Below are 117798 nucleotides of genomic sequence, written 5' to 3'. Positions count from 1 at the left end.
TTTTGGTGTTTTCATAAAAAAGGGAAAGAGATAAGAGGTGATTTTGTGGTGTACTGGTAGTTGTGGTGGATTAGGGGGTATGGGGAGTCGATGAATGAGGGTGGGGGATGGGAAACCGGAGTCAGGGGGATGGGTAGCCGGAGTAGCGGCGCCGGCAGAGGGGACTAGGGAGGGAGGTGGCTGGGCTAGTGGATTGTAAGACCTCTATTGGGCCATGCGCGGCATGGCGTGCCTAGGCAAAGGCACACTACGATTTAGCTAGGTGCTAGGCCTTGTACATATTACTATAAGACCCTATGGTGTGGCTAGTATGCAAATAAAGGCATATGGTTTCCTCTATATATTAGCTTGGTAAGCTAAGGTTGAGTAAATGGGCATTAGACCCAAGGGTTGGGGCCAATAGTCCATTATTGTGTTACTGTCACTGGCGTGCTCACTAGGATTACAAGCGCCGTACCATATAAAGCTCTTTAGAGGGAAGGTGTCCCTCATGGCTTGGTGCGACCATGGGCTTATAATTGGCTAAGGCCATGATGCATTGTTCTAAGGATGGTGTGGGCTATCTAGGACTTGGGCACAAGGCTGGCTTGATAACTTAGTGGGCTAAGTGATTTGGGTTTGAGCGAAGGCTCGTGGCGAGCCTTTGCTGGTGCATGCTTGGTGTTGGCTACGAAGCGACGCATCAGTTGAGCTCCGGCGTTGCTACGAAGCGACGCGTCGGTTGGGCACTGGCGTTGCTATGGGATGTTGCCTAGCCACCAGCACGGGAGACCGAAGCGACGCGACGCTTACGCTTGGGCACTAGCGCGGTGTTGCGAAGCGACGCGATGCTTGGGCTCCATCATAGTGCTAATGATCATTGCTGTTTTCTTGTAGTGTGAGGCAGCACGTGGGTGCGATGCTCAGTGATAAGTTAGCACGGATGATGGAAGTTAATCCCCATGTGCAGAGATGCTATGGAATGCGAAGCAAGGTGCTGGTTGGAGCTAGCTGATAGTGATGGGAAGAGTTACGATCTATGGATAAGGATTGGATGCTCAGCCAAGGCGAAGTGACACTTCACATTGAGGATGACGGATTGTGGGCAAAGGCATTCTGGACGAAGCGAAGAGACACGATTGATGATGGTGGCGATCCGCAACGATTGGCTAGGATTGCTGATGGTGGCGATCCGCGACGTTTGGCTAGGAGTGCTATCCGCGACGCTTGGTTAGGATTGTTGACTTGTATTAGTTTACGGATAATTGCATAAGCGCCACTTGGCTTGCATGCGTGATTAGTGTATGTTCGCATTGGAGGGGTCTGTCCTCCTTTGCCTATAAATAGATGACCTTGGGGTCTGTCCAAGGCATCCAGAAACTATGTTGTAAATATGTTATTAATAAAAGAAGTATGCTTTGTTATATTCTAAGTGTTTAAGTGTGCCTTCGTGTTTATTATATTGTGTTTTCATATATTATGTTAAGTATGAAGAGTTAGGCTGGTTAGTGGTTCTAGCACCATCATAGTTAATGAAAAATTAGCTGTGACAATTTGGTATCAGAGCGGGTTTTTACACTAGTGTTGCTGCATTTTTATGTCGCCTACTAAGAAGATCTTGAAGAAAATTTCTCGTCCTGTTGCCCCTTACTTACGAGAAATTAAAAGATTGAAGAAAGAGAAGTGCCGTCGTTACAAGGCACTCGATTATCAGATTAAAGATATTGTAGAGGAAGGTATTGATTACTTGTTCCCTGAACATTGTGGTTACTCAATCCATCACCACATTCTCAATCCGATCCCATTAATTGTGCTTCTACCCCCACATAATTCTGGCCCTCAATCTTAGTCCCATTAAACTAGCATTCTTTTGAAAACTTTTGTCACTCAACAAACGTAGGAAAATGGTGAAATTTTCTGAAGAAAACAAGGCCTCTTTGGCCAAGATAGAAAAACACTTAGGCTTGGGAAGTGATGATCTACCCCCTAGTACGGTGCCTGAATCGGTTCAGTTACTTTAGGAACAACTGAACGAAATGAATGGGATGACACAAAATCTGGTTGGAAAATATAGGGAGATATTCAGCCCTAACGGAACTCCTTTGTACAAGGAGAAAGAGATCGAAATAGAAGCGGAGTTGAACTATTTAAGGGAAGAACTTTCTCTTATTCGCAAGGCAGTTGAAGAAAAGACGTCTTCGTATTCTTCTGGGGATCGTGCAAAGGTTCCAGAACCGAAGTCATTCGATGGCTCTAGGGACTCAAAGACCCTAGAAAATTTCATTTGGGATTCGGAACACTATTTTAAAGTGACAAATTGAGGAGATGGTGGCAAAGTTGACTTGGCCGCACTGTATCTTTCCGGTGATGCAAAGCTGTGGTGGAGATCTCGCCAAGAGGCGGATAAGGTAGCCAGGAAAGATCCCATAACATCATGGGATGTAATGAAAGAAGAGATAAGAAAGCAATTCCTGCCCAACAACACGTCTTGGGTTGTGAGGGATAAATTGAAGGATCTGAAACACACCAACACTATTCGTGAGTATGTAAAACAATTCATGTCTTTAATGTTGGATATAAGTAACATGTCTGAGGAGGACAAATTGTTTCAGTTTATGTCAGGTTTGAAGCCTTAGGCCCAAACCGAGTTGAGAAGGCAGAAGGTTCAAGATTTGAACGCTGCGATTGTTGCCGCAGAAGCATTGGTCAATTGGAAGCCGTCCAATGTTACTGAACATAAGGGCAGAAAAGAGAAGGGAAATGATCGTGGCAAGAAAAGGAAGTTCATGAAGAAAAGGGCTTCCAAAGCAATGATAGGTCGGGTCAGAAATCCGACAACAAGAAAGAAGAAAACTCGTCTAATAAGAAGACGCAGTTCACTAACGGGTGTTTTATTTGCAAGGGTTCTCACATAGCCCGTAATTACCCAAAGCGCCAACAACTTTCTGCGTTGTTGGGTGAGTCAAGTAGTGATGAAGAGGATTCCACGGAAAAGGAACAAGAAGAAGATGATGTCGCACAAAGATTGAACACTATGAAGATATTGTGTGCTGCGATAAAGGGTACATTGAATCGTTTAAAGATGTTATACCTGAAATACATCAAGTTTATCGTAGCACTAGTGAATTATCACCGACTCCATAAAGAGCTGATACTGTTTGATAGTGTTGAAGTTCTCTTGCTTCTAGATGTTAGGTAAGTATACATTTCAGAAGTTTGTGTATTCTTTTTATCTTTGTTAGGATTATGTCATGTATAAGGGCAATGAGTTCTCTTACAAATAATATCTTAGTTTTTGTTTTTGTTTGCTAAGTTGGTATAAGTTATGTGTTTAGTCTCATGTTTTGGTGTTTGTGGGTTTTTCAGATGCGATTTCTTCTGAAATATGCTCAGATATATGCTTATTTAGAAACTCATTATATAGGTCCCAAAGGTATTGTTGATTTATTTTTTATTTATTTTTTTTATAATTTTTGGACATCTAATATGTAATCCCCCATATTTTCAATGTAATTATAATGTTTTAGTTTATTATTTATAATTATTTATACAAATATTTCTATTTTTGATTTTATAAGTGTGAATTATTTTAAGGTAAAGCAATAAGATTTTCATTACTTTTAAACTAAAACTATTAAATTTTTGGTTGAGGTTAAAATTCCCTTTTAAGTTTAGTGGCCTAACACACTAATTTACTCAAGCCCAAACAACAATCCTAATTCTACTTGGATTAGAAAATTAAGCCCATACTTTTATAAAAACATAAACCCCTAAACCCACCTTATTTCCCCTTACTTCTCTCCTCCTCCATCACGTAAAAACAGAAGAAAAAAAAAACCCTTACTTTGCTTCCTCCTCTTCACGGCATTCAACAGAAAAAAAAAAAGCTAAGCTTACCTCTGCCGCTGCCAGCCGACGCACCGCCGCCGCCACCAGCCATGCCTCCGGCCACCCCGACGACCACCTGCAGTTCGCCCCTCTTCCTTCCCTTTTTCCCTCACTTCTCTTGTTTTGTTATTTTGATTTAAAGCTTCAATTTTTATGTGATTTCAATTCTAAATTATTGTTATCATGGTTTGATAGTATGTTTAGATTATAAAAGATTATAAATTTATGGGTTTTAGCATGTTTAAATTATCATATAAATTTTCAGATTTGTGTATGTATGAAATTTAGGGTTTAAAGCATTGATTTTTCATGTTTTAGGGCTTGATAACGTACTAAGCAAGTTATCTAATTATTCTATATTTAAATTACATCAAAGTATGATTATTTTGGTTGTATATTAATTTTCAGATTTTATATATTGTAAAAATTGAGTTTTATGTTGTTTATTGAAGGGTTTTAAGGTTTAATATGCTATATACTACTCTAATTATTGAATTATGAATATAAATCTTTAAAAGTTTGAAATTTATAATTTTAATTAATTTTCAGATTTGATATAATCTGATTTTTGTTAGTTTTGAGCCAAAAATAAAGTTTTAGAATGCTTCTATATGATTTAAACAACTACTTATGCAATATGCTAATATAGATTATTTGAATTGCAAAAACTATTAATTAAAAAAAAATTTCAGCATGTATTAGTAAGTTAAACTTGCTGTAAGTTTATATATACGCTATATTTTCATGAATTTAACACTTAAACTTGTAGTTGGGATGTTGTACTATTAATTTTGACTAATGAGAGCAATTTGAAGGCTTTATTTTGATGGTTTGAGAGGTTTTAAAGTACATTAGTATTGATGTAAATTTAATGGCTTGAGTATTGAATTATTTCTCATTGTTTGCTTTAGGAGAGGACTTTGTAGAAGGCGACTTCTAGTTTCTAAAGTGGCCGAATTGTTTACTCAAGGTACTTACAAGTTACAAAACCTTGCTTTTAGCCTTTTAGGTGTATGTTTAAGGACGGATCGCGAACTTAGTATCATGTATAGGGATGACTGGGTTAAATTGTTTGGTTATACATTGTGAATTTCATTTGATGTGCACTATTCTTTATTGCAAGTATTGTTTATGCTCTAACTATACAAGGTGCGCTTAGAGGCAAAGGTATGTGATTAGTGAAATGATTTATTTATTACTCATTCATGATTAATGAAATAGGATGAGTAAAGGAAAGATTCAAGTCTTATAAGACAAGGTTAAGGATTTGGGGTGCCTTATGCACCCAAGGTGTTTATACACCGAGGTAGTAAAGGAATAAATAATAATTGTTGTTTTGTCACTAATAAATCAAGAATTGAAATCGGAAACTTGCCTTGCTTCATATAATTGTGTTTGGAATGTTTGTATTGTTATGCATACGAGTCATCACCAAGTTTAAACCTGTAAATCACGTAAAGTGCAAGATGGATGAGCAATAAAACTCTGGATTGGTGCACATCTGGAGTAATGACAATCAGGGGTTGGGGTACATGGGGTATTAGCCGTGTACTTTTCTCGAGGCCGTCTGATCTACGAGTCTCTTATTTCAAAAAATTTTCTTAAAACTAGGAGTTAGGTGAGATCTCATACTAACTACGGTCACGGAGTCGCGCCCGTGGTCGTTGGATGTTTGTTGATGTTTCCGAAAGGAGGCATGAGGTTTTTCTTTATTGATGTTCCAAATGGGATATGGGTTGGACAACCTTGTCTATTGCTTAATCCAATGAGTAAATTGAAATGAGTTAGCTACTATATTAACTAGTGAAGTCTTATTAAAGTTGATAATTGAATCGTGTGTTGAGTCTATATATTGATGATGCATGATAATTGATTATTAGTAGCATGTTAGGTATTTCTTAATTCATTTCGCAGCTTGTATGTACTCAGCTTTGCTGATTGCGTGCTTTTGTGTGTGTCTTTCTTTGGTCATGGCCTTCGCCTTTCAATGACCCTGTGACGATCTAATTTTTACACTTGTAATATTGGGGAGCAGAATAACCACATGTTCTTACACATGTAGCATTCATCAGGGTTGTGGGATTTTGAGTAGAGAGTTGGTTGACTGCAGTTTATTTCTTTCGCAAGTTGAATTTATTTTAACTCGATTTTATTCGACACTATTTCTTTTGGTTTGAATTTATTTGAACACTGGATTTATTTACTTACTACTTTTGTTTGGTTTTGAATAAGGGCCTTAATGGTTCCAACTTGTAATACTTATTTTGATTTAATCCTTTGGTTTTGAAGTGTATTTATAACTGTTTTAAGTTTTTCGCTGCTAATTTCTGAGATAGCCTTAACGTTTGAACACGTGGCGGTAGCACGCCAGTAATTCTCTTGAAATTGTTCAGGTTATTTACAGGTTACTCACAGGTTTTTAAGAGAGAATTATTAGGGTGTTACATAATATCCTTACAAAAATTCTTGTTTAAGGCTGACTTTTATTAAGTTTTTGTAAAACGGGTTTAAGTTAGCCTAAAAGTATTTAAAGTTACACATACATACAACTTAAGTTACCATTTTTTTAACATAAATTTTACCATTAAAAAACACTTATATTATATTAGATTAAGTATATTAGCTTTCATATATAGTATGTATTTATTAAAAATTACACATTAAAATACAATCATTTAGCTCATTATATATTAAGTTACCTTAAAGTTACCATAAAAATTGTTAAAGTTACCCTTAAATTGACCATCTTACAATTAACATAAGCCCGCCTTATACAAGACTTATTGTTATCTTTAAGGTCTTATAAAACAACATTACTCAAGAAGTCATAAACATGAGACTTGCTTCCACCGTTGATTATATTATCAAAATGCACTATGAAGCTAAAACTGGAATGATGGCTCTGGGAGTTCAAGGACTTTAAAATGAAATAGTAAACCCTTTCATGTACAAAACTTCAAATCACGCTGATGTGACCCTTTTACGTCAACAGGGCATTTAGCAGTTGAACTTTTTTTCTCAGATGGTGAGAAACAATTTCAAATCCCTATAAATTAATGCTGTTAATTCCTTTGGAAGTTTTGTATGCTGACACTCTTCATGATTCTTGGTTTTTCCTGTCTCCATGTTATTCATTTGAGCATTAATTTGCTGGGGATGAATTGGTGAAAAACTGAAAACGATGACGAAAGTGCTTAAACTTTGTAAGTGAACTTTTTTTAAGACAACTTTGCCATGATGATTATTGATCCTGATTTCGCGTGATAATGTCATGGTGAAAATTTCTCAAGCAAACTACCAGGACTGTAACTATTGTCCCTCTGCAAGTTTGTTCTGTCTTAAGAGATTTTAGACGCATCTATCTATTCTGGAGTCTGGATAGAAAACATATAGAGCTACTTTGTTCTTTTTTAAAAAAAAATTGTAGAGGCATACATCTATTCTGAATAGAGAACATATAGATTGACTAGTGGAAGTAATGGCTTTCTTATAATATAAGACTGATGTTCATGTTAAGTTGGGCAGTCGTATCTTTTCTATCAGTACCTTGAGTATCTTTGACTATCTTGAGTGCCTTATTCAAACACATGTGTTTTTAATACATCTAGTATTGGTATATCCATTCTAATTTTCTCTGTTACTCTTCTTGTCCCTATTTAGCTGACACAACTTGACTCTTATAAATTTTAAGATAAATTTAATAGACCGCTTATTTTATCGGGTGATGGTGCGTAGTGTTTTTTTTTTCATTGTTATAGTTAGTAAGTACTCTGGCAATGAGGATTTTTTTTTTAAAAAAAAAATAATAAAAAAAAATAATGGTTGAAGGGTAGTGGATAATTTTTTTACTACCTTTGCGTCTTTTTAATTCACCCATTTTGACTTTTCATGCTTACCCGTGCAAAACCTTGACCCTTTTATTTATAAACCAACATTAATGGTCCATGTGGAATATATGAATTTAAGTTAAAGTGGGTTTGAAAAAAAAAGAACGAACAGATTTAGTATTGTACTAAATGGATAGGGGACCCAAAATTAGAGAATGATAGAAACTGATTGTACATTTGTACATGCCATTTATGACAAGTATAGAGGGAGTATCAATCTTTGACTATAGTTACTTACATCCTTCCAAATTCCATAGGTACCAAGTAACTAGTAAAACAATCGGTAGGAAGTTTTGTTGAAATATGTTATTGAAGTTTCATTAATCATGTCAATTTCCTTAAGTAAGACTTAGAGCCTAATGATTGGATGGACATAAGCTTTTGACTCAATTTATGTGTTTTTGTTGATCTGTCTGTGTTTTTGTTGAATATGAGTGCTTACAAGTTGTGGTACCTTCGTATGCCGTAATAAACAAATGTATGCAGAATGAGTTAAGTCCAACCCACTTAACAAGTATTCAGGCTACCTATACCAGTGCCATTGTATGAACCTTGCAAAGGTTTTTGTAATGATTGATTGGGTTTTGTTTCTCTAATCTACTACTTGTGGTTGTCGCGATATGTATGAGTATGTTTTGTGGTTCAGTAGTATGCTTAGGACTGTATCCACTCTCAATTTCCTCTTTTTATGTTTTTGCATCAAATGACTACCACATCATGTAATGGTCATAGAAAAAATGTAATTTTCTTAAATGTTTTTGTACTTGATTGTACTCTGTCAACCGTACTTTTAGGAACTCAGATTTTGTGCAGTTCTAGAAATTAAATAAGTCCTCTTTTTGTCTTCTCCTTTAGCAAATAGAATGTACTTAAAATTTATCTTTTTATCGTGTTGAAAGATGATTTAGGCACTAGAGATTTAAAACTTCGGAAAACTACATAAGGTTATGATGCCTCTATGAATCTTTTGACCTTATATTGGTTATCCTTGTAACTCAATTGCGCTATTTATCAAACTATGGAGTAATCACTTCATCCATTTGCTAGTTTGTAGCTTTCTGTGTTAACTTTGAGATTATCAAGATGTTGCGTTTACCAAGTATGCCTTCAACACAGTGTAAAAACACATGTTGCTTTTTCTCAGTGGTGTTATTATCCAGTTATCCACCTCTAACAAGTTTTAAACGAAGTATATGGTTGAGTGGGTTTAAATGACATTATCTGAATTACACATCTGGTTATGTATAATTACTGATACCATAGAAGTTGTTCCCTGAAAATCCCCCCCCCCAACTGTAGGGGTATATATATGCAGATGACGGGAAAAAAACTAAGGACGCATATATGCAGCTGATGGGAAATGAATGTTGACATTGTTTAATAAGCTTGAGGCATACAGTAGCATATTGATAAAGATTACAATAAGCCAAAAGGATCATCTATTTTTCATTTTGGGAGTAGAAGATACAGGATATGTTTGATCATTGCAATGCGTGACTATGAAGCATATGTTTTTGAATATGAATTGCAATTAAAAGTAAGAATTACTTGCTTGGTGCTTTGTAATTTTTTTTTTTTACTCATTAACAAAATGCAAATTTAGTTCTACAATGCTAAGGGTGTTGGAGCAATAGCAATGGAACAAACCTCATATTTTTGACGGAGTACCAACAATCTATTATTTTACTCTATACTAAAACAGAGGTTTTTTTTTTTTTTTTTTTGAAGATTATTATAATAATTGACTATTGTGTTATATTTCTCTATAAACTTCTACTTGTATATTTCAGTTATCAATAATTTAAAAATCGATGACTTGAGAATAATCTAGTAGATAAACCTATTCAAAGGTTTATGCATGAGTCCATTCTCGACAAATTTCGTTTAATTCATAAAAACTTTTTTTTTGAAACAAATTCATAAAAAACTTTTAAATTTAAGAAAATTAATTATAAATTAAAATCCTCATTTAGTTTTAAAAAAAAATTACAACAAGTATGTTGTGTGGTTAGCCATAGGCACATAATGTGGCTATATTTGTTTATAAGGATAATCTTATATTTTCCAATAGGTTAAAACCCGTGCGACGCACAGTTTATATAAAATCTATTTTTATAATTTGTACATTTTTTTTAAAAAAAAGTGGATAAATATAAATAATAATTATGCACCTTGTACAAAAATATTGTACTTTGAATTTTAGATTTTTATCAAAATTATGATATAATACATGTTCAATGTCGTCTAATACATATTTGAATGTAAGAGTCTATTTATTAGCTCCAAAAAAAAAATATGATGACATCATCCTTGCATTTAGGCGGAATTGTTTTTTTTATTATTATTATGAGAGTGACATGTGGACACTAATGACGTCATCAACGTTTTGTTTTAGTAATAGTTAGGGTCTATTCTGATTTATTGAACTGAGCTGAGCTGAACTGAATTATATAGAGCTAAAATAAATTGTTTATGAGAAAAGGAAATTAGGAACTGAACTGATTTGAGCTGAACTGAATTGAACTGAAATTAAGCTGAAAAGAACATGATCTTAATAGATTAATGCTACTATTATATGTTTATATATGACAAATTAGGTTACATGCATACACTAATTTTAAAGTTAAATCAAATTAAGTTACATGCATACACTAATTTTTAAAGTTAAATAATATATCACATTTATAGATTTAAGATATTTGCATTAAATATACAAGAAAACATTTACATTAGATCATTCGAACTTATTGAAAATCAAGATATTTAATATATTCGGACGTGATTGAAAGGTATTAGAATCCTCCATCACTTTAAACAATTTTTTTTGGTCATATTATGATGGAATGATTCATTTGTATATGAAATGCATATACGGTGTGAATGTGTTGGAAAATTTTATTAGTTCATAGGTGAAAATTTAATTACTAGTCTAATTACCTATTTATTAACAAATTAGATGAGCATAGTTGTAATTGTTAACTTAGGTTAGATTATTAGGATTATTATTGCATTTTCTTTGACAGTTCTTTAGTGTTTTTTTTTTCATTTTTAGGAATTATAGGTTTTAAACGAAATTGATTTATTAATGAATTATTATTTATGTAGATATATTCGATGTTTATCACGGAGTAGTAAATTAATTAGTGAAAAGAGTAATGACATTATTTGTTGTTTTAAAAAATCAATATTTGATTGGCTAATCTATTGGTTTTCTTTCTTGTGACTTAATTTCCCAATTTAAAAGATGAGTGGTAAGAAATTAGATTATAAAGATGATTGTTATAGAGGAAGGTTTGGGTGTGGCTTCTTATATCTTAATATCAAATACAAGTATAAGTATATATAGTTGAAGATGGTGGGTGAAATATATGATTAGAAGATTGTAGTCACATATCACCATTGTTGTAGATACAATGTTGTAGAAAATTCACGATCCACCGCTTCTATTTTACAAAGATAATTCTAAAGAATCAATCACATGCATTAACCTACATTGACATGTATGGAAGTTTATAGAACAAATATATACTCTATCAAAACTTGCTCTATTTTACACCACTTGATCTAGAATAATAGACACACAATGACTTTATTCACTATTCATTTACTTTGTATTAATATATTATGTTTATTAAATCAATATTTTTTTATTATTAATATTTAATTATTTGTTATATATATTTAGGATCAAATTACTACATGGACAAGTGTGACGAATTTGGTTGTGTCAATTATTATGTAATAAAGGTAATGGTTCATTTTTTCTAAAATTAAAAATTGCAACTATTTATATGGCTAAAGAAATATAATTTACATTTTGTAGTTAATGTCATCTATACGACAATATCCATATCAGACTCCACCCTTATTAGATGCAACTGTGCAAGCGCAAAATGTCCAATATATATAGACATACGAGTATCTAACAAAATTATTGTAATGCACTACACAAATAAAATGAATACTATGCACAAAGTATGTCTAAATAGCTCATTGATACAGTGTACACGTCAATGAATCTAAGGTGTTTAAAATAACCAATTTTTATCCTAATTGCACAGTACCTTCATTAAAATTGAGACGCCCCTAACCCATACTCCATGGTCGTACTTTGATAATGGAGTTTGTAAAACTAGACATAGGGAGTAACTACCTAGAACAATAATCAACAACCATAGACTTCATATATTTATGAGGGTCTAAATGAAGAAACTAGTTTTATTGTTGAGTCTATATTATGTAGTGGAGAATCTTTTGATTGGGATTATATTGAGTAGTTAGCTAGAGATATATATGAGTGGGAAATGACATTGTATGCTAAACCAACTCCAGAAAGTTTCTTTTCCTTCACTTCTTTGACCAATACTTCATCCCCTTTCTATTGTTTTCATTGCAATTCATATCATCATGATGCCTCTTCTTGTTCTTACAATAATTCTTTCATGCATGTTTCAAATCCCTCTCCCGAGTATGAAGTGCATTCTATTGTAAAATCTAGTGTCTTGCCATACATTTATGATGATGATGAAGGGTGGATTAAGAATGAAAATTTTCAAGAGAACGTGTATGAATTAATAAATGTTTATGATGAGATTAAGGTGGATATGCTAGATATTTTTGAGGATGATGAAGCACTATATGATGAATTAGTGGTTGAGGAACCATTAGTTATGAAAATTCAAGCTAAAGACTCTTGTGCAGACATGCTTATAGAAAAGGGTGCGATTAATAATGGTCAAATCATGGATGTTGAGCTAACCTTACCTTCCCTTTATGTCCCATGTGTAGAGAGTCTTAATCTTGTGAATTCATCCTCTATGCTTTATTGCTCTAACTTTCTCAGAGTATCTCCATTGCATGACGGTGGCAAAGTGGACCTTCATGTTCATTCTAAAAGGTTTATATTGCCCAAAGAACAAGTAGAGAGAAGTTGTAAATTCTTCCCCTTTTCTTATTTTGATTTTTCTTCTTCTTATTTTTCTTCTCATTTCTCATTTTATTATTTTAGACCCCTGATTGTGAAGATTTCTGTGCTTGCAGTCAAGCCACATGTGGTGCTCGATGATATGTTTTCAGGGGCGTATGATAAGTTACTCAAGGCATTGGATTCTCCCGATTGACGAATTGAGTGGGGTCGTGCGGGACCTTAAAAACCAGCGCTAATTGGGAGGCAACCCAATTTTATTTCTGTGTTTTTTTCTACTTCCTTTTTTATTTCATTTTCTGTGTTTTTTAAATATTAATGCTAATGTGTGTTCAAGTGATGAACTTTGTTGCTAGATACAAACTTAGCTAAGTTCCTTGTCTATGTCGGCTACCCAATTACAACTACCAATTGTGGTGGAGGTGTCTATACCTTTGACGCTCCCTTTGCTTACCCACCCTTTTGTGAGTTATGTCCCTCCCTTATGTATGCTTTAGTTTCCTCTTTGTCCACGTTGAGGACAATGTGATGTTTAGCTTGGGGGAGGATGATTGTCATCATCACTTTGTGCATGTTAGTTGTGTTTAGTTTAGTTCTTTTGCTTTGTAGGTGTTGTATGGTTTGTACCATTCATTAGGAGTGGGAGTTTACATACAACGAATAAGAATGTATTGCTTTCTTAGTTTTTTTTTTCTAGTTGTTTTGATAGTGCATACTTGTGTCTATTTTTCATATTTTGACTTTGAACCGTGTGCGGATTTGGTTTGACTCTCTTGAGCTTCTTTTGATCTCAGTTATAATTCTAAAATTCAGTCGGTTTGCGCTATACATTTCTAACTGCTTGACATTGTGTGAATCAATTGAATGGTTTATGGAAAGAGTGGTTGTCCCATATCAAGTATAGCTAGCCAATTCTCTTATTAGGTCACCTTACTTTGTGTTTGTGTGATTGATGTAATTTGTTATTTCAATGACTTTAGCTTGAGATTTACTAGTAATTTGATTATGATTCACGCATGCCGCATATGATAAAGGCCATGTTCTTTAGGTAGCCTTCAGATGATATTTAGATACATTTGTTCCCTTTGCTCACCCATGTTGTTGCCTTGTCCATTCATTGATATATAGCTACATTACAAGCCTCTTTAGCCCCATTGGTTACTATTTCCAAGTCTAGCTAGCTTAGAGAGCTTATTGATGTGGTGTTGTTGTTTGTGTGTCAAGCTTCAATTTATGCAAAACATGGTGGAATAAAGATTGAAAAAAAAGAGTTGTATTTATAGTTGAGAAGTGTTACTTGGAGATGTGAAGAAAAAAAATAAATAAAAAGAAAGAAAAATAAATAAATAAATAAATAAAAAGCTTGTTTATATGTACTTCATTGAAAAAGCCGAAGAAATGAAAGAAAAAGGCAAAGAAAAAAGGAAAAAGAAAGAAAAAGATTATTCATGACGATGTATAATTAATTTTAATCTTGGTTCTTTATAATGTTTAGAGAAGTTGGTGATGTCAATTGGAGAAAGAATTTTAGATCATTATTTGGTCGCGTTTATGTTATTGCTCCCCAAGTTGGTTTTTCGCTCACATTATCCTAAATATTATCCTACCTCTTTACCTTAGCCCCATTACAAGCTTATAAAGTTCTTTTGATCGGCATGTGTGTTTTGTGATTGAGTGAACGTTATTTCTTGCTATCGTCAAGTTACCCTTTGTTGGATCAAATATTCATATACTACAAGGTGTGTGGCGAAGACTAGCTTGATTGGGAAATCGTTTGTGGCTAAGTTTGGTTTCAATTGTGGATCATGATGTTGAGTGGTTCTATTTGTATCCGAGCTAGATTTTGGTCTTAATAACTTTGGTTTGAATGTTTTCTCGAGAGTTGAGTCGGTCTTATTCTAGTTCCCTAGAAGTCTTATTTGTCTCTTTTCTTCGTCTTGAGTCTAGTGTTGCTTGGGGACAAGCAACGGTTTAGCTTGGAGGAATTTGATGAGTCATATCTATATAGGATTTATAGGCACGTTTATGCTAAGTTTATAGTTGTTTTTTAGGTCTTTTAGGTCGCAAATGCATAAGTTGTTTGTTTTGTGCTCTATTACGCTCCGTTTGTGTTTTTCTAAATGTTTCAGGTGATTTCATAGTCATTTGGATGCTTTCGTAGTGCTTGGAATTGATTTGGATGATATTTGGATGAAAGTCGATGAATTGAGCTTATTAATCGATGATCTCATGTTCCTGGATGTTGATTATGAGGATTTTATGCATTATAAATGAAAATAGCATCCACAATTATTGTTATGCACTTTTCGGAATTGAATTTGAGTTAGAAACGAAGTCAAACGATGTTTTACAAAGTGTCAAAACAGACCTTTGGTCACTCTTTTGATTATAACTTGAGTTCTACAAATTGGAATGAAGCACTTCAAATTGCATTGGAAACTAGACTTGACGGGCTTTCCATTGATAGGTTGCACGCCCATATACGCTACCTAGATCTCGAGATACAAGCCTTTGAAGTTGACCCTGCGAAGCTGCCAATCCATCGCCCAGCCATCGGGCATTGGCCGTGCTGTGCGATGGAGCGTGAGCTGCTGCTTGGGGTGCTGGTTTTCCATCACCCGATGGTCGAGGGTGCTGCTAGCCAAGGATTTCCGACCAGCGGCCACCCATTGCCCGATGGGTTAGGCGTGAGGGCATCAACGAAGAAACCTACATCGACTATGACTCTTTCAATCGACCAATCGTTATATGACTTATGTAATTGCTATTTTCTGATTATATTTTATTTATTTATCTTTAGATTAGTCTTAGGATAATATAAATAATTCAAGGGATTATTATTTTCCCTTATGCCTTTTTATACCTTTTATTTTTACATTCGTTGTAGTTTTTCTCTAGCCCTAATTTTTCATGCACAACTCCATGGATTCCTCCATGGATTTGTCCTTGAATTTGTTACTTAAATTTATAGAGGTAATTTTATTTTTTTACTTTTAATTATGCTTTCTTTATTATTTCTAGTTTTTATTATTTATTTCATGCTTGAGTAATTTATTTCTAGGGTTTGGGAATCCATGTTTATATAATGAATCATGATTGATGTTCTTGATAATTTGATTATTGATTTCTCTAATTGATAGTGTTTTATTGTTAATCTTGCAACTTGATCAATTGTTTGATTAAATATTGTTAATAAGAGTTTGAATCGAAAGATCTTACTTTATGAGGCTTACCTACAATTAACAATTCTGATTATGCTAGGACCGAACTACATATGTTGAATTGAGAGCGTTATGACCCGACCGTAGGCTTAGCAATTGTGCTAGATAATTGATTGATTGAATTGTTATTGATGTTTGATAGATTTAAAACTATAAGCATGGTGAACCATAACCCTAGGTCTTTTTATTAACCGTTTTATTCCTATTTTAATTTAGACTACTTCCCAATCCCAATCTCGTGACATAGTTTAGTTTCTCCAATTTCTTAGAGGTTAGATTGAATACCATCTCCCTGTGGATTTGACCCTACTTACCCTACTACATTGTTAGTTGGTTTTGTTAGGAATTTATTTTTGACAGGTGTACGACAACCTATCATTGCAGTACATACATTCTCCATGTATCGTTGTATTAGCTTATTCCGTTGCATTAGGTGCCAATTTCATCATAATAATAAGTCAGTAATCTATTGCCACGGATAATTTAAGCCGTGTATTAGGTATTAAGCTAGCGCAACGAATCAAATATGTCGTGGCATTAGGTGTCATATACCGTTGTATTAGACCTACTGCAACGCCATCAGATGCCACGGTACAAGGCCGTTGCAGTAGGCCTAATGCCACGGATTTTGACACCTAATGCCCCGGAATTGGGGGTTGCAATAGGTCAAAAATGTAGTAGTTCAATTACCACTTCATATCTATAATATTATTAAAACACAAGGGATTAACATGTTGATAACATGTGTCATGCTTTGTCATCATAACATTTATGACGTAGCGCAACATATATGATGACATGACAATACATTAGTATTTGGATTAGATTTGAACTATTACAACCCTTGAAATTCCCAATTTTTAATTACCACTATTCCGCAATTAATGTCACTTCATTACTTAATTAACATTCATACATGAATTGTAACTTTTTATTAAGCATTATATATAATTCCCTACTTAATTGTAAAACAATTACTACTGCAATTCTCTTTCTATCCCCAACTAATTTTAACATTTTAATTTTATTATTTAAACTTAGGAACTTTTGACTTTTACCACCTCATAAAAACACAAAAATTGCTTTCACCACCTCCACATCCAAAAGTTTTATTTTACCACCTCATAAAAAAGTAAAGATAGATTTTACCACCACAACCTAACTCCGGTGACGGAAAGTTGCTATGGGCCCCACACTAACGACTACTTTTTTAAATTTACCCCATTCTTCCTCGATTTTCCGGTATACATAACCCATGCCACTCTTTTCTTCAAAAAAAATCCATTGAATCTTTGATTTTTTTTTTTGGGAATTTCTTCCCAAAACCTCAAATTCGTTGTACCCTATCATTCCCAACATCCAATCGTTCCAGATTTGTGCTCATTTAACAAAGTCCATTGAGACAGAAATTGGAAGAAGTTATGAATTTCAGTTAAATCGCAAATACCATGAATTAGTATGAATTTTTTCGCAATTCTTGTCTTAATTATGTTCCAATTCTTATGTTTGATTGTAAGTGTGGATATGACTTATGAATTGAGCCCCAATTTCAGATTTTAAAAATTAGGGTTCATGATAGTGTCAATTAATTTGGGGTTTTTAAAAATTACAATTGTTTAATGTAATTAGGGTTTGGCAATGGTAATTGTGTTCAATTAGAAGTAATGTTGATGTTGGTGCTTGTCAATTGCAGCAGGAAATGTCTTCCATAAGTGTATCACCATCAAAAGAAAAAAGATGTCAATGTGGAGTACCAATGTCAATGTGGAGTACCATCTTTTTACAGAGAGAAAGAACAGAAAATGAGAGGAGAGAGGTTGAATTTTAGAAAAATTAATGGAGGAAGGTGAAAAATTGATGACAATTGAATGGGAAAGGTGAGAAAAGGAAGAGAGAGAGAGGGAAATCGGGTTTTTACTCTTAAATGTGGAGGGAAATGAAAACTGGTGGGACCCACAGCAACTTTCTGTCACCGGAGTTATGTTGTGGTGGTAAATTCTATCTTTATTTTTTTATGAGGTGGTAAAATAAAACTTGGATGTGGAGGTGGTAAAATCAATTATTGTGTGTTTTGTGAGGTGGTAAAAGTCAAAATTTCCTTAAACTTAAGGCATTGGTTCCAAAATATTATTTAAACTCAAAGGTAATTTTTACATTTTGTACTTAAACATAACCCGGGGCATCGCCCGGACCCCAAACTAGTTAATTATAAAAACCGAGAATGACTCATGTACCTATACTCTATATATTAAGGGTCTGTTCTCTTACGTTGAAATTCACTTCAGTTCAGTTCAGTTCAGCTCCTAATTTCATTCTCTTATAAAATATTCAGCTCATTTCAGTTCAGTTCAATCAATGAGAACAGGCCCTAAAAAGCGTTCCTAAAAAGGTTTATGCGCCACGTCATCACTCAATAATCAAGGGCATTGTGCCACGTCACGATTTAATAATTCATGGCAATGTTAACTAAAAACCGCATAGAAAGAGGTTTGATCCCCTAACCTGGCCTCATGGAACGTATACCAAACACCTTGCCATCTTAACTAGCAATAATTTATGCTTCATTGAAGCCACATAAATGTATATAAATGTAGAATAAAAAAAACACCCAAACTAAAAACAAATGAAACTCATATTAATCTTTCAATTCTTTTCAAAATTTTAACATTATTTTCTTAATTATTAATACTAATAAATTAAAACACTTAGGCCCTGTTTGGGAGAAAGCTGAAAGCTCAAGCTGATTGAGTTAGCTGATTTTGACTAGCTGATTTTATTAACTGATTTGACTAACTTATTGTATTAACTGATTATATACAAGTGTTTGGTAAATAGCTGATAGCTTAAAGGTGATTGAGTATGTGAAATGACCAATAAGCTAATTGTGGGGTAGGTAGTTTAGATAGGATTTTAAATTAAATGAGGTTATAAGTGTCATTTCACAATAATTAATGAATAAGCTAATTGAAAAAGCTCCTAAAGTGAGCTTTTTCAAAAAGAGCTTATTTAGTGGAATAAGCTCTTTCAATAAGCTTACTACCAAACACTTGTATTAGCTTGTTTGACTGGTCAATCAGCTAAAGTTAGTCAAATAAACTATTATACCTCCAATAAGCTTACTATCAAACAGGGCCTTAATAAAAAAAATTATTAAAAAAAAAAATCTATCAACATCCCAGGGCCAACGCCTGGGTCAACACACTAGTTATCTAGTAAAACTTTGTGCAATTATTACGAAACGGATAGAGTATTCGACAAATTTCCTTTTAACAACTTCTCTTGATCTTTCTTCCCCAAGTAAACAATAGAGATATCCAGAAATCAGAGCACCTACAAGGCTACAATAAAGTGGTTTATCCACAAAAATGGCGGTTGTTACCTGTACTTCATCCATTCCTTCACTAATTTTTCAACCAAAATTCAACCCACCTAAACTCTCTCTCTACTCTTCCTTCACTACACCTAAATCCAATTTCTTCACATTTACTTCCCGCCAAACTCTCATCAATGCAAGTTTTGTTAATAATATTAGGTACCCCATTACTTTGCTTAAAGCTCAAGCTTCCTCTTTTAATGGCGAAAAACAACCTATGCTTCCTCCTTTCAATGTTCTCATCACCGGCTCTTCTAAAGGTATTTTTCATCTTTTCCCATATTTTTTTTTACCCTTTGCTTTTAATTATTTCCCTTGATTAACAATTAAATTTTTATCTTGGAATTATGTGTTGAAATTTATTTATTTTCTGGGTTTTTTTTTCGAGTTCATGGGGTTTTTAATTGTGTGTAATGGGTTAATTGGTTGTCTCGAAATTAATTGCCTGAAAATGGGTTCTGCTCTTCTGATTTCTTTGTGAAATTGTGCAATTTTAGTTTTTATACTACTGAATTTTAAGTGTAGTAGATGACAGAAAAAATAGGCTGTTCTTGCTATTGTTTAATGCTCTTGAATTTTCCTCCTGTTATTGGCTTAAAGTAATAAAATCAATAGTCAGTGGGACTTATTTATTTTTAAGAATTCGCTTTTACAGTGAAATGAGTTCGTAAGCCGGATTGATCCCGTGCAATGTACGAGTTTAGTCATTGATTATATCGAGATGTGAATTGTGGCAATGTGAAATCAATGTACAGGTGTGGAAATTGGACACTGGAATAAGTGACTGAAAGGAAGGGGTTTAGATTTTTAGAAAGAGAATGAAGAGTCAAATGACTCAAATTAGTTGTTGGTCATTACGTTGAGATTGTGAGCAGCTTACCGGGTACCCTTTAGTCTTGTTTCTAGAGGGTAGTGTACTTGTTTGTATTGATTTACTTAGAAATTATCACTTCACTAATTGGATTGGTTGTATAAGCACCTTATCGGAATTGAGAAGCATTGGGTTGGGTTTGCGAATTAGTAAAAGGTTAAGTATGACAAAGCAAATGCCAAGACATATACGATGTAGCAATATGTCAACGACTCAACGCCATGTCATAAAACTGCTGCACATTTTAAAATTTACCATATATATTTAATTTGTGCCGTGATCTGTAATTATTGTAGTTGCTTGTGCAACTATATTTTTTTCATTTAGTTATCATGCTATTTAATTTTACTAATCTTGTTTTAATACAAATATTGATCTCCATGCGTCATTATGCCATTTGAGTTGTAATCTGATTACTATATCAGATTATTATCTCCCTCAGCACCCTCTTTATCAGAACAAATAGGCTGTGTTGTATTTGTGGTCTATATTTGGGAATTGTGTGAGATTGTCAAATACAATTTAGTAGTATAACTGTTTACTCCTACAAAAAATATGAGCTCCCTTGGGCAATGGAAGAGTTGAGACCTCATTTTCAAATGTCTTATTACATGATGAATTAGTTGCATTTAAACGAGCAGGCTATTGTAAAGAAGTATTGGTTATATTGGAAAGCTCAAACGCTCTATTATTATATGTCCACAAAGATATAGGCCAGATTTCTTGATTTAGTTAGTTACATTTAAAGGCTATTTAAAATGGTGGAAATGTAAATTTCTTAAAATGAAAGATGTTTGCGTTGTTTCAACTCCAATAGTCCAATTCCTATAATGGCTCTCAATCATATTTTGACAATAGTAAGGATGGAGGAAATATTAAATTAGGAATGTGGCTTATGTTTCTGATTAGGAGGGAGTATCAATTACACCATATTGATGTTAGCCATTTGCTTGGTGGTGGACTTGAAATTCATCGTAGGTTTTGTAGTTTAAAAACTAAGTAGATTTTGTCTTTGCAACAATATGTTACTTAGAGTCTTTTAGAATCTAAAGAAAAGACAACTCCAAATTTTTTCTTTAACTGTTTACTTGTCTGATGTACATGTCTGATGTACTTAGCTTAAATTTCTCTGACTTGTACACTCTATCAAGTTATCTGGATCTTCCTGGATCAATAAGAAAAAATTGGCTAGATAGTGTTCTTTACGTATGGTAGAAATCCCAATCCGAAACCGTTTCTTGTCAGTTTTCATTGATAATCTAGACTATACGATTCTTTTTATACCTTTGGGAAACGGGAAATACTAGTTGAAATGTGATCATAATTTTTTTGGGTTTTCTATGGATGGGGAACTATTGATGTTCGTGGCTTGCAATTAATTTATGGTTCGAAGCATCACCAAATTGGTATGTGAGTTGGAAGAATCCGAAATCAAATATGGCTAGGATATGTAAGAGCTAGGCATAATTTAATTGGTTGCTTAACTTTCTTGATCTGCCTCCATTTTTTTTCCCCCATTTTCTTTTTACTTTGTGGCATTGATGTTTTGTTTGCTGAACAGGGATAGGGTATGCACTGGCTAAAGAGTTTTTAAAAGCAGGTGACAATGTCATTATTTGTTCAAGGACAGGTGAGAATCATTTATAGTTATGTATTGTCAAAAGAATCAAATAAATTTATTTCTGCGTTCACTGCTATCTTCTTCAGTTTACCAAAAAAATAAAAAGATAAATAAAAATTCAGTATTAATGAATTTTATTCATCAATTCATCAGTTCTAATAAGTAAAATTGGTTGTAATCAGTTTTTTTTTTAAAAAAAAAACCAGGTATAATCAGTAATGTCATTTTTAAATTTTTAATCAGTGGCCTACTGCAATTAATAGCACTAGAAATCAATAATGATCAGTTAAATCAGTTTTTTGATCAGTAAAGATAAATTCAATTCTGCAAATTTTAGTTCAACTGAGGGCCTTAGTTTACAAATCACCTTGGGCTTGTTTGGACTTAAGAGTACAATTGGTTGGATATGAGCATATGCAAGTGTCAAAAGTTTTAAACTGGATAAGTTAGAGTGTGCTGTTTATTAATCATTAATTTCAGCATGCAATGGATTGTAGATTAGCAAGGGGTGGTTTCACTGTCTTATCAAGGTCTGAAGCGCCCAGATTGGTCATATAGGTTTTTTGAGCAACTGACTTTATGTGAAGTTCTGATGAGTCTCATTCATGAATTTTAAGTGATTATTTGAAGTCTTCACTCATGCATGATGTTTAAATTAATGACTTGTGGTTTGATCTTTGAGTTTGTAACTTTAAATACGTACTCGATTTGATAGCCTTGCTTTCCGCTGGATTAGGTTGCTAATTCATATTGAGAGCATTAATTTCTTGACTTTGCCTAAAGGAAATCTGTTAAAATTCTAAGAATTTTTTGACGGTTAACTGCTTAGTTTTGAGAGTTAGTCGGGTTAGTTTCATAACATACATAAACTTAATTATGCAAAGATACCAAAGTATGGGTTAGTAAAAACACTAGAGGATTTGGGTATTAACAATTAATCTCAGTGAATCCAATAGGTAACTCATCTCATGCAATGATTTATTGTATTTTTTTAAAAAAACTTCTATTATTGTATTTGTTGTAAGTACGACATGTCTTTCAGCTTGTCACACTAGATGTATATGTTTTTTCATCCACCTCATGGTTTACATTTGCATTTGAGTATGTCTTTTATTCTATTTTGTTAATATCTGGCTGTTCTGGTGATCATAACTAATGATGAGTTATTAAGCTTGACACCTTGACCTCAGTATTAGTGTAAATCGATATATGTCTTTCAAATAATGGTATAACCATTCTGTTGACAGGTGAAAGAGTAGAATCGGCAGTTCAGAGCTTAAGAGGAGAATTTGGGGATCTGCGTGTGTGGGTACCTCCTTCACAACCTCTTTTATCTAAACCTCCTTTCTATAAAAGTATAGCTTCAGTTATATTTTCTTTAGTGGCATCTAACTCTAATGTCCAACTTTGAGCATACTAGGTTCAACAATTTTCTTAAGTAACTTTCTTTTTGCAGGGTACCAAGTGCGATGTGAGGGATGGGCAAGATGTGAAGAATTTAGTTGCATTTGCACAGGAAAAACTAAAATACATTGATATATGGGTATTTAATTGATCCTTAATATTATTAACCTTCTGGTGTCAAAAATATTAAAGATAGAAATAATTATTACTTCCCAAGAGTAACGTGTACAGGGAAGCACCAATATAATGTTGGGTGGGCTCAATGACACATTGCTATAGCTTCTACTCGAGTCAAGCTAAAGTTATATATTTTTCCCTTTTTTGGGAAAATTTCCTATCCCAGCCCCCTCCCTTGCCCCCCCCCCCCTCCCCCCCCATAGGCTAGTCTTAAAAATTTTCTTTCCTAGTAGGTCCTGGTATGCACAAAGCTATAGTTGTCTCAAATGGGCTAGTTTTCTACCCAAAAAAAAAAAAAAAAAAAAAGGATTGTTGACCCCAAATCTTGACCAGGTTTTGAGAACCTGTCTAATACTGAAGGGTCATGGCTCATGGGCATAATATTTAAACCAAAAACCTGAAACAATCCAGCAATCGGCAAATATAATGGATAATGGATTATGGATATGACCTGAAAATCCATTCTAACTTGCTGGATCTGAAAGCCATTCAAACTTGCTTGACCAAAAGCCCATTTGACTGGCCAGATTGACAGATCTACTTGTACCTGTGCTAATGCGATCGTGGGATGACCTATGGTGCCAATATTTTGGGATTCTCATGGATTACAAATTTTAGTTTAGAATTGATAATGTTACTAGTCAAATGAAAGCATTCAATCAACCGAGTCAGAAACTGCATGATTGAACACATACTTATCTAACGGTGTGTGATATTATTGTCAGATGGCTACTTTTGTATTAGGGCCTTAAAACACCCAATTAGGTGAACTGCTTGAGAGAACAGTGTTCATGAAATTTGCTCGCAGATGATTACATAACTTCTTGATCTGGCATGTTAGTGACCTTTTAGATTAATCTTGTATTACTACTGATGCAGATTAATAATGCAGGATCTAATGCATATAGCTATAAGCCTTTGGCAGAAGCATCAGATGAGGATCTGATGTGAGTATATTTTCCTTGCCTTCATCTTTTCTCTCATACTCATGCAATTGGCATAATTGGCAATATCCTTACGGTGTCAGTTGTCAGCATCCTATTAGATGATTAATAACATGCATCTATGCAGTGAGGTGGTCACTACAAATACCCTAGGCTTGATGCTCTGTTGTCGAGAGGTAATAGGCAAATAGTTCTCTTTGCTTTCGAAGGATACACGAATACTCTATCCTTGAACTATATTGTTTTATAGGCTATGAAGATGATGTTGAACCAACCTAGAGGCGGTCATATATTCAATATTGATGGTGCTGGTTCTGATGGAAGACCAACCCCAAGGTATCTTAGATTCATTGTGTGTATAATGTTCCCACTTCCTTGGCTCCAAAGCCTCCAATGCCATATGTAATAGAACTGTAATTGATGTTCCAAAGGCTTTTCTTTATTATTAGTTTTATTTTAGTGTTACACTTCTAGCGGCACACAATTTTAAGTAATTTACTTACTTTTATATAATAAGTTGTAAATGGGATTAAAAAATTTATAAGGGGAGATAGTGGTGGTAATAGTTTATTGAAAGGTAAGGGATGTGAGATTAGAGAAATATAACAAATTTGGGATGGATATGCGTGGGAACCATGAAAGGAGACAGATAGTGATATTAAAATGTAGCTTGCCAAATAAGGCAGTGTAACACTTTTTAATAAGGCCCGATCAAGGGAAGTGCAACACTTAAGAGAGAAACGGAGGGAATTTGCTTATCAACAACTGACCAGCCCCTGATAATTCTGGCTGAGCAGACTGTATATCTGCAATATTACAGTTCCCATGAGCAAAAGCTATCATTTTCTTTCTGTAAACTTGTTGATAAGATGTAGTTGCATAGCTAGATTTGAAAATTAGTAACTGATTATTAGATAACATTTACTGTTAGCATTAAAGTACTCTTTATTTAGTCATTCTTTAGATGGGACACCCCTTTTGGAAGGTTTATGTTATGTTGTTTTTGGATGTTCACTAATTAGATTTGCTGCATATGGAGCGACCAAGCGCAGTGTGGTGCATCTGACTAAATCGTTACAGGTGAGATATAAATTATATCCCTGCGTAATTTGCCTTTTTTTGTGTTGAATATGTGTAGGAATTTCATTATTTTTGTACAATGCCATTTATATTGAGGCCTAGTAGTGTGTGATTGAACACTGAAACTTGAGCTTCAGAATTTTCATATTTCTAAATCTTTTAGGATCTAGAGGAGAAACCTTAGATGAAGGACCTATCTTAAGGTGGTAATTTGTGTTTTGTTTTTTTTTTTTAAATCGAAGAGATAGCAAGGATGATGGGTTAGGTTGGTAATATAGGGATGACCATTGGATGTTTGGCCTTGTTAATAATCATGGAATGATAGATTATAAAAAAAATTCAAAATATTCTGAAGTAATTTGAAAGTGTAAAAAACAAGTTTTATTCTCTTCGTTACGCAGTCAAGAGCTCATGTTAGAGTCTGCTTAGGTGAACTTAGACTCATCACACATGTTTAGTATTAACAATGAATTTGACTTTTTGACTAGCTTAGTAGCTTATACTCCTACTTAAGGGTTACCTGGCTGATAGTATGTATTAGAATAAAAAAAAATATTTGAAAAGTATATGTCCATGATGGGTAGTAGTTCATTGTTTCTTCATCTTATATTCATCTGGAAAATATCATTAGTTTTATTTTATTTTATATTTATTTATTTATTTTTTTATTTGCCGGGTTGTGGTGGGTTCTAACTGTGATGAAGGGTTACTGACGATGGTGGTTTTATTTGTTAAGACCTGCATTAACATCCTCTCACCATCAGCGCAAATGTAGCTAGAGGGACCTGGACTAGCAATAGGTTTATGATTATTCTAAACGTCCATACTGGGAGCTCTAAGAGCGCTAATATCATCATATTTGAAGTTAAATATTCAAAATATACTCTGTTTAAATAAGTGCATCACTTGTATATGCATATAGTTTTTGGAAATTGAATTGATGTGAAAGTTATAGTGTGAAGTTGGAAACATAATATGTTGATAAAAAAGTGAAGTGAGGGATTTATCCACACATAAAAGGAGTGTGAGTATGGATGGGGGCCATGGAAAGAGAAAAAAAAATATATGGATGGGGGGCATGGAAAGAGAAAAAGAATCATAGCAAGTGGGGTTAGTGAGATGGGAAAGAAATAATAAAATATAGATGGATAATATAAGGAAGTGATGCATAAAAATGGGCGAATAAAGCAAGTGATGCACTTAATTATAAATGGGGGTGTATAAAAAAAACTCTTTGTTGATCCATTTTATGCATGTTATGAATGAATTTCTGTTAGCCTGCTATCCCATGCTTAGACAGTGTTTTGACAAATAAGCAGATAAGGTAAGGGCTTTGTAGAGGAAAATTCTAAAGGAGAATATGAACTTTAAGTTCAAATTTTACCATGATCTTGCAGTTAATGACAGTGGGGTTAACAGTATTATTATTATTAACCTAGATCATCCTAGAGATTGTTTGTCAAACTGTCACTATCAATGCACATTTTAGCTTGATTAAAAATACCCTGAACAGAAATAAAACATTTCCAGTCGAGGAAAAGGCTACAGATTCATTTTCTAAGCTAATACAGCATTTTAATGGGACTTTCTGCTTGCAGGCTGAATTGCAAATGCAGGATGTGAAAAATGTGGTGGTGCATAACTTGTCGGTATGTTATAACTTATCTGTTTTTCAAATTGTGGTCCTTGTGCTAACTATTCCAGAGAACTCAATGGTTTATAGAATTAAAAGAAATGGGGAATCAAACACTCCGCATGATCGTGATGTACGCTTTTCCTTTAGATGTCATTTCAATATTAACAGTTTTCTATCTCATAATGAAAATGCAGCCTGGAATGGTCACAACTGATCTTCTGATGTCGGGTGCTACAACAAAGCAGGTTCAATTGACAACTTTTTTTTTTTTTATATTGTTTAATTTACCATTCAATAAAGGATTTATTTTTTATTATTTCATCTGCAGGCAAAGTTTTTCATAAATGTTCTTGCAGAACCTGCAGAAGTTGTAAGATTCCATCTTAATCACCAATTAATCTGTTAATGAACTTGTTGCCTACTTGAAAATGGTTGAGCATTCCATTCCAAATTGTAGTGCACTAATGCTCTCATTTTTTTGTGATGCTTTGCTATGTAATGTAATGCCTTAATGTAATCATAATGCTTTTAGAAGTCAGAAATTGAACCAAAAAGTTTTCCGTTGAACTTCAGACCCATCAAGTTAGCCAACAGAGCAACAGCACCTAATGCTACAGGTTTTGGCTGTGGTAATTGATGTCAAGGTTGATGCTGCTGAGATTTCACTAATGATTTTGGCTTAGTATATTGCGGTGTTCTAGGTGTGAAACTACAGATCAGGTCTCTTAATACAACACTGGATAGCTGGAATGTGCTGGAACAAAGCTACAAGCCCTAACAAGGATATGAGAGATATATTGCTTTTGTTTACTGAATTAAAATTTAGTAATAATGCTGTATTCCTCTATACAGGTTGCGGAGTACCTTGTCCCTAACATTAGATCAATTGCTGGCAATGGATCAACAAAACCAACATACATACGGTTTTTAACTGGGGTGAAAGCCTACTCACAGATCTTCTCAGTAAGTTGAAAGAACAAAGAGATTTTTGCTCTGTTGTCAATGGCTTCCTGGTATATATTGTCTGAAATGAACTTTGTTTCAAATTTGCTATGCAGAGAATTTTCTTTGGTGCCAGGAGGAATAGATATGTGCTTGAAGATTGAAAAGTTTGCAGCTCAAAAATTTAGTGTATTAAGTTTCTTCCCTATTATTTTGCCCATTTTATAACTATATGGAATACTGGAAGCGATTATCATTAAATATCTATCTATTAACTAATACTAAAACAAAATGTTGCTGACATCATCCCCTCTACAAATTGTAATTGTACACATGTTACTTTGACATAAAAAAAATTCCCGCCAATTTGCTATGTTGATGTCATAAGTTTTTATTTTATTATTTTTTTACTTTTACTTTTGTTTTTTTATCTAATAAACCTTTCATATGTTTTATCCTTTGTACCTTTCGAGTTCTTTTTTTTTTTACAAGTATGTTAATGTTTCGATGTTTATAAGTGTTCATTGTGATTTTTTTTTTATTATTTTTATTTTTATTTTTATTTTTGTGTATGTTTTACAAGTAATATGCTACACTTGAAATTACTAACTATGTATGCAACATATTAACGGAGTAGAAAACTTTCTTTCTCCGTATTATAAACAAAGCTCATAATGTGTTTGTTTAAAATCGTGCATCGCACGGGATCTAAACTAGTATACTCACTAAAACACACTCTAATTATGACACGTTTCCACTCTTGACGTGTCCTTAGTATTTTCTCTTAATCTATTAATTATGGAGACAAATTTTATACAAAAATATTATTCGTATTATTTTTATTAGATACTCCATTTATATTTAAGATAAAGAGATTTCACATATCTTTCTTCAAAAAATATTGACAACTATTATTCAAAAATCATATTCTTAACATAATTTGTGACATGTTTTACGGTACCCTTTCTCACAACCCTTTCCGTCAAATCAATTTTTTAGGGTTTTTGGGTTCAATTTCTTTTCTCTCCTCTCAAATCATACAACAACAACAGCGGCGTAGCTTTAGGGGCGCTCATGGGGCGGTGTTTGAGGCAAACGCGGTGGTCGTGGCAGCTTCGGCGTTTGCGGTGGTGGTTTCGACGGTACAGTTTTGTAGGTTGTGTGCTGTGGGGCTGCTGCGAATTGTGTGTTGTTACTCGCCGGCGGTCAGGTGGAGATGGAGGGTGGTTTCGATTGTTGATGCAGTTTTGTGGCGAGGTGGAGTGCGCTGTAGTTTGTGGCGAGGTGGAGTTTGCTGCAGTTTTGTGTGTTGGAGTATGTTGCAGTTTGTGGCGAGGTGGTTGTTGATGCGGCTGCTGTTGTGGAGTTGGTGGTGCATTTGGAGGTGAAGGGGTGGTTTTTGGGGTCGCCGGCAGCCATTACGGGGAGGGGGATGGCAATGTAGTGGCTGAGGAGGAGGAAGGGTGGCTGGGAGGTAGCAGGACTATGGCTGGGCCCCACTAACGGCAAACTTAACAGAAGATAGATGGAAGTACCAAAAGCAATATTTTTAAAGTTTGATGGGTACCAAAATAAAATAAAATTTTAAACGGGTACCAAAATTCAACAGCCCTCATTTTTGAGGTACCAAATTCCAAAATTTCCTAAATTATAATCACTTCGTACTAAATTACTATTTCTGTACATATGAGTCTAGGGGTGAGCAAAAAATCAGGGTACCCTGAATCGGAACCGGAACTTGTTAGGAATCGTAGGTTCCGGAAGAGGTTCCGATTTCGGGTAGCAAATTGAAGAACCTGTTGTAACAGGTTTTGGTTCAGGTTCTCGATTTTTTGGAACCAGAACTTGTAGGGTACCCTGTACCTGATAAAAGTATCACTTAGTTTCAAATCATACACTAATTCTTACTCAATTTTTAAATAATAAATATCAAAATTACAATTATAAAAATATACAAGTATATATTAAATTTGTTAGACAACTACTATTAGTTTGTCTTATTTGCAAGTTGCAAATATTATAAATTAGTGACCAACCAGTTTTTTATTTAAAATCCGCAAAAAAAGTTAGTGAGTATATTATAATACAGGGTACCCTAAATCGGAACTGGAACCTGTAGGTTCCAGTTCCCAATTTTCAGGAACAACAGGTTTTGGTTTCGGTTCCCATTTTGAGGAACCTGTTACAACAGGTTCCGATTCTGGTTCCTGAAATTTTTACAGGATGCCCAATTATACTTACCCCTACATATGACAACTCCCCCTCCATCTATCATTCCATTTAAATTTTCAACAATATCAAAGAGTGGTTTCGATCCTAATTTTTCATTTTGTTAATAATTGATTATGTTCATTTTTGTACTAGCTTTTTTTAGTAGTCAAAAAGTCATGGATGATGTTTATATAACAATGCTATAAATCTTGGAAGAAAAATTACCTTAATTTTTCAACGATTGAAAATTTGTTCAATCACTTTAAGATTGAATTCATATCATTATCTCCCAATATCTAGTCATGGTTCCGGACCTCTATAGAGTTAGCGATCTATATGATTGTGAATGGGGTGTAACCTTCACACCCGTGAACGGTTTACAAGTTCCTGAAACTTTTTGGCGACTATTTTATCTCTAGCTTCCTTCCCTTTGGACGCCACCACGCTTAAGTGCATGATCACAATGGGGCTCAAAGTTGACAGTTTGAAATATTCCTTACACCCGCAGGTTGACCAAGTAGGACTCCTCTTGAAGGACTTCGTACACCTATAAATTAGATAAGGGATAAAGAACAACGGAAAAGAGGTTAGACACACAATTTATTGCACACACTCTATTTGTCTATCTAAGTACATTTTCTCTTTCTAAACACATTCTAACTTAAGCATCGGAGGGGGGTTCCCCAAGTCACCCCCGACTCCCCGAGGGCAGTCACTTGTGTTCCTTTGTGCAGGTTACCAGCTGGACCCAGCATATCCCAGTCTGAACCCTTGGTTCCGTACCCGGAACATCATCATTACCCTTGGGTAATGGTTTCCACCTATGCATGTGTTACTTCTCTAAAACCTAATTTAACACTTACCCTTACCCTCCTCAAAAAAAATAAAGGAAAATAGGTTTAAGTGATTCCTTTTATGATTAAACCAAGCAAATGAAAAGATAAGAATTAAATAATTCCTTTCCTACCAATTGGATGTTGGTGTAGTGGTGATTGGGACTACACTTGGTAGAGAAGACCTGTGTTCGATCCCCCGCAACAACAGTACAATTGGGAGGGAAGTGGAACGTAACCACCCAGAACTGATCCTCGAATTCAGATTAACTCAAAGGATGAAATGGGTGGAACACCCAAAAAAAAAAAACAAAAAATAATTCCTTTCCTCTCACTTGTTTATTTCACTCAATTTCCATTAGTCATTCCAAACAACCCCCTAAGAATACTACCAAAATTTTCCAATCGATTATCTCTAATACTGTAATGTAGGGCCATTTCATTTTCGAATTTAATTTCTTAAAGGGATTAGGACCAATATTATCTTCAACACTATATTTATGAGAAAAGATATAAAATCTCTAATCAATAATGTAAGGTCCGTGAACTAAATTGGATTAGGGCCAATTGTTTATTTGGTTTTCTTAGCTAGTACGTTTTTAGGTTGGCATTTTGCAACTCTAAAGTGCTCTATTATTGTTTTTGTTGAACTCTAGTAATGTCACTAGTTTTTCCTGAAAACAAATAAAATAAATAAAGACAAAAATAGTTTATGTGGTGTGAACTTCTAAGAGGCTGCAAACAAGTTTCTTACGAGTAGTGTTTTTTTTTTTTTTTTTTTTTGACAATAGCAATCTTACGAGTATTGTTTATGTGTGATGACTGATGAGTCATTGAGGTTATGTTTTTTGATTCATATGAGCCACAAGGGCGGGTACAACGGGGGGCGGGGAAATTCCAGTATATGCTGGGGGCAAGGATCGATCCCGTAACCTCGAGGTTACGAGATGGGAGTGCTACCATCAAGCAACTCCACATCCTTTCATTGAGGTTATGTTGGTGGACCAGTTTCATATTTTGTTATGTTGTAAATTACTCCGTAGTTTATAACAGATATAAATCGAATTCATTCATATTTTTGTATGCATCCAAATTCGTTTGAATCAGGATCAGATTGTTTAATTTTATGTTAAATCTGAGTTTAGAGCAAGTCAAACTTAGTTCTCTTATGTTGCAACTTGCAAGGTATTCTGAAAATCTGATATTTTCATATGTATCTTCTAAGTTTTTGTCTAATCTCATCTCATTATAACAAAGGTACACAATATTTAGGTCTTGTTCATTTTATATCTTTGCTGAACTGAAATTATTTTAACTAAGCTTAATTTTTTTTTTCTTTATTTATTTTGTTGCACTTTAATTATTTTTAATGAACTAAAATTACTTATATTGAATTGAAATTATTTTTACTGAACTGAATTTATATTTACCGATAAGTTTCTTATTTTAAAGTTTCTAATCTTTTACTAAATTGAAATTATATTTATTAAAATGATATTATTAACTTAATATTTTTTTAAAGCTAAAATGAACATGACCTTACTCGGTTTCCATTTAGACTTTAAGTTCACCTATGATATAATCTAAATTTTAATCTTTTTATGAATTGGTTGTTTGATTTAACCTAACTTTAACTTTATATATTAAGTCGTAGGGAAATTTTGTATCAAATTGGATCTTCTTAGACTTGTATTAATGAGTATTTAACAAATATGTTATTTTATAAAAAAAATTCTAGCAAAAACTAAAGATATTTAACAATAAAAATTCCCACATATAGCAATAAAGTATAGTCCAAATTTATTTTTTTCAAATATGATATGAACTAATTAGTTTATCCTTTTAGATATGAAATAATTAACTAGGTTAAAGGTTTACTAATATTTGGACAACTTCTTTTTGGGTTAATAAATTACGGAGAAAAAGTAGCTGCATGTGAAAATCATACCAATCACATATACTTCTGTTTTTAATACTTGCAACACTTCTTAAAAATGGAAATGTCATAATAGTTGCAATACACTATAATTGGAAAGTTATTTGGGGAAAAAGTTATTATATTTCCCTTATTTAAAGCACATGACCCACTAAATTATACTCCTAACAATCTCTCACCCCGATCTAAAGTGTATTAAATCATGTGAACCACACTTTTCTTAAATATCACGAAAAAGTGTGAGTTGCAACTATTGAAAGCCGAAGGAAGTATATAATATAATTAAGGGAGGAGCTTAGAAGATGCCTCCGTTTCAATTAATGGACACGGTTTAACTTTTTTCACTATTTATATACTACTTTATTTTAAACATGCAAAACATCATTTTTGTTTTGGTGTTTCACCCGATTCACCATTTGGGCTAATCTGGATTGGAGGATCAGTTCTGAGTGGTTAGGTTCAACTCCCCTTCCAAGCAAAACATCTTTAATTTGGATGAAAAAACTAACTCTATTTAGTAGTTTCATAATTTTTTTTCCCTCTTCAATTAACCTCATTAGCTAACTCTCTCTCTTTCTCCATAATGGTGGATTTAAGGCTTTGCAATTGACAGGGTAAAGTTGTATCCCTTAATCAAAAGTAATTACCTAAGTCCTCTAACTAATGCAGATAGGGAAGTAGGGTCGAATCCACAGGGAAACTAGTCTTTCTATTCCTAATTAATTATTATAATCTAAATTATCAAGGTAACCAATGTTGTTATTATTAAAGTCTATACTACGAAGAATATGAGTAAGGAAGTAATGCAGGGAGAAATCAAATAATAAAAGCCTAGGGCATAGGTTCACTAATAAACAATATTCCAGACTAAAACATAATAATCAATCATCAATGCATCAATTAATCAGTTCATAAAGGGCTTTCGCTACGTATTACGATCACAGAGTTAATTTTCCGGTATTAAATCTCATCTCTTGAATCTCGACCTAACCATTTATAAATTAATCTGCCTATTGAAACTAGACCTAAACATTAATTCTCATCTCTCGAATCTCGAATCAATATTGTCAAACTCATACAATTAAACCAGGCCTAATCTAATTGCATAGCATTAATTCAATCAATAGGAAATTAATTAAGCATTAACAATCAACAATCATAATTTACCCCTTCATATTATTTATTAGATCCCCATAAACTCTAGAAAGTAAACTACTCAGACATGATTAACACTAAACAAATCAAAGCAATTAAACAAGTCATAAGGAATTGAAGGAATAAAAATACTGAAATTAATAAAGTAGAGATCGTACCGAATCGACGGAATTACAAACGGAGTTAAGAACAAGAGTAAAAGTTTAGAGAGAGAAAATCTAAGTAGAGAGAGAATAATAGTAAGAGTATGTAAAAAGAGAAGAAGATCCTAAACTTGCTTAATAAAATTACATTTATACTAAGCAAGAAATTCTACGCTAAACAAACTTAATCCGGAGCTTAATCCTCCTTCAAAAACTCGCGCCTGATCGGGCACCGTACCGCCCGGCCGGGCCCGCCTTTTTGTCTCGAAACCCCTTCTCGCGCGCGACCACCAGGCGCTGCTCCCTTTTCTTTTTTGCTCGCCCCGCCCGGCCGGGCGGGGCTACCTGGCTCCGGGCGGCTTCACTTGGCACCAATCATCGACTTCGATTGGGCCTCGAATCTTCGGCCCAATCGGATTTCCTCTTTGGGTCTTTGAAACTTGGTCCAAATGCCTCGGAATTTCCAACACCGAGCCCTTAATCACCGATTTGATTACTCCAACCGGCCTTGGGCTTCAACAAGTGGTCGTGCTCCTCCAATGCTCGTAGTCGCTCCTCGAAAATCCGGGAAAATGCTCCTAGAGTGCAATTTCCCTACAAAACTCAACCAAAACTACGAAAACACTAGAAAACACCAATTAGTAATAAAAGTGGCTCGAAAGAGCAAAAAACACTACTAATTATGAGCAAGGGACGGGGGTAAATCATTATATAAAATAGACATATCAGCAATGTCTCTCTCTCCTCCTCCTGCATTTTTTTTAAAATTCACATAGGTTCTAAAATTGGGTCCAACCTTACATTTGAATGTCTCTACAATCTAAAGACCCGCATATTCTTACATGCATCCTCATGCATGTAGAATAGCTGCAACATGCTAAAAACATGACTTTCTTCAAGAAACTCAGCTCATCTCAAATCATACAACTCATAATCATCTCAGCTCTAACGTTTCTTCTCGTGTGAATTTTTGGTTTCCTTTTTTATTTTTTTGGTTTCCTTCTTCCAAATTCTCACTCTTCTCAATCTTTTCTTTCCTGATTTTCATCAAAATTTTCGATAAAAAATTTCATTATAATTTTCTTTTCCTCTGTTTTTTCTCCTTCCTTCTTTAATTTCTCTCTCCTCGGTTTTCTTTTCATTTTTCTCTTTTATTTCAATTTTTTGATTGAATTTGTTCCTTAAAACATGGAATTTCGATTTATGTATGATTTCGGATAAGCTAGTTTTTTCGATTTGTATATGAATTTCGATTTATGTATGAATTTGATTTATGTATGAATTTTTAAAAAGTTAGTTTTTTCGTTTTATGTATGAATTTCGATTTTATTATATTGTGTGGTGAATTTGTGCTTAATTCCGATTGATTAAGTTTTATCTGATTTTTTTAATTCATATGAATTGAATTTTGTTAGCTTTGATCAATTTCATTTGTGTATGAATTTCATCTGATTTTCTAATTTTTTTTTATCAATGAACATAATCATGCAAAATATGAACAAATACATAGGTTCCCTTAAATGTGAACATTAGCTTTTCAGAAATTGAATATAGGCATAAAAAATATGAACATATGCATTTCAGAAAGTGAACGTAACAATTCAAAATATGAACGTAAGAATTGGTTACCTTAAAGTGAATCTAAGCATTTAAAAGGTGAAGAGATATGCGTAAAAAAAAAATATGAACATATGCATTTAAGAAATAGAACATATGCATCAACAGACTTAATGAGAATATTTCATGAGCAACACATATTTACATCATGAACATTTGAAATTATTTATGAACATATAAGATATTTTTGGATATAAGGCATTTAATTAAGAACATAAAAATTGAAGAAATTAAAAATAATATGATTATGAAACATATGCAATATAAGTATAAAAAATATGTACATATTAAAAAAAATGTGAATATATAAATTCCAAAAAAAGAAAATAATCATGCAAAATATGAACATATTCATAGGTTCCCTTACATGTGAACATTAGCTTTTTCAGAGAGTGAACATAGGCATAAAAAAATATGAACATATGCATTTTAGAAAGTGAACATAATCATTCAAAATGTGAACATAAGCATTGGTTTCCTAATATGATTATGAAACAAAAAATTCAAACAAAGTATCAAAAAATTTGGACGAAAATTAACAACAAAAGTCAGTGATGTTAATAAAAATTTACAAAAATTCGGCAAAAATCACAGAAAATTTACCTTTTTTTGGAACAATCCTTTTGATTTTGCATCTCTTCTCGTATATCCATTGTTGATTTTTCAATTTTTAGTGAAGTAAAATCATGTAGAGGAGAGAGAATGGAGTTTGGAGAGAGAAAATCAAAGAAATTAATTGAAGAATTTTATTTTTGAAAATTTAATGAGAAGTAAAACAATATTGAAAATCAAAATATGGTTTTGGAGTGGGTCGCGTTAGGAAGTGAAGGTTTGGGTTGGGTCACATGTTCGTTTTGGGCGAGTTTAACAATTGGGCCGCTTCTTTATTGGGGTGCTTCTTTATTGGGCCGCTTACCAATTTAAATATAAAATCAAAAAACATATATGTGAAATAAAAATAATATAAACCAAATTTGTATTAGGAAAAGAAACAAAGAGCTAAGAAGATTAAGAGCTATTTATCTATCCATTTATTTATTTTTGACTATAGAGCTATTTATCTTCTTTCTCTTTTCATAAAAAATATTTTAATTTAAATTAATGAAATTAATTAACGGGCTCCATAATATTGCCCATTTTTCTGAGTAGAATAAAACCTTTGAATCATTCAAATTGATTCAATTTTACAAAATCATAAAAGACCAAACAAACTTAGTTTTCCATCACATTGTGAGTGATGTGACTATATAACATTTGCAAATTTACAATGGTAAAATACTTTCATTACATTTGTATCTTAGCTTAAATTCACAAATGACAACAAATAATCCATGATATTTGCATTGGAAACAGAGCAGTTAGTGTGCACTATTAACCCCGTGAACTATCAGAAACAAACGTTGCCGCCAAAGAAAACAAAAAAGCACATTAGAAAGGTGAAAATGACTTTATCCTTTTGTTTATATCTACACAACCAAATAAAATAACAATATTTGATCAACAATTTTCCCTCCACAACCACATTATAGCAAGTGGTTTTGCTGGATTCACATTTTTTACAGTAAAAGTTGCAATTTTCTGACACATGCACAAACAAATGTCTTTGCTCATTTCATTTCTCCTTTGCATTACTGCATTTGTCTGCACCCCTTCATTATTTATTACTGCACTAATGCCTAATGGTACTTAAATCCTCAAGTCGGAAAATGTTTGATTGATCCTAAGCGTTAGGTCTAGTTACGACTATTAACCCCTTGTAAAACGACGATTGTGAATCACAGTGTTAGAGTCGTTATCCCTCGACAGACAACGGTGGATGTAACATTGTCCTAGACTCCTAGTATTCCCTTACTAATTTAATTTACTATGTACACTCCTCAGAAATTCCTGCCATAAAACACCTTAGAAAAAGCCTTAACTGTTTGGAATTTTTTTGCCAACTTTCCTGGGGAGCTCAGATGGAAAAACCTTTCCAATCTCCATTTTTGCTCCTCCTTTTCATGATTTTGCTACAACCCCACTTCTCAAATCAGATGCCACAATCACAATTACAGGCATTTTTCACAATTCACCAGATTCTGAACTACCCATTAAACATAAACAGTTTAGACCAAAACATTGATATTTGCAGCTTTGAACCAAACCCATATCTTACAATTGCATGTTATGAAGATAACATTACTCAAATTCATACTCAAGGGTTTATTGGGTTTGTTCCAGTTTCAGGTAATATTTCAATGGAAGCTCTATTTGGTGCTCTTGCAGCTTTACCAAGCTTAAAGGTCCTATCTTTGGTGTCCTTAGGTTTAAGGGGTCCTCTCCCTCAAAGTATAGGTAACTTAACTTCTCTTGAAATGTTAAATCTTAGTTCAAATCAATTGAATGGTACTATTCCTGTTGAATTGTTGGGTTTAAGAAATCTTCAAACTGTTGTATTGGATCATAATGAGTTTATTGGGGAAGTACCCTTTTGGATTGGATCACTTTCTGAGTTAAATGTTCTTAGTTTAAAGAATAATTCATTAAATGGATCATTACCCACTTCATTATCAAGGTTGGAAGGGTTAAGGATTCTTCAACTTTCAATGAATAATATTAATGGTGAAGTTCCTTGTCTTAGGAATTTGACTAATTTGCAAGTTCTTGATTTGGGGAACAATTCTTTAGGACCAAGTTTTCCTACTTTGCATAATAAAATTGTGACTTTGGTACTAAGGAGGAATAAGTTCAGGTTTGGAATTACTGATAATATGAGCTCCTTTTATCAGCTTCAGAAGCTGGATGTTTCATATAATGAGTTTGTTGAGCCGTTTATGCCGTCTTTGCTTTCGTTGCCTTCGATTCGTTATGTCAATTTTGCTGGGAATAAGTTTCATGGAATGCTTCTTCAGAATATGACTTGTGGTGCAGACCTGAACTTTGTGGATTTATCATTCAATTACTTGACTGGGGATTTGCCTGCCTGTCTGAAATCAAGAAATAAGACTCGAAATGTCCATTACCGGGGTAATTGTTTGTCGAATGGGAGACAAAGGCAACATCCATATGCATTTTGTCATAATGAAGCTTTGGCAGTGGAGATTTCGCCTCACAAAGGGAAAGAAAAAGGGTCTAAAGTTGTGGTAGCCATGAGCATAGTCGGAGCAACTTCACTTGCAGGTCTTATGGTGTTGGGTGTTGGACTTGTATTCTCTAAACAATCTTTTAAAAAACCTCAAACAAGAGTTATACTTGAGAAGGCAACAATGATGTACCCTTCAAAGCTGCTTTTGGATGCAAGTAAGCAATTTCTTTATTGCTGCTTTACTTACATGGTTATGAGTTGTTTCATTAAGAAGAAAACCATTGTGTGTTGCTGACCTTTCTATGATGCTAAAACCTGATTTTCTGTTGTCAAAGAGCTTAGAATTCTTCTATAATGAGTGTTAATGGTCAATTTGGTAGGTGTTAGATTGTAAAAAGTTTATATGTGATTATGCAAAGAAAGTCTATGGTAATGTTTCTCACCTCTAACGTGTAAATTTTCATAAATTTGCATTACCAGTTTACCACTCATTAACAACTATAGAAGTATAATGGGATGTGATGCAAATTTATACCGAATGATATAGGGGATAGAGTTTTATAACAGACATTGATGTTGAGAATTGACTTGCAAAACTACATACAAATCATTAATATTACCTCTCATTCAAATTGACTGCGAAACAAGCTGTAAATGCAATGGGCTCATAACTTCTGCTATAAATGGTGTTAATGTGATGTGTACGACAAAAATGGACTAGTCATTATTAACATATCCTATACTGTAAGAAGATGATCAGTGAAGAATTTGAGTTTCAAATGAGAGGTGGTAACCACAATTATGAAAGTTTTTATTCACTTGTTGCAGGGGAGATCTGTCAAATGGCAAAGCTGGGACCCCTTGGTCTTCCTGCTTATCGCAACTTTCTCTTGGATGAGATTAAGGAGGCCACAGCAAACTTTGATGCGTCAAATCTAATCAGGGAAGGTTCTTCTGGTCCGGTATGAATTTCTCGACCCCATTAAATGGTTTCTCATGTCAGAGTTGTTTTTGTAGATTGTATTACTACAAAAGCATAATTTGTAGTATTACTTTGTAAATAGTAAATTTGTGAATATTATTTTGTTTAGTGACACAAGTATGTCCTTGATGATTATCAGGTGTACAAGGGCATACTTGCCAATGATAATCTTGTTGCCATTCAATGCTTGAAAGTGAGAAAACGGCGTGGAACACAAGCCTACACGCATGACATAGAGCTGTTATCAAAGCTTAGACATATCAATTTGGTCAGCGCTCTAGGCCATTGCTTTGAGTACAATACAGAAGACTCAACTGTTAGCAGAATATATCTTGTGTTCGAATTAGTTACAAATGGGAATCTAAGAGATTTCATCTTTGGTAAATACTTTAACACAATATGCTTAATGTCGTCAAAGATGCCTGGTTAATATGCTTGCTCACTTTATTTCCTTAAAATTTGTCATTCATCAAGGACAAAAGCCTACCTGGGCAAAGAGAATCACCGTTGCAGTTGAAGTTGCAAAAGGTATTCAGTTTCTCCAGACAGGGATGATGCCGGGTTTGTATTCAAACAATATCAAGACAACCAATGTCTTATTGGATCATAGCCTTCATGTGAAACTAAACAGCTATAATCTGCCTTTGTTAGCTGAAAACATGGATAAGGTATCACTCCAAAGATCATTTTTATTGTGTCTAAACTCTGAAGCTTTCATTTTGACGGGAAAAAAGAGGCTTAGAGCTGATAGTCTGACATAATGCACTTTGGTTATTCTTCTAGGCCAACATGCTTCCATCCTCTGGATCCAAAGAAAATGGTAAAGCAATGTAAGTACCCAATATCAGCCTGGCATCACATTTCAGATTATGCTACTAATCATGTGTAATTACTGCATGAAGATTTGTTCCGCAACCAAAATCTGCAGATTTTTTTTTTTTTTTTTTTTTTTTTTTTTTTTTTTTTTTTATCTTATTTATAAAAAAAATATTGATGAATTAAAAGCATAACATCTCAAGAAAGAGTTATCCTGTAGTATTTATGTATTTTGCCATGATATTGAGCCTTGTGTTGCCAATGTATGTATAATATTTCATTTGCTATCCTTTACAAACAATGTTTTTTAATTTCTTGCATTCATGCAGAGTGAAGCAAGACGAAAAGAGTGATGTCTATGACTTTGGAGTGATTCTCTTGGAAATCATTGCTGGAAGAGAAATGACATCTGATAATGATATATCCGTTGCAAAAGATTTAGTAAGTTTTTGATTTCTGCAAATAAATTATTATGTTCTTTGTTTTTTATCTTTTCCTATGCTCTATGCTACTTGGACTCGGGTGAAAGACACAAGTACATGTTCAAGTGCCCGAGTACAAGTAACGTAGAGCAAAGAGAAAGAATTGTCCAAGCCTCCAAGGTGATGTGTCAAAGGGTCCAGCTTGAGTACTGAAAGGTGAAATGAAAAGTCTGTAACATGACCTATGATTCTTCCATGATATATGTTATAGAACACTATTTATGGATGCTTTGTTTTTATCTGCAGTTTGAAGTTGGCATTAAGGCAGACAGGATAGCCCGAAAACAGATTTTGGATCCGGCAGTACACAAAGAGTGTCCAGACAATTCGGTGAAGACATTGATGGAACTCTGCGTAAGGTCACTTTCAAACGACCCTAATGATAGACCGTCCATTGAAGATGTACTCTGGAATTTGCACTTTGCAGCTCAGATTCAGGAATCGGGCCAAGTAGATGGTTCAAGTGACAGATCCTTATCTCCTGTTTTCACTTCTCAGTGAGAGAAATCCATCTTGAACTTCAACATTATATGTTCTTCCTGAATCCTGACTAAACATATACTGGTTTTCTGTACATCATTTTCTGTAATGCTGTATATACTATTTAGAACAGAAATTTAGTATTCTAGCAACTGAAGATATTGTAGTGCCAATCTTCTGGAATGTGCCAATAATTTACCACTTATGAGTTACGACGGGGAGTTAAGAGTGAAGGAGGGATGTTGTAATATTCATGGCAGCAATTATATAAGCTTGTAGTTGAATGTAATGTGTAATTCTTGTTTTTATCCTTTTTTTTTTTAATTTAATTTATCACCTTTTTTTTCCAAGCAATGAGTTTTGTTAATTCATCAGCAAAGCTGAGGATCAATCTATTACAGTATTTGTTGGTTAGTGGTGTGCTGGGCAGACAGCCTGACAGGAATCACTTGTCAGATCCAAAATGTGGATCACTGATTATGCAATTCGGACTCACATACTCATGTCCGACACAGTTAGATACGAAGTATAATTTTGAAAAAAAAAAATAAAAATAAAAATAAAAAAAAAACAAACCGAAATTTATGGTTTATAAAGTGTGAAGTCATCACAGTCGATACTCAAGTCAGAGTGTTGCTGGAGCTGATATATGTTCTTGAGGTTATTTGAAGAGTTTGAGTAACATGATCTTCTTAATCTATTTAAGGATTAAGAGGATACTCAACACTTTTGATTTATTTGGAATCATCTTTGTAGTTTCTTACTCCATACAAAGGAAAGAGATCGAGTCTCATAGCATAATAATGTTAGGCAATCCAATGCTACATAGAATAATAACTTAATACGCCATGATAGGTGAGAAACGTAAGGTGTTAAGAAAAATCTTAGCAACCAGCCTTTTTTCTGCAAAACTGTTAAAATTCAAACAACCTCAGACCTCAGTGAAACTGTAGTATTTGTTAAGGCATATACCAGACATTAGATATGGTTCAAAAAACTACTTTTACAATGAAGCATGACAAAAAGATAATCAGAAGACATGTTGGAAATGGGGGATGAATAAGGAACTTATGGAGTCTTATAAAAGGTGGTAAATGGGATGAGGTGGTCGTAGTTGGAGGAGCAAGGGATGCGGGAATTATTATTCTCAGATTAGAGATAATGTATCTAACCTTGCGAGGTGGTGCTGTGGTGGAGTATTACTACCCTTATGTGAAGGATAACAAGTCCACCGCTTCTTCATTAACCACCACCACATCCATTCATACCTCCAACAAGCTAAGTTGTTAAAACAAGTTAACAAACTCCCGACAAGTCTAGTATATAATTCTATTAAAAAAAAAAAATACAGAGAATGTGGACTCACCAACTACTGTCCATATAACAGCTCAAGTAGAGAATCACAATATCACATTTTATTTCTAAGTGCTTTCACGGTATCTCTGTGATCTTGAAAGAGCTACAGGATTTGCCTCCAACGCCCTGTCAACTTCTAATATTTCAGCATTTTCTTCAGGCCGGAATTGAAAAGCTCTAAACATATAACCATTCCGAATGCTATCAGCTTTACCAGATTTTATTCCCAATGTACTCCGTATAGAGCTTCTTGCAGCCTCCTCAGGGTCGATAACTATTCTCAATGTCTTTGTTAGACCCTTATCATTTTTCTCTTCATCTTGTGAATATAGATCCCTTGAATGTTTCCTAAAACATGGAGAAGTATATCCGGAACAGTCACTATTTTCAACAGAGTTTGACAGAGATGAACTACTGGTAAAGTTTGGAATCAAACCCATTTTAGGACTGTTCCAAGGAACTAGCAATGCTTTGTCATTCCAATCAAGGTTTGAAGGATAAGGAGTATCCAAAGGGCCCTGCATAGTATGTTGAACTTCGTTATTTCTCATCAAAGAGCAACTCGATGAAACAAGTCTGGTTCTTTCTCTGTGGGCAATGGAAAATGTTTCTGAAAGCTTTCCAGGCTCTTCAATAGCAAGCTTGTCAGACGATGTACATAAAGGTAGGAGATGCGAAGATGCATGTTTGCTCTTGCATTGACCTGATCGCATGGGAAGATTTTTTATAGCTCCCCCAATTGTCCAGTATCTTTGGCAACTCCAACAAAAGTGTCTAGTCTTGTTAATATTGCAATTGTTGAAATAGCAAAATTTTGTTTCCATGCTGTTGCAACGTGGGCAAGACACAGGAATATCAAGCTCTATCATGCTAGCAGCTTTGCTTGCCTCTGGACTTTTGTCTGCGGCTTCAGTATATTGTTGTGCAGAAGATGTGATATCTGGATACTCTAAGCTAGAAACTCTTTCATTGCCAGAACTTTCATTGGTGAAGGTGTTTTCTGGTATATTGATTGTTCCAGGGGATGATACCTGATGTTCAAGAGTGATCATTTTATGATATATTCCCATAACCATGTATGAAGCATAATATACTTTGTATCTTACATGGAAAATTATGACGGACACACCTTGTTCAATGTTATCAAATGCATACAATTAGCATTTCTCATGATATATACTTGTATTTAACATTATAACTTCGAAGAATGCATTAGTCTAAAAAAGATATATACCTTATCCTGGATTACCATCTTGACAAACCAAATTACTGGTTCTGGAAATTATCAGAGGACAACATTGAATAAACGTTACAAACCAACACAAGTTCAAGGATGTTGAGAGCAATGTCAGCAAACTGCAGCAACTATATCGTGTCAAATACAACTTAGACCATATTGCAATTGCTATAAAAATCTCTGAATTCAGAGAGAAATTAACTTCCAATTTTTTTTTAACAAAAATATCATCAGACAAAAGTCACAAAACCACTCAATGTACACTTTTATTTATTTTTATTATTTTTTGTTAAAAATTGTAACAAGTGAAGCCTTCTACCAACAATGGTACTAGTAGGATCTCAAAATTAGTTTTACTGGTACTTCTACTTTCCTAATGGGAGAACTAGATATGAACAGAAGACACGACATTTATGGATAACACAAGCCTAGTCTAGATATAGAAATGGCTTCAAAATCAAGAAATATACAAACACAAGGCTTCAGAGATACCTTAATAATCAAAGAAACAGAACACAGCTAGAAATAACTGATTTCTTATCATTCATTCCACTTACAGTTATATACGAATATGTTGTAACCAAAGTTAAGCCAAACAACTTCAAAGACATCTATGTACAAGCAAGATACTTCACAAGTTCACAGGCTAGGTACCAGCAACAGATCACAGTCATCAGACTAACGTTTGTTAAAACGAGCCGTGCTCGAATACAGCCAATGCTTCTACCTTCCTACTAGTACTTAAAAAACAGGTTTTCATCTAATTAAGAGACTGAAACTCTTAAAGCTTAGTATTCACTATCAGTATTTGTGCAGATTTCAGATGATACCTCAAGTATAAATTAATGTTGTCAGAATTTTGACATAACTAATAAATTATATAAAAAAAATCTCAAGGAACATATCAATTAGCAAGCAACTAAACATAGAGCACATATAAGCCCCGCCAAACGGTTTTCCCCTCGTCTCTAAAAGTTCTTCCTGTTTTTATGGTGATTAGAGACGGACAAAGCAGAAACCATTCTAAACTCAAATTCATAATATTCATGTTTTTCATTATATTTTAATATTCATGTTTTTCAAACACAAAAAAAAAAAAAAAGGGTAGTATATAGATATTCACAATCAAACATTGTCAACTTTGAGATTAACATCTTACGTTATATTAAGAAAAACTCCAAATATATAATTGCAAATATCTTATAAACATAAATCATTCATCACAACCCATTTTTTTTTAATTAACCATACTAAAAAACAATTAACACATTAATAATTTGTGACTACATATATAACTCCAAACGCAGTATATCATTAAAGAGCATATGAAATGAAAATCATAAGCATAACTAACAAGAAAGGAAGATAAACTTACCATAGAATTGAATCAAGCTAATGACAAACATGAATATGATTTTCAAAGAAATTGGGTTTATATCAATCTTTGGAATTCATAATCCAACAATTAAATGTGATTTTGTCAAGAATCTTAAATATGATGTGAAAGAATTTTTTGTTGTTGTAAACAATAACAGCCTGTCTCTAAGTTTCAAACAGAGGAAGTCTATGGTGACAATAAAGTCACTTGGTTGTTTCTTTCTTTCTTTCTTTCTTTTTTTTTTTTTTTTTTTTTTTTTGTGATTTATTTAAGAACAAATAACCTTATTTTTTTTAAACAAACTTAAGAAACTAATTCATTATCCCATTTTTTTTTATATATCGAATACTCGTATTAATAAAAAATGTGTTGAAAGTTTATATATATATATATATATATATATATATATATATATATATATATATATATATCAATTTTAAAGTGTCGTAGAAAATACGGAGTGTAATATAAGTCAAATTTAAAAACCAAAGTGATCTATAATCCAATAATTAATTTTCAGTGATGCCTAATTCCTCCGTCATCAATTGGTTGCCTCAGACAACTTTTACTTGTACAATTGATAATAGACAAAAATAGAAATAAAATTATAATCTCCATAATCAAAGATAAAAACGAGACATATAACAACATTTTTAATAGAACATGGAGCAAATTACAAGTGACTGAGAAAAATAAAATTGTGTCCTAAGCACTTGAGTACAAATTGAGGTGAAAGTTTCGGTACAAATTCTTAAATGGACCTGGTTCACACTAATTTATTGTGGACCACTAACATTAGAGAAACTGTGGTTTTTTTATTAATAAAAAAAAGTCACTATATTAATAATTAAGGTCACTATGTTGAAATAAAAGTCATTTTAATAATATATACAATATACGAGGTTAATTTTTTCAATGAAATATTTTATATAGTGGTCAATATAAATAATAAAGATCACTATGTTAAAATTAGGGTCATACGTCGTATTTCAACTTCACAACAATATTAAGCGTTATACTAGTTTTAATAAAGGTTACTATGTTAAAAATAAGGTTACTATGTCAAAAATAAGGGTCACTATGTTCAATATAATGTCAGTTGCGTGTGTATAACCTCTAGTCCATAATAATATTATTGTGAATCAGGTCCACGCAAGTCTTTCTGAAGTTTCGGTGTGTAATTATTGATTTGAAAAGGAAAAAATATTAAATTAATAGAAGTACTATCCGAATGAATCAGCAAAGCTCTAGAAAGAGGCCAGATGTGCAAGTGAGTCAGCAAAAAGGAAGAAAGCTAGGCCACATAAAATTTTCGTGGCTGAAATTTAGTGCTGACGTCAATTTCTTGGACACTTTTTGGCGATGTCAATGTGAAGCACGATCCCCACTGTTTGAGGAATTTGGAACTCCTTTTAGTATTATCATTCTTATCCATGCTATTTTTGAAACACTTTTAAAAATTTTGAAGCACTTTTAAAATATTGTGGGATACTTTAAACTAACACAATTTTGAATTACACTTGACCCTTTATTTTTTAAAAAAATAATAGAATAGGGAGGAGCGATTTATTAAATAATAACAGTCATTCGACACTTATAATCATCCCTTAAAAGATCTAAATTCTCAATATAAGAATTAAACAACCCTGAGACACCAATTCTGAACTGCTCCTGGATAATTTTAGATGTCTTTGTATTGTTTTTGACGGAGCTCCATTGATGTATAGTCGTAAAAGTGATAAATCTTGATTGGTCATCAAGATCTGCAAATTTGAAAGACGAATCTTCTAAATCTGCACCCATATACCAACAGACCCGTAATTCCACAAATTTGCAAAATGAATCTTCCAAATTTGTATCCCTGCACACATTAAAGACAAACAAATAAACAATATTAAGCCCTACACGGAGGGACTGACTAAACCCTACTCGGAGGGACTGACTAAACCCTACTCGGAGGGACTGACTATAATCATCATACTGTCGGTGATCTCTATTGTCTTGAAACATTAGATTAAAGAAGAAATTGGGGTTTACCATTGAAAAAAAATCGATGGCAGCCCCTAAATTTTACTATGGGAGCTAGGTTTGTATAGAGAGAACAAAGAAAGTTTTAGGGTTTCTTTAATAGAGTAAATAACTCTTTTTTTTTCTTTGTTACACTCGACCCATTTTATTTAATCTAACTTAGGTATTCAAATTTTTTCCAATTTAAAAATAAAAATAAAAAAAAAATTTTAAAAAAAAAAACCTTGTATATAAATTAGGAAAAATTGCTCCCATTAATCTGAACTTTGCCTCGTCCGCCGAAACTAATCCCAACTTTCGTTATTATCTATCACTCCCAACTTTAGGGGGTATTAATTTATATTGCACCCAATTTACCTGAAACCTGTTAATCAGGTTAACATTTGTGAATTAAATTTTTTTGCACACGTGTCAATATGTAATTGGTTGGAAAAAAAAATAAAAAATAAAAAAAAAGGAAAATGAAAACAAAAAAAAAAAAAATCCTAAAACTAATTCAGCACCAGCCCCACCTCCACCACCACACCACCACCACCAGCGCACACTCTCCCCTCACGTAACCCACCATCCAGCCAAATCGACTACCACAATGGCCGAAAATGGCCAGCCACCACACCTACATGACTGTTTCCCCACCATAAAACAACACCCCTCCCCAAAATCGACCACCAAAATTGGCCACAAATGGCTGAAATCGGTCGATGTTGGGGTTGAATGGTTGATTTCAACCCTGGTGGCTGATTTCGTCGCGTTCTTGTAGTGTTTCGAATGTTCGGGTTAAGGGTTAAGATTTGGGGGATTTTGGGTAAAAGCAGGTTGTTGCTGCCCTTGCTGGTGGTCATGGTTGCAACGGGATGTTGGTGGAGTTGCAGGGAAATGGAAGCAGGGAGGTTGGTGAAGTGTGTGAAGTGCGCAGGGGGAAGGGGAAGTAGGAAGGTGGGCTGGGAGGCGGTTTCCGAGAACGAGGGAAGGGGGAGTGCTGGGCGATGGTTTCCGGGAACGAGGGAGGGGTTTTCGGGGGTGTGGGAAGGGAAGGGGTGGGTTTCGAGGTAGGGCGAAGGCTGGGCGGTGGTTTCCGGCAGCAAGGGAGGGGTTTTTCGGGGGTGGGGGTGATTTTCCGGCGGGGTGGGTGAGGGCGTGGTGGCAACCGCTGGGCATGGGTGGTTTGTGGGGTTTTTTTTCTTTTTTTTTTAAACAAAAAAAAATTAAGCCAATCATACGCTGACACGTGTCTAGGTAACCTACTACATCAGGTTAGATGACCTGTTGGGTGCAACAAAAATTAATACCCCCTAAAGTTGGGAGTGATAGATAATAAACGAAAGTTGGGATTATTTTCGGCGGATGAGGCAAAGTTCAGATTAATGGGAGCAATTTTTCCTATAAATTAACACCAATAGTGTAAGAGATGTTAATTAATTATAAATAAATGAACATCATGAACATATAAAATTGAATGTTCATTTTTGTAATTGTATTGTATAACTTACATGTTTATTTTTCTATTATAAAATGTTCTTTTTTTGTTTTTTTACATGTTCTTTTTTTTTTTTTTAGGAAGTCCTAATTTATCTCTTTGATAAACAAAATGTGTTTATCAGATGGCAAAATCTTAAATAAATCAACAATTTTGTTTAGTCAGCATGTCATTTTGGTGAATAAATCAAAAACTATGGAACCCATTGTAACACCCCCAAATTTCCGTCTACGGAAATATAAGTATAACACGTGTAATTATACCGTAGAGATAGACTTAGGCGTATTACCGCCGAGTGTACGCAAGCCTACCAAGATTTACTAAATAAAACCAATACTTTGCAGCCGGAAATTTCAGTACTCTTCTTTGTTAAATGAACTAAGAATAGTATCCATTGTCATGAGTACTCATAATAAAAAACATAGACCAACATTCTTAATCTAGGTGAAGACATTCCCGTGACTCCATATGCTCAATTATTGACTTTGCCTGAAATTAGTCTACACTGCTTACCATTATGGTAAACAAGGCAAACCAAAACAAATAAGAAATACGGGTTAGCAAAATATGCTAAGTACGATAAGTGCAATATAATCTAAACTCAATTATTCGCAAACATGCTTTAAAAACCAATTCTAATAACTCAATTATTCGATAAACATGATTTATAAATCAATTCTCATTATTCTCTCAAAAAAAATCCAATAACTCAATAATAATGATTAATAAAATCAATTATTTCCAAAAACCCAATTTCTTCTCTAAGTGTGCATACCCTCCAAGCTAGTCTCCTACTATTTCAAGGCTATTATTAGAGAAAGACTAGGTCATACAAAGTCCATAGTCTTTAATGAATCCACATAGAGGGATTAATATAATAATCATGCTTGTAAAGCTTTTATAATAATTCAATCCAATAATTCCAAAATAATTAAAACTCATTTTTATTCAATTCCACATGCTTCCAAAATCAAACCTTTTAAACATGAATATTACTTTCAATTATTCAAAAGATGATATAAAAATTAATACTCCAATTTATGTATCAAAACCAATTATTCAAACACGCTTTTATTTCACAAATCACAATTCAATTTAATTAATTCAATCATCATAAAAATCATTCAAAACATGCTTATTCAATCCAATCAATTTCAAAGGTATCTAGCCACCTAAACGTATGTTGATCCTTGCTAGAAAAACCACTCAAAAGAACCTAAAGAACCTTAATTAAACATACCCTACAAAAAATATAACCTTAATTAATATAAGGTTAACAAAAAATGACAACAATTAAATTAAAAGCCCCCAACTATATGTACATGAACCTTATAAATAATTTTCTCATAAACATGAATAAAAATATGATTTTATATAACTAAAACTACTAATAATAATTTTTTTTATAAATTCCCCATAATAATAATAATAATTAATTGAATAAGAGAAGAAGAAAAGATAGGAAACCAATGAAAAGAGAAGGAAGGGGTGGGGGCATTAGATGGCTGTCGCGGCTGGTGGTGGTGATCGGTGTCCGACGGTGCCTAGAGGTGGCAGCCGTGGGTGGAGGTGGTGCTTGGTGGTGGTGGCGCACCAAAAGCATGAGAAAAGAAAAAGAAAGGAGAAGAAAATTTGAGAGAATCAAGATAGAATTAAAGAATTTGGTGTGAGTGTTCGGCCATGAATCAAAGGGTATTTATAGGCTAGTTCATGCATTAATTATGGTAGGAAAATGTAGGAAGAATTATGGTGAAAAGATTTAAGAAATTACTTGGAGAAGTGAATAAAGAAATATGGAAAGGTGATTGAGAATAATTAAAATATGAAACGTGTGTTATCATGAAAAATAATATGATAAAAAGAATTACTTGGGGAATAATCAAGGAAAATATAAGATAGGAAAATAACATGATCAAATTTTGAGGAGATGGAAAACCGGAATTAAGAAAAATAAGAGATTTTAGGGAGAAAATTTAAAATACAATTTACCAAAATAAATTACCTAATATCCATTATGGTGGCCGAAAATTTGAGCTTTCCTAAGCTCATATATTCAAACCTCCCTTTAGATATTTAGGGAACTAATTTTCTAGTTTTAAGGAATAAAAATAATTGTGTAAATAATACATATTGTATAAGATAACTAGTTAATAAATACCAATTATTCACCAATTAATAACTAAGAAAATCATATTTTCTATACATAGAAAATCCGAAATTCTCAGCCATCATTGGGAATTTTCGGACCTTTTACTTAATTAATAAAATAAATTTTTTGCTTTACTTTAAATATCCAAATATACACATAATCTAATTTTTAAAATAAATGGATAATAAATCTTATCCAAATTAATAATTAGATTTCAAAATACTTTTGGCACCAAAATTCAAATATCATTTTGGCTCTAAAATTTAAATAGTAATATAAATTACTAAAATACCCTTTTTAGGAAATAATAACAATAAGAAAATACGTATCAAAATACAAGGTATTACAGTCTACCCCCCTTTAAAGAAGTTTTGTCCTAAAACTTAGCCAAAAGATAAACGAAATCGATTTAAATGTATTATTTCACGCACATCCTAACTTGGCTCAAGACTACAATCAACTCAACAAAGACTCAAAATCACTCAAAAATGACTCGAAAAGCAAACGCGCGAAACCATATCGGCCTCTACCCCCCCCCCCCTAAAAGGAGTTACGCCCCCGTAACTCAACCACTAACCTTAGGCAAACAACTCTGGATAGCGTTTCCTCATATCAGCCTCAGCTTCCCATGTAGCTTCCTCTGTTTTCTGATTTGACCATAACACTTTCACAATACTCAGTACTCACATCCTTGTTCCTTGTGCTCCTAGGTTAAAGTCTCATCCATCTCTATGGTTTCTAGCTACAGCACATGTGTCACATCAGGAATATACTTTCGAATTTGGCTTACATGGAACATATTGTGAACCCTTTCAAACTCATTGAGCAACTCCAACTTATAAGCCACTTTAATTTTCCCACTTTCTGGATGATCTCGTATGACCCTATGTACTTTGGGCTTAGCTTTCCCCTTTTCCAAACCTCATCACACCTTTCATGGGTAAAATTTTCAACAACATTTTCTCTCCTACTTTATATTCTTCCTCCCTCCTTTTCAAATCAACATAACTTTTTTGTCGAGCTTGAGCTGCTTTAATCTTTTCCTATATCAACTTAACTTGTTTCACCATATCCTCAATCATTTCAGGTCCAAGTACCATAGTCTTACTTATATCATTTAAACAAATTAGGCTTCTACACTTTCGACCGTACAAAGCTTCATAGTGACATTCCAATGCTTGCATGATAACTGTTGTTGTAAGAGAACTCTATTAAATCCAAGTGGTTTTCCAAGACCCTTGATACTCCATCATATGAGCTCTCAACATATCCTCCAATGTCTGAATTATTCTTTTAGTCTGACCATCTGTCGTATGTGTGATATGTCCATTTTACCCCCGTCCCTTGGTCATAATTAGTAGTGTTTTTGGCTCTTTAGAGCCACTTTTATTACTAATATGTGTTTTCTAGTGTTTTCGTAGTTTTGGTTGAGTTTTGTAGGGAATTGCACCTTTGGAGTATTTTCCCGGGATTTTATGGAGCAACTACGAGCATTGGAGGAGCACGACCATCTTTCGTAGCCCAAGATCGGTTAGAGTAATCAAACCGGTGAGTAGGGGCTCGACTTATGTGAAGACGAGGCATTTAGACCGAATGATTAAATCCCCAAAGAGGATATTTGATTTGGGCCAAGTTATGAGCCCAAACGAGGAGTCCAAGCGGCCCAAGGGTATCCGCCCGATGATCCGCCCAATGGCGCGCCCGATCGGGCTAAAAAGACTTATATCGCAGCAGCCCTTCGCCCAATCAAAAAGGCGTGCCCGGTCGGGCGGTGTGGCGCCCGGTCGGGCGTGTGTCTTTGATTAGGACGTTTTAAGAGTCGTTTAGTTTGTTTTAGTTAAGGATTCTTGCTTAATATAAATATGTTTTCGTTAAGCAAGTTTAGTATTCTTTTACACTTCCTTATTCTCTCTTTACTTTTGTAATTATTTCCCTCAGACTTTCTCTCTCTACTTAAGCTTATTTTCTCTCTCTACACTTTATACTTTGTTCTTAACTCAACTCTTTATTCCGATTACTATGGTAACGATTTCTTTCCTCTTAATCTCTGTTATTTATTTTATTCCTTCGATCATGTCTTATTTTATTGCTTTGATTAGTTTAGATTTAATTATGTGTGAGTAGTTCTCTTTCTTGGGTTTATGGGATCCATAAATAATATGAAGGGGTAATTTATTGTTGTTAATTATCAATGCTAGATTAATTTCCTATTGATTGGTTTAATGCTCTGTGACTAGATTAGGCATGATCTTTTATGCATGAGTTTGACAATATTGATTCGAGATTCGAAAGATGAGAATTGATGTTTAGGTCTAGTTTCAATAGGCGGGTTAATCTATAAATGGTTAAGTCGAGATTCGAGAGATGAGATTTAATACCGGTAAATTAATTCTGTGATTGTAATACGTAGCGAAAGCCCTTTATGATCTTGTTAATTGTTGCATTGATGATTAATTATTATGTTTTACCCTGGAGTATTATTTATTGGTGAACCTATGCCCTAGGTCTTTAAGTCATTGATTTTTCTCTATCCTTTACTCTTCGCTACTTTTACCCTTTGTAGTATAGTTATCCCTTTTATAATAATATTTTGGTTACTTAATAATTTAGATTATAATAATTAATTAGGAATATAAAGACCAGTTTCCCTGTGGATTCGACCCTACTTCCCTATCTATTATTAGTTAGTGGTTTTAGGAATTACTTTTGATTAGATGATACGACTTTAGTCTGTCACTGTGCTCATTACCAACTTCATTCCCATCGCTTTTTGCAAACTTTGCCAGAAATTAGACAGAAATATCGAATCTCGATCCGAAATGATATCCGTGGATACCCCATGGTACTTCACCGCAAACTTCACATAAGCTCTTTCCAATTGATCCATGGTCCAAGTACTTCTCATGGGTGTGAACGCTGCTGACTTCTTCAACCTGTACGTCCACTATTACCCAAATAATGTCATTCCTTTCCTTGGTCCTTGGCAAGGCTCTAACAAAATCCATGGAAATCTAATTCCATTTCTACTTGGGCACCTCCAACGATTGGAACTTTACTTGGGGCCTACGATGCTCAATCTTCACTTCTGACATGTGAAACACTTAGCCACAAATTCTGCTATTTTTCTTTTCATATTGGCACCAAAAAGTATTCTTCATGTCCTTATACAACCTATCCCCTTCTAGATAAATTAAATAAGGAGAATTATGAGCCTTTTCCATCAATATCTGCTTCAAATCTCCACGATTTTGCAGTACACACCATCTTCCTTTAAAACGAATACTCCCTTCATCACCAATGGTGAAATCCAACACCTGACCTTCATCAATCTTCTTCTTAATCGCTTTCAACTTCTCATCTTCCAGTTGACTTTCCCTTATTTTGTCATAAATGGATAATTGAATCATCAAGGCATTCAACATCCTAGTCACTTCACCTTGCTCCATCACTTCCAAATTCAACTTATGAAATTCCACACCATCACATTCATCGAATGTTCTGACATCCTACTCAATGCGTCTGCCACCACATTGGCCTTTCCTTCATGATATTGAATATCCAATGTGTAATCACTTATGTACTCCAACCATCTTCTCTACCTCCCATTCAAATCCATAAACACTGTTGGTGCATTAGTCAAACCAAATGGCATAATTGTGAACTCATAATGACCATAAACAGGTCCTAAAAGCACTTTTTGCAATATCTTGTTCCGCAATCCTCAACTGATGATAACCCGATCTCTAATCTATCTTTAAAACACCCTTGCTCCTTTCAACTGGTCAAACAAATCATTGATCCTTGGTAATGGATACTTATTCTTCACTGTCACCTTATTTTATTCTTGATAATCGATATATAACCTCATACTTCCATCCTTTTTCATCACAAACAACACTGAAGCTCCCCAATGGGATGAGCTAGGTCGAATGTAACCTTTTTCCAACAAATTATCTAACTGAGTCTTCAACTCCTTCATCTCAGCTGGAGCCATCTTATATGGAGCCTTAGAAATAGGTCAGTTCTAGGCACTAGGTCGATAGTGAACTCAAAATTCCTTACTGGTGGCATACTAGGTATCTCGTTTGGAAACACATCCGAAAACTCTTCTACAACAGGAATACTCCCATCACGCTTCTTTTCGTCACTTTCAACCTCTTGATCACTATATAGGAACAAAGGAAAACCCTTCTTAACCAGCTTTTGCAGTTGTTTTGCAAAAACAATTCTCAACCCTGAACTTTTCCCACCCCTTTTATACACCACTTTGGTCTCACTTGGGTAGTCAAAGTAACCTTTTCAGCTGCATAATCGATCTTTACTTCATACCTTCCCAACCACTCTATACCCGGAATCACATCGAAGTCATTTAAATCAAACTCAATCAAATCCACCGGGAATTCTACCCCATAAATGGAAATCGGCACCTTCAAAAACAACTTGGAACAACTCCTTACTTCCCCAGACAGAATGGACACATCTAAAGAAACTGACTCAAGACTCTCTAACCCGCGACTTCCAACTACTCTCTTAGAAATAAAAGAATGTGATGCCCCTAAATCAAACAAGACTTTCACAGGCAAAGAACTAATAAAGAAAACACCAATTACCACATCATTAGCAGACTCAGCCTGACGACTATTCATCTCGAACACACAACCCTTTGGGGCACCTCCCGCACCGCTACTAGTTCCAACCTTAGGTGTAGGCTCACTAGACTAGGGTGGTTTACTAGGAGCACTAGACTCTTTTACCTTTCCCTAATTAACGTCGGCTTCTCACTTGTAGCACTCATACTTACGGTGTCCCAACTTCTGGCAATAACGACAAGTTATTGGCTTCCCCTCATTGTCCTTCCTTAGGTGGTCTTTCTCACACCGCTTGTAGAAATACTTCCTCTCAGGCTTCTCACCTCTATTGTTGGACGACTGTCCTCCATTCCCTTTCCCAAAGTTTCCCTTGTTTTTCCTCCTATCTCCTAAATTTCCTTGGTAATTTCCACTGGGCTAATGCCTCTTTTCACCCCCGTGAAAAAAGTTTGGGTTCTTCCTTTTCTCTCAAACATGCTCCAGTTTCCTCCCCATGATTCTGTAAAGGTGGGCTGCACGGCCGTAAACTTCATCTACGGTCTCAAAGGTCACTCCCCTAGCTTCCCTTGGAGGGTTAAGGTTAGGCCTTGCTCAAATCTCTGAGCCTTAATGGTTTCAGTAGGGAATACTTCCAGGGAAAACCTCATCAACTCAATGAATTTGTTGTAGTACTCGTTGATTGACATTCTCAGGTTGGTAAACTCCATGCATTTCTGCTTTCTCAGGTAGGAAGGGTATAACTTCTCCCTCAAGGCTTCCTTAAACTCATCCCACCCAAAGTTTGGTCTCTTCAACAGCTCATCCCTTCTTTGGGCCCACCATAAGTCAGCTTCTTCAGTAGTAAACCCCATTATTCACCCTCAACTCACTTGGGAAATTGATAGCATCAAACAACTTATCAAACTTCCTAATCTAGTTTTCAAGCTAAGGCTGGCTAGGTCCTCTTTTCCTAAGTGTAGACACCCAATTGTGTATCCTTAAAACCAAACTCAAAATTCTTTAATTCTTCTCTTCTTTCTCTTAAGCAATATAGCTTATTCTTTCTCCCTCTAGCTCTTCTTAACTAGCCTTTTACAAAACACCATACCGCATACATTAGTGACATGCTAGGATTTGTTATTAATCTTGTTAGTATCATGCCTAGGATCTTGCTATTATTATTAAGCTTTATTGTTGATATTATGATTATGATGATTGTAATTATGATTATTATTATGTTTCTTGATATATATTTATTTTTATTGCTTGATCACGCCTTTTATGCTTATTTAAAGGAAATTTGTATTTGAAATCACGCCTAATAAGATAATCAATAATTTGGTTTAGGCTAATATGATTTTAATTCAAGTGATCGCCAATAATAGTTTTATTTGTGCATTAATATTCAACCAACATAGATTAAACAGGTTTAGGGTTAACCTATTGATTACATGTTAGTCAGAAAGCGCACATAAATACGAGTAGAATAAAGTAGAGGCCTATTTTATAGGGCGGATTCTTTCTCTTTAAGATTGGATTCGTTTCCTCATCCCCAAACACCAGTCATGGTTCTAGACCTATTGGAGTTGACGATCTCATGGATCGTTAAGGGGTGTAACCTTCACCCTGTGAAAGGTTTACAAGTTCCTAAAACTTGTTGGCGACTCTTTTTCTCTTGTTTCCTTCCCTTTGGACACCATCGTACTTAAGTGTATGATCACAGTGGGGTTTAAGTTTGGGGTAATGCTTGAAATCTTCCCTACACTAAGTAAATAGGTGGTTTAGTTTCAGCAACTCTCTTAAAGACTTCACTGAAAGAGTCAAGGTTAGAATTTCGGTTTTTCCTATTCACCACTTTTGTGATGTTTTCAGTAATATGGGTCAACTTTGTAAGGACCTTCCCTGCTTTGGAACCAGTGTTTCGCGCTTAATTCTCACTTGATCTCTCATCCTTGCAGACATACTTCTTGGGTATAGTTTTCAGACTTATCATACTTAAAAATTAAAACAAGTTCTACTCATATATATAAGCATTCAATTCATTTAGTAACACAAATAAAATAACTTTCTTTCATTAATAATTAACGAAAGTACAACTTTTTCCATCTAGGGCAATTATTGAAAGCATTAACATAGTCATAATTCAATTATTCAAGCAACAATTTCAGCATAGCCATCTTCCACTGGATCATAATCAGGATCATCTCGCCTATCACTTGGTTTAGTCATGAAAGTTGGTTTATAAACACTATAGATTGGAGTAAGGCCTAATGAACTTGACCCATATTTACTTAGATCATTTCTGGGCCTGGAGTATAGCTTGGGCTTTTGACTGGGCTCACATTGCCACGAGATTGGCTTGAAGAAGCATTAGGATTTTTAGCTTGATGACTTTTCTTTGGCAGCTTGGGCACAATTTCTAGGCCTTTTAGCAATATCAAAAGTGGACGTTTTAGAGGTTCATAGCTTGGACTATAAGAAGGAGAAGGGTAATTTTTGCTCCTACCAAGAGGTGGTATGGACTCATCACCGGACTCAACAAATTCGTGGCGTTCCTTTTGATAAGAAAAAGGTAATTGGGCATTCAAGTAGTACATTTGGTCATCTTCTCTCAAGGTACAATTCTTTGAAGCTTAGGCAACTTCACAACTTTCCTCCTAGGTTCATACTTACGCTCCACATAGTGCAAATCCCTCTTAAGGCTAGACATGCTTGCTAACCACGCACTTCCCTTCATTATGGTGCTTTTCATTCCACATCTCATTCTCTTTGATCGCATCCCCATACTTGATCAAAGAGAGGTTGATATCTAGGAACTCTAGGTAGATGGGCTAAGGCCAAAAGAATCATCCAAGGTGGTTGAGTCAAAACTTTCAGATTTTACTTCTCATAAAGGGTTAAGGCCAAAGTAACAATTTTAGTCATGAACTCACTAACTGTGATTCCATCATTTTTCAAGTAATGCAAGTTAAAATAATTCTTTCTCATTTCATCAATCCTTTCCATTTGTTTCATATACACATGCAAAACAATAAATTCAATGCTAAATGACATAAACAATTCAAGTCAAAATTCATTTGCAATAAGCAATTCATTACTCAATCAATCAAGCATAACTCAAGAACACCCAACCATGGGTAATAACTCAAAATTTTGGACCCCTAGACCATACTCTAAGGTGTTTTAACACCAACTTTAATGCACACATAATCACACACAAGTTTCAAATAGTTTCAATTCTTCTTGTTTTTGAAAATAATAATGTACTTGAGTCATGATATAGGAGGTCGAGCCCACATCTCTCAGGAAAGTTACCTACGACGTTAAGGCGAGCCTTTCATAGATAGAGAATCGTAAGCATTATAGGCCTCCGTAGAGAACTCGATAATCCTTTTCTCATTCATCATTCCACAAATAGGAAAATAGTTCTATGTAAAAATAAAGCTTTTGACTCTCACACAAATGCGAAACTCTATCAATCCCTATATGCCGTCTTAAGCCTACCTACAACTTTTATTATTCCTAATTTTAATCTTTTTAGAACCTGGCTCTGATACCACTTTGTAACACCCCCAAATCTCTCTCTACGGAAATAACAGTATAATTCGTATAATTATACCGTTGAGATAGACTTAGGGGTATTATTGTCGCGTGATTACGCAGGGCTACCAAGACTTACTAAATAAAACCAATACTTTGCAGCGAAAAACTTCAATACGCGTCTTTGTTAAATGAACTATAAATAGTAACCATTGTCATTAATACTCATAATTAAAAACAAAGACCAATGTTCCTAATCTAAGTGAAGACATTCCCGGGACTATATATGCTCAATTATTGACTCCACCTGAAATTAGTCAACACTTTGTTTACCATTACGGTAAAGAGGGCGAAAACAAATAAGAAATACGGGTTAGAAAAATATGCTAAGTACGATAAGTGCAAGATAATGTAAACTCAATTTATTCGCAAACATGCTTTAAAAACCAATTCCAATAAGTCAATAATTCGATAAATATGATTTATAAATCAGTTCTCAATATTCTCAAAATAATTCCAATACCTCAAAATAATGATTAATAAAATCAATTATTTTCAAAAACCCAATTTCCTCTTTAAGTGTGCATACCCTCCAAGCTAGTCTCCTACTATTTCAAGGCTATCTTAGAGAAAGAATAGGACATACAAAGTCCATAGTCTTCAATGAATCCGCATAGTGGGATTAATATGATAATCATGCTTGTAAAGATTTTATAATAATAAATCCTTTTCAATCCAATAATTCCAAAATAAATGAAAATCCTTTTTATTCAATTCCACATGCTTCCAAAATCAAACTTTTTAAACATGAATAATACTTTAAATTATTCAAAACATGATATTAAAATCAATACTCAAATTTATTTATCAAAACCAATTATTCAAACATGCTTTTATTTCAAAAATTATAATTCAATTTAATTAATTCAATCATCATAAAAATCATTCAAAACATGCTTATTCAATCTAATCAATTTCAAAGGTATCTAGCCACCTAAACGTACCTTAATCCTTGCTAGCAAAACCACACAAAAGAACCTGAAGAACCTTGACTGAACACACCCTACAAACAAAAATAACTTTTGTTAATATAAGGTAAACAAATAATCAACAATTAAATTAAAAGCCCCAACTTTATGTACATGAACCTTATAAATTATTTTCTCGTAAACATGAATAAAAATCTGATTTTGTATAATTAAAACTACTCATAATAATTTTATTTATAAATCCCCATAATAATAATAATTAATTGATTAAGAGGAGAGAAGAAGAAAATATAGGAAACCAAGGAAAAGATAAGGAAGGGGTGGTGACGGCAGGCGGCTGCCGCGGCTGGTGGTGGTTATCGGTGACCAGCGGTGGCTGGAGGTAGCAGCCTTGGGTGAAGGTGGTGCTTGGTGGTGGTGGCGCACCAAAAGGAGGAGAAAAGAAAAAGAAAGGAAAAAGGAATTTGAGAGAGAATTAAGAGAGAATTAGAGAATTTGGTGTGAGTGTCCGACCATGAATCAAAGGGTATTTATGGCTAGCTCATGCATAAATTGTGGTAGGAAAATGTAGGAAGAATTATGTTAAAAAGATTTAAGAAATTACTTGGAGAAGTCAATAAAGAAATAAGAAAAGTTTTGATATTAAGGTGATTGAGAATAATAAAAATATGGAAGTCATGTTTTCATGAAAAATAATATGGTGAAAATAATTACTTGGGGAATCAAGGGAAATATAAGGCAGGAAAATAAGATGATCAAAGTTTGATGAGATGGAAAAATGAAATTAAGGAAAATAAGATATTTTAGGGAGATAATTAAAAATACAATTTACCAAAATAAATTACCCCAAAATCCATTATGGTGGCCGAAAATTTGAGCTTTCCTAAGCTCATATTTTCGAATCTTCCTTTAGATATTTAGGGAATTAGTTTGATAGTTTTAGGGAATTAAAATAATTGTGTAAATAAAATATATATATATTGTATAAAATAATTTATTAAATAAATTCCAATTATTTACCAATAAAATAACTAAGAAAATCATATTTTCTATACATAGAAAATCCAAAATTCTCAGCCATCATTGGGAATTTTTGGACCTTTTACTTAATTAATAACATATAGTTTTTGCTTTAATTAAAATATAAGAAATATATACGTAATCCGATTTTTAAAATAAAAGGATAATAAATCATATCAAAAATAATTAGATTTCAAAATACTTTTGGCACCAAAATTCAAATATCACTTTGGCTCCAAATTTAAATAGTAATATAAATTACTAAAATACTCTTTTTAGGAAATAATAATTATAAGAAAATACGTATCGAAATACGTGGCATTACACCCATACATGAAAAAAGCGTTATTTATTTATTTAAATTTTTGTCATTTTATCTAGCCATCATGGCATTTTTGGTAAATAAATCTAAACTGTGGGACTCATATATGACTAAAAGTTGTTGATTTATTTACATTTTTTATACTTGATAAACATATTTTCTTCTATACTTTGTTTATCAAGAATATAAACTTATATTTTCTCATTTTTTTTTTTTTATTTCTAAGTGGTCATTATTTTTTTTAACTCCCTCCGTCCAAATATATAGTTCTTGTTTGTATTTTTCACGTTATTTAAAAAATAGGAGGAGAAAGTGGATGAAGTACTTTTAAAAAAAGCGAAAAGTAAAATTATCCCTACCTTATAAAAAGTTTAAGAAAACTCTTATGAATAGTTTATGGAAAGTTATATAACTTATATCCCTAAAATGCTCTTTTACATATTTGCCCCCATTTAAATACAACTAAACTTTATTAATATTTAATTGGCTACAACTAAACTTTATAATCTTACATAATATATATATATATATATATATATATATATATATATATATATATATATATATATATATATATATATATATATATATATATATATATATATATATATATATATATATACATATATATACATATACATATACATATACATATACATATATATATATATATGTATAATACTTTATCTCTCTACTTTCTTACAACCCCATGTAAATTTATCTTTCCAATATGTATTTATTTCTTTTTATTTGAGTTTCTTAATAACCACGAAATCAACCTAAAAGGGTCGAAGTTTTGGAGACGGAGGGAGTACGTAGAAAAATTAAAAAGTAAGTAATGGTTTTTTTAGGTATGTGTGTATTTTGTATGAAAAAACAAAAAAGTACTCTCCCCGCTCCTTATTTACATTCCTGTTTTCCTTTTTAGGTATTTCAAAATTACATTGCTACTTTCCTTTTTTAGTAAGTAAAGCTTTACAAAATATCCCAAATTATCCCTATTTTTCTGTTTTGTAATTAATGTTTTCTCTAATTTCTCAGTTCTCACTCTTATTTTCCTATTCCCACTCTTATTAATGTCTTTAAAAAGTTCAAAATCCATGTGCATCACTTTAGATGAATATGATTTGTCCTTTCATTTTTCACCAAAAATGTTATTGGTCCTTTTTTTTTCAAAGAGAAATGTAATTTAGGGACGAAGAGAGTAATAGGAGGAACATTTTTAAACACCCAAAATGGTATATTTGCATGAAGTACTAAATTAAAAGTAAAATTTAATCCAAGTCTAAACAAACAGTGGACCACCAGCACATGCAAACAATATTTACTTCATTAATAAGGATATGAAATGTTTGTGAAAAGTCGATAGTTTTTGCTACAACATTTTCTGTTGCTTTGGTGGTCCAATTCTCACATTTTAGTTCCAGACATCAACAATTCTCTAGCAAAATCCATATCATTCAACTTTTCCTATCTTTAGTATTACAAAAAATGTTAATTTTACATTTCGTATATCAATAAATGAATAAATACAAAGAGGAAACATACAATACAAAACCTCTATGCGGCGTTGCCAACCCAGCAACATACTAACCTCTATCCTTCGGATAGCAAAGAATGATGATATTTTCTAATAAAAGAAGAAAAAATCCCTACTCGTATATGAAACTTTTTACAAAGGAAAACAAAAGCCTAAAGGTGAGGATCTTTCGTTTAGATGTATCAACTCAGTCCATTACTAGGCAATTGATTCATTTCAATCCCACGTTCCCAATCTGAAAACGTACCGAACTTTTCAGCTTCTCTAGCAATCAAGATATCACCAGGGAAAAAGCGTTGGCCGAAAACTTTAACAGCGAAACGTGGGATTATGCCAGCAACCGGGACAATAAGAAGACAAAACCAGGATGACCACTTGCCCATTGCATAGAACATAGCCCTGTAAAAAAAAGGTACTTGAATTCAGTGATATGTTATTATTTGTTAACATATTACACATATTATTAGAAAAAAAGATTATATAGTACAAGGCTCGCAAATTTGTTTTGTCAAAATTGATGTTAACCATAATCATAATCTATTTATCATTAACCCAATGACTCATATGAGCTCTCACCCAGATGAGATAAAAGAGGGAGTCAGATGTTTGCAGCCCTACTTTGAAAAGAAAGTCCAAATTAATATCCAAAATATGAAACACAGTAGCAAACCTCGCCCCAAAACTCTTAAAAGTACATGGGCAAAGCTCCTACAAAGAGGGTTTGAAGAATGTTGTCTGTAACTTTTAGCAAGATAAAGCAACAGAGGAAGTTTTTAAGCAATTATTTTTTAGACAATATCAACATGTCATGACATTAATTAGGAAACTTGACAATTATTGTGATTCACGGGGCAGGTGATATCCAAAACAGATTTTATGAAACCCAGCTATTATTGCAATATCTACATAATTGGTGAAGCAGCAAGCATGCAAGTTATATTATGTACAACAGTGCAAATATAGTTCTGAAGAATTAGGGAAGAGAATTTACCAGTAACCAGGCAAGACAGGAATGGCATCAATGACAAGGACACAGATGAAAGTTGCAAATATAGATCCCCATATCGCAGCATGCATGATCCAGTTCCACCTTACTACATCCATTGCCAAGTGCAAATTGACTACTATTACAACTGCAATTGTCCAGATGTCACCAAGGGTAGAAGCATCAATGTCGGTCTTCCAATATGCAAAGAGAGGGAGAAAGAAGACAGCTACACTTTGCCACAAAGTGTCAGCCATAGTTAGCCAAAAAAGCCTTGGGTTGTAGCATTTTTCCTTCTGTCCAAGTTCATAGAGCTTAGGGAACTTTAGAAGGGTTTTTCTACCCAAGTCCTTGTCGAGAATTGCAACTACAACAGTAGGCACAGCACTATACACAACAGAATACAATACACTGCTCCATTCTGTAATTGCAGTAGTCAAAGTAAACCCAGTATAGATAGTGTACCTGTACAGGGATGAACATGAGTTGGACTTCATTCATTCATATACCGTTATTGGACTTCAACAATAAAAAAGGCGAAGTACTTCACAACAAATCTTACCAGAACATAATAATGACAAAAATTGCATTTCTATAAAAGTTGTATAATATCATATAAGCCATTCTCTGATAATTCCAGTGTCCATGAACCAACAACAGCGTCACCAAAAAACGAAATTGTCCCATTGAAAAATCTGAAGACATGACAGCTTGTCGGCCTTCTTGTCCACTTATTCCTACTCCCACATCAGCCATTTGAATCATCGATACATCATTGGCCCCTGAAGAGTTTTTTAGATGAACCCAAGATAAGAAACAGAAACCAAGAATATATCAAGTACTATTACTTTTCTAATAAATGTAATTGTATGCTTCCAGTAGATACTAATAACATAATAGGGGAAGGAAAAGAAGAGAATATAAAATAACTTGCTCCATACCATCTCCAATCGCAAGGGTCATGTCATCAGTTCTCTTCTTTATGAGGGCAACGATTCCTGCCTTTTGCAATGGAGCCACCCGGCAACACAGCACAACATCACATTTACTGGCTAACAAGAAAAGCTGCAGCAGGTGAAAACCACAAAATAAGACAAATCAGAATATATTCACCTTTGTGACAAATGGAGCCATACATAATAATCGTAGGTTAAATATTGGAGAAAAAGAACTAGAGTTATAATTATCTTACCTCCTCCTCAAGTTCAGAGTCCAGAACATAAACAAGACTGCTACCGTCAATAATTAAGGCAAGTTGAGTTGGTCCAGAAATTCCTTCATTGTCAATAGCACCACCAGATGCTGTTGACATATTATTTGACATATCCAGAGCCTCACGCAAACTCCTCCTGCATGATTCCTTAGAGTTTTTATTTATAATAATCTGTCTCATTCTGCCTGTGAGTAGCTTTGAAGAATAGCCAATTGATATAGCCGTTTCTTGCTTGTCACCAGTCAATACCCAAACTTTAATACCCGCATTTCTTAAAGATTCTATTGCTTCTGGAACACCTGGCTGCAGTCTATCTTCGATTGCAGAGGCACCTAATATCGTCAGATCCTTTTCGATGTTGCTAGCAACCTTGCGAAGTTGAGCTGCCCTTCCCATTATAGCAGTACTTGCAGCCTCATAAGAAGACTGCCACCGCTTAAATTCAAGATGATCAAGCTCCTTCATCCCAACCACAAGTGTTCTCAAACCCACTGTGGAGTAAGAATGAAGATGGGCTTCTGTGGCTTCCAATACATCCGTATTTATAGATTTATCAATCACACTAAACATAGTTGTATCAGCACCTTTCACAAAGAATTTCACTGTGCCATCAGGACAACCCAGAATAACAGACATCCTTTTTCGATCACTATCAAATTCATGAAGACCCAATACATCAAACCTGCTCAGAAGGAAGAAAATCATCAGAGGCAAAATTTTGTAGTGGTATAAAATGTAAAATGCTAAATACACTGCTTTTTCATGGATTGATTAACAGTGTCTATATTATCTGCTAGCACACTGTCGCTTTGTACCTGTCTGACAAAAGAATCACTGGTAATAATATGTAACATGACATTAATCATGAGAGAAAGGCATGTTTATAACCTTCTTATGAATAATATGAGCCTATGCCTGAATCATAATTTAACATTGACAGGTGGAAAAATACAATACTCTACTGCATTCTGACATTGTATGCTGAAATAAAGCAGAATATTGACAGCTATTATTCACATGAATGCATGACAAAGTAGCATCAAAAAGCAGAAAAAGACGAGTGGTAAGGGTCTAAAATCACCTTTGTCTCTCTCCTTGTACATCAATAACTATATGGCCAGAGGTTCTTTCCACAAGCATAAAGCCATATGCAGCAGCTGCAAAAACCAATGCCTGCTCATCAGGAGATTCGCCCTGGTAATCTACTGTTTTCACCGTGGCATCAGTTGAATTTGTCACAATAGGTACAATTGTATTGCAGGCTGCTAGCGCAAGGAAGAAATCGTAAACACGTCTTCCTACATGAGTGTCATTTCCACTCTTCACCAACTTTTGGAGATTAGGATCAACTCTGACCTTTACCTTTGGTGTCAGGACCTGCCCATCCACTAAATTTACCAAGGAACAAAGAAGATTGATTAAGATACAAAGAGTCAGTTTATTTTACACTTCAAAATAAGTAATACTCCGCACTATGTAGGACTGATATTAAAGATTTACCTTCAATAAAGTATGCAGTCTGTTCATCCGGTTCATCATCTGTCAAAATTCTGTAATCTGTCCCCCATATACTGGCACATTTAAATTCCATCTTGTTTTCAGTCAGTGTCCCAGTTTTGTCAGAGAACACATACTTTATTTGCCCCAAGTCCTCATTTATATTCAAGGCCCTACACTGAAATGGTTTATTCGAGACACTATCATACATGGAGGCGTCTCGATTCATGAAGTAAGCCTGACCAACCCGCACAAGCTCCATGGATATATAGAGTGAAATGGGAATCATAATCTGGAAGACAATAACTGCCATGAGAAATGTGAAGAATATTTCCAGGCCTATGCCATAGTAGTTATAATCTTTTGGAGGACCCCTATTGTACTCCTTTTTCCGGTAATATGGTGTCTCATTCACTTCATCCATGTGATGCCTTAGCCATATGCCAAAAAGGGTGGACACTATGGTGCATAGAGCAATAAGAAAAAGAGAAAGCAAAATGATTTCTTGATTCATTTGTGTCTCAAGGCGGCTTCTCTTAGATGGGGCTCCAGCATTATTAAGCATAGCTTTAGTTTCACGCCCAGCGTATACCACAACTCCAATAGCCCAATCAGTATTCTTGAGCTCACAACCTCTTAAAATGATATTAGAAGGCCCTAGTGACATTTTCTTCCCATCTACCTCCATAATTCCCTGGAATCCATATACATTCCTATTGGGCTTGTCGCACTTGATTAACCCACCAACCTTCTCCTTTTCTGGATTCTTTGAATGGGTTTCCTGTTTTGCATATCGTGTTTTTAAATTTGACTCTCCATCCAGATTTATGGTCTGCACATAAGCCACGCCTGTTGGATCACTGGTTGACAGAAGCACTATATCACATGGAAGAGTTTCATTTGAAGAAATCTTTATCACTTCACCGACTTGAATATGCTTCCACTTTTTATGCTCAAACTTACCATTGACCAATATTGATGCAAGCCGATTGTTCTCAACTCTGTCAGATCGGTGCCTCCTAAAATCCTCAAATGCATCCTTAATAGCTGAAACTATCAATACAAAAGCTAAAGGCAATACAGACGCACCCCGACCAAAGACTGCAAGTTGGGGTAACTGGTTGAGAACAGCTATAATAAGGAAATAAATATAAGCTACCCGATGAAACTGCTCAAAGAGATTCCGTGGCAAGAAGGTGATGATTGAATACTTCGAAGTGCGAATAGTATTTCCAGCAAATTCAAACTTCTCATTTGTCCTTTCTGGATCATTAATATAGATAAATCTTGCATCCTCCTCATTTATCTCCCTCTGGGACAGACCCATGCCTTCGGAATCAGCTGTCCTTGATCCATATCTTACTGGCCTTGGGTCCGAATCAGCATAATTCACTTCCCTCACAGAATTTGCAGCAGACCTCCAGTTGTATGACTGAAAGCTTCCCCGAGATGAGGAGCGCATAAGAGCATCATTCCTTGCTGAATGTTCAACAGCAGAATTCGAGTCTGTCTCGTAAACAGAATCAGGAGCTCCACGAGAAACAGACTGATACGATGAAACACTCCTTCTAGACGAAGAAATCAAAAAGGGATCATTATTTACAATATTTTCAGCTTGTTGGCTGGATTCCCTCAGTGAAGGGGATCTCAAACTACTCCCCATAGACAATGAAAACAAAACCGAGTCACTCTTCGACGAATTCTGAATTGGTCTATTATAATCCATCCCAAGAACAGACTAAGAACTCCCTAGATCAATCGTCAACAGATCAACAAACACGGCAGCAGGAACCGCCACAAAATCACCAGAACTCCGAATTTAAGGCAACAAGATCAAAAACGTCGATTCGAGTTCATGATCTAAACACCATAACCCCCCTCTCACGCCTTAAATAGTCAACTATACTCAAATTCACAAATTACCCTATACCCAGATGCTAATTCTTCACAATAATGCTATTAATTTAACAATTAACCCTCTAAATTAAGAAATTAGGGCTAATCAAATCAACACCCTTACACAGTTACACCTTCGATCAACTTTAGTACAACAGTACAAAATTATACTCAAATTCAGGAAAAACCCAGTAATTATACTTCAAACTTAGTACAAAATCCTAACAAATTACACAAATAAATTACAAGAAAAAAGCAGAATTCAGCTCAAATTACAGATTCTAGCTTACAATGGGTTGTGTGAGAAAGAACTTACTTGTGAAGAGAGAGAAATTTAGAGAAAAGCCATTGTAGAGGTGAATAATAATAGCCTTGTTATGAAGCAAAATCCGCCATGAATAAGAAAATTCAGAGGTCAATGGCATTTTTAGAGAGAGAAAGTTGTAATAATGTAGAGAGAGAAAGAGTCGTAATGGGTGGCGACAACAGCCAACCTCCCCTTTGTTTCAAACATCCATTGAAAAGTATTTGGAGTTGTTAGTCAAATTCTTTAGAGAGAGAAACTAGAGAGAGAAGTTGAAGTTCCAAGCTGTTTCCAGAAGATCAATAATTTTACAAGAAAAAGAATTAATGGGGTGCTTCAATTTGACTGGAATTTTAAGAATTCAATAATCATGATTTGAACATTTTAAACAAGAATCTTAATAATTATTTATAAATTATAATGGGTTAAAATATTATTGCTGTTGTTTGAATAATTTGGTGGATATTTATGGAATTTAAAATTGGAGAAAATAAAAATGAAGGTTAGCTTTCTTCTTGTAAATTGTAGTGTAATTGATGAGTTTAGATTGATGATTGATTTGATGGGTGCAGGAGTGACTAATTAATGAAGGTAGTATGAACTACCCAACTATTTCAAAATGCCGTGTTTATGTGATTTTTTTGGTGTGAATTTTAGATCATGACTTGGACAAACATTCAATGCTACTCCGTATGACTTTGTTCATTTGAGAGTAATACTCACGTTAATACTCCGTTAGAGGTGTCAATTCGGACTAAAATTATCCTTTTAACTCGAATCGGGTCTGTTCGGATCAAAATTATCTTTTTAACTCGAATCGGGTCAAATTCGGGTCATGGTCTATCGAGTTCGGGTCGGATATGGGTCGAGTCAACTCCAGATCGGTTCACTTTCGGTTCGGATAAATTTGGATTGGGTTTAAAATAGGTTTAACCGAATAACTTCGGGTCGGATGAATTTGGGTCGGGTTGATTTCGGTTCGGATGATTTCGGTTTGGTCAAGTTCGGTTTGATTAAGATAAGGTTGATTTGTTGATTCATTAAATGGTCAGTTTCAATTCAATTCCTTTTTGTGTTTTTACCTTATAATTGGTTCAATATGATTATTAATTACGAAGCACGAAGTTTTAGTTTTCTCATTTGATTAGGTTATGTATAATTTTTATCTTAAAGGAAAATTGAGATTGAATAATTATCGATAACTTATCATACCTATATAAGTGAGACCGAAATAGTGATATATTGACGAGTAATAGTTACATATGGTGATATATATATACAAAAAAAGAATATCAATTTTTTAAGGTTATTACAAGGTTACAACCTTTCATCAATTATACAATCTTACGAGGTTATGAGTTATGTACTATTAGTTTAGTTTATTACTAATTCAATTTGTATAAGATATTTGTTAGAGTTGTTAGAATTACTTTATTATTAATTCAATTTTTATATTAAAAACACGACATTATACATATTGATAGTTAATTGTTACTATGTACATTCTTTTTATTTGAGCATAAATTATTGCATATGTATGTAGTGTGTATATAACCGTACGATGTATAATGCCTATAATTCTAGGATAATGCACAGTTGTAGAGGAAGTAGTAATGAAGGAATGTTATGTATCTGTAAATACATAACAATGATTAAAATATTCTAAAAACACATGGTAGAGAGAGAAAAAAGGAGAGAGATAGGAAGAGAGAGCTCTTTATATGGACCCCACCTACTTCTTGGTCAGATTGTCTCACGTGATGGGTTTGTAGTAAACTTAAGACTCAACTATTTCTTTGTAGTAAAAAAGTTAACTTATTAATAATTATTAAATATATAGTATAAGAACTTGAATAGAAAGGTCAATTATCAATTATGGTCGGGTTAAATTCGGATCGAGTAAAAATCAAATCGAGTTAAAATCGGGTCAGGTTAATATCAGTTCGGGTCAAAACAGATCGGATCTAATTGGTTATTTGTCGGGTCAATTTCGGATCGGGTTGAGCTCAGGTGGGGTCAAATCGGTTCGGTTTGAGTTCAGGTCGGGTCAAATCAGATTCGGGTTGAGTTCAGGTCGGATCAAATCGGTGTCGGGTTAAGTTCAGATGGGTCAAGTTCGGATTCGGGTTGTGTTCAGTTCGGTTACAGATCGGGTTTGGGTCTTGAATTTCTCGAATCAAATCGGATCGGTTACAGTTCGAAACAGATAATTTTTTTCGGGCGGTTTGGGTTTGACACCTCTATACTTCGTAGTATGAATTGAATATTATTCTCAACATTAATAATACTTGGGGGCCCATATTGTATCTCGAATTCCAACCAATTTCTTGTAAATTGCTTAACTTTGTAGGTTTTCTGATATTTATATAATAATAATAATAACAACAATATATATATATAAAGTAGCTAGGCATTTTTATATTATTTCGACAATTTAAAAATTAGATTTGTATTTTATTTTAGAATTAAAAAATTACTTGCCACTTAAGCAAAGGTGACGAATAAGATTTAAGAATTTTGTGACGTAGATAAAAACAACGAATAGTGATTTATTAGGATTTATATATCTTAAAAAAAAACACATATTGGTCCTTATTATGTTTAAAAATGATACGATTTGCATATACAATGATAGTGGTTTTAATTTTTTTAATAATGGTGTGATTTATACATTAATAATTTTACCACAAGTAACAATACGTGAAAATCAATAAGTTAACATTAATATGAATTTTATAAGTTTATCATTAAATTAAAATCATTTTGAATATTAAAATTTTACCTTTTTGCTTAAGTCCTCTGTTGACTCAAATGCAGGCTGTTCTGGCCCCTCAGTCTGTGCATGACATTCAGGCTGATGCAGCCTACCCACATCATCCTACACCATAAAATAATCCATAAGGATAATCAGTAATTCATAATTTTCATTGGTGAAAATTTGGGATTCTTCTAAAAGTGAAATTAACATGCTATTTACAATGAATCTAGGATTCTATGATATTTGTTTGGTAACTGCATTCACCATTTTGGTAAATTCCTTATGACCAGGCTGAGCACCATCACTGTGCATGTCATCGTGCGCCCTGCCAACGTTATCCATAACACCCTACAAAATATCATAAATTATAAGTGAATATTGGCACAATATTATGGCTTTAACCTATAATTTAATAAGTAAATTTATTAAGATGGTAAAAATCTTGATTTGAACACCAACACTCATCGTACAAGCATATTTTTTACAAATTAATTGTGGATATTTTCACATTTAAATTAAAACAGGTGTAACCTTGTTGGTAAACTCCTCCGTTGCTGCAAGTGAAGGCTCTGGCCCCTCTTTGGGCAAGTCTTCATGATCACTACTTCCCTTAAACCCACAATCATCCTACAAAATCATATCAACTGTTAATGAAAAAAGCAAATCAATGATTCTCAATTTTGAATCAAGATAATTTTAATAGTTTTAAATACACTGGTGATTTTATTAAACACACCAATTACTTCTAATTATGTTTTAATATGAATGTTTACGTTTATTTTCAAAACCATAAGGAAATGTATCATAGAGGATAGTTAGCAAGCAAATTATCAATAATTTAGGCTTTATTAGTATTTGTATGGTAACGATTTTCACCTTTTTGGTACCATTCATTGCCTCAACTGCAGGCTTAGGCCCCTCCTTCTTGGTAAGAATATATGATGTCTCAGGTGCAAGGTCAGGCCCCTCCTTGGCCAGACCATCAAGCACATTACAAATCAATTTATTAACACCCTCAATTGTCTCCTTGTGAGAATGGGGATCTTCAAGCATACTCGTATCCTGTATTTAAATACATAGGTTAATATTGAAAAAAAAAACGTACAATAAACCCGGAGATTTTCAAATAAGCTTTTTCATGGTAAGGTCCTCTGATCTCTCAAATGCACATTCTGGGCAGACCTTCTTGCACACTGCGTATTTCTTTAGTAATACGTACTACCCTCGATTGACTCTTCAATAACCTTGTTAGCATGGGGATCTTCAAACACACTTGTCTCCTATGTTTCAGTACATAGGTTAGTATTTAAACAAGTACATTAAAGTATTAAACACGTAGATATTGTAATAAATTTGGATTTGTTGACATGTAAATGCATGGTAACATGTACTACCTTCTTGGTAAGATCCTTTGGTGTCTCCAGTGCAAGGTCAGGCCCCTCCTTAGCCATATCTTCATGCACATTGTCAATCTCTTTATTGAAACCCTCGGTTGACTCAACAACTGCCTTGAGAGCTTGGGGATCCTCAAACACACTCGTATCCTATGTTTCAATGTTAAGGTTCATATTTAAACAACAAGTACATTAAAGTGGCCAACACGCAGATTTACTAATAAGTTTGGTTAAATTGACATTTAAATAGTATCATCTAATACCTTCTTGGTAAGATCCTCTGGTGTCTCTATTGCAAGGTCAGGCCCCTCACCGGCCAGACTTGCATGCACATTGCCGCCCTCTTCAGTAAAAACATTGGTTGCCACACCTACAGCCTTGTGTGAATGATCTTCAAACACAGGCCCCTCCTTAATAACATCACAATACAACATAAAGATAATTATTAGTGCGAAGGACATTAACTTATTGTTAATCTTGACTAATTTTAAAGATTTTTGATGTGGTAATGCAAAAGTTATACGACACAACCATTAAATAATTAGCACACACTATAAATGTTAATTAGATAATTACATATCAATATTGTAGCGACTATTACCTCACTAGTAACGTCCACCACCGACAGAACTTCAGACAGAGGCCCCTCCTTGTGATGATGATCTTCATGCACCCTCCCATCCTTTTCATCACCCTATAACATTATAGTACACTTTAATCATGCTAAAGTAACAAGATCTTTAACAAGTAATTAGGACCAGTTCATATATATGTATAATAAAATATGGTTTCGTTATAAACCTTATTCGCAACAACTTCTAGTGACTGACGGAAGGCATCCTCCTTTGGCTGATGGAGCACATCTTCCTGTGACTGAGGGCGCACATGAACATCAGCGTGAGCCATTAATTGAATTTCAGCTCTTTCTTCTACTGCTGTCACAGAACACTCCATCTGACCCTGACCTTCAAGAACAATCCCTTCTGTATGAACATCATCCTACAACATGATTATAATTATTACGACCACTTACAATTAATGAATTTGATTGTTGCTACATGCTTAAATAAGGAGCAAATTATTCGGCACCAACATAGACTGTAATTACCATAGAATTTTACTTTTAAATAGCAACATTTGACATATATATGGTATTGCTTTTTACCTCTTTGGTAGTACAAGTAAGCACAAACTAAATACACTATTTTAATGAATGAATTCGTGGGTGGTAATTGATATTTTGCACTAGGGCCATAGTCAAGTTTGACCCTGCATGTTCATATAATTATCCATGCACGTGTACTTGTTTCCGTTTATGATAAACACTATCAACAACGGTTCTTGGTTTACTAACCAATTCAACGTCAACAAATTACCTTTAACATACAATCCCCACAACAAAATTAATTCATGAACGAATTCAAATAGTAATTATAAATTTGAATGATTCTAAGATATTAAGCACAAAATTTATAACCAATTTCTTAATCCATCATTGTTGTTAATCATACCTTACAATACTCTTGAATGGGTTCCGTTAGTGTTGAATTTTCAACTACACCACTCTGGTCGAAACATTGCGTAGCTTCGGTTGGGTCTTTATCCTTGGGATTGGAATCTCCGGCCACCAACACACCTTTGTCTTTGTCTTGGGCTTCGTTGGCGGCTAGCAATTCTTCCAGAGAACAATCTTCTTGGAAGTGAAGCAATTTTTCCCAAATATCATCCTCTGGATCATCCATTGCTTATGAACTATAATCCTCCATCACAATGTAATGTTAACAGTTACTTTTTTTTCGGATTTTTTATACTTCAATTCCCTAAAATTTTTAATATCTAATTGTAGGCGTCGTTTGAAAAGCGCCTACTTAAAAGCATGTTGTGAATATGCTTGGCACTCATAGGAAGTGGGAATTGACATTACGATAAGGGACAACGATTAGGGACAAATAAAGTAGGGAGCCGCCAACAAGTTTTTAAGGAACTTGTAAACCGTTCACGGATCATAAAAGGCAACCACGATTAAGGGACAACGAAGGCAACAACGATTGACCCGTGAAGGTTACACCCCATTCATAATCCATGAGATTACTAACTCCATATGGTTCGGAACCACGAAAGGAGGATCGGGGATGATGGTACGAAGTGAGTCATGGAGTCACATTCGCCCGTATTGGCCTCTACTCGATTCTTATTGTGAAAAGTATTCTTGTGATCTCAAAGGCATACAAACAAAATATTCAATTTGCTCCAAACTATTATTAAGCTAAATTGGTTGAATATTAATGCACACATTATTCTAATTATTAGTGATCACTTCGATTTAATAGTAAGATTAAAAGGAACCTAAACCGGTTGTCCAAATTATCTTATTAGTCGTGATTTTCAATTACATGTTCCCCTTAACATGAAATATGGTGATCATAAAATATAGAATAAACAAACATTAATATTGGAAGCAATATAGCAATAAATCCAACAATATAAAATCGTTAGAAAAATAATAGAAATAAAAGGAATATGATTCCTTACTTTGATTTTGTTTGCTTGCTACTATAAAAACAATAAACGCGTTAGTAACTTCAAGGAAAATAATTAAACAATAATTAAAAATGAAATGAAATTAAATTAAATGAGTTGATTTAGGGCCAAACCCTCAAACAGTTCTACCTTTCACGCCGTGGTTTAAGGATAGAACCCCGGGTAAATTACGGACTCCTTGGAGTGCTTAAGGAAGGTATTTTGAAAGATAAAAGGGTAGGCTAGTGTTTAGGCTAGAGCATAGAAGAGAAAATGAGAGAGTTAATTGATGCCCCGTTCATCAGAAATGAGGGGTTATTTATAGAAAAATGTGCTGAGGGAACACACGGAACCCTAAAATGACAGAAACCCTAGAACAGTATCCCGTGACACGGCAAACTGTACCGTGACACGGGAAACTCCACCATCAGACGGGAGAGAATCCCGTGACACGGTGCACTTTTGTGTGACGCGGGATATTTTTAGAAAGCGGGGGAAGAATACGCGTTAGGGTTTACGCGGAAGGGACACATACTGTACCCGTGTCACATCAGGTCTCCCGTGACAAGGGATTCTTTGCCGTCAGACGGGAAAGATTCCCGTGACGCGGGATTCCTTGCCGTGACACAGGACAATTTTGTCCTTTTTTCCGTCTAAATTCATTTTTAAACCCTAATTTCATTCAGCATTTTAAGTGCCGATTGATAATTTCGGGCCATTTTTCTGATTTATTAAAATCGGGCTAAAATAAGAAAATAAATAAAAGGAAACAAATAAAAGGTTTGGGCCAAAAATAAATAATAAAACAATAAAATAAAAAAGGGTTTTGGGCTGAAATTAAAACTATGCTTTTACCAAACACCAAGACTGATCCATGGACTATTCAGAAATACGAATTTAATTAAATATGATTTTTAAGCACTCTCGGGATTAAATACTAAACCCGACCAATGGTGGCGGTGAAAGGTTGTTCATCATCGGGTTTGGTTTTGGGGAGACATTTTTAGGTGTCTACAGAAGCCCCCACTTTGATTGAGTTTGTAGAAACGTAAGTTTCGATAACGATAGTCAAAGTTGTCGATAGGGACGGAGAATGATTTAAGACGTTCTGCGATCCTAAATCACTCTGTATACGCCGATACCTGCAGAAAAACATTAGTTCTACAGATAAAAGTGTAAAGGGATAGAATGCATATCTGACACCAGTGTATCGGTGACAAATGAGTTTGGTATTTTCCTATGCTTGAAGGAATCCACCGGATTATGTTTCGCTGAAATGCTTTCCATGCCTGAGGAAAAGCCGACTGATGAATTTGGTAACTTTCTATGCTTGAAGAAATCTACCGGATAACATTTTCCATGCTTAAGGAAAATCGAATGATGATTTTAGCGGTTTTCTATGCTTGAAGAAATCCACCGATAATGCTTTCCATGCTTGAGGAAAACCGACAGATGAATACTTTCCATGCTTGAGGAAAGTCGATAGATGAATACTTTCCATACTTGAGGAAAGTCGATGAATGAATACTTTCCATGCTTGAGGAAAGTCGATGAATGAATACTTTCCATGCTTGAGGAAAGTCTATGAATGAAATAATCATTGACTTCTTCGTGTTGAGAGGTGACAACGACCGACAATTTTCCATGCTTGAGGAAAAAATTGTCTATTGAAATTACAAGTCTCTGTGTATCGAGAACCTTGCGCCGGAATAATAGTGGTTCGATTGTCCCCGAACGTGGGCCGTAGATGATTTACCTTCAAGTCGACTTTTCGACCATATTAGGTGTTAGAAATGTCGAAAAATAGACTTTGACGCTTGGTAGGGGTAAAATAGTAATTTTGGTCCCCTTTAAATATCAGTTAGAACCTTCGGCGCTTTTTCCGTGAGAAAATAACTGTCCAAAAACCTCGGAAAAATTGTTCAAACTAGTCAAAAATGCCAAGAATATCCGCTGACGGCTTCGAAAAGTGTGCAGGACAAGCGCAGAGTCACCGTGCCACGTGGCATCATGCCGTGACACGGTAACTCATCCCGTCAGACGGGAATAAAAACCGTGTCACGGGGCAATTTTTGCCATTCAAACTAGTCAATTGGCGTGGATTTGCGTGCGTTTGACCTGCAGATTCCTGCGCGCCACGTCAGATATATCCGTTACCTGGTAACGGTCACCGTGGCACGGGAAATGGAGTGCGTAACGGTAATATTTCACCCTTAAAATTAACTTTCTGCTTCACCAATTCGCCATTTCTGCTGCTCATACTTCTCCATCTTTTCATTTTCACTCTCGCAAAAATCCGCGACTCGGTTTATTTCACCAGCGCCCGTCCAGCGCCACCGTGACACGGGAGTCGAAACCGTGTAACGGCGGTTTTCTTTGTGTTCTGTTGCTGCTGCTGCTGCGTGAGGGCACCGTAATTGCTAGAGGCTCATTGCTGCTGCAAAGGAGATCCACTGTCGCCGCCAGTTCTTCACCGTCTCTATTCCTTTCCACCGTGACACGGGTGTTAGCCACCGTGTCACGGTTTAAGTTTACCGAGCCGCGGTGAACAGGGGTTTTTTACCGGAGCTGTTTTCGAGCTTTTGCTGCTCGATTTTTCACCAAATTCATTCCAATCTTTTGTTATACTCCTCATATTCGAACCTCCACCAAGAACCTAAGTAAGTTCCTCTTAATTTGTCTCGAATTTGCCTCTAATTTCATGTGAAAACCTTGATAAATCAAATTGGGGATTTTTAATTTTAAGGTTGTATGTCACAAATATTGCCATGAATTTGCTTGTATATGTATGTATGTGTGTTGGTGAGAAATTGGAGACAAAAATTGCATGATTTGGTGGAGAATTGAACAAAACACCATTTTTTGGGTACTACTTGTGAAATGATGTTCCTGTTGTTCATGTTATTTCCTTGCACTTGAAATGGTGAAATATTGGTGCTAGATCTTGTAAAATATGCCATGATATGTTGATCTATTGTTTTTGTGCAATTTCGAAACATAATTTTGTGTATGTACTATATTGTCATGGAGAACATAGTATCATGCGGCTAGGAGAACTGTAGTATTAGTTTGTCATGGAGAAACTTAATACTAGTAATAATTCTATTATTTTGCTAACTTTTAGCCTTGAGGTAAAAATTTAGCGTATAACAGAAAATGCAACCGGAGGTAATTGATAAGCCATTTTTGAATAAATAAATAAATAAATAACTTAGGAAATGATGCTAAGCATTTAGATTTTTATTTTTGAAATAGCATGCCTAGACGGCGGGATTGCGATCTTTCCACACGTGGCCGGCGTCAGGCTTTTCGGGAGGACACTCCCACAGTTCCTGAGGGTGCGGAGGACGATGCCCTAGATACCGAGCCGCGCGCTTCTTCGAGTAGGGGTAGATGGGTTCCACCTCCATGGACACCCGATCAGTTGGTTTTCTGTCGTGAGAACCACGTTTCTCACCGTCCACTTGCCGGCATAGTCGATGGCACGCTTTGCCATCATGGATCCGGAGCTGGAGATTTGATTCCTCGACTGCATGAGATTATCACGAGGGATCCTGATACGAATGCCTTGTGGATATCTGCTGGTTTAGTGGACTTCTATTCTGCGGTCGTAGGGTTTCGCAGCCCCCGGGGTTGCGGCCCGACAGTTGTTCGTGCATTGTTGGAGTATTTCTGGGATACTACCAACACTTTTCATTTTTCTTGGGGGGAGATGACAGTGACCCCACTGGACTTCAGCATGATTACCGGTTTGCGCTTCACTGACCAGGTCGTGCGACAGTTTCGCGACCTTAGCTGGGGGGCGCCTGATGAGGTAGCAGATCTGTTGGGCCCGGTCGTTCAGTATATTAGGACTCAGCCGGTACCTCGAGGTGGTCAGAGGAGCGGGCGATCAGAGCTGGCTTCCGTTCTGGCCCAGGGTTTTGACATGGAGGAGACGTCTCCCGAGCAGCGAGTGCGGGTCTTCATTTTGATTCTGATTTCTATGACTCTTTCTCCTGATAGGAGTTCACGCGCGCTCGTTTGCTATCTTCCTTCTTTAGTCAGGATTAACGAGGTAGGATCCCTTAGCTGGGCTAGCGTTGGATATGCGGATCTTCTCTTGTCGCTACGTCATGGATGCAGGCAGCTGAATGACCAGTCCCCCGTGACTGTTTACGGCTTATGGAGAGTCGTAGAGGTGATGATCTTCCCTTTTCTTGTTTTGTTCCAATTTGTTTGACTCATGTGCTCAGAGATTACTTTTTCATTGCAGCTTTGGTTCTATGAGTATTTCCCGAGATTGGCCCCTCGTCGACGTCGTGGAGCGATCCATGACTTCCCTATTGGAGATAGCTGGCGTGACCGAGGCGAGTCACGAGTGGAGTCTGTCTCTATGCTGCGCGGGTTGTTACGCCGAGGCACCTCTTCTGTTGGTGTAAGAGTTAATTTTGCAGCCTACCATTCTTTATCTTGACGTCATTTTCAGCATCTCATTGCAACTTTTTATGGTTTTCAGGTGGCTATTGACATCCAGTATCGGCCTTGGGCAAGGATGACTGACCTTCCTGAGGCCCTGCAGCTTTCAGCGCACCGTACTGTTTTTGTTGGTACTGGTCTCTTTGTTTGGTATCTTGTAGAGCGTGTCGTTCGTCAGCATAGTGATGATCGCTTTGTGGTGCCTGTGCCTCCACTAGAGTCGATGTTGGACTCACGCCTGCTCAGGGAGTTGATAAACAGCGGAGAGCGGTTCACTTTCCCTTGGCAGGGGCTCGTGCACATGGAGGGTGATTACTCGCGGGACGTGCTTCCCCTTTTGGCTCCTCCACCCCGTCTTCCCGAGGTATGGTTTCTTTTGAGAATTTTGTCACTAATCTCTGTTTAAATCGTCGAATAACCTGATCATTCGATCGTATTTTCAGACGATTGTTCGTCCTGTGGGGAAGATTGAGTTGCCACCTCAATCTGTCCGTTACCCGGGGCCTATTGGTATTACTGAGGACCACATTGCTGACGTGCCAGAGGGTTACAGACAGGCGCAGGAGTCTTTGCCTGACGTGTTTGAGCCGGTAAACTTCTGACATATTGTTCACCCTTTTTTAATACCTCTTGTTACTGATTTTCTTTTGCTTTGTTCTCAGCCTACTCACCCGGAGATGATGGGATTCATGAAGCTGGTTGACGCCTTGAAGTATTGCATCATCAAGCTTCGGCGTGGCGCGAGTTGTCGAGGCGGTTCTAGTGATGTTCTTGAGGTATGTCCACCTTTTTATTTTACCATTTGTTCTATCTTGCATCATTAACATCTTTGATTTCGTGTTTTTCAGGAGCGACGGAGGTCCCGATCGCGCTCGAGGCATAGAGACTCGGACGAGGGGGAGCCTAGTCATGGCAGACGATCTCCACTGGTTTGTCGGCATTCTCGGTCTCAGCGGGAGCCTCCGCTTTCTCAGCCGTCTCGTGAGACTCAGTTGCAGCAGCCTCAGCCTTCCCTGCCATTCCAGCATTTTCAGGGTCAGTGGCAGCAGCATTCATTTTCGCAGCCGTCACAGTCTAAGTTCACTCCAGTCATCACTCCTGTGGATCGGGGCATATATTCAGCTCCATTGTCCGGGGCCTGGCTTGTTTTCAGTTCCACTGTCTGGGACGATGACTTCACCGACGCTTCCTACTTCTTGGAGTTAGTCTACGCCGTTTACCAGCTGGACGGGCCCTGCTTTGACCATGTCTTCTACTGGAGTTATTGGGACTAGTAGGGACACTACTCCTCGTACTCGGATGATGGAGGGACTCTTTGGTTCTCAGCCCCCGTATACTCCGGATACTCAGGCTGGAGATGATACTGATAGTAGTTCTAGAGATTTTGATCGAGGGTTTATATTTGTACTTTGCTTGATGACACTTGACACTATCTATGTACTATGACTTACTTTGTATATTTTATTCACACTCTATGCTTTTGATTTTATTTAATGTGTATGTTAGTGTGTGCTTGAGACTGATTGTGTGTGATTGTGTGTTTATTAACGACGCGAAAAAATACCGTTATTTTTCGTAAGTGGAGGGTACCGACCTTCTCCCAAAAGAAAAAAAAAACAAAAGAAAAGAAAGAATACAAAGGCTAATTTTACAACTTTCCCAGAATATAAATGGAGCGAGTTTAATAATTTCCCCAAAAATAAAATGAAAAATAAAATGGAGCAAGTTTAGCAACTTCCCCAAAAATAAAATGGAGCAAGTTAAGCAACTTCCCCAAAAATAAAATAAAATAAAATAAAAAGGAGCAAATAAAAATAAGATAAAATAAAAACTTCCCCAAAAAATAAAAATAAAAATAAAAATAAAAAGGGAGAATTTTATTGGGAATAAAACTCTCGAAATAAGAGTGGAAGATAAACGGTAAACAAAAATATCCGGAAAAATAGGACAGGGATAAAAAATAAAAAGCGTGTGCGCACCGTGACACGTAATATCGTACCGTGTCACGGTAAAATGTCCTGTGACACGGTAAGGGTTCCCGTGTCACGGTGGGAATTCCCGTGTCACGGTGGGAATTCCCGTGTCACGGTGGATATTCCCGTGTCACGGGGATAAAAATTGCAGCCGCGTTTTATACGCGTGTAACTTGATAAATTTTTCCATGTTCCGCCCCTTTTCGCCTATAAAAAACGACCCATAATTCATGATATGCATAATTACAAAATACAAAATAATTAGAATTTTATATTTCAATAATAATGTCTCAGAATTTTGATAACATATTGCGTGATTGGTCATATTCTTTGACTGCTGCTGACAAAGGAGAATTGGAGTTGTTTTATGTGAGAGGTTTATTAGCCCTGAGACATGTCGCGATTGAGCATGATTTTCTGAGGGCAGCCTTAGATTACTGGAGTCCAGAAACTCATTGCTTTAAGTTTGATTATGATGAACTCTGCCCTCTGCCAGAGGAATTTGGTGCCATCTTTGGCTTTCCTGCTAGGAATCTCGTTGCCATGCCTACTCTGCGCGAATACTATTACCAGGATTTTGAACGTCATTTGAATTTGAGAGATCCTGATTTGAATAGGATTGTGTGCGGTAATGAAGTAGATCTAGAAAAGCTTGCAAATTTATATTTTAATCGCACTGTCTCTGAGTCATATCATGTATACCGTAGAAGGGCTTATATTTTTTGCATGTTTAACAAGCTTTTATTTGCAAACGGTAGGGTAGGACATGCTTGTTTAGCGTCTGTGCTTGAACACGTTGAATCTGGAAGATCCCCTATGCCTACTTGCGTTGGAGAAACTTTGCGCGGCCTTGACGAAGCAAAATCTGACCGGAAAGCCATCAGGAAGGGCTCTCTAGTATTGCTGCAGGTAAAGACGGCCTCTGATTAGTTCCCGTGACATCTGGCAAGCACCGTGTCACGGTATAGCTCTCCCGTGACACGGTGCAGTCTGCCGTGTCACGGTGAAAAATCTGCTTTTTTTTATTTTTTTATTTTTTTTAATACGGAACTGACTCCTTTTTTTTTTTTTTTGCAGATTTGGTTGATGGAGCGTTTAGAACTCTTTAAAGCCCCCGACGATATTGAAAAATATGGTCCCAATGATCTAGTCCGAAGGAAGAAAAATTACTCTGCAAACATGTCGTATGATGATTGGAAGGTGTTCTTTGCAAAGAGAGAATTTTCCATTCGATGGGTGGTGCCTTGGTGGAGACTTACTAGGATGGTTGGGACGCATGATACACCGTATTGCCGTATTCCTAGTATATCAAAGTTGACTTTTTATTGTCCTTCTCGAGTGATGCGACAATATGGACTTGAACAAGTAATTCCACGCTATAATGATAGTCCTCGTGAAGTATCATTGCATGAAAGTAATGTTCACAAGTATGAGATCTATTGGATTGCAAGATCTATGTGGACCGTTTCTGCGAGTGATCAAGCTCCTCCCCCCTTATCTAGTGCGTACAAGGCATGGTTGAATCCTCGAAGTAGAAGGGAGAGGTTTGGATCACGTAAATTTGATATGAAGGAACGACTTGGAAGTAAGAAGGCGCCCCCTAAAGATCGTCTTGGTCCGAGAACACAAGGAATTGAGTTTAAAACTCCTATAATGCCTAAGAAGAAGACTTATGTGAAAGGAAAGGGTAAAGAAAAGATGGTTTATAGGGAAAAGCAACCTAAGAACTATAAGAGGGATGAAAGGGGTGAGAGTTCGACAAGGGGTGTGACGGTTCGGGCTACAAGGGACACACTAATGGTGAAGGCCGACTTAGTGGACAAGAAAGATGACGCTTCGAAAGTGAAGAAGGATTAGACCAATATTGCTTTGCTTTTAAGTTTTAATTTTTAAATAAGGCGTATGATGCCAATAATTGTAGTCATATTTATTTCAATAATAATAGCATATTTATTTTTGCCTTAATTAAAAGTTACAATGACTCTTTTTTTTTTTTAATCCGAGTCAAGAAGTCGGACGCAATGGAAGAATAATAATATTTGTCGAATAAAATATTCGAAAAAGCAACAAAAATAACAAAATTTACAACGTCTGCATTGCCGTGTCACGGAAAAATCTGCCGTGTCACGGTTTAACATAATGTGTCACGGTAAAATTTAGTGTGTCGCGGGAGCAGTTTGGGTGGCGCAGCGTCAATTAGTAAAGAACAGGTCTGCTGTGACGCGGTAGCTTCTGCCGTGACACGCTGGATTCTGCCGTGTCACGGTGGGTTTTGCCGTGTCACGGTGGATTTTACCGTGGCGCGGTGGCTTCTACCGTGTCACGGTGGATTCTCCTTTGTAATTTTATTGCGTTTTTCTGCCTTGTGTGCCATATTTAGTCGACGAAGAAGGGATTTTTGTTTTTAAAGTGGCCGGGTCCCCTTGAGGGGTTGCCTACGTATCCTTAAAAAGGAATCAGGTCAAACGTAGCTCTATTGGGTCATGAACCCATGCAACTAGGCATAAAACTTCTTGAGTTGATCCAAGTTGGTTAAATTGTGGAACCCGTTACCATCCATGTCTACTAATTGTGCTGCTCCGCTAGACAAAATAGATTTGATAATATATGGACCTGACCAGTTCGGTCTAAATTTTCCTCTTGGATCAAGCACGTTTTTGCGAAGTGCTTTAAGTACCAAATCACCTTCCTTGATATTCCTAGTCTTGACTTTTTTATTAAAATGTCGTGCCATACGCTGTTGGTAGGTTTGGACATGATGCAAAGCTGCCAAGCGTTTTTCGTCAAGTAAGACTAGTTCATCATATCTCGCTCTAATCCAGTCGACTTCATCCAATTGGCTTTCCAATGCAATTCGTAGAGAGGGGATTTCAAGCTCTATTGGTTGTACGGCTTCAACTCCATAGACCAAAGAGAATGGGGTAGCCCCTGTTTATGTACGAACAGAAGTTCGATAACCCCAAAGGGCGAAATGTAGCTTGCTCGGCCAATCCTTATAATTTTCCGTCATCTTTTCGATGATAGTTTTCACATTTTTGTTAGCCGATTCGACTGCACCATTTGTTTGTGGTCTGTAGGGTGATGATCTGTGATGCTTGATATGATATTTCTGTAGTAATTCTGCACACTTGGCTTGGATGTGTGTCCCATTGTCACTGATCATTTCGTGAGGTACCCCATAGCGGCATATGATATTTTTCTCAATGAATTGAGCTACATGTTTTGCCGTTAACTTAGCATATGAGGCAGCTTCGACCCATTTAGTGAAATAGTCGATTGCTATGAGGATGAATTCATGTCCTCCTTGCCCTGGTGGCGTTATCTTGCCGATGATGTCAATACCCCAAGTAGAGAAAGGCCATGGGGAAGTGTATGTGTAAAGAAGCGAAGGTGGAACGTGCTGTAGATTTGCGTAGACTTGACACTTCATACATTTCTTGACGTATTCGTGACAATCTCTCTCCATAGTAGTCCAATAATATCCTTGTCGTTGAATCTTTTGGACTAACATATTAGCATTCATATGTGTTCCACATATTCCGGCATGAAGGTTCTCCATGGTCTTATGTGTTTCTTTCCCAGCTATGCACAAGAGATTTCTCCCTAGCGCAGTCCTTTTGTGGAGTTTTCCCCTGATGAGCACATACTGTGAGGCCAGGAGCCTCAAAGCAGGGCGTGCCCTTTTATCAGTATTAGGAGGGTATTCACCCTTGGTCACATAGTTAAGGATATCCATATACCATGGTTCTTCATCTTCTTCTTATGACTCTTGTTCATCATCAAGTGCGTGAACATAGGCTGGCTCATATCTTCGCTCTATAGTTAGCGGCATCCTGATTGTGTCTGTTGGAATGCGCACCATTGATGCTAACTTTGCCAGTGCGTCAGCAAATTGATTTTCTTCTCTAGGCAAGTACGTATATTCCACTTCATCTAGTTGCTCCGTGAGAGTTTCCAGATGAGCTTGATACGTAGCGAGACTTTCACTTCTCACCTTCCATCTCTTAGAGATCTGGTTAATGATTAGTGATGAATCACCGTAAATTCTGAGCTTCTTAATTCCCAAGGCCACCGCTGTTTCTAATCCCAAAATGCATGCTTCATACTCTGCAGCATTGTTGGTGACATCAAAGTCGAGTTTCATTGAAATTGGGATGTGCTCTTCACTGGGTGATATGAGCAAGACTCCTACACCACACCCTCTTTGGTTTGAAGCTCCATCGAAATAGAGCGTCCATCTATCATCTTCAGTCATAAGTAGATCCTCATCAGGGAAATCATACTCGTCTTCTTCTTTCTCAACTTCTTCAAGTGGAAAGTCCGCTAGGAAATCAGAAACCGCAGAACCCTTGATGGCCTTTTGTGGTACGAATTTCAAATCAAACTGAGCAAGGTTGACTATCCATCTTGACAACCTACAATTGAGTGTTGCTTTTTCGAACAAGTATTTGAGAGGATCCATCTTGGATACGACATGTACTGTATGAGTAAGCATGTAGTGCCTTAATTTCTGTGCAGCCCACACAAGTGCGAGACACAACTTCTCAAGTAATGTGTATCATGTCTCATATCCTTGAAGCTTCTTGCTCAAATAGTAGATTTTATTCTCCTTGCTTTCAATCTCTTGTGCTAGCATTGCCCCCATCGTTTCTCTTGTGACCGTACGGTAGAGTCGAAGAGGAAAGTTAGGCATTGCTGGTGCTAGCACAGGTGGGTTTGACAAGTACTCTTTGATCTTGTCGAAAGCTTTTTGGCAGTCGTCATCCTATGTCACTGGAACATTCTTCTTGAGCTTTTTGAATATAGGTTCGCATATCGCTGTGAGTTTGGATATGAACCTACTTATGTACTGCAATCTTCCAATAAAGCCTCGAATCTCCTTCTCAGTCTTGGGTGGTGGCATGGCCATGATTGCTTTGACTTTCGTGGGATCTATTTCAATCCCTCGAGAACTGATCACATAGCCAAGCAATTTGCCTGATGTAACTCCGAATGCACACTTTGCTGGATTTAATCTCATATTGTACTTGCGGAGTCTTTCAAAGAACTTGCGAAGTGCAATGATGTGGCCTGGGCGATCTTTTGATTTGACAATCATATCATCAACATAGACTTCCACCTCCTTGTGCATCATATCATGTAACAATGCTGTGGCTGCTCTTTGGTAGGTGGCACCCGCGTTTTTCTACCCGAATGGCATTACCGTATAGCAATATGTTCCCCACTGTGTAATGAATGTGGTTTTCTCCATGTCTTCCTCGGCCATAAGCACTTGGTTATATCCAGCGTAACCATCCATGAAGGAAAGGAGTGCATGGTTTGCTGTGTTGTCGACCCGAATGTCAATGTGAGGTAGAGGGAACCCATCTTTGGGACTTGCTTTGTTGAGATCCCTGTAATCAACACACATTCTGACCCTTCCATCTTTCTTTGGGACTGGAACCACATTAGCTATCCATTCCGGATACTTGGATACCTTGATGAAACCCGCTGTTAGTTGCTTCCTGATTTCTTCTTTGATCTTGAGAGCCACATCCGGCTTCATACGACGCAACTTTTGCTTAACGGGCTTCATACCTGGAATGAGTGGTATCGTATGTTGTGCAATATCCCTGTCAATACCTGGCATGTCTTGGTAAGACCAAGCAAATACATCAACAAATTCACTAAGTAAGTTAATTAACTCTTTGCGTTCTTCTTGACTTAGTGTTAATCCAATTTTTACTTCTTTGGTAGTCGTATCATTGGAAATATTGATTGTTTCTGTATCTTCGATAATTGCCGTTTTATTATCATGTTCTTCCATTGCTTTTATTATCTCTTTATCATTTTTATCATTAGCAAAGCAATATTGATCAGGGTTGGGGAAATGACACACATCGTAAGCAAAGGTACTCATTTTATTGAAATCATTGGTCATTACATCAAGGAGGGCAAGGTCAGTTGCGACCTCGCCAGAATTATTTGGAATAGAAAGGGAAGACTCAATAAGAGGCTCAACACTAGGGGGAACTATAGAAAAAGACTCGATAGCATAAAGGGGGTCGGCCTTAGATCCTAAAGGTTCACTAACAGACTCAAACTCGAACTCGGACCCAGACGATTCAGGTTCATCAAACATGGGGCCTTCGCCAGTGGTTACTTCAAGTTTTTCTCCATTTGGCATGGTAACCTTCACCGTCTTGCTCCATCCTTTCAGAGCACCATCAGCTGGGGCAATTAACTCCGAAGGATCAAAATCTTTGCTTGACATGACCGCTTGAATGAGCGCAGAGTCGTCATTGTTGGTGTGCCTAGGTTCATTATTTTCCAACCTGAAAAGAAGGCTAATACTCATATCATCGGAACCTGGGCTGGTTGGTTCTTCAGCTGTGGAGGAGACATCAACTTCATCAATGAAGTCACAATCCATGAACACCTCAAAACCCGGTTCACGTTTCCCCTTGTAGATGAGAGGCTCAGGAAATTCGTAGCACGGGAAATTCTCTCCTTCCTTGACGAATTGACCATTGAGCGTAAAGGGATAAGGATTTATAGTCATCTCCTTGTTCTCTTTTCGAGCTGCGTTCCGAGCAACCATCTTGATCACAGCTTGTTTCATATCTTCTTTTGTTGGTATGAATCCCAGGCCAAAGGTGTCCTTCTTTAACGAGCCTGGATGGCCCCAAAGTTCAGCTATCCTCTTTTTGATGCCAAGGGTCATCCCAGGGAAATGCCCTTGTTTCTTCATAATCGCATTGATGTTGTCTTTAGAATAGGGGTCAAACTCGAGGTGGCACTTTTCATCTTCCTCAATCATATGCACATCTTCTAGAGAAAACCCCCAGAGATCCTCATCTTCCTCATCATGCTCGACATGAACGATGGGGGTATCAATGACTTGAATACGCATGGGAGAAGCATCAATGGTGATCGGAACTCCTCCAACTATAGCCTTAACTTTCTGGTGCAGTGATGATGGGATCGCCTTCAACTCATGAAGCCAAGGGCGACCTAACAAAAGATTGAAAGAAGCCTTGATGTCCACCACCTGAAACTTGGTGCGACGTTCAATGGCTCCAGTAGTGATATTCAACATGATAGTACCCATGGATTGACGGCGAGTATTATCATAAGCTCGAATTCCCTGAGTAGAGGGAATTAATTCTTCATCTTTTATGCCCAACTTCTTTGCGGTGCGCAACGGGCATACATTGATTGCTGAGGCATTATCAACCAGGCTCATGGGAATATTCATTTTCCTACACACCACAGTAAGGTGTAGGGATTTGTTATGTTGATCCCCTTCCGGGGGTAAATCCTTGTCAGAAAAGGAAATCAAGTTGCTAGGACTTGGCAATTCAGTAGTGAGAAAGCTGACTAGTCCTTGAGGAGTCATGTCACTATCAACTCCTATCTTCACAAGAGCATTCATCACAGCCTTCCGATGCTCATGAGACGTGGCCAACAGCTTCCAAACATTCATTTCCACCTTGGTCTTTTGCAATTGTTTGATCACATCGTTGCTTACAGGGTCGATGGGATCAATTATTAGTTGTGCTTGCGGTGGAGGTGTGGATGGGGTAGGTTGCTGTAACCTTCCAGTTCTAGTGAGAACCTTGACTTCAGGATCTCCCCAAACATCTTCGCTATCTTTCAGATTGACAGCGCCAAGAGATGAACAAACTATGTCTTTGAGATAGACGTCTTCATCATCACTATCCCAAATCCCGTTAACTTCTTCACAGCTTGAAATATAAACAACTTCTGGTAAAGGTTCATCCACAGGTTGGATGAGTGTTGACGGATGAAAGGAGACTTCATCTCCCATGATAGCCAAAGCATCAGAAAGAGGACCTGTTTGAATATTAGGCTTCTTGCCCCCTGGAGGGACAGGAAGTTGATTAGCATCAATCAAGTCCTGGATCGCATCCTTCAATTTCCAACACTTTTCAGTAGTATGACCTTTGCCTTGATGGAATTTGCAATGAGCATTGGGGTCATAGCTAGTAGTTCTGTTCTCTGGTCGAGGTTCTAGAAAAGGTCCAATTGGCATAATCAATCCTTGACTATGCAAGCGATCAAAAGCAGCATCATAAGTCATTCCCAAAGGCGTGTAAACCCTCCTTGGCCTTTGGAATCTCTGAGGGGTAGCATTAAGAGCCAGCACATCATTGATATTGACATTGTTGGTAGCATTATTGGGCTTGGAAGACGAAGAAGAAGGACTGTCGTTCTTCTTGTTTTTCCAAGTGTTGTTGTTATTATTGTTGTTGCTACCAGCAGTCTTCATCAGTTCATTTTCGATATTGATTCCAATATTGTATACAGCTTCAAAAGTGTTCAGTGGCAGGAATTTCAAGTGTTGCTTATATTTGTGAGTCAGATTTGCAATAAACAGGCGAACCATCTCTTTCTCCTTGGGAGGATCCACCAACAGTGCAACTGTTTCCCTCCACCTGCTTAAATAAGTAGTGAAGCCTTCATTCTCTTTCTGTTTGAGAATGGAGGGTTCACGTTCAGAAGTTTTGGTTTGGATGTTACACTTGTAACGGTTCATGAAACTTTCAGTAACATCCTCCCAAGTTGCAACGTGCTTGGATTCCAGAGAGTAGAACCATTGTTGCCAGGCATGCTCCAGGGAAAGAGGGAACACAGTAGGGAAGAGTGTCACATCTAACCCCTTAAGAGCCATGGTTGCAGAAAAGGCTTTCAAGTGAAACATAGGGTTATCAGTAGGCTTGAAATTGGGAATGTCAGCAGTGGAAAACTTCTCAGGAAGCCTGTCCCTTATGTTCAGAGAAGTAGCAGGTTGTTCTACATAAGTAAACTCCTCAGAGATCTTACTCATTTGTTCTCTGATTTTGTCTATCGCAGCTACAGCGACATTGCTTTGATTGTTCTGTTCTACCGTGTGAACCCTGGTAGTGAGTGCTTCCATCATAGCAGATAACCTGTCAATGGCATGGTTAATGTTTTCCATATCTTCCTTAGTGGCCATTGGTTGAAAGTAAATGGGAGATGGATTTCGTGGGGATGCTTGTGGTGGTTTTCTCGTACGCCTCTTAGGTTGTTGAGGTAGCGACTCAAACCGTAACAGTCTACCCCTGCTTCTTGACCAAGTGCTGTGACATTGAAATAAACGCACATCTAATGACTAGACTTATCCTTGACCCATCCGGAAAATAAGAAGGGAAAGAAGAAAAAAAAAAGTTTTGAAAACAAAGAAAGCATGTATGGGAGGATACCATCCGACTTACTCCTAAAAAAACGGAAAAAAGACGCAAGACTTTCCTAATGTACGGTCACGAACAAAATAGTGAATGACTCGAGGAAAAGTGTGTGAACTCGACACGACTTGTGAGTGATTAAGTGAGGTTATGGACACATGTTATGACCGTACAGCTATACATGACACCAAACTGGACACATAAACCACATACGTACGCACACAGAACCAAAAAATGAACTGACGGGACATTTTCCTGGGCACCGTGTCACGGTGCTGACTGTCGTGACACGGTACAGTCCACCGTCAGACGGTAGAAAGTCCCGTGTCACGGCACTGTTCACCGTGTCACGGCAGACTTGCTGTGACGCGGTGCTTAGTTCCAGGCTTTTTTGTGACGTTTATAATCAATTTTATGGTCCGTACTAATTACTAAGTGGAAATAAAAACCCTCGATCATAGATTAGTCCAAAACAAAATGAACAAACACATGTGGGTTAGTATCAAATAAACCACGTAGCATTTAGTCACGATGATGCAAAAAGTTCTCAACCTAAGGTCAAGTTCTATGTTCGACTATGGTCAAGCTTTGGGTGTCAAAAGGGTACCATGGTTAAGAGTTTGGACGCGTTAGCAAGGCAGCCTCCCTTGAGGGTGTATGCCAACGGGCGGCTTCGCGATTTCGTGATGAAATCGAACTCGACTCCATGGTTTGGGTGGATTTAATGACTCGGATTAACCCTTATTGCCATGAGCGTTTTTGGGTTGATAGAGCTTAAATCCCCCGGGGCTAAGACGTATGTAGAACACATACGGTTTTTCAGAAAAATCGAAGGAAGTCGACTGTGAGAAGGGAAAATAAGCCACCGAGCTGATTTAAGGACTGCCGTGACACGGCAGAAATTCCCGTGTCGCGGTATAATGTACCGTCAGACGGTACACTGTACCGTGACACGGCAAACTCTGCCGTGACACGGCAGTCAGGAAATCTGACTGGTGCCCTGTTTTTCTTCGTACGCAATTAAGTTGTTCAATTTTTCCTACGGGACAGATCTAAATTCGACGTTAAAACGTCTATGCTTATGCAAAAATGCCAAATTAATCACAGGAATATTTTTCAAGAATCTTTCAAGTCTCATCCACTCATCTCAATTAAATACCGATCACTCAAATCGATAAATAACCAAGAATCCTCCCCAGTGGAGTCGCCAAATTGTAGGTGTCGTTTGAAGTGCGCCTACTTAAAAGCATGTTGTGAATATGCTTGGCACTCATAGGAAGTGGGAATTGACATTACGATAAGGGACAACGATTAGGGACAAATAAAGTAGGGAGCCGCCAACAAGTTTTTAAGGAACTTGTAAACCGATCACGGATCATAAAAGGCAACCACAATTAAGGGACAACGAAGGCAACAACGATTGACCCGTGAAGGTTACACCCCATTCATAATCCATGAGATTACTAACTCCATATGGTTCGGAACCACGAAAGGAGGATCGGGGATGATGGTACGAAGTGAGTCATGGAGTCACATTCGCTCGTATTGGCCTCTACTCGATTCTTATTGTGAAAAGTATTCCTGTGATCTCAAAGGCATACAAACAAAATATTCAATTTGCTCCAAACTATTATTAAGCTAAATTGGTTGAATATTAATGCACACATTATTCTAATTATTAGTGATCACTTCGATTTAATAGTAAGATTAAAAGGAACCTAAACCGGTTGTCCAAATTATCTTATTAGTCGTGATTTTCAATTACATGTTCCCCTTAACATGAAATATGGTGATCATAAAATATAGAATAAACAAACATTAATATTGGAAGCAATATAGCAATAAATCCAACAATATAAAATCGTTAGAAAAATAATAGAAATAAAAGGAACATGATTCCTTACTTTGATTTTGTTTGCTTGCTACTATAAAAACAATAAACGCGTTAGTAACTTCAAGGAAAATAATTAAACAATAATTAAAAATGAAATTAAATTAAATTAAATGAGTTGATTTAGGGCCAAACCCTCAAACAGTTCTACCTTTCACGCCGTGGTTTAAGGATAGAACCCCGGGTAAAGTACGGACTCCTTGGAGTGCTTAAGGAAGGTATTTTGAAAGATAAAAGGGTAGGCTAGTGTTTAGGCTAGAGCATAGAAGAGAAAATGAGAGAGTTAATTGATGCCCCGTTCATCAGAAATGAGGGGTTATTTATAGAAAAATGTGCTGAGGGAACACACGGAACCCTAAAATGACAGAAACCCTAGAACAGTATCCCGTGACACGGCAAACTGTACCGTGACACGGGAAACTCCACCGTCAGACGGGAGAGAATCCCGTGACACGGTGCACTTTTGTGTGACGCGGGATATTTTTAGAAAGCGGGGGAAGAATACGCGTTAGGGTTTACCAGAAGGGACACATACTGTACCCGTGTCACATCAGGTCTCCCGTGACAAGGGATTCTTTGCCGTCAGACGGGAAAGATTCCCGTGACGCGGGATTCCTTGCCGTGACACGGAACAGTTTTGTCCTTTTATCCGTCTAAATTCATTTTTAAACCCTAATTTCATTCAGCATTTTAAGTGCCGATTGATAATTTCGGGCCATTTTTCTGATTTATTAAAATCGGGCTAAAATAAGAAAATAAATAAAAGGAAACAAATAAAAGGTTTGGGCCAAAAATAAATAATAAAACAATAAAATAAAAAAGGGTTTTGGGCTGAAATTAAAACTATGCTTTTACCAAACACCAAGACTGATCCATGGACTATTCAGAAATACGAATTTAATTAAATATGATTTTTAAGCACTCTCGGGATTAAATACTAAACCCAACCAATGGTGGCGGTGAAAGGTTGTTCATCATCGGGTTTGGTTTTGGGGAGACATTTTTAGGTGTCTACACTAATCAAAACATTTAAACAATTTTAAATTTCAATAACACATTACGATACGCAAATTAATGTACTTTAATCTACAAATAATCTCTCACATGATTATAGACATTGAAGATAAAAAACGAAACAAGATAAAAAAATTTAAAAAAAAAAATCATCTAAGTGGAATAAAAGTTAACATGCAAGAACTATAGCGTAATTGAAAAAATTGTTGAGATTAAATCAAGTTACCCTGTCGATGAAGACTCCATTTGAAGTATTGCCGAAGCTTTCAATTAAAATCCACTCTTAATTTTGGAAAAGGGGTAAATCAAAACACAAATGAAATTGTATGTGATTGTAGGATTCTTTACTTCTCGATGGTATGACTAGAAGTTTCCTTTTGAAATTTATATTTTAAAAAAAAAACTTTTGATGAGATAAGGAAGTTAATAGGCGCTTTGGTAAAAGGGAAATGAAGAAGATGAATAGTAGTACTTGATATTATATCTGACACCAAATTAGCAAAATATTAAATAAAATAATTTAAAATGGCACTAAACATATAGGAAACTGGTAGGTTACACCATAGATCCGTGTGCTGATGTCATTAATGTTACTATGCTCCCCTTGAAGAAAATGCATTGTTACCATCTAACCATCAATCAAATCAACCTTTTTTTTCCCTTCTTGTACAAGGCAGCTTCAATTGATAAATGATAACCGTTGATTTTCTTGAAAACCTCTATGCATTAATAACTATATACTAAAAGACACACCGGCAATGACACATGTCATTTACTGGAATGTCCTTAGTTTTTTTTTTTGATGAATTTCTATTAAGGAAATAAATATTATACAAAAATAATTCCTTATCTTATACGATATAATTATTTAAATTTAAAATATCTGACATATATTTCAAACAAATATTTATAGTAATTAAAATAATCCCCTAATCTTATACGATATATTTACTTAAAACAAAAAAGATTTGACATATTTTAATACAAATATTTACAGCTATTAAAAAATTATTTTTAACATAATAATTTACAATATATTCAACTATTCATTTTTTTTTTGATAAAACATCTATAATTATGGATTAACATCCATCATTTTACTACAAGAAGGTATATAACAAATCAATGCTTATAGAAAATTAACAACACATACTCTGTATTTCTATTATCTCTCGATAATCTACATTTACAATAGTTATAATTAGTCAATTATCTATAATCTATCAATTTATACATATACTAAAATAGAGGTGCTTAATTAGTTAATTTACAAAATGACACATATCACTATTTCATTATAAATCTCACTTTTTTCCATTCTCTTATTAAAATAATTTGTGTAACATCACATCCTTGATACAAAACTTAGAATATAATATTAAATAGACATTAAAAAGCTAATGAAGATCTATTTTATTTGTTAAATTATTTTACTATATTAATCTTCCTATTAATTAGCATATTTTTTCTTACACAAACTAATGGAATTTATTTTTCATTTTAAGTGTTACTCCCTTCGTCCCCTTTTGATAGTCCCTTATGGACAAATTTTAATCCCAAAATATTCACCCCATTTGCTTTTTCCAACAACCATTAATGTTGATTTTTCACCAAAATTCCCTCCAATTTAAATTTCCCATGTACTTTTATTACTTTCTCTTTCTACTTTTTTGCATACTCAATGTCAATTTACATTTTCAATGTACTTTTATTATTCTTATTTGTGTTTATTAATTCCCGTGAATAATGCCCATAACTCCATAAGGGACTATCAAAAGGGGACGGAGGGAGTATTAATTATTTTACCGTTATCGTATCTTTGATTATAATACATAATCTTTTGAATTCCGTATTTTTTTTATCAAAATTTGACAACAATGTCTTTATTTAATTTATTTATCTATAAAAAGTTAATTATACTGATAAATTAATAATAATTATTGAAAAATATCGTGCATGGCACGGGAACTAACCTAGTATCCTATAAAATCTACCACGTATTAATTATAGCATTAGTTGATATACAAATTTTTTTTGTTTCTATTTTTATAATTATTTTCTATATTAACAAAGCGTAGTATCTTTTTCCTTATTTTGGTTATAATATTGTATTTTACTTTCCTCATTAAACACAAATTATTAATATTTTCGTATCAGAATTTTTTTACCAATATCGTATGTCAAAATTTTCTATTTTTAACACTTGGTACAATCAATTGTTAACGTAGCGCGCGAAACATTTACAAGACTAATTACCATGTAAAGCATAATGTGTTTATATATACTTACATATTTTTTAATGTTTGTAAATATAAAAAATGGAAACTATTAATGTCACCTCATAAGGAAAAATAAGACTCGTAACATTCTCGTTTGCAAAAAATAAGTTTCGAGTAGAAATATTTTATATAGAACTTTCTATTAGAATGAACACTTTGTTGAAATTAAAATTTTATTATAATGTATTATTTGCTCCTTTTCTAAATACAAAAAAAAAAAGTTACTTTTTAGGGAAAATAAATGGCGCTTGCATGCAACATGTACATTGGGAATACAAGTCCACCATGGATTCTTTAATTGCCATTCTTGAAAAATTAAAACAATAATTTCCTTATTAGAAACTAAAGGGTCATACTTTAAATTGGATATAACAAATTTGTTACAATGTGTTTTAGATGCTACTAATCTAAATAGTTTACAATGTATGATATGTATATCATCTTTAAATTATTTTATGCCTTCAGTTTAAATAGGACATTTTAATATATGGTATATTGTAATTATTATATTAAAAAACATGGACTTAATATAACAATTGAAATATATGGATTTTGAATCATATGACTATGGTACATTTTATTGTATAGAAAGGACATTTTACTATTTAATGTTCATAAATTAGCTTCGCTAATTTATTCAGACTAATTATTGTCAAAAGAAAATTATTAAGACTTATTGGCCTACGGAAAAAAACAATCAACATTCTAAAATTATCAAGACTAGTTTCCTATATAATGCTAAATTAAAGATTGTTGTATATATTAATCATCTAATGTTACTAATGTATTATCTATTTTGACTGTTCTCATGATAGGCAGTTAAACTCCTGCTTGTTACTTTTTAGGGAAATTAAATGGCGCCTGCATGCAACATGTACATTGGGAATACAAGTTCACCATAAACTCTTTAATTGCCATTCTTTAAAGGGTCATACTTTAAATTGCATATAACAAATTTGTTACAATGTGTTTTAAATGCCACTAATCTAAATAGTTTAGGATGTATGATATATTATATATCATCTTTAAATTATTTTTCTGCCTTTAGTTTAAATAGGACATTTTAATATATGGTGCATTGTAATAATTATATTAAAAAACATGGACTTTTATTAATATAATAATTGAAACATATGGATTTTGAATCATATAACTATGGTACATTTTAATGTATAGATTGGACATTTTACTATTTAATTATGTTCATGAATTAGTTTCGCTAATTTATCAAGACTAAGGGCATGTTCACATGTACTTAATTTCAGTTCAGTTCAGTTCAGTTCAGCTCCAATCAGTTCAGTTCAGTTCCAATCAGTTCAGTTCAGTTCAGTTCAGCTCTTAATTTCTCTCTCACATAAAATATTCATTTCAGCTCAATTCAGTTCAGTTCAGTTCCAATCAGTTCAGTTCAGTTCAGTTCCAATCAGTTCAGTTCAGTTCAGTTCAGCTCAATTCAGTAAATATGAACAGGCCCTAATTATTGTCAAAAAAAATTATCAAGACTTATTGGCCTACGAAAAAAAACAATCAACATTTTAAAATTATTAAGACTAGTTTCCTGTATAATACTAAATAAAAGGTTGTTGTACATATTAATCATCTAATGTTACTAATGTATAATCTATTTTGACTGTTCTCATGATAGGTAGTTAAACTCCTGCTTGATACTTTTTAAGGAATTCGACAAATAAATAATATTTTGTTACTTTAAAATTTCGTTACGTTACTATATTGGGAATTAATTATTCTTAATATCATAAACAAAAATTTCAAAATATAAAAAGTAAATAAAAATTTCGGAAATTTCATCAAATGCCCCTTAGTTATTTTTTTATTCACCAAATACCCATTTAAACTTTCAAATTCACCAAATACTCCTGAGTTTAAGAAAAATGTCACCAAATGCCCTTAATGACTAACGGCGGTTAACACCGTTAGTCATCTATGACTAATATGCCACGTGGCGGCCTCTAATTAGTTGTTGTAATATTAGTTAATTAATTATTAAAAAAAACTTTAAAAATAAAAAAAATTTAAAAAATTTAAAAAAAAAACCCCAACCACCCAAGACCCACCCCACCCCAATGGTCGACCACCAGCCACCACCGCAGATCCCACCCCTCCCCTTGCGCCGATGGTCCCTTTTCGCCAGCAAGGGCAGCCCCCCCACCCTCCGACACCCCCTCCCCTACCCCCAGCCACTTTCTCCATCTGTTTCCCCTCCCCTTAAACCCCTGCCCAACCTCGGAAACACCCCCCTTCATTCGCGGCCGGCACCTTAACCTCCTCCCCGACGCCGGCAAACCACTTTCGCCCCCCCCCCCCCCCCCCGCCATCCCCACCCCCTTTCCCCCCTAAACCACCACCCTAAACTCTTTTCATTATTAAAGTTTGATTTATAAAAGTATAATTTAATTTATAAAAGGTTTAAAATAATCAATTGCTCATGCACAACTAGTTAAAGTCGGTATTCTAAGTCCTTATGTTTATGGGTTGAAAAGTATTTGATTAGGATTATTGGTTTGTTATAGGAGGGATTTCCGGTTCATAACTAGGAACCCCGTGTTTGTTTTGCAAAGATCGAGGTACGTACTCGTGGCTAGATCTTTTATAAAGTGACTTTTATATGCAACATGATTTACATGTTAAGTGATTTCGAACCATGTTTAAATGATTGTGAAATATATTTCGGTGAAACATGTTTTTAATTGTTTGATCTTAAATGTTTAAATATTTTATATGATTGATTATAAACTTGTATTGATATTCAAGATGTTTAAAAAGGAAGTTTTATTGGTTAAATTATCCCGAGTATGAGTTATTGGAAGGTTTATCTATCAGATTTATTTATTGGATATTTGGATTTATAACTCCCACTATGCGGAGATAAAATTGAAGACTATGGGCTATGTATAACCTAGTCTTTCCCCTTGATAGCACTATGTAAAGGAGTTACTAGCTTGGAGGGTGTGCACACTTAGGTGGAAAAATGATTCACGAAAATGAAAATTGAACCCATATTCTATTCCATTCGGAACTATCTATGAAAGATGACGATTGGGGAACTTTTATTCATGAGTGGTTTGAATAAATTATGATTTATTAAAGTCGGATCTTTTTGAAAGCATGCTTAATTAACTAAATTGATTTTACATGTCTAGCATTTGTATATACTTAGCATTTTTGGCTAATATGTATTTCTCTTTTGTTTTAGCTTTGTCCTACTTATCATTAGTGATGAGTAGATAGGTGATGACGATCAGACGACATGAATTATATGCTGCATTGGGAACGATGGGCGGTGATCACCTAGTTCAATTTATTAAACATAGTATCATTGTTTTAGTTACTTCGGAAGTGTTTCAAAACTATTACTATTATTATTATTATTATTATTAATTAATTAATTAATTAATTAATAAAGGATAAGTACTTTTCTTCCGCTACAAGTCTCTGTTAAGCCTTACGTAATCACGTGGCGGTAATATCCCTAAGTTACTCTCTAAATCATGTTTTATAATAATTATTATTGGAGAGTAATTTGGGGGTGTTACAAAATTAATGTAACTTTTAATGATGTTATGTGATGCACTTATTGTCTAATAGTTTATCTTGTATATATATATGAACATAATAGTTTATTATTATTTTTAAAATAAAAAATCATCATATCAAGTAAATTTGTCAAAATTAAATATCAATACACATGAAAGTTAATTATTATAACTTGAATATAATTCCGATAATAGAATATATATACTAGATTAATGATTATTGATCTTATAATAATTTTTTTTCTGACTTAGATATATATGAAAAAGATAATACAAAGTATAATATAAACTTGTATACTTCATGTCTAACTTAGGCAGTTATAAAAAAAATATACAACAACCTATCTATTTATTTCCTAACATAAAATATTCTCTATAAATAAATTCGTATATCATAATTTTTGTTAGTGGCTTAGTGCATTCGTATATAATGATATACATAAATAAAAAAATATAAAGATAATGGCTTTAAGGAAAATTATTACTATGCATAGTGGAACACTGGAACTAGAGTAATAGTTTAAATTAGTATCCAACTTAGTTTGTACTTCGTTTAATTGTAAAGACAATCAATTATCATATCATATCAAATACACGGTAAGTTGGTAATACAACTTCATTATCTAATAAAGATAAAATTCAAATAAATACAAAAAAAAAAAAAAAACCCCACATTTTGTATATATGCTTAAAATATTTGGTGAAATATTAACGTTGGAGACTTCGTCACAAACATAAGTGAATATATCAAAAAAAAAAAAAGTATAGAGATAAAACAAATAAGACTAAAATATTTACTCCATGTTATAAAATTATATTCAATGTGGATGTACATTATCATTTCTAACTCCCTAGCATTATGTCACCCATTGTAGCCCCTTATGTAATTATCTCTATTGTAGCCCTCACTTCAATGGAATTTTAATTTTCATGAAGGTTATATACTTACATTATGTATATATATAGCATGGGCAAATCAAAGGAGACACAAGACAATTACCACCTACATCTCTATCTCTAATCTTCTCCCTTTCCCCTTATTTTATAATACGTCATCAGCACCACACTCTAACCAATTGCATTAGAAGTCTTGATGTTCGATTAAGTACGTGATACTATATGCCTTTGAAACATAATACTAAATTATCGTAAGTCGACACTATGTAAGTATCCAAAATAAGTATGAGTTGAATAATCATGTTAATATTCTGATGAATAATTATGTTTGACTTGTGTGCACTAATAATCTGATTATTTGTATACTCTATGAATAAGGCTATCTATTCATGATTTTAGCAAAGGTTCTGATTATGCGTGAATTATATCAACGAATGCATGCAGCCGTATATTTATGAATAATATAGTATTAATGAATTTGGAATTTTGGAGTATATGCGCAGCAAACAAGTTTTATAATATATTTGTATGCTTCTAGGGAATATTTCAAGCACTATAACCCCAAGCTTGAACCCCACTGTGATCATACACTTAAGTATAGTGGCGTTCCAAAGGGAAGAAAGCTAGAACAAAAGAGTCGCCAACAAGTTTTAGGAACTTGTAAACCCAAAACGATCCAGGAGATCGTCAACTCCATAAGGTCTGGAACCAAATAGGGTTCGGGGATGAGGGTACGAATCCAATCTACAAAAGAAGGGACCCGCCCTATAAAATTGGCCTCTACTTTATTCTACTCGTATTCATGTGCGCTTTTTGACTAACATGCAAACATTATATTAACCCTAAACCTGTTTAATCTACGTTGGTTGAATATTAATGCACAAATAAAACTATTATTGGCGATCACTTGAATTAAAATCATATTAGCCTAAACCAAATTATTAATTATCTTATTAAGCGTGATTTCAAGTACAAATTCCCTTTAAACATGCATAAAAGGCGTGATCAAGCAATAATAATAAATAAAAATCAAGCAACATAGTAATAATAATAATAACAATCATGATAAGGCATAATAAAGCTTAATAATAATAGCAAGACCCTAGACATGATACTAACAAGATTAATAACAAATCCTAGCATGTCACTAAACAATAAAGATCAAAGCTTTAAACCTAACATGGTACTAACATGCTATTAAAAAAGAGTAAAGGCACCCTAAACATGATACTAAAAAGCAATAATAACATCCTAACATGATACTAGGAATTAATAAATAATAAACATGCTTTCTATAAGAATAGAGTAATAAGATTACATACTTTGATGCCTCGTACATCTTTCTAATAACAAAATACACAAGTTAGTAAATTTCAATGAAAATAATAAATTAAAGAATTAAATTAAATAATTGAAAGAAAGAGTTAAAAAGTTTAGACTGGATTTGGGACCAAACCCTCAGAAATTATCAACCTTGCACGTCTAGGATGAAGGCAACTTCGAACTTGGCTAGATGTTTCTAAATCTTGTGAATGTGGTATTGTGTTTAAAAGGGTTGGTTTAGAAAGAGAGAGAAAATATCAAGTAAGCCTTGATGAGAGTTGGTGAATAAAAACGGAGGTCGAGGACCCTATTTATAAGGAAAATAGTCCGGAAATTGACAGAATTTGATAAAGAATAAAACTACACGTTGTCGCCAGAAATACACTCTGTCGCCAGGCGACAGACTGGTTTGCACGCGCTTTCCACGCGGGATCCGATCTTTAACCAAATTTGATCTACGGAATCCATACAGAAGATAAAACGTATCTTTAAAAATAATAATATAATAATAAAATAATAATATTTTATTCCAAATAAAAATCCATCTTAAAAACAATTATTAATCCTAATAATATTAGAATTTAAAAGAACCTTCTAGAAATTTCTAGAAAGTTATAATTAATCCTAATTATTTTAGAAATAATAATTAACATTGGGCCCTCCTCTAGATCATTGGGCCGTATGTAAAATAATGAACCGGGCCCAGTTTAGTATTTTGGTCATAACTTCCTCAATATTTATCGGAATTGGGCTTATAATATATCGTTGGAAAGGTCTTTTCAAGCCCCATCCAATAATACTATTATTGGACCCTTATCATGGACCAAACTAAACTGGATTGACTATTTTTAATAAAATAGAGTTGTTTCAAAAACAGAGAGAAGAGAATTTTTAATAAAAACTAAACCGCAACACTTGACTTTCCACACTTTCACCTCATTCGATTATGGTTCGACGTGAAAGGCATTCATCACTGGGTTTGGTTTTAGGGAGACACAAATGGGTGTCTACAATGCTCATTCCTTATATAATCCATACAAGATCTGTTTATATAACATACTTGTAATTTTTGCATTATGTGTAATTATCTTTATTTTTGAGCGGAGCCTCAGTCCTTATACAATTTTTGATTATATTTTGTTTGTTATTTGTTTGCATCTAATTTATGATTGTGTTAGTGCTACAACAGACATTTTATCATTGACTTGTTTTTTTTAACACAAACAGGAACATAATATTATATCACAGGATAGAAACTTTGATGCTAAAAAACATCAAAGCATACAGGAGAGTTAGAGAGCTGTGAAGCATCTCAAAGTTCCTTAACAAAAAAGATAGTCTGAGTGCAAACATATACAACTCAGGACTATTAGATATATACTACAAAGTAAGACAGTAAAGTAGAAAAAGAAACAGCAGCATTGTGAAGAAGGAGTAAGCAGCAGCAACAAAAGAAAGCAAAAGATGTTGCCAGGGACACAGTTGCAAAGGTTATGCAGGATGAACTTCGGGAATTTCAGAAGTGTAAGTCTGGAATATATCAGCAGGAGGGTAACTGAAAGGGACCTTTTCACCCACCTTGAACCTGGTTCTTCCCATAGTAGCAAGTTTGTCAGCTACAAAGTTAACTTCCCTCTTAGCATGGAAAATGGTAACAGTCCAATTCCTCTGAAGAAGAGAAGCAACATCTCTAATCACATTTCCAAGGTCACTGTCTTCATATAACTTAGGGTCTTTGAGCATCTTTGTTAAGGCATCAGCATCAGTTTCAAGTTCCAAAACCTTGATCTTCTTATCCCAAGCTGTTAATAAGCCCTCTCTTATAGCCAATAACTCTGCAGAGGCTGCTGTTGGAGCATTGTACTTCATTGCAAAACCAGTAATCCAGAGACCTTTCTCACATCTAATAACACCACCTCCTCCTGCATTATCAGCACTCATCCAAGAACCATCTGTATTTAACTTGTGATATCCCTTATGTGGAGGAGCCCACATCCTAGAAGCTTGATTAGTAGAAGAGCAAGGTCTATCCAAAGTTACCTGATTTAATTTTAAACAAAGATAATAATCCACAATGAATTTGTTAAAAGTAGATTGAACAAAACTCATTTTTTGCTCAAAGATAGCAATATTTCTAGTGTGCCAAATGTGCCAAATACAAACAGCAAAAATAATTTTCCAAGCTGCAGAGTTGGAGAAATTAAAAGCAAGCCATTCTGAGAGATTAGAATTGTAAAAACGATTTAAATCAATATTTAAATGGCTGAATTTGGCAAAAACAAGACCCCAAAAAGCTGAAGTATTTGGACAGTCGCTAAAAATGTGTAATGTGTCTTCCAAAGGAAATTCACATCTCATACACATTGGATCAAAGAAAGTAATTTTTTTTTTGAAGATTAGATCCTACAGGGAGGATATCTCTCACTAAGTTCCAAAGAAGCATTTTGTATTTGTAAGGAACATTAGTTTTCCACATGTTCTTCCAAGAAAAATTAGAAAGGAAAGAAGTGTTTAGATTATTTTGAGGAAGAGTACAGATGTAAGCTGTTTTAATGGTGAAAGTTCCTGTTTTATCAAGGATCCATTGCAACCTATCAGCAACCTTAGCAATTTTAGGAAGAGGGGTAGCTAAATTAAGGGAACAAATATGATGGGGAATAATATTTTTAACATTGTCAAGATACCAGTCATTATTCCTAATAATATTAGAAACCCTCCAATGGCCTCGGGAATTAGGAATGTGAATATTAGGGATAAGATACAAAGGACAGTCACCAATCCAATGATGATACCATAGAGAGGTATCTTCACCATCACCTATGTTGATTTTTATTCCTTTTTTAAGAATATCCCTACCAGCTAGAATGTTCTTCCAAATGATAGAATCAGTAGGTTTAATAGTATAATCCATATAGTTTGAATAGGTAAGATATTTGTTCTTCAAAATTTTAACCCACAACTTATCAGGTTGAGTTAATATTTTCCAACCTAATTTAGCCATAAAAGCCATATTCCATCGTTGGAGATCTCTAATACCTAGGCCCCCTTTTCCCATTGGGTCACAAACCACTTTCCAATTAGTACGACGAATATATCTAGTTCTGTCTACTCTATTCCATAAAAATTTTTTACAATTTTTTTGGATATCATTAAGAACATTCTTAGGAATAACATTAGTTTGCATGGCATAAACTGGATAAGAATTAAGAACAGATTTAATTAGGGTACATCTTCCAGCCATATTAAGCAACTTAGCTTGCCACCCTTTGATTTTAGAACAAGTTTTATCAAGCATAGAAAAATAATCAAGGTGGTGTAAACACTTGTGAGAGATGATAACACCCAAGTATTTACCAAAATTAGTAGTGTTTAGGGTAAAAATACCCCAGGAACGTGGCCCAATCTCATAGTGACACGTGGCCCAATAAGAGGGCGACACGTGGCCCTATGAGAGTGTGACACGTGTCCACCTGACAGGGTGACACCTGCCAGCTATCTTTAAATACCCAAATACAACATCAGAATGAGAAAAAAGGCCCTGATTACATCAGGCCCAAATCCCGAGAAACCCTTGAAAGCCGTAAAACGGCGCCCCCCATGACGCGTGGCGACCTCTGATTGCGCAGCCAATCACGTCACGGAATTCTAGGGTATAAACCCTAGAGGGGCACATGTTCCACCCCTATAAATACCCCAATCATTTATGATGGGAGGGGTGGATTGGGACATAACATAAATATAGAGCATTAACAAGCTCCAACTTCTCTCTACTTTCTCTCTCTAGCTTTTCCGGTTTCCGATCACTAACTTGATCGTAGGAGGCGAATATTCCGATCACCGGAATATTCGTTATTTTGCAGGTGTCCGAGTCTCATTGTCAGAAGAACGCGACCAGTATCCGAGGAGATCACAAAAAACCCCGAAACATTTGGCGCCGTTTGTGGGGATACTCGTCCGTTATGGCAATCGATGGTCAGACACCTAATACTGGTCCTCGTCCAGGCGAGGACGGATATGTAGAAGACATACGTACTACCATACATTCAAGCAATCCTTTGACTGCCTCATTTGAAGAGGCCGAACAACCTCCTGTTACCCCAGCAACCCTAATGGCCGAGCTGACTAAGCTCCGCAAAGAGCTGGCCGCCAACCAGCAAAAAGGGGGGGGAGGTACTTCCAAGAAAGCCAACAACAAGACCAATGCAACTGATGCTGGTACAACCCATTCCGTCGTCCGCACGGAAGGTCTCCTCGAGTCCCACGGACCAACTTCTCTAGCCTGTTGACGAAAACACAGTCGGCTGGGGGGAGGGGCAGACGGCCGAAAAGAGTGGAGACTGAGCCGTCACAGCGTTTTAAGGACGCAAGGGATTACATTCGGCACAAGCAAAGGGAGAGGGCCGCATACTCTGACACGGCCTCTACCCCTACCATGCCGGATGAAGTCTCCAACCAATCTTTCTCTCAATACACCAACACGGCCGTTTCCAGCAAAAGTCAAGCTGCTCATACTATTACTCCCATTCCAGTTCATCCATCACAATATCATCCCCTTCAAGTACTCAATGGGTTGATACAGCCAACTCCCCAAGTCTTTAGGCAATATGGGCCGTATGGCCAGATGTTCGGCCAGGCTCCCTACCTGGCTGGAACGTCCGCGCAGCCTCAGCCCATTGATTGGCAGATGCGTTTGTTGAATTTGGGAGATAATCCGCCTCCGTTTCCGCAAGACATACTAGCGTCCCCTCAACCAGCAAAAGTGAAGAGTGTACTAGTGGGTGCCTATGATGGTACGGGCAACCCAGAGGAGCATATTACCTCGTACAGGAATTTGATGTACTTGCAAAGTGTAGATGATGCCACATGGTGCAGATGTTTCCCGGCCACTCTTAAGGGAGTGGCCCAGGATTGGTTTAACAGCCTTCCAGCCGGATGCATCAATTGTTTTACTACCCTCAGTTTGTTGTTTGTGGGAAACTTCTCATACAACATCCCACCAAGAAAGACAAGTCTCAACTTGGCAAGAATTGTCCAAGGAAAGAATGAAGGACTACGCTCGTACGTCCAAAGATTTAACCAAGAAAAAGCCCAAATTCATAATCTTCCGGACGAAATGGCTTACTCAGAATTTCTCCGGGGATTAAGGCATAATGGTTTTAAGTTTGATTTGGTAAGGAAAAAGATTCGGTCATACGCACGTGTATTGCGGGAAGCCGAAGCCTATATTGAGGCCGCGGACTTTTGTTCGCTCACCAAATCAGAACAGCCGGCCAAGGGGGCTGAGAAGAAGAAATCTTCTCAGCAAGACTCGGCCGGCCGAAAGAGAGAAGGAAACAAAAGAAAAGAAATCTGGGTGGCTGATGACAAGCAACCCAAGTCAAAGAAAAGCAAGACGTACGAGCCTCAGTATGAGTTCAACAAGGATGGCTACTCCATTTTGATGGAGATAAAAGACAAGTTTGAGTTTGAGAAGCCTCAGCCTTTGAGAGGTCCGGCCCAGTACAGAAACAAGAACAAGTATTGTCATTACCACAAGGATGTAGGTCATGACACGAACGATTGTATCAATCTGAAGAGGCTGCTGGATAAGTTGGCCGACAAGGGTCTACTGAAACCCTATGTGACCAAGTCCAAATTCACCTTCAAACGGACAGACAACACGTCCGAGAAAAAACAACAAAGTGATAAGAAGAATGACAAGGAAGATGATGGGAATAACACTGATTCAGGTTTTGTGGCCGTGATATCAGGAGGCTTTGCTTCAGGCGGCCCTACCATGAAAGGAATCAAGCAGGACGCTCGAAATTTGTCAAATGTGATGCATACGGACGCCGTTAAGGCCGAGCAATTTCCTGAAGTGATCATAAGTGAGGCTGACCGTGGAGAGGTCAGGGCTTTGCACAATGATCCCATGGTCTTTGTCATGAAGATAGCAAATTTGAAGGTGGGACGGATATTGATTGATACGGGGAGTTCGGCCGATATCATCAGCCTGTCTGCCCTAAGGAATTTAAGTTTCCCAGAAGATGGTCTCCAGGATATCACTCACCCCTTGGTAGGATTTGGGGGGAATATCATCCATCCGGTTGGACGGATAGATCTTCCAATCCGTTTCGGGCAGAAGAGAGAGGGAAGAGACATGGTTGTCCGCTTCCTCGTCGTCAAAGAGTTGACTGGGTACAATGTCATCCTTGGCCGCCCCACTCTCAATGCAGCCAAGGCGGTCATAGTGCCCCACTTAATGTTGTTGAAGTTCGAAAGGTCGGACGAAAAAATTGGAACAATTCAAGGAAGTCAGAAAATGGCCAAGGAATGTAATCAGCTGGCCGTGAAGCCAACAGCGCGCGGCCCAAAATTGTCCGAGCCTAAGGAAGAAGGAACCTCACTCCCAGCATACCAGGTCGGCCTGAAACGTAAGGCGGCCAGGGCAGAAGAAGCCTAGCAATTAATGACTGTCGGCCGGCCAGATGAGTTGAGGCCCCAGTCGGCCGGCAGCCACCAGGATATAGTGCTTGACTCCAACCACCCAGAACGGACAGTTAGTGTTGGCACTATAGCCTTGGGATTGCTTGGGGATGAGCTAGTTCAGCTGTTAAGAGAATTCAAAGATGTGTTTGCATTTGAAGTTGGTGAAATGCCAGGAATAAGTCCTGACCTGGCCGTGCACAAGTTGGTCGTGAACCCTTTGATAAAGCCTGTCAACCAGAAGAAGAGGAATCACGGAGAAGAGAGGAATCAGGCGGCCGCAGCAGAGGTGAAAAAGCTGCTGGACGCCGGTTTCATTCGGCAATGCTTTTACCCAAATTGGGTGGCCAATGTAGTTCTTGTGAAAAAGCCGAATGGGACTTGGAGGATGTGCGTGGATTACACGGACTTGAACAAGGCGTGTCCTAAGGATAGCTTCCCCTTGCCTAAGATTGACCGATTGGTTGACTCTACGGCCGGACACGCCCTTATGAGTTTTATGGACGCATACTCCAGATTCCACCAAATTCCTTTGTGGGAAGAAGATCAAGAAAAAACAGCGTTTGTGACCTAGCAGGGGTTGTACTGTTACAAAGTTATGCCATTCGGCCTCAAGAACGCCCCTGCTACATTTCAGAGGCTTGTTAACACAGTCTTTAGAGACCAGCTCGGCCGGAATATGGAGGCGTACATTGATGACATGATTGTCAAGTCAAAAGAGCCGGCCGACCATCTCAAGGATCTACGAGAAACGTTCACCGAACTCAGGCGGCATAAGATGATGTTAAATCCAAAGAAGTGTGTATTTGGTGTTGAGTCCGGCAAGTTTCTTGGATTTTTGATTGATCAACGTGGAATTGAAGCCAACCCTGAGAAAATTCAAGCCGTCCTTGACATGAAGTCTCCAAGAACAATTAAGGAGGTGCAAAGACTGACCGGCTGTTTAGCAGCCCTTGGAAGATTTTTGTCAAGGTCAGGGGATAAGTGCCGTTACTTTTTTCAAACCATTAAGAAGAAAGCCATGTTCGAGTGGACAGAGGAGGCCGAGGAAGCATTCGTACAGTTGAAAAGTCACTTGCATACGTTGCCTCGCCTCGTCAGTCCGCTCAGGAATGAGAAGCTATATATCTATCTTGCCATCTCTGAACATTCTCTAAGTGCCGTCCTTCTTGCTGAGAGGGACGGCCATCAGGTCCCGGTGTATTTTATCAACCATGTACTTCACAATGCTGAGCTTAAGTACCCCCCAATTGAAAAATTTGGCCTGGCCTTGTACATGGCATCAAAGAAGTTGCGGCCGTATTCTTTGGCACATTCAATTGTGGTCTACACAGACCAACCCTTGAAGAAACCGTTCTCAACATTAGAAGCAAGTGGCCGCATGCTCAAGTGGGCCTTGGAACTCAGAGGTTTTGACCTTGTGTTTGAACCAAGGAAGGCAATCAAGGGGCAAGCTTTTGCGGATTTTTTGGCTGAAATGACACGGCCTGATCTTCAGCCGGCCGGGGACCAAATCTGGAAAGTGTTTGTGGATGGTAGTGCAACAGCGACCGGGTGTGGTGCTGGTATTATATGTGAATCTCCTGAGGGAAACAAGTATGAGTACGCATTGAGATTTTAGTTCCAAGCGTCAAACAATGAAGCTGAGTACGAAGCATTGTTGGCCAGCCTAAGGATGTGTAAAGCGGCCGGGGCAACCAAAGTTGAAGTATGCTCGGACTCCCGGCTAATAGTTCACCAAGTCAATGGTGGCTTCGAAGCCAGGGAGCCGGCCATGATAAAGTACATGCAGCTAGTAAAGGATGAGGCCGAGGGCCTAGAACTTTTCTCTCTCAAACAAGTTCCTCGTTCAGAAAATCATCAAGCAGACGCGCTCTCCAAATTGGCTTCCTCGACATCATGTGATACTCCAAGATCAGTGTTTTGGGAAGTAAAGGAGAAAAGGAGCATTAATGCCGAGCCCATTCAGATAATAGATAGAAGTTCAACCTGGATGGACGGAATTATTTCCTACCTAAGGGATGGAATACTTCCGGACGATCCAAAAGAGAGTTGGCTAATGAAGAGGAGAGCGGCCTGGTTCGAGATGAAGGATGGGGAGCTATTCAAAAAAGCCTTTGTGAAGCCTTACCTTAAGTGTATAACCCCTGAAAGAGGGCATGATGTGTTGGACGACCTTCATCAGGGACATTGTGGCTCACATATTAGAGGACGAGCCTTAGCTGAAAAAGCGACACATTTGGGTTATTATTGGCCGAGCTTGAATGCGGACGCCATGCAAATGGTGAAAAAATGTGACAAGTGCCAGAGGTTTTCAACCCTTATTCATCGTCCAGCAAATAGTCTATCAGCCATCAGTAGTCCGCTTCCTTTTGCTAAATGGGGCATGGACATTTTGGGGCCGTATACTCCTGCATCCGGCCAGAGACGATACGTACTAGTGGAAGTAGACTACTTTACTAAATGGGTTGAAGCTGAGGCCGTACGGAGCATAATCACTCGGTATGGGGTACCTCAGTCAATGGTGTTCGACAATGGACCTCAGTTTGAGACGCGCCAACTCAAGGAATGGTTGGGGGACCAAGGAATAACTCATTGTTTTGCCTCAGTCGGCCGACCACAAGCCAATGGTCAAGTTGAGGCCTATAACAAGTTGATTTCAAATAGGATCAAGCGCAAGCTTGAAAAGGCAGGCGGCCTATGGGCAGACGAGTTGGTTAATGTGCTATGGTCCATACGGACGACAACAAAGAGTTCAACAGGGGAGACTCCATTCTTTTTGGTCTATGGGGCTAAGGCTGTGCTCCCAATTGAAATGTACGAGCCCACTTTGCGGGTAATGCTCTATGATGAATCGGCCAATTGGGAGGCCATGAAAACCGCTCAAGACTTTCTTCCAGAAGCTAGGGGCAATGCGGCGCTTAGGCATGAAATTTATCGCTTAAGGATGACAAGGGCATATAACCGCCGAGTGTCTAAGCGGCCGCTCAAAATGGGGGATCTAGTGTTGAGAAAAATGGAAGTTGTTGGCCGTGCCAATGAGGACGGCAAGTTGACCCCAAAATGGGAGGGGCCATACCGAATCAGGGAAGAAGTCCGAGACGGCACATATCGCCTTGAGGCAATTGATGGCCGTCAGATCCCACGGACATGGAACACTGATAATCTGAAGAAATATCATGTTTAAGTTTTTATTTCTTTAAGTACTTAGCCAAAAAGCTGTGTATACAGCTAGGTCTACTGACCGAGCCTTGTAATTAAAGCCATACGGCCACAACAATGTACTTTTGACAAAATTAATGAAAAGTCAAGCATTGTTGAACTATTTGCTGTTTTACTTATATTTATTTGCATATTATGATTTGTGAGTAAAGGCCGAATTAAATGATTTACTAAGTTGCTTCCAATATAGAAACACGGCTTATCAGCCTTACTGAGTGGCCGAAGTAAAAAGAAGCAAGGTTGCTCCCAATATAGCAATTCGGCCACACAAAAAAAAAAGAGAAGAAAAAACTGATTTAATTCAGAGAACAATGCGTCAGCCCCATTCAAGGCGGACGGTTGAGGCAAGGTATTCTGAACTTGTGTAGAAATCAAGTGTCCTTTACAAATAGGGCAAGGGCATACCTAGGCGTTTAGCCCGGCCGAGCCAGGAATCTTTAAGTTGAGATAATACTTGGGATTTCTAGGGTACGTCCGAGCGATAGATTCAACGGACTACTCGTACAAAGATAGCCAAACGACCGATTAAATTGATTCGGTGCTTCACCTAGTCCAAGGGAAATCATTACTATGATTTGATTAACTTGCTAGTCGTCATACCCTTTAAGGCATAAAAACTACCAAGTTAATCAAACCACTAAGAGAATGGACTAGGCGAACACCGAATAAAGGGGCATACCCCTAGGAACGTACGAAGAGGCATAATATTGAAACGTACGAAAAACATTCAAAAAGCACAAAATTGCAAAAAATCGCTAAGTATGAAACAGAGGTGAAAGAACCGCTCAAAAGGCGGACAAATATTCATTGATTAGACCGCTCAAAAGGCGGCCGAAAAAGTTTACAATACCGCTCTAACAGGCGGCCTCAAAATAAAAAACAAAAAAAAAGAAGTACAGAATAAGCTAAGTAAAGTAAAGCTGAAAAAAGAAGCAAAAGCTGGGAAGCTGAGCAGATGGTTGCTGGAGGACCTGAGCTCTACTTAGCCGTATCATCCTTGGCAGGCTCCTCTGCAACCTTGGCGTCTTCGGCCGGAGCGGCCTCACCGTCCGCCTCCTCCTCCTCACCTTCTCCTTCCTCGTCCTCTCTGGACTCGGGAGAAGTAACTACCAGCTCGGGAGGAGGCTGGCCGGCCTTCTTTGCCTCTTCCCTGAGGCAGACATAGTTTAGCCGCTTCTTGAAGCGTTCTTCATAATAGGCGGCCTCACCTTCGTCCACCATCAAGTCAAAGGCATCGAAGAAGTATGCCTTAAGACGGTCTTCGGCGTTCTGCTCAATGCGGACAATTTCTTCCGCGCTGGGTGGCCGAGGAGTTTTTAGTTGCTCCTCATAGTCCGCAATGGACTTCTTTAAGGTCTCAACCTCGACCTTCAGCGCGTCCGCTTCGTCCAAAGCAGACTTAAGGTTGGCTTGGGCCAACTTCAGCTCACTCTTCAAGGCCTCAGACGCCTCGAAGCCCAACCTCCACTTCTCCTTCTCTAGGACGGCCTCGTCCCTTTCTACCCTCATGGCCTCCCTGGCCACGGTCTCTTGTTCGAGAGCCTTGCCCAGTTTGACCAGGTCCTCTGTTTGCCGCGCCGCTTTGTCGGATAGCGCGGTTATTTGGGTCTCGAAGTGCACCCTTTGGACGGCGGCCGTCCCAGTTACAGCGTCCTCGGCTTTTCTGATTTCCAGCCAAGCTTGCTTCAACCGCTCGTTCTCTTTATCCTTCCAGTCAAGGAAGGCGTTCAGGCGGAGGAAGAGCTGCGGACAAAAGAGGGAAACTTATTCAAATATAGAAAAATTTGCTAAGTGTTGGAAAGATAAAGCATAATGCAAATGGAACGTACCTCAGCACTACAATTGAGCATGGGGCCGAGGAAGCCCTCATTGATCCCCCGCAGCTTGTCACGCTGCGCTTGGGGGACCGCGCGAACCATGGCCTCGCGCATGGCCTTCCTGTCCGCACCAGTCAGTGACTGGCCGGGCATCCTCAGTTGCATCTCCTCTGAGATATCTGCGGACGACCGTGCAAAAAGAATTAGCTAAAATTTACAAGTATAACTGAATCAAAGTCTACAAGAATAAAGAAGAAAGGCTAACCAGTGGAGAAGCTTGGAGGAGAGAGATTGATGGGAGGAGGCGGCAAAGAGGCCTCCCCCTCGTTTCCTGAGCGGCCAGCATCAGCATCACTGGCCAACTGACTGGCATTTAGCCAGTCAGATTTCTTGACTATCTCGATTCCCGGAATCGAGAGGGAGCCGGTCATTTTTTCTGGGGTTGACTTATCCCCACCGTCCAAAGGGACAGACGCATCACGGACCTGATCAGCTCCAGGATCCGCGGACTTGGAGACCCCGCTTTGTGTCAGCCGGGGCTGTTCTCCTTTGGACTACGTTGTGGCAGTCTGCGACTTCGTCTTGGCCGCTGATTGTGAAGAAGTCTTGGTGGCGACCGTCTTCCTTCTCTTGGATGCGTTCGCATCCGGAGTTGAAGAAGCCGGCTGCTTCCTTCTTGCCTTCGGAGTGGAGGAGGACTGTAATAACATGCAAAGTTAGAAAAATTTTACAAGGCAGAGAATGTGTTAGCGTCCGCGTGAATCAGAGAAGGAGCTTCCTTCCAGCATGCCTGAACGGACGAAATGCGTCTGTGCAAACTCGGGAAGTAGGCTCCTCCCAATATAGCAGAACGGACAATGAAAAAAAAAAATAATAATAATAAACTAAGTGTTTACCTCCTTGAGCTGCTCGTACATCTTGAAACGAGCCTTGTAATGAGCCAGGTCCACCTCGGACATCTCCACCTCTCCCTTTTGAGCCGGGTCAAGCATAGCGTACGCCTCCACTGCAAAGAGAAAAGAAGCAAAGTGTTAGAATATTTTTCTAAAAACTCTACGTGCGTACAAAAATTTTATATATCTAAGTGTCCACCTTGGGGCATGTTCTGGTACAGGCCGTACGCAGACATGAAGGTAGTGTCCCTAAGCCAATTGGCAAGAGGAACCCAGTGGCTAGGGACACGTTCGGTTTTGTTACCCCGCTTGACTCGGTTGACCTTGAAATATTCCAGTTGGTGCTCGTGGCTTGGATGGATGGGCGGCTTGTCAGGTTTATGGTCCCCGCGTCCGAGCTGAATGGGATCCGGACGGCACTTGTTCATGCGGAGGTTGAACTCCGCATCTTGGGTTTTGATGCGGTAGAATCGGTGCTTCCAATCCCTCCATTTGCTGACACGGTCGACCACGACCATGTAATCCCTTGTCGCACTCAAGACGAGTCAACCATCCACATCCTTCTCCAGCTGAGTGAGTGAGTGCATCTCATAGAAGACCGCAAAGTCTGGCGTGAAACCCTTGCAGATGCACGTCACTAAGTACCCAAAAATATTTAACCAACTGTTTGGCGTCAGTTGGAAAAGGCCAATGTCATATTCGTCCAGAACTGTCCGGACGAATGGATGAAGAGGGAAGCGAAGGCCTACATCCAAGGCGGTCCTGTAAACGCAAAACGCTCGTTTGCGCGGCTTCTCATCATCCCAGGTAGCCACGGCAATGGCTTTCCTGAGGACTTGTATTTCGAATCCCTCCCCCAAATGGAGGGACTCCTTGTACTCCTCGAAACCCTTTTTCAAGAACTTCAGGGCCGTCTCTCCAACTGTACAGGCGTACGGGTCCCTGAAGTTGTCAATGTTGGCGACGTTTTCTTCGGCCTCCGCCTCACCTTCGGCCGTCTCACCCACGGCCTCTTTCTCAACTTCTTCTTCTTCCATTTGGTGAGAAGGGGCACTCCCAAACTCTGAGGACAGCACTCTGTCCAAGTCTGCTGCCTCGGCCGAGCTTCGGCCTCTTGAGCTATGTACGCCCATGGAAGAAGGAACGCCCTCCTCAACTAATGGACGCTTGCCTTTGTCTTTGGCAGCGTCCGCCTGATTTCCCGAAGGAGGGGCGTTGCGAATAGGGGCCTGATTTCCCTAATTGAGATTTCCGTCATGGGTCTGTCCGCCCCGCCCAGTTGAAGTAGAGGTTGAGAGGAAGAGGGGACGGACGAACCAGCAGCGTCCGCCCCAAGATCGGTAGGATGGTCTTTGCAGGCTACCAGTTCGGCCCCATCCATGACTGAACTGGCAAATTGAGGGAACCTAAGTTCCTGAGCAGGAGTGGACGAGGCGCCTTCAGCTTGTAGGCGTTCCTCGAAGGAAGAAGTGACCTCCACGGCCAAGTGATGAGAGCCAGTGGAGGCGGTCGTTGTTTAGGTGGTGGAGGTAGTCTCCACCTCCATTGTGCTTGGCTTACTAGGGTCATAGGGGACCCTAGGGTGAACCAGACTGCCGTCTGGGTTCCTGGCCGCATGAATCTCGCGCGTACGCATTGTTCTTGCCATTGCCTGTGGGGACAGAGAAGAATAAGTGGGGGTGAGTATGTATGCATCAGACATAGACTCACTCCAAGGAGGAGACAACTCTTCTCCGTCCACTCTAGACTCCTCAGTCCCAGGCGAACGGCCGGCCTCATGAGGAGAGTCGGACGAAGTCGAGTATGGATCCAGAATTGAAGTAAAGAAAAAGAAAACACAAGTAAAGGTAAAAGAGAAAGATGTAGACGGCCTACCTTTGTACGTTCTGAAAACTTTGAAGGTGGTGGTGAAGTTCTTGAAGATTGACCGGAAAACTCAAAAAATGCCTGGAAAACTCAAACTCACGGCAGCGCTCTTGAAGATTAAAGAAAAAAATTACTTTCTCTCACTAGAATGCTCTGACTTCTCTCTAGAATTCACAATTGGGTAAAGTGTGAAAATGAGAATTCACTTCCCATATTTATAGAATGAACTCAAGGGGGCAAAATGGTAAAACCATCTTTCCCGCCTAAACATTCAAACGGTAATTTCTTGAGAAATTACTCGAAGAAAGGGACAGAATGACGTTAGGGTTCTGTTAACTTGTGAAAAAATCAGACGGACAATTGACGGCACGTCAATGTGAGTTGAAGTGAGTTAAGTCACAAATTCAAGAGTTTTACACCTTCAACACTTAGCCTCCAAAACTTGGAAATATCTATGAGAAAAATGCGTCCGCCCAGTTCTCAGACGTTTAGTCCAAAGGGAAAATTTCAGACGTACGTAGCATGATGAAAGAACCAGAGAGTACGCCTGAAATCAAAGAAGCCCAATCTATTTCAAAATTGTGTGGACGCTCTGGGTAGTTAGGAGACAAGCTCCTCCTAGAGTATCAGAGCGTCCAGACTCACTGATGTGGCCGCTCTGGGTAGCAAGGAGATAAGCTCCTCCCAGAGTACGAGAGCGTCCAGGCTAAAAAGCAAGGAAGTTCATTTTTCAATGTTGTGGCCGCTCTGGGTAGTTAGGAGATAAGCTCCTCCCAGAGTATGAGGACATCCAGTCCAAAATATGTGGACGTCCCGGTGAGCTATGAGATAAGCTCCTCCCAGAGTATGAGGACGTCCAGTCCAAAGTATGTGGACGTCCAAATGAACCAGGGGTTAAGCCTCTCTCAGAGTACGAGAACGTCCAGTACAAAGTATGGACGTCCAAATGAGCAAGAAGACAAACTCATCCAGACTACGAGGATGTCCAGAACAAATAGATGGACGTCCAGGTAGCCAAAAGAGCTTTGAGTCCAAAGAATATGGACGTCCAGGGCAGATGGGAGGTAAACCCAACCCAGAGTACCAGGACGTCCAGAATG

The 117798-nt window shown here is 36.5% G+C and overlaps 4 protein-coding genes across 7 annotated transcripts; 2 read left to right on the top strand and 2 right to left on the bottom strand.

The window, feature by feature from the left end:
* Positions 1-19188: 19188 nt before the first annotated feature.
* LOC145603791 (chlorophyll(ide) b reductase NOL, chloroplastic-like) lies at positions 19189-28400 on the top strand. Its single transcript, XM_081659775.1, has 13 exons — positions 19189-19532; positions 21705-21773; positions 23012-23073; positions 23221-23307; positions 24225-24292; positions 24417-24465; positions 24540-24625; positions 25312-25369; positions 26968-27018; positions 27200-27250; positions 27334-27375; positions 27858-27968; positions 28064-28400. Exons 1-13 carry the CDS (start codon positions 19265-19267, stop codon positions 28109-28111), a joined length of 1050 nt encoding a protein of 349 aa, XP_081515901.1. The 5' UTR covers positions 19189-19264; the 3' UTR covers positions 28112-28400.
* Positions 28401-37439: 9039 nt separating this feature from the next.
* On the top strand, positions 37440-42066 carry LOC145604902 (putative inactive leucine-rich repeat receptor-like protein kinase At3g03770). Its single transcript, XM_081660891.1, has 7 exons — positions 37440-39121; positions 39735-39868; positions 40028-40268; positions 40363-40556; positions 40672-40718; positions 41034-41145; positions 41433-42066. The coding sequence occupies exons 1-7, from the start codon at positions 37801-37803 to the stop codon at positions 41685-41687; spliced, it is 2304 nt and encodes a 767-aa protein (XP_081517017.1). The 5' UTR covers positions 37440-37800; the 3' UTR covers positions 41688-42066.
* Positions 42067-42971: 905 nt separating this feature from the next.
* On the bottom strand, positions 42972-45894 carry LOC145605340 (cyclic dof factor 1-like). 3 transcript variants are annotated; one of them, XM_081661378.1, is made up of 3 exons: positions 45635-45892; positions 44257-44387; positions 42972-44053 (listed from the first exon to the last, which is right to left on the bottom strand). In XM_081661378.1, the coding sequence occupies exons 2-3, from the start codon at positions 44272-44274 to the stop codon at positions 43088-43090; spliced, it is 984 nt and encodes a 327-aa protein (XP_081517504.1). In that variant the 5' UTR covers positions 44275-44387; positions 45635-45892; the 3' UTR covers positions 42972-43087. The 3 variants fall into 3 exon arrangements, with proteins under 3 accessions (XP_081517504.1, XP_081517503.1, XP_081517505.1); XM_081661377.1 differs by having other exon boundaries at positions 44257-44378; XM_081661379.1 differs by lacking the exon at positions 44257-44387 and having other exon boundaries at positions 45635-45894.
* A 17240-nt stretch (positions 45895-63134) lies between these two features.
* Positions 63135-69709, bottom strand: LOC145605320 (phospholipid-transporting ATPase 1-like). 2 transcript variants are annotated; one of them, XM_081661356.1, is made up of 8 exons: positions 69178-69708; positions 66969-68533; positions 66550-66856; positions 65448-66150; positions 65197-65320; positions 64818-65037; positions 64262-64720; positions 63136-63669 (listed from the first exon to the last, which is right to left on the bottom strand). In XM_081661356.1, exons 2-8 carry the CDS (start codon positions 68425-68427, stop codon positions 63453-63455), a joined length of 3489 nt encoding a protein of 1162 aa, XP_081517482.1. In that variant the 5' UTR covers positions 68428-68533; positions 69178-69708; the 3' UTR covers positions 63136-63452. The 2 variants fall into 2 exon arrangements, with proteins under 2 accessions (XP_081517481.1, XP_081517482.1); XM_081661355.1 differs by having other exon boundaries at positions 63135-63669; positions 66969-69709.
* Between the last annotated feature and the right edge of the window lie 48089 nt (positions 69710-117798).

Source organism: Chenopodium album, chromosome 22 (genome assembly GCF_948465745.1).
Source record: "Chenopodium album chromosome 22, dcCheAlbu1.1, whole genome shotgun sequence".
Classification (NCBI taxonomy): domain Eukaryota; kingdom Viridiplantae; phylum Streptophyta; class Magnoliopsida; order Caryophyllales; family Amaranthaceae; genus Chenopodium; species Chenopodium album.
This window is presented reverse-complemented; position numbering and strand designations above follow the sequence as displayed.

What these genes read in the sequence shown, in the direction of transcription:
- LOC145603791 (XM_081659775.1), top strand. Translation starts at nt 19,265, where the DNA reads ATGGCGGTTGTTACCTGTACTTCATCCATTCCTTCACTAATTTTTCAA. An exon ending in TAAAATACATTGATATATGG is followed by an intron (nt 23,308 to 24,224) that starts GTATTTAATTGA and finishes CTACTGATGCAG; the next exon opens with ATTAATAATGCAGGATCTAA. An exon ending in TTGCAGAACCTGCAGAAGTT is followed by an intron (nt 27,376 to 27,857) that starts GTAAGATTCCAT and finishes TCCTCTATACAG; the next exon opens with GTTGCGGAGTACCTTGTCCC.
- LOC145604902 (XM_081660891.1), top strand. Translation starts at nt 37,801, where the DNA reads ATGGAAAAACCTTTCCAATCTCCATTTTTGCTCCTCCTTTTCATGATT. An exon ending in AAAGCTGCTTTTGGATGCAA is followed by an intron (nt 39,122 to 39,734) that starts GTAAGCAATTTC and finishes CACTTGTTGCAG; the next exon opens with GGGAGATCTGTCAAATGGCA. An exon ending in TAGCTGAAAACATGGATAAG is followed by an intron (nt 40,557 to 40,671) that starts GTATCACTCCAA and finishes TTATTCTTCTAG; the next exon opens with GCCAACATGCTTCCATCCTC.
- LOC145605320 (XM_081661355.1), bottom strand. Translation starts at nt 68,691, where the DNA reads ATGGATTATAATAGACCAATTCAGAATTCGTCGAAGAGTGACTCGGTT. An exon ending in GACTGCATACTTTATTGAAG is followed by an intron (nt 66,857 to 66,968) that starts GTAAATCTTTAA and finishes TGGTAAATTTAG; the next exon opens with TGGATGGGCAGGTCCTGACA. An exon ending in GTACAAGGAGAGAGACAAAG is followed by an intron (nt 66,151 to 66,549) that starts GTGATTTTAGAC and finishes CCTTCTGAGCAG; the next exon opens with GTTTGATGTATTGGGTCTTC.